At 41.6% G+C, this 127341-nt stretch overlaps 4 protein-coding genes across 10 annotated transcripts; 2 read left to right on the top strand and 2 right to left on the bottom strand.

Annotated features, from left to right (window-relative positions):
* Positions 1 to 817: 817 nt before the first annotated feature.
* On the bottom strand, positions 818 to 21950 carry SKP2 (S-phase kinase associated protein 2). Its single transcript, XM_030566532.1, has 10 exons — positions 21777 to 21950; positions 18408 to 18667; positions 16125 to 16236; positions 14930 to 15073; positions 14228 to 14362; positions 12640 to 12738; positions 9770 to 9897; positions 8076 to 8127; positions 5260 to 5367; positions 818 to 1591 (listed from the first exon to the last, which is right to left on the bottom strand). The coding sequence occupies exons 1-10, from the start codon at positions 21803 to 21805 to the stop codon at positions 1378 to 1380; spliced, it is 1281 nt and encodes a 426-aa protein (XP_030422392.1). The 5' UTR covers positions 21806 to 21950; the 3' UTR covers positions 818 to 1377.
* Positions 21951 to 22068: 118 nt separating this feature from the next.
* LMBRD2 (LMBR1 domain containing 2) lies at positions 22069 to 61330 on the top strand. The gene is made up of 18 exons (XM_030566162.1): positions 22069 to 22324; positions 27182 to 27403; positions 27952 to 28052; positions 33036 to 33131; positions 34134 to 34301; positions 35100 to 35310; positions 37468 to 37542; positions 38675 to 38788; positions 45246 to 45429; positions 46301 to 46482; positions 47513 to 47646; positions 47892 to 47997; positions 52316 to 52413; positions 53441 to 53544; positions 54620 to 54666; positions 56101 to 56206; positions 58080 to 58215; positions 61126 to 61330. The coding sequence occupies exons 2-18, from the start codon at positions 27230 to 27232 to the stop codon at positions 61184 to 61186; spliced, it is 2097 nt and encodes a 698-aa protein (XP_030422022.1). The 5' UTR covers positions 22069 to 22324; positions 27182 to 27229; the 3' UTR covers positions 61187 to 61330.
* Positions 61331 to 73183: 11853 nt separating this feature from the next.
* On the bottom strand, positions 73184 to 86205 carry LOC115653753 (UDP-glucuronosyltransferase 3A2-like). Its single transcript, XM_030567365.1, is given in 8 exon segments — positions 73184 to 73513; positions 75081 to 75300; positions 77693 to 77921; positions 78324 to 78850; positions 79037 to 79038; positions 81217 to 81334; positions 82910 to 83011; positions 86109 to 86205. Coding segments are annotated over 8 exon segments (1572 nt in total). The 3' UTR covers positions 73184 to 73236.
* A 4072-nt stretch (positions 86206 to 90277) lies between these two features.
* Positions 90278 to 117633, top strand: CAPSL (calcyphosine like). Of its 7 annotated transcripts, none has more exons than XM_030567362.1 (6): positions 90278 to 90502; positions 103251 to 103387; positions 104679 to 104856; positions 105999 to 106208; positions 108411 to 108514; positions 116695 to 117633. In XM_030567362.1, exons 2-5 carry the CDS (start codon positions 103251 to 103253, stop codon positions 108510 to 108512), a joined length of 627 nt encoding a protein of 208 aa, XP_030423222.1. In that variant the 5' UTR covers positions 90278 to 90502; the 3' UTR covers positions 108513 to 108514; positions 116695 to 117633. The 7 variants fall into 7 exon arrangements, with proteins under 7 accessions (XP_030423222.1, XP_030423220.1, XP_030423221.1 ...); XM_030567360.1 differs by lacking the exon at positions 90278 to 90502 and adding an exon at positions 98362 to 98385; XM_030567361.1 differs by lacking the exon at positions 90278 to 90502 and adding an exon at positions 98549 to 98654.
* Positions 117634 to 127341: the final 9708 nt, after the last annotated feature.

The raw sequence follows: 127341 nt of genomic DNA on the forward strand, positions 1-127341 counted from the left end.
CCTTCATATTTTTCTCTCCTGAACTACCATCAAAGTTGCTATGTTTTTGCTGGGTTTCTTTAAAATACAGGAACTGGGACAACAGAGCTTAGAAACTTAGTTTGCTACATTTTCTGCATTGTAGAAGCTAAGGGAATCTGTGGTGACTTATATCTCCCTCAGCTATATCAAACATATCTGCAAGACTGCTGTTTCTGTACTGTGGAATGCTTGATGTTCATTAGATCCCACTGACCCCTTATTTTACTTGCCCTGAAGAGCTCTGGAGTTCTGTGTATTTCCCTCTTTAATGCTCCTTAGCCCTGCAGAGTCTCAATTAAGGGATGTGAATACAGGGCTATATAAACAGAAACCTACTAAGCTTACCTCTGAAGAGATTCTTACATTAATAATGCATCTTTAGAAACTACTGGAAAATCACAAATCAGAAGAAGTTAAAAGCTGATTAAGTAACACAGAACTGGAATGTAAGTCAGACTAAAATACCCAATGAAAATGTCACTCTGACAGGTGAGATCCTTGGTTTCACAAACGGGTTTCAAGTTTTAAACTCTTCAGCACGGTCATTTTGAAACAGTGAGGGTCACACTTCTGTAATGGTTGGAAAAAATGCACTGTAGCTCTGTTCTGCTGCCTTATAGGTAGTATCTGATTCAGCTTTCTCATAGCTCCTTTTGCATAGCTCTCCCTTCCCACGGCTCCTATTGCATTAAGAGGGTTCAGTGAATTTAGTGTCCAATGCCATGGTTTATTCCTCCCTCCTTCCCCCTCTCCCCTGAAAAAAGCAGACAGCACCAAATTATTCCATCTTGTTCAGTTAGGAGTCTAAATAGACTTAATGCCCTTACTCATTCTGAGCTCTAAAATCTGAAACAGTCAGGAAAGTACTGAATTGAAATGAAGTAAAACAGATCCTTAATGACAGAACATTTCTCTACTTAGCTTTGAGTAAGGCCCTTGCAATGTATTTGGAAAAATATTACAGAAGCACCTTTGGACCATCACAGTTCCAATAAAGCAACATCAGACTGCAGAATTAAGCACGTTGCCAAACAACTAGAACAGCTGCACTATTTATTACCAAACTTTCTAACTTAATCATGTTTAGCACAATTGCAATAGTCACTTAGCTTTTGCAAACGTATTTCTAAAAGCAAGATTGACTTTTAAAATGCCTACAGTTACTCATACCTGATTGGATTTCTGGACACAGTAAGAGAAGGACAATATAAAAATATACTTAAGTAAATTACAGCACAAGATCAAGTTAAAACACTTTTTACAAGAAGAACTAGAGTGATGCTCCAGTGTTTGGGTTTCTTGATGAAGCACACCACGCTTGGTAACAACAAAAGGGACTATCCAGCAAACGCTGCATCACAAACCACTAGGATTTCTTAGTGTCAGTCTGCATTTGATGCCCCAGATCTCCTGGTTCTTTTTGCTGCCAACGGTTGGCCGTGCAATGGCTGTAAAATGTGAACAATTGATCTTTATGTGGGGAAGCGTTTCTTTCAGGAGCTGTAGGGAATTGTCAGTCACTAGTCCAAAAGCTTGAAGAGTCTTTAGTGTAGGAATTTCACCAAGCTCACTAGAAGGGAAGAAACAAAACACGCAGATCAGTAGGCTGAAAAAAAAGGCTAAAACCTTTTACCCAAACTGAATTGTACAATTTTTCATGAAAAGTCTGGAAAATAGTATTTTGGATAAATGTTTGCTCCTATCTAAAAAAAATCCCCGATTTTAAATATACTTAATTGAAACTTTATGCTCTGTTCTGGTGATTCAGTAAGAAGTTCAATTGCCAAACCAGCTTGAATAGAGAAATAGGAATTTAAATGCAATGAAACATCAGTAACTTTATCATAACCTATGAGCCTCTCACATGCTAGGTTATTGCAGGACATGGTTGGTTTATTTACTGTCTCTGCAATAGCAATGGACTATTAAAATCAACATTCAGAATAAGTGGAGCAACTTGTGCCGAGATGGTAACTCCTACACACCAGTCACCTCCTTAAATACTTTTTAATAATTTTAGTTAATGACTAACTATTTTTCACTGTATGGAATATTCTTATTTATCATCAATGGTGTGCTAAGTCTTTTACAAGTGAGAACAGAGGTAGCCATGAATCAAACTCTGAATGCTCAGGAAGGAGAGGATAAGGAGCTTAATCCTGATAACACAGGGCAAAAAATAACCGGTGAATAGACTCTGGGGTGGACAAGGTATGTGATTTTTGTGGTGGTGTTTTGAAAGGATTGAAGGGTTATGGCAACAGGCCAGATAAGGTGGTAGTGGCATTAACAGGGTTGAAATTAGTCTGGACAAGGGAGCAGCAGAATGGAATTTGTGGTAATGTCTGAACTGGTCGTACAGACCAAGTTCCTTGTGTTTGCCCAGCTATCATTTAAATGTGTATTTGCAAGTACAGTCAGGGACAGATGGATTCATGAGAAGGAACAAACACTACAGAGCTATCCCACAGCCACACCACTATCAGTGTTAAAGGTCTTCCAACTCCCATTTTAACAGCCTAGGTTTAGGAATCAATATAGATCCATTGCAAGATCTCATTTTTAAACTTTGTCAAACAGAATTTTATTGCAAATACATTGTTTCAACAAGTTTCATATTATGCATCCAATCATTTAATGCTTTGTTTTAATATTATTATTCACAATTTTTTGTGGGCCCTAGGTAAGGAGGGAATCTATCTTGTTTAGAAAAATAGAAATGGCTTAATGAATAATTTCCTTAAGGATATTCTACTTCAGCAGCCCCTTCATAGACAGAGGCGGCAGTAGCTCTGTACTACTGAGCAAATAATCTGAGTTTTAAGATGAGTTTTCAGCTCAGCTACCTAATCCTCTTTAAAGGGATCTGTAAATAGTTACAGAACTATTAGTCTGTGATAAGCTTTCACACACTTAGTCCCTTCTCACTACTACTGAGAAAAGTGACACTAACATTGACATAGCTGACCCAGTAACAAACTGAAAGTAAAATGTTTCAGTCATCCTTAAGTGTCTTCATTATATGTAAATATTGAAGGAATCTCAGATCAATGTAATGTGTGGTTCAAAAGATCCTTGCACTTCTATAATATTTTCCACCAGAGAACAACACGTCTTGGGAAGAGATTTTTAAATGACAGGCACCCAACTCCTACTGAAAGTCAGTAAGAATAAGATGCCAAACTGCACTTGGCACTTTTGAAAACTGCTCCCTTTGCTAAAAATCCTCATCGACCACCATGAGACAGATGTTCCCATTTTATGGAGGGAGGAAGTACAGCTAATTGATTTGCCCAAGATCACACAGCAAAGCTGTGTTAACATGAACAGCTTCTGATTTAATATGGTGTTTTAACAATCAAAAGCATAACTTCCTTTAATACCTATCTAAGAACACTAATGTGGCACATCATATATTTGAACTAAACCCCAAAATGCTTTAGAGTTAGAGGGAAAAACAAAAATTTCACCTGTAGTTAACTTTACACTTTATGGGGCAGTTACTCAGATGGTGTAAATGGAAGTAGGATAGCTCCACTGATGTCAGAACCATGTTGATATACAGGACCTGAAGATCTGGCCTTGGTTTTTTTTTGGTCAGTTTGACAACCATAATTTTGTATTAGTTTTTTGTCTAAGTTAAAAGATGTTCAGGCTGCAAAATCAAGCACTCAAAAGTTAAGAAATGCCAAAGTTAAGGTTGCCTATGCGACTTTAATTCATGCATTATGACAGTCTTTAATTAGATGACTGCATACTACTTTCCTCCATGACACTAGCCTCATTCAGTTCACAGGATGTTCCTGGTCTGAGGGAAGAATCAGGGTTATGTAGTGAATGAAGAAGGGTACTACAAAAAGAAAAAATGGTCTCATGGTTCAGGCAGTGGAATGCTGCCCTGGAGAACTGGATCCTATCTCTGCCTCTGCAACAGAGTTTCTGTGGGATGCTGAGTAAGTCACTTAAACCAAACTTTTCACAGGTGGTCACTGGTGTCATTTTCTGAGTGCCCACTGTGAGACTGTCTGCTTTGCAAAAATGCTATGCACTCACAGCTGTAACCAAGTTAATTAGAGCTGAGATCTGACCATGTAAAAAGATATATAATGCTAAGTACTCGGAAGAAAAAAAAATAAATCAGGTCTTAAATGTCAAATCTAGCGCCCATTAGTGGACACTTCTGACCTTCATCTTTTGGGGCCAGATTTTTAAAGATATTTAGGTGCCCAGTAAAATTTTCAATGAATGTTAGGCAGCTAAATATTTTTAAATCTGTCCCTCTATGCCTGAGTTATCCATCTGTAAAAAGGGGATAATACCCTCATACCTCTCAGAGGTTTTATGCAAATAACTGGTCTGCTAAACCCAGGGTTGTGAGTTCAGTCCTTGAGGGGCCATTTAGAGATCTGGGGGCACCAAAAAATAGTTGGGGGTTGGACTAGATGACCTCCTGAGGTCCCTTGCAATCCTGATATTCTGTGATTAATGTTTGTGAAGCATTCAGATAGTGTAGCAATGAGCATCATAGAAAAGCCTGTAAGGAAATGAATTTTATATTCCGAGCAGTGTTTGAATGATGTGCAATAAGTAAGGGAAGGGTTACAACGAGAATAAAACAAAATAGTGATTAGTTGCTCAGAGTACCATCCAAGCTGTGCACTCAATGGGGCAGGGGTCCTCTGGAAAAGACAGTGCATGTAATTAGATTCTATCATAATGCATATACACATAAGGGAGGCAAATTAAGGTTATACAGGCAACCTTAATTTGAGCAATTCCTGAGTTTTTTTACTTTGAACCTTAATATTCTTTTTAACTTCCTCAGTATAAAAGGTGAACTTGGAAGGAAGAAAAACCACACACCCAGGAATTCCATTAAGTGGAATCATATTTACATCCACATGGTTCAACCAGCAGAGCTGGAACCTTTAGATCCACAGCTCAGGCCTATGCAGCTTGAGCTAAAGCATTCACTGATAGCAGTAGTAGGTTGTCATATGCATGCACCAGCACTAGAGGGAAATGAGACACACGCTTCACCAGGGGGTTTCATAGATTTTTGCTGACCCCAGCAGAGAACCAGTAATCATCAGCTCCATTCTGCCTCTTAGTTCCAGTCTTCCTCTTGTTTTTAAAAATATTATTTGCAGTTTAAGTCTATACAGAAGTTCAGGATCTTGAACAGTTTAAGTATTTGATTTTAATAGTAAACTATAATGGGTGTAAGACATTACTCACAGTAAGTCAGCAGGAGAGATCTGATAACATCTACTAAGAGACAAATGCTGTAGGCAGAGGAGCTGATGAAAATATTGAAAACATTCAGGCTTCAACATTGCACTGTCACTGTAATAAAGATGATATACAAAAGTAGGATTAAAAACATTTCCTTTCCAAGAACACAATAGAAGCAAAGTTTCAAGTGTTCCTGAAATTCAGGGAGAAACGTTTTGTACACATTAAACGCTTATCTGCCTTCAAAAATTTTCACCAGCTTATTAAGTATTTTCAGATTTAACATGTTTTCTTCCTTACATATTAGGAATTCTTCACCAATTTCTATCATTTTTATTTTTTGGAGTGGGGGGAGCAGTAGCTTATTTTGCAGGAAGCTGTTTTGGCACAGGAATTTAGGTCACAAAAGGAAATTGCTCTACATGTCAAGAGTTCTAACCAGTGTTTAGTTGATATGGCAAAAATCAAATTATACTTATGCATTTGTAACATGATTATAAAATGTCAGACAGGTATATTACTCCTGAGGGAATTCTGCACACAATATTTTAAATGTTTGCAAAATTCTGTATATTTTATTGGTCAAATAAATGTGCAGGCTCCAGCATGGCAGTGAGGAGCACAAGCAACTGGCTGCATGGAGGTGGGAGATCACCCTGCAGTCCCACCTGAACATAGAGCCAGCAGTAAGGCTGCACCCGACCCTGACACACCAAGGCCCTGTCTCTCCATGTCAGGTGCACCAAGATAGCAAAAGAGAGGGACAGTCTCTTGCATGCACACCCAGCCCTGACCTCCGATCCAGGTGTGGGGCAAGCGTGGAAGGGCTTAATGTGGGGTGAGAGGGTTCTGTGTGGGGCAATCTTGATGCAGATGGTTCAGTGGGGGAACTGGGTATGGGGGGGAGGGAAGAGGACTGGATGCACAAGGGCTTGTTGGGGCAGGGGGGTTCTGGGTACAGGGGCAATGGAACTCTGCAGGGAGTCCAGGTGAAAGAAGTTAGGGCGGGGGGTGGGGAGGAGAGAATGAGGCTTGGTGGGGTGGAGGTCTGTATGCAGCTGGTTGGGGGGGGGGAATCAGTGAGGTAGGGAGTCGCTGGGCGTACTTAACTTGGGAGCCTGAGCTGCTGCTGGGGGGGATGCCACATGCTTGGCTCCCGCTTACTACCCATAATTCCCCTATCCCCATCTCTTACTCAACCCATTGCCCCTCCCTACTGCCCTGTTCCCTTCCTATCCCCCTTCCCCCCACCCCACCACACCACCCTCCTTACCCTGTCCCGCTGCAGGCCTTCAGTGTTGTACAGAAAACAGGATGGTTCCGGACCACACAGAAGGGGGCATGACCAGCACTAGGACCCAGGAGGTGGTGTATAGCTGCAGTCAGCAGAGCTGAATAGCACTCTGCTTCAGCTGGACAGCTCTGTGCTCTCAGCAATTGGGAGTGGGGGGCCAGTGGCAGTGACAGTGTGCCCCCCCATGGGCATCCCCACCACTGCCCCCATGCAGCTTCTCTTTGCTTCCCTCTCATTTTCTGCAGTGGGGACACGCATTCTGTGTGCAGTGGTGCAGAATTCCCCTGGGGGTAAATGAGTTTAGCTTATCTCTTCCAGAAAAGTATTTTTTCTGTTTCAGTAATTAGCATATTACCCAAGAAGGTACTGTCAAGCTGTATATCCCCTGTGACTTACAGTCAGCAGCATTTAAGACACTGAGATCTGATATATAGGACCACCATTTTCTCATCAGGAAGTTATTGTACCTTAAGTCTGCTATTAACTTCAAGACTTCATAGCATTTCTCTTGACAGCCAACCCTTGCATACAGCATGTGCCCACTGTACTACAAGGATTCTTGGTAGCGGTGTGGCTCATTGGCAGCTGCCCCAAGTGAGAACAGCCCTGAACCCAAGTAGCACAAAGGCAGCTTAAGATACCTTTGCCTCTACCCCATTCAGGCTGCAATTTCTATCTCCTTGGGGGGCTCCAGCACAGAATCTGCCCCTATGCATCTGGATTTCTGCCAGCAAATGCTACAGGAACCTATGAGTGAACCTAGCCTAAAGTTTATAGCACAACCAATCAGACAGCTGGAGGGGGCAAAGGGAAGAGGGGGGTGCCTAACCAATTCTCAGATAAATTCACCTATGTTAAAACAAGTTTTAGATGTGATTTCCCCCCCCTTTATTATCAAACTTACTCAGAATCAAAATAAGCAAACTCTATAGTAACATCACACACAGGTTTCCATTTTCACACACAGAACTCTCAGCCCAAAAGATGAGTTTCAGAAACTTTCTGTGAACAATTTCTGTCTCAAGGAATTTATTTATGGTAAAGTTTAGCAGAATACCTTCAAAATGTTTGAGCTGGCCACAGCGTGACTGGAGAGGCAAAAAGGAGTGAATTATTACCATTAAGAAAATCCCAGCATATTGTGATAGTCAGTACTACAGTAAACAGGAAACGATAGGCACAGTTTAAGAACCTGATCAGAACAGACCCCAGATGAAGCCTGAAATTTAGCAAAGAAATAACTCTTCCAAGGAGTGACATCTGTGCTAGGGTTGCGGGGGGGGAGAGAAGATCTTGCCTGAAGGTGCTCAGAAACAACAGTGATGAGCCTGGTATGAAAATGTATGTAGATATTGATCACTCACAGGTTCCTCTGGCTTCGGCTAGCACAAACCCAGATGCACAGGGACAGATTCTGTGCTGTGGCTCCAGAGAGACAGAAGTTACAGCCTGAATGGAGCAGGGGGAAAGATGTCTTTATACTGTATGGATTCAGGGCTGCTGAAGAGTTTGATACACAGTTTACCTTAAATCTAACTCGACGAGATAAGGGCATCTTGTCACCAATGTCTTAATATCTGGAAGGCGGGAAAAAAAACAAACAAAAACAAACGTAAAATCAGCCAGGCACTTTTTCCCAGCAATATTACAGCTTCTCCTGACCAGTAAAAGCTACCTTTTAAAGATGCATGTGGTTTGAATTATTCTCCACTAACATGGAGTAAGTTCCATGTTCCCTACCAATGTGAGTTCTTGACAAAAGGTTGTACTTGTTTTAAAGAACGTTTGTACTGCACTTGAAACATACCAAATCTTTTTCACCTACTGTTGTTCGGTGCAGACCCTTAAAAGGATTTAAATTGTCTTAGCTTTGTCAAAAAAAAAAGTGCCCCTGAAATGCCATTTGCACTATCAATATACAGTAAAAGCTTTTTTTTAAAACCAGCATGCTGGGGGAACAGGGGATGCCAGTAAATTAAAAATGCCAGTTAACTCAGAGGGAGGGTTTTGGAGTGCAAGGCAGGGGTATGGGAAGGGCTGCGGGACACAGGCTCTAGGAGGGAGCTTGGGTCCGTGAGGGATCTTGGAACAGGGGGTTGGGGCATGAGAGGGGGCTTGGGATGCCAGATGGAGGGGGGCACACACCTTCTGCAGCTCCCTGTTCCTGCTGCTCCTGGCAGAGATACCAGGCACATTGCATCAGTCTGCAGGCACTGCCCCCCCGCAGCTCCCATTGGCTGTGGTTCCTGGCTAATGGGCTGGGTGCTGTGGAGTCCGCATTTGGGGACTGGAGAGCAGGGACAGAGGCAGCGTGCCTGCAGAGCCGCCTGGATGCACCTCCGCCAGCAACAGCAGGGACAGATCTGCTTGCTGGGAGCTGCTGAAGGTGAGCGCTCCCCCGCCCCCTTCCCGAAACCCCCTTCCAGAGTGCACCCCACATCCCACACTTGTCCTCTGCTGGCCCTGCACCAACTGCACTATAAACTGGACTTTCAGCACAGATCAGAAGTGCCGATTTATAGAGTCTGCCGGTTGGTGAAGTGCCAGATAAAAGAGCTTTTACTGTACCAGCCAGAAAAACGTTTGAATTTAGTCACCGTTCTCTTAATAGGAGAAATTTACCAAGTTTACAGGATTCTGAGGCACTCAAACTCATTCATGCAACTGAAAACCACTCCATGATTTCCATCATGTAGAACACACTCATCTTTGTGTAGTGACTGGGATTTTTGGATACCCGAAGTTTTTTCCTGTGTAAATCGAAGTCTTGTAATTTCTAAGTTCTCTCCTCATGACTGAAAATTGTATTATTTGATTGCCTTTAACTGTAAGGTCTGTAAAACCAGGACCACCTTTTCATTATTTATGTGTACAGCAACAAGCCCAGTGGGGCTCAGATTCCTGATTGTGGCGTTTAAGTGCCATTAAACAATAATAATAATAATAAATAATAATAATAATAATAATATAATCAGAGTGGTTATCAGTGTTTCAGAGCTCATGTACAAAAGTGAGCAATAATGCAGTTACGTTTTAGGGTTAATGTTTTCTTTTATGAATTGTACTACATAAGGCAGGCAAAATCACCATTGCATTTGAAATCAATACTCTGGATCTGACAGACCAAGAGAAGATGCAAACAGTTAAACAGTCACAGCTACACTTTATTAAGGTTCCACATATTCCACTAGAACACCAGTTCTCAGTGCTGCTATTTACCTGCTATTTGTAGATTTTGTCTGTATCCACTAAAATTTAGTTGGGTGACATTTGTAGAAATGTGGTTGACTGCTGCTTTAATGTGATCAGTTGTGAAGTCACACCAGGATAGGTTCAGCTCTTCTAATCTATGCACAAATAAAAATACATCCATTTGGAAGCATTGCAGAAACATAGGTTTGGCCTTAAAGGCATCCACATACCATTCAAATACCAAACAAACAAACAAACAACACACCCCCCAAACTGTACATGATGTACACCATCAAGTTTCATCATTAATGACCCCAAATTTCAAGAGATCAGATTAAATAGATGGCACAGAGGAATAATAATGGGATAAAGAGCATCTTGGTTGTCAAAATGCATCAAGCCAGCAATGGCAAAGTAATCATCATTTGTTGTTGCTGTGAAGTGGGTTATCTGCTAAAGTCTGGTTCTTAACAGGTAAGAGTCCACCTTTAAAGAAGAAAAATACAGATATTTGCTCCTTAACCTATCCATTATTAATTGGCCATCTGATTTAGTTTGTATTTTTTATAGTGTACAGAAATATCATACATGTTTTGACTACAACCCTTCACAAGTTGCTTGTCTTAGACTGTTAAGCTCCTTGGGGGCAGGCACTGTATACTCCTTTGTGGGTGCTACTAGATTACAAATAAATAATTATTTATTATTATTATTACTGACAATTTTTTTTGGTTGTCTCATCGTAGGTCAAAGAAATGAGTCACCCTCTCATCCTACAGATTCCTCAAGAACAGAGTTAAAAACATTGGGGAGGCAAAGAAATGTACACAATGTATCAACCCTGCATAGGGCCAACAGCGACTGACCAAGCACTGTGGGCCCAGGAGATCATGCCCCACACTTCTGCGCATGGTCCAGGTGGAGGGGACAGATAAAAGGAGGCAGCTCAGCTCAGTCGGTGTTGGTGGAAGAAGAGGAAGGATGTGTGCTGCAGGCGCCTGCAGAGGAACCATTGACTTTCCATGGGTCTGGACTATGCTGTGGATGACCAGCTGACTGCAGAGACACTGAGCTGCTGCCAGCTGAGGAGGTGCCCGAGATGGTAGGAAGAGACCCAGGGAATCTGTTAGGAGCTGATACCTGAACTCTGTATAGAGAGTTTACCAGCTTCCCAGGGCCCTCAGTCGGAACCTGGTGAAGTAGGGTAGGCCTGGGTCCTCCTGCCCGACACTTGCCACTAGGTGTGGCTACCAGGGTCTCCCAATATAAAAACTGATTGTTTGCTCTGCCCTACCCAAAGGATCACTGTCCTAACTGCTTGTGTTTGCCTCAGCCAGGAAACCCAGGCGCTACAGACTGCTTGTTTGCCCCAACAGGGGTCCTGGACCCCTTGATCGTGATCGTTTGGCAAAACAAGGAATCTCGACAACCGTGTAACTGGGCGTGTCAACCCCACACTGGGCAAACGGGCAGCTCCCACCAACACACCAAGCCCCTGTGACATGTTATGGCACCAGTCCCGTTACTTACTATCAAAATATAGCACCATCTAAAGCAGTGTTTCCCCAACCTGTGGGTCGGGACCCAAATTGGGTCAACAGAATGTTTCAAAGGTCCCATGGCAGCTCCTGTCCCCTGGGGCTGGCCAGGCTTGCCACCCTGCTCCAGGTACTGCAACTTCTGGGGTCCCAGTGCCACTAAGGTTTAGCCCAGTCATCATGACGGGAGTCGGAGCAGGCCAAATCTGAGTGAGTAGCACTGAAACCCCATGAGCCAGGTCACAACTCTACTCTCACAAATTTGGTCTAGTCAGGGAGGCATGGCCAAACCTGAGCGGCGCTGCAACTCTGGGAGGTTGCAATGCCTAGAGTGCAGAGCCAAGCCCAGCCAGACCCACAGCACGGCAGCTGTAGGAGCTGCCACTACGGGGTGAGTGCCAGGCAGAACCTAGCTCCCTCCCTGCCCCAGGTGCAGGATCCGACGGAAGCCACCCCTGGGGCCTTCACCTCCAGACTATTTATGACAGGCCATAAACATTTACAAATGGGTCCTGAGCCCAAAAAGGTTGAGAACCACTGGCCTCTAGAGGTCCCAACCAAGATCAGGTCCTCATTCTGCTAAGCAGTGCAGATATACGCAGCAAACAGTCAAGGTCCTAAACGGGGACAATCTACAAGACAAAGAAAATATTCCCATTTTACAGATTGCAAATTGTGGCATAGAGATTAAGGTTTTGTTTACACAACTTGCACTGGTATAACTGAGGAAGTATGTTTAAACCCACAGTACATTTTAAGTTTGCCTTTGCATTAAGTAGTTTCTCCAACATTACACAAGAACTCTGGATTCAGTTTCTGCCACAGATCTCCCAAGTCCCAGTTCAGTGCCTAAACCACAGACCATCCTTCTTCACATTGGCAGATCACAGAACGTTAGTCTCCACAAGCTGTCAAGTTTTTATAACGGCACTGCATCAGCATTAAAACGTCTCTGTGTTTGAAGGATTATTTTAACATCACGTGATCTTTTCTACTATCAGAGCTGAACACTCTGTGTAATTGGGGCTGATCAGATGCCATTTCACAATTGTGAAGACACTTTCACATTGACAGAGTTTGACTTGTCTCTCTTGCAATAAGGAAATCAACTTTTAACTGTGTGTCTTTTGAATATCCTCATGCAAACTGTTTTTTTCAGATAAATGTACCAGTCTTTAAGGAAGAGAAGTTTAACAAAAACATGAATTATCTGAATCTTCAGCAGAGGAGAATACCCTATTTAGATGTTCAAAAGCACAAATTATAGTTCATAAACGTTATTCACCCATGCCAGTGGGGTACTCAGATGATCATTTCTCCCAGGAATATCAACAAGTGCATAAATTCATTTTGTCTTACCCAGAACAGCTGATCAACATCATCTCCAATGCTTCTGCAGAAAATTCAGAACATCCAGAGAGATTTAATCGCACCAAACTGGAATTCTGAGCGATGCTTCTGTAAAGACCACAGATGGAGAGTCTGAATGCTTTCACATCTCTCCTGGTATCAATTTTATAATTTGTTTTCATAACTTAAAGTTCCAGGCTCAGGATGGCCTTAATTTAGTAAAGATACATTTGTGCATCTTTGCCTAGTGCAGGGATTCTCAAACTGGGGGTCGGGACCCCTCAGCGGGTCGTGAGCTGTCAGCTTCCCTCCCAAACCCTGCTTTGCCACCAGCATTTATAATGGTGTTAAATATATTTTAAAAGTGTTTTTAATTTAGAACGGGGGGTGCACTCAGAGGCTTACCAGTACAAAAGTTTGAGAACCACTGGCCTAGTGAGCCCTAGGTTTTCAATTTAGCAGTTAAATAGATGTTCTGTAACTGTTTACCTGCTACATTAGTGTACTTGATGAATCATACACTTGGAGAGTTATCATCACTAGGGTCCTGGCCAAATTCCTATTTAGATATTTACATTCTGCCTAACTGAATGTTTCCTTGCAGTTTAATATTCTGCTACTCTTCCTGTTACTATGCGCTGTTAAACAGCTGCCATGTTTCACCACAGAGGTGGCTGCATTTTTGTGATGGATAAAGCAATTATCCCATTTGTAAAATAAGCCTCAATCCTGTAAATAGATGTGCCTATGCAGACCCCCTGAACCCAAGTGGGATCTTGCTGAAGTCTGTGCTAGTCTAGCTATTTACAAAATGAGGGCCCACATTTGTAAGTTGGCCGGTATGCAGAAGGCTCCCAAGTTATTGAATACTTCTTGCAATGAGGCGGAGTGGCCTCATCCCAGCACAGAGGAGGTTAACTCACCCTGTTAGGCTCAGCTAATCCCATCCCTTCTCTCTCTCTCTCTCTCTCGCGGAAAGTGTAAGAAAAAGGACCCAGCACTTCAGTTAGAGCCAGACCAGGGAAGGAGCAAGATGTCTGTCCCAGGGAGCCAAACAGCTAGCAGAGCCCACAACTGGCTGTGGCAAGTGATGACCCTCCAGAGCCAGCTTGGAGGGAAGGCTACCCCGGATGACTGAGAAACCCAACTAGGGAGTGGAAAGTGGACTGTCTGACAAGGAGAGGGGGAACCAGGCCCCGGTGGACATGGAGCAGCCCCACCAAATGCTGGTAGGAAGTAGCCCAAGGAAAAGAGACATGGACCCCCACGTTCTCCTGGCAACCCCACAATGGAATCACCTGTCGTTTCTAGTGCCTTGGGCTGGGACCTGGTGGAGCAAGGTGGGTCCGGGTTCCCCTGCCCCCAACCCCCTGCTTTGGACTGGATGAGTGCTAACCCTTAGGTCAGAAGGCCAGAGCCACCGACTGTTGACTTGCTCGGCCCTCATTCAAGAGGCCTAAGCTGCTACTTGCTCAGCCACAAGCTGGAATGCCTGATAAACTAACCAGGCATGAGCGCTGATTCCCTGATGCCACCAAAGAGGGTGCCCATGGTCCTGAGATGCAGGAATCTTACACTTCTGAACATGCCCACTCACCTAATGATATCATCAGAAAGCACCAGTCCTTCCAAGCTGAGGTTCTGTAGTTGATCACAACGACAAAGAATAGTATGGAGATCTGCAACATTTATTGTGCAGTTGGACATGTCCATATGTTGCACTCTGAGAGATCTAAAGAGGGGAAAGGAGAAAGGCAGACAATACAAAATGAATTTTAACACTTTTCTAAAATTGAGGTAGTATGCTGCATTTGTATACCACAAATGAATGCATAGCTAGCAGAAAATGTATATGCTTTAATGCATGTCTGATCCATCAATATTACTAAGGTGGCTACCAAAACTGCAAAATTCTATTTACTTTGAGGCATACAAATCTTTAAGACTCATATCTCTGTCTATGCTAGAGTTAAATCATATTTCCTTTAGCTTTGCACAGAAATATACTTCGGGGTCAGTAGTTCTTGGTTCTTAAACAAAAAAAAAGTAATGGTAGTAGACTATACTTCAAGATTGTGTTAATCAGTTCTTGGACAATTCTGAATCAAGAAACAGAATGCAGTTCCCCTGATATTCAGCCCAGTGCCTTATCCCTGCTCCATGATGCCTCCATTCCAAAATTTATAGATGCCACAAGTGTGACAACCAGAGGTGCTAAATCAAATAGATTGGTTGAACTATATGAAAAACTGAAAGGGAGACTTTGTTCCAGGGCACCAAGAGATGGTGACAACCTTACCGGTTGTTTTTAAACAATGGTTTCCCAATACAGGATCTTGGACAACGCAACACAGTTACACCTACAGGGAGCAACTGCCCAATCACTCCTGGAAGCAGATTTTTACCAGTCAGATCAAGGGTCTGCCACAGTGATTCATCAAACCTGGAGAGGAAAGGAGTTTGATTGTTAGTAAGTAACTGAAGGCAAAAGCAAAGGACACAGCCATGAACAGCTTTTAATATTACAAATGAATGTGCAAAATAAAGTCAACTCAGCAAAGTTTTACTTATACAAACATTACTGACAGGTTTCAGAGTAGCAGCTGTGTTAGTCTGTATCTGCAAAAAGAACAGGAGTACTTGTGGCACCTTAGAGACTAACAAATTTATTTGAGCATATGCTCAACAAAAACAAACATGCTCAAATAAATTTGTTAGTCTCTACAGTGCCACAAGTACTCCTGTTCTTTTTACAAACATTACTGAGATTCTCACTGATCAGACAGCAAAGCGCATTCTTTTTCTTGACTATGAAGAGCCAAGATACTGTATGAAACTCTCTGCAATATTTGACAGGGATTGAAGACTCAAGGAGAGCAGAAATTTTGCTCAACTGAATTGGGGCGCCCATGGTCCCAAGAGGAGGGAACAGGAGAGATGGGAAGTTGGAACTTTTGCTGCTTTTCCCAGAGAAGGGAAGCAAGGAGTAGAGGGTCCACATGGAGAAGTGAGACTGGGAGGCTGTAGTCTCCTGCAAGTACTGGAACTCTGTGGGAAAGGGGGCATTATTTGTTCAGTGGGAGGCAAGACAAAGAATTTGGGGGAAGATAGGACTCTGGAATTAATTAACGGAATGGGTGGGTGCATGATAGAAGAGCTCAGACTGTACTACAGATTGAGGGAATGTGTGTGTGGGGGGGGGGCGGGTCAAGACCCCAGGTTTCATTATTGGGAGTGCTGGAAGAGAGCAGACGCTTTAATTTAACTATGGGCACAGCCCAAATGCAAAATGTTCAGATAAGTGCAGTTCTCAAGTGACAGTCTCCATTTAAACATCAGAAGGAGTCAAATGAGTCTATAGTCTCTTAATCATGTGTAACCCACTTTCAGTGTGGGCAGAATTACACATGCACATCAAGATGAGAACAAGACCATTTAACAACCTTTAAAAGCACCACTGTTCTCAACACCTACAAGTAAAAAGCAATACTCACGCTAGGCGTTGCCACCTCTTGCAAATCTGGGAAACTTTTAGCAGGTCAGTTAGGGGTAAGTATGCAAAGATCCCTAACAGCAATTCATCTGGCAGTGCATCCCAAGAAATACCTTGAAGAAAACAGTCAACAGGTTTTACATAGATCGGATTCATTTTTGTCCACTGATTAGACATTTCAACAGTTTTACCATTAAACAAAAATATTAAAGACAACAGAAAAATTCCCTGCCCTTCCATCACCACTTCATTCCCTTGTTGATCTATGGCTACACTAGTCCCCTACTTAGGTACTTACATTTCCTTATTGGAAAGGTAAATTATTAATAACCCCTTGGATGAGATGGTGGTATTAGGTGCTGTGTGTGTAGGTGCAAAAATAGCTGCCAACAGCACTGTCCCACATTTATCTTCTGAAGCCTGTTTGTCCAACCCATCGTGTTCTGAGAAAGTGTGTGAAGAATTCCAAAACCAGACTCTCTCTGAAAGGGATGCAGCTATTCTTCTCTTGTGCAATTAGCCCTTGTTAAAATTCATGACTCTCCTGCCCCAATACATAATACGATATTGCTTTTTTGAGCTATTTCACCTGCCTAATATCCAAACATTCTTTTCTTAAGCAAGTACATTTTCAAGGGATTACGTACATCTAGAAAATGCTGCTACTGCTCCAAAGAGGTCTGTGGAACAAAGGAAGAAGGGATTCCCTAAATGGGATGGGAGACTGTGTACATTTTAGATAGGAACCCCAACCAGCACTTCCCAGATCACAACTTTATCTGAAAAGAAATACTTGACAGTCGGCATAAATGAGAAGGATGGCAGTTCAAAAAACAGCCCCTGTAAACTCACCAAAATACCATAAAGAAAGTCATAAGCATTAGTAAGTTACTAGATGGTAAGGAAGAGGCTCAAACTGAGGTCTTATGAAGGCTCTGAGAATATTCATCTCTTGTGACATTTAGATCAGGTCTTCAGATGATATAATCTGTTGCTGGAGAGATGTTTCTGAATCTATCTGAGTTGATTTCTTTTTAATCCACCCCCTGTTGGCCAACGCTGCTGTACTACAGATCTGGGAAGTGGGCGAAATCCAAAATCCTATTTAATCCTTATTGAAGAAAAACAGAATAGAAGAAATGATAGGCTGCATAGTAGCCATCAATCTCTGTGACCCCTGGGAAATATTTTCTCTAGAGATGATAAAATACTATCCCTTCACAGGTCTCCTTTAAGGAAGCAATAGAGTCAACCACTTCCAAAAAGTAACTCTCTCAAGACTTGAAAGTAACACATGATTTACTAGATCCAGGGACTAGAGCAGAGGTAGGCAAACTATGGCCCACGGGCCATACAAAGGCACCAACTTTCTCCAGTGCCAGTGGGTGCCCATGCCCCCCCGCCCCTTTGTCTGCTCCTGCTCAACTCCACCTTTTCCCCTCCCCTGGCTCCACCCCATCCTCAAAGTCCCTGCCCTAACTCCGCCACCTCCCTGCCCCTGTTGGATCCCTTCCCCAAATCCCCACCCCACGAATCAGCTGGTTTGCGGTGCAAGCACTGGGAGTGGGGAGAAGCAGGACACAGCAGCACAGTTGCAGAGGATGCGGAGGCAAGCTGGAGTGAGGGGGCAGGGAGCTGCTGGTGGGAGCTCACCAATTTTTTTCCCCATAGGTGCTCCAGCCCCAGAGCACTCATGGAGTCAGTGCTTATGGGGCGACATCCAGCCCATGGGACTGTCCTGCTCAGCCCTTGAGCTCCCAGCTGGCTAGCCCCCAGTCCCTCCCCTGCTGTCCCCCACTTCTCCGCAGCCACGCACACCTGCAGGACAGCGCGTCTGGCTCCGGCTGGGTGGTGCAGCATCCAGACATGCTGCTCTGAGCAGCATGGTAAAGAGACCGGGGAGTTGCATAAAAGGCAGGGGGTTCCCAGGGGATGTTGGATAGGGGGTGGTGTCCTGGGGGGCAGTTAGGGGCAGGGAGGTTAGGGGACAAGGAGCAGGGGTGTAGGATGGGTCGGAGGTTCTGCGGGGGACAGTCAGGGGATGGGAAGTGGGAGGGGTCAGAGGCCAGGCTGTTTCAGGAGGCACAGCCTTCCCTACCCAGTCCTCCATACAGTTTCGCAACCCCAATGTGGCCCTTGGGCCAAAAATTTTGCCCATCCCTGGACTAGAGTCTGCTCAGAGACATCAAACTTTGTAAGAAGCAACTAAAATATTAGTGATTTGTAGCACCTGACCTCAGTCATTGTTACAAGCTGGCACAAGCCTGGGCTGCTGTTTCTCTACCTGACTCTGTCTCTCGGAGCAGCCTAGGCCTGCGTGCAATCACAAAGTCCTTGTCCTTCTCTTTCACTTTCTGTCGTTTCGGAGGAGGATAAAGAGACACTAGCAGCTCCTGAGGGGTGTTCTCACTGCCCAGCTTCTCCTTCTTAAGGACAGACACTCCCATGCCAGAGAGTAGCTCTGATGTCTTGGTGGGGTCCCACGACCATGTGAAGCTTGTGGAAACATTGCTGTCTGAAGCTGGGATTTCCTGGAGATGTCTCCTGCAGGAACAGTACAAGTTATATTCATCCACCGCAACACCAAATGTCGGAATTAGAAGTATGTAGAAAGACAAAACACAACATGGCACAGGTGGCTGCACCTATATCCCCTATGATAAGCAATATAATTCACAGTGAAAAAACAACAACGCTTTGTACTTCTATAGCATTCAAAAATCCTATTGGTCTTTACAAATGTTTACAACACCTCCAGACCTGGGATACATATTAGGATCAAACTGAACAGATTTATGTGATACTCTGTGGGGGAAATAGTCTGAAATACACATACTTAATGGCAAGAAGTAACCTGGGAAGCAGAAATGCTGAAATGGACCCACTCAGGGTGACCTGTAAATCAGACAATGACTTTGCAGCACGATATGGTTTCAAAAATAAATTACAGTTTTGAACAGTGGTATCGGAAAGGGATGGGAATTTAGTCAACAGCAACAAAGCAGAGATATTGGCTCTGTGATGAGTTAGAATACTGCACATTATCACTGATAAAACCATAGGAAGACCAATGAAGTCAGCAGCAATGATTGGTGGCCATGAGGACTAATTTAAGTAGAAATATTTAGCTATTTTAATCTATTTAATTTTGTATTGTTATTTTCTTGGACAGGAAAAATAGCAAGGCAAAACTTCAGTCTGAAAATTAAGACAGCCTTCCTAAGATACCTATCATGCTGCAGAATAGCATGCCAAAGAAATTGGGGGAAATCCAGTTGTTTGGGACTATTACAATGAGACTGCGCAAATAACTGGAAGAAAGTCCTACAATGGCTGGGGTTACAATGAATGATCTAATATGGGGTCAGCAACCTTTCAGAAGTAGTGTACCAAGTTCACTGTAATTTAAGGTTTCACGTGCGAGTAAAACATTTTAATGTTTGTAGAAGGTTTCTCTTTATGTCTATAATTACAAACTATTGTTGTATTTAAATAACATTTTTAAAATATTTAAGAAGTTTCATTTAAAATAAAATTAAAATGCAGATCTTATCAATTTACTATGATCTTTGCCTGGGATCCTTGTCAGGGTTTCCAGCCACGCTCAGCCCTCTGCCGGTCTAGGGTCCAGCCGCTGGCCCTGCTCAGTATCCTGCCGGCCTGGGTGAGCAGAGCCCCAGGCTGGTAGTGGGCTGAGCGGGGCTGGTGGCTGAGGTCCCGGCTGGCAGGAACTGGCGGACGGAATCCCAGGCTGGCAGTGGGCTGAGTGGTGCCAGTGGCCGGGACCTCAGACTGACAGCAGACTGAGCCGCTCAGCCCGCTGCCGGTCTGAGGCCACTGACCCCGCTCAACCCACTGCCAGCTGAGTGAATGGAACCTCAGACCAGCAGCGGGCTGAGCAGGGCTGGAGGCTGGAACCCCAGACAAGGATCTCGGCCCCACCTCAGCCCACTACCAGCCTGGAGTTCTGCTCACGCAGGCCAGCAGAAGGCTGAGCAGGGCCAGCAGCCAGAACCCCAGACTGGCCCCCCTGCTGAATGCTGCCGGCACCCCAGGCTGGCAGCGGACTGAGCCACTCAGCCCGCTGCCGGCCCCGCTCAGCCCACCACTGGCTGAGCGAATGGAACCCCAGGCTGGCAGTGGGCTGGGGTTCCAGCCGCCAGCTCCTGCCAGCCGGGGTCTCAGCTACCGGCCTGCTCAGCCCACTGCCAGCCTCGGGTTCCCTGGGAGTCCCCAGTCCAGCAGCGGGCGCTGAATGGGGCCGGCAGCTGGGACCCCCTCTGGCAACGGGGCAACAGCCGGAACCAAAGAGCGGCGGTTGGCTGAGCCGCTCAGCCTGCCGCTGCGTGCCATCAAAAATCAGCTCGTTTGCCACCTTAGGCACGCGTGCCGTAGGTTGCAGACCCCTGATCTAACAGGTCTTCTCCATCTTTCATTGCCAGAATAGCTTCATCCACCTGTGTGAACTCTGTTCAGTTTACAATCTATAGTCAAGTGTGTGATCTGAATAAAGAACTGGGAGTCAAGAAATTGAATTCTAAGCCTGCCTCTGAAATGGACATCTGCTTTTAGGCTCTTTTGCTTCAATTCCTTCACCTATAGCATAGTGATTACTCATCTACCTCCCAGGAGAATTAAAAATTACAGTGTTTGTACAGCACTTTGAAAATACTGCAGTGAACTAGTTATGGCGTAGATGTATCCTTATCACTTACTGTACAGAATTAGCACTGGTCAAAGTGTGTATCACAGGCCTTCTACTGCTAACAGTGACTCTCAGTTGCCACAAATGATGGGCATTTGTTCTCCATTTTTGGTCCTATTATCACCATGAAGTTATAAGTTGCCATGGTGTGATGCAAAGTGACATCTGTGAAGTCCTAGATGGCCAAAAACAACCATCAACAATGAGTATGAACTCACTTAACCTCAGATGCTTGAAAATATGCTTCATTTATAGAGGGGACTATAATGAACTGGCCAATAGCTGTACGTCTCTGCCCTACACTGTGTAGATAATCAGAACTACACAATTATGTCCACACTGCTAGCCACTAATGGAGATTCTGTTTTAGCTCAAGCAGTAGGGCCTGTGTCTTCGAAGCAGAGGGGATCGAGCTGCACTACTGCCATACAATTCCAAATGATCACAACGTGCAGCACAGTAAAATCCTCCGTGAACGCAGGTTTGTTACTACAGACTCACACTCTCGCCCCGCCTCTCCAAGTCACCATCATCCAGGCTACTGGCCCCCATCCTCAGCACCACTCAGATTTCCGCCAAAAATCACATGGCTACCTGCTATTCCCGTTAGCGAACACACTAAGACGGTGCTTTTAGGTAGGACTTGTGCTCACCAGGGTAGCCTTGGGGGATGCAGATGCGGTTTCTCATCCCCTGGGTAGAGGCGGAAGGGGCAGAAGCACGTACAATAAATATACTGCAGCGTTAGGGACCTAACATGATACATCGCGTAGACAGACGGATAACAAAGCCCAGTGCAACGCTTTGCACGCACCCCCCACAACACAGCAGCAGCCTATACTTTGGGCGGCAACTATCACCACCTATCCCTTCCCTCTGCAACCCCCAATGCAGCCCACCCCTAGCATGCGACCCCCACGCGGCTCCGGCCGGCTGCCTCCGCATTACCTGTGCATGGTGGCCTGGCGCAGAGGCATTAAAAGCTGGGAGCCTTGGTCCTCGCTAACCAGGAGAGACCGTCCCTTCCCGCGCCTCCTCTCTGCGCAGCAGCAGCACCACTGAACTGAGCGCGCCTGGGGTAACGTTCCATCCCCCAAGGCGCGCGCTACTCCTAACGGAAGTGGGGATAGCTGCTGGCACAGAGACAGCCGCAATGCCTCCTGGGATTTGTAGTTCAGCGGCGCCGGAGTCGGCCTACCCAGCAGCCCGTGCGGCCCGGCTGGGCGTCGGTCGATGACGCTATTGGACGGCGAGCGATTGGCCAAAGGGAAATGTCAGCAGCTGGGGAACCGGCTGCCCCAGTCGCGGTGACACGGAGGGAGCCGGGCCCCAAGGGAATTGTCGCCGGTTGCTGTGGCGCAGTTTGAAACCCCGCTTCGGACCTGGGCCGTCGGTCGCTGAGCCAGGCGCCCGGGGCAGCAGCCGCAGCCGGGGGAGGATGGAGACGCACAGAGTCTGGCGGGGGCACCGGTGCTGAGAGAGTGGCTCAGCCCCAGGTGAGTCCGCGGGGTGGCTTGGCTGAGGGAGCGCCCCAGACACCGACCCCCGCAGCTGCCCCCTTTCCCCCGCTGTGGCCAGAGAGTAGCCATTGGCGGGGGTGCAGGGCGGCCTTGGGAAAGAGGGGCCGGTTTTGTGTCGCCAGGGCACAGGGGAGCATGATAGTGGGGGGCGGTGAGGCGGGTACGGGGGCGGCACGGCGGTAGGGGGAGGGGCCTTGGGGGATACTCGGGGGCGGTGAGGGGGGTACAAGCGTAGTAGGGGGAGGGGTCTTGGGGGATATACTGAGCGGTGAGGGGGGTGTATGGGGGCTGCTGGGAAACGGCGATATCTTGCCCCCCCCCACCCCGGTGATATGTGGGCTCAGACGACAGGCCGGTTTTCCATGTCAGGCCCCACAAAGTGGCTTCAGAAAGGAAGACACACCTATAAAGTTCAGAATGTCTGGCACCCTGAATAATAATACCCTTCAGATGGGACCTTAAAAGCTGAGCTGTGCCTGCTCTCAGAATAGGTTTGGAGAGTTTTTGGGAGGTAAGAAATAAGTGTTTATGCTGCTGTCCTTGACCAATTTTCCCTATCTTTCCAAGACCCACAACTGCTGAATAACATATTTATTATTTGTGTACCCTGAAGTGTGTTAGATGCTTAAAGACAAATAGATCCCTGCCCCAAGGAGCTTACAGTCAGATTCTTTTCTGCTTTACTGTCAACTTCTCAGTTCCGAAGAGAGAGAGTTATTGTGCTAATCATATTACAAATTACTAAGTTAGTTCTCCAAACTACTTGACTAGTCAAGTTTAGCATATTTTATATAGCTAATTATTTATAAAATCTTCAGAATTCTGCTTTAACAATATTTCTGTGGGGAAACACAGGCAAGAAAGTGAGGGTTTGTGGTTCAGGAAGTCTGGCACCATGTTGACAAAAGGATTTGTCCTGTTTCCCTTTGAAAGTCTTTTCTGCTTTTTCAGAAGCAGTTCTAAAGCACCTTTGTAGAGCTCAGCTACTCCACCTGACTGTTTTAATTGGATCGTTAATAGCATCCATTCAGACTTTGTGCAAGGTTCTTACTAAAACCTTCATAATAAAAACCTTTTGTGGAGTTTCATATGAGATTTTCATTTTAGTAATGCAATTTTTCATCATGTTTGACCTAACACTATGTTTTAATATCGGTGGTGAAGGGGGAAATGACTGCGATTTGAATATTTTTTGGCAATTTCTCTCCCAGGCGTCAAATTGTATCCAGCCAGATCAATTGCATCCTGGATTTATTTTATAATGGCTGATTTGATTTATGTAGAAAAATTAAATAAACTTATAAAATAACAGAACTATGTGGAACTGTTGGCTCTGTCCAGTTCATGTTAAATCTCATTGCCCAATAAGATAACAGCTGTAATCTTGTGCAAATCATTACCAACTTAACCCTCCAAACCATTAATTTTACGTGGAAGGGTAAAGGAGCTCCTCCTATTTCCCATCTGTCTGATTCCCACTTATAAAGATTTACTATTTGTTTGCCTTTGTGGAAATAAAGCAGTATGCAATAAGGAAATAGATTGTAGTTTTTTATTTACTTTTTAACTTGATTCAGACATTAAGATTTGAACTCTTTGAGGATTTAAAAAAAAAGTTTCTCAGACTAATGTGCAATTATTCTTTCCTGTAGTTTATAATTAATTGGTAGATCCTGTGACAGACTGACAATATCCTGTAATACCCCAACAAACCTTGTGGACTTAAGTTAAATTTTATTGAATTTAGTTAAATCTTATTGAATTAGGGTTAATACATTTGATGTACATTCAGTGATGAGTTCCCAAAATCCTAAGAACTGGTTCCCTACTGGTCCACGGCGGCACCAGGGGTGGATAGGTGGGAGGGGTTGTCTTCACTCGCTCCAGGTTTTCGTCCGCATTTTGGTGGCAGATCCTTCACCTGGAGCGAGTGAAGACCCCCACCGCCAAAGTGCCGCCGAAGAGCTGGTAGGGAACTGCATGGTGAGTACAGTACAAGCCACACATGCCTGTATCCTACCCCCCACCCATCCGACCCCAATCCATGTCCTGCCCCTAACTGCCCCCCTCAGAACTCGCAAGTTTCTTCTCCCCATCCCCCACTGGGGTAGCAGCAGCAGCAGCAGCTCCCCTGCTTCTACCACCCTGGCCCTTTAAATAGCTGTCGGAGCCCTGGGGAAGCAGGGGGGCTCTGGCGGCTGTTTAAAGGACCGGGCTGGCAGAGGCAGCTGGAGTCTCAGCCCTTTAAATAGTCCCTAGAGCCCCCTGCTCTGGGCTCTGGGGGCTATTTAAAGGGTCTGCGGCTCCCCTGCTTCTACCACCACAGTAGTAGTGGGGCTCTGGAGGCTATTTAAAGGGCTAGGGCGGTAGAAGCAGCGGGAGCCCTGGACTTTTTAAATAGCCCTCAGAGCCCCGCAGCCCTACCTCAGGGCTCCACCAGTGGGACTCTGGTAGCAATTTAAAGGGCCTGGGGCTCCAGCCACTGCTGGGAGCCCCAGGCCCTTTAAATTGCCCCCTGGGGGAAGCCAAGCCACCCCTTTAGCAACCGGTTCTACACCAGCTTCTCAATTTAACAACGGGTCCTTGCGAACTGGTTCCAGCTCACCACTGCGTACAATGTGTTGTTGTAGCTTTATATGTACGTTCTCTGGCAGGAAGGATGCTAATGGGCTGGAGAGGCACGCATATAGTAGTTATACTTATCTCATAGAACTGGAAGGGACCCTGAAAGGTCATTGAGTCCAGCCCCCTGCCTTCACTAGCAGGACCAACAGACAAAGAAAGGATTTTTGGATAAATAGCCTTGTTTAAACTGGCTCAGGGCCGCCTTCTTGATTCAGCAAATGGAGAGGACTCTGATGATCATGGAGGGCCCTAATTCTTAGGGTATGTCTACAATGCGAAGTTGTTGACAAAACTTTTGTCTTTCACGGGTACTTAAACTACGCACGCACGCACACACCCTGCACACAAAAGACAAGACAAAAGTTTTGCCGAGTGGCAGTGTGAACACAGTTTTGTTGGCAGGAGTGCTTTTCTGCTAACAAAGCTAACACCGCTTATGGGGCTGGAAGTACTGACAAAGAGCGTTTACACACACTGACTTTTAATGACAAGGCTGTGTCGACACAGTCTTGTCGCTAAAAGATGTGTGGTGTAGACAAGCCCTTAGAGCAGGATTGGAAGAACTTGGTCTACTGAGTCCCCATAAAATCGTGTGCTTGTGATGAGCCGAAACTGTGATGAATTTATGACCATAAAGTAACGCCCTTGGGTGGGGCGTTGAGATTAAGGTGGAAATCCAACACCACCTCTGGTAGGAATCGTAGATTAGTCTCTTATCACCACCTTACCCTTGTAAAACTTAGAATAAGATGAAAGTCACTAAGACCTGAAAGCTCATTTAATCTTCAAATTAAAGTTACTGCCACCAGGAAAATTACTTTACATATCAGAAAGTTAAACTTCAAAAGAAGTCTCCCTCCATCAGGAATACATTAATGCCTCATGACAAAGAGGGCTTTCAAAAGTGCAAGACCTGTACCAACCTGACAACCTGAAGAAGAGCTTTGTGTAAGCTCGAAAACTTCTCTCTCATCAACAAAATTGGTCCAATAAAAGATATTACCTCACCCACCTTGTCTCTCTAGTAAATAACTAAATATGCAATCAAGGTATATATCATTAATTAAATAAAATTCTCAATATCTTGCTGAAAATTAAATTGGTATATTAGCAAATCTTTATTTCTTTGTTCAAGCTATTTAGTTTCTTATGGCAGAAATAAATAATGGTAAAATAGTATGTTTTACTGTTAGAAATAAGAGAAGAACTTCGTATTGGATTGTTACTGCTGTTGATGGTATTGAAAAGTTAGGGCTATATGTTCATCCAGTGAACAGGAGGTTGTCACTCATGCTATCTGATATCAAGTACTTAAGACCATGAAGGTAGAGGAGGGGGGAGCCTTATAAATATATTACAAATTGTGACTGGAGGAATGCATTATTTTTTGCTAACAGAACTGTGGGACAGTGTGTTGTCTTGTTATTATAGTAAAGGACTGTGAGCCAGGTGGATCTTAGTGTCCAATACCAATTGTGCCATTGACTCACCATGTAATTTTTTGGACAGGTGACTTGGTCACCTGCCTCAGTAAAACTATACAGAAAATTAGGTGAAAAACAGGACCCTTCTGAATGTCAGATGATTCATCTGGGGGGAGGGAAAGCTCAGTGGTTTGAGCACTGGCCTTCTAAACCTAGGGTTGTGAGTTCAGTCCTTGAGGGGGCCATTTAGGGAACTGGGGTTAAAATCTGTCTGAGGTCAGGTCCTGCTTTGAGCAGGGGGTTGGACTAGATGAACTCCTGAGGTCCCTTCCAACCCTGATATTCTATGATTCTGTGTTAGCTGTTCATATGTAAACTTAAAAGTGTGTATCAGTAAGCTTCCACAGAAACACATTTTGAGCATTCAGTGCTCATTTATTTCATACGTATCTTCCAGAGGTTTTAATGCAGTGGCCCCCAGACGTTTCAGGGTTGCATCCTCTCTTACCATTGTCCACACTCCCCCTCCTCCCTGGAGTCAGGAGCAGGGTCACAGCTTGGGGCAGGGGCACGGCACGAAATAGGTTAAAGGGGCCAGGAATGGAGCCAGGGCCTAGGTTGAGGGCAGGGCCGAAGCAGAGCTGGGAGTGGAGCGGGGCTAGGTGGTGCTCCTTCCCTCCCCCTGTGGGGGTTGGCTGGCCCCTCCACTGTCCCCTCGGGGGGCATGCCCAACAGTTTGAGGACCTCTATTTTAATGTAATGAAATGTGTGTTTTGTCTTACAGTTATGATCCAAGTGAGCTGCATTGGCTGGTTAGAGTGAATATATAATAATGAGTGGAGCAGCCTTGGGTATCGAGATAATATTTGTCTTTTTTCTGGCTTTATTCATACTTCATCGGTATGGAGACTTCAAGAAACAACATAGACTTGTGATCATAGCAACACTGCTGGCTTGGTATCTCTGCTTTCTTATAGTATTTATATTGCCTCTGGATGTTAGTACGGTAAGATTTTCCATTTTTGTAAAGCTTAGTACGTTATTGCTCTATACAAAAAAATCACAAAATACACTACACACTAAGAATACAGTTGTGTAAATCGGTAGAAAATATCTCTAAGACAAAATTTTGACTTTAAAAGGGATCTTTTAAAAATTGTAAAATTGAATAAAATGTGCTGTTAGCTCTGTCAAGTTAAAAATCATACTTAAAAATAAGTGAATTTTAAAATTCGCTATTTATGCTGTTACTTTCAGTATTTCTCTCAGCCTGAACTATGAACTAATTCATTTCACTCTATTTTTTCTAGTCAGTTTTTCATCAGTTTCAATCTCATTCTTTTATGCACTAGTTAAGTGCTGTGATGCAAATACTGTAGAGATTTTTTTTTTTTTTAAAACCTGCCTTAATAGAATTAAAGATGAAAAGCCATGAAAACATTAGCATTGAACTTTGGTGCCAAATTTGATTTGTATCCCTATTCTTGTTTTTCTTCACTAACTATTTCACCTTGTTCTAATAGTTGTTTACATGATTATTTCATTGTCTTCTAGACTATATACAATCGATGCAAACTTGCTGTTAACTCCAGCCCGCCAGAAAGCAGCAGCAGCAACATCATCAGCAATGGATCTTACCCTAGTTCTGCTCCAAGGTACTAAGAACAATATTATTTTTCTGCATCAAAATATTAAAAGCATTAGCATACTTTTTAAGTAAGCAGAAATGTGCAAATAAAGAACTGGTACCTGTGCTGGCGAGAGTGCACTCTAAATTGAACATGACATGGTGATTGAAAGCTGTTAGACAAGGAAGGACAAACATGACATTAAGGCAGCTGCAGATCTCAGTGCTTCTATTTTTGTTTGTTTTTAATTGTTTTAAATTTTGTTATCTTTCTTCCTCTACTTTGTCATAGGCAAGACAAGAGAACTGAGGTTTTTAGAAAGAATTTGAATATGCCAAGAGGCGCTTTTGTGAATTTCTTCCTTTATCCCACAGACCTAATGTTTATTACAGTTTTTGACCATGAGAATGTGCTTCAGAGACAGTCTTTCCTTTGTATATGTGTTAATTATCTCCAAGACTGTAAAACTCTGTAAATTTCAAACTCAAAAGTTATGACAGGTGCTCTATATCTGTCTGCTGGCAGAGAAGAAATCACACTCACGTGGCTGAGTTGTAGTGTGATAATTGGAGCACTGAAATCATAAAATCCAAATCTCTTTCTGGCTTTTCCCCATTTGACCATAAACAAATTTCTTAACCTTTGTGTGTTATATCCATGTTTGAAAAAATAATGTAATACTCTTACTTGTCTCACAGAGACCTGAGGCTTAGTTAATTGTCAGTAAGCTGTTCTGAGATTCTGGGATGCAAATTGATGTGTATGTGCAAAATTTTTATTATTTCATCACCCCAAAGTGGAGAATATTAAGGTTGTATAACACCAAAAAGTCAGGAAATACCAGAATTAAGGTGGCATGCACAGCCCTTTTTCCCCTCGATGGGTATGCATTGCTCAATTTAAGACTTTCTATTTCTCAAATAATGCATTATCCTACAATCTCTTCTACAACTTTAAATAAACCACTATCACATCTTTTTACTGTAGTACGCTGTACATAAGAATGGCCTTGCTGGGTCAGATCAGTGGTCCATATAGTCCCGTATCCTGTGTTCTGACAGTGGCCAGTGGCAGGTGCTTCAGATGGAATGAACAGGACAGATAATCATCAAATGATCCATCCCTTGTCATCCATTCCCAGCTTCTGGCAAACAGAGACTAGGGACACTTTAGAGCAGGGGTTGGCAACCTTTCAGAAGTGGTGTGTCGTGTCTTCATTTATTCACTCTAATTTAAGGTTTCACGTGCCGGTAATACATTAGAACATTTTAGAAGGTCTCTTTCTATAAGTCTATAATATATAACTAAACTATTCTTGTATGTAAAGTAAATAAGGTTTTTAAAATGTTTAAGAAGCTTCATTTAAGAGTAAATTAAAATGCAGAGCCCCCTGGACTCGTGTCCAGGACCCGGGCAGTGTGAGTGGCGCTGAAAATCAGCTTGCGTGCCACCTTTGGCACGTGTACCATAGGTTGCCTACCCCTGCTTTACAGCATGGTTTTACATCCCTGCCCATCTTGGCTAAAAGCCCTGGATGGATCTAACCTCCATGAACTTATCTAGTTATTTTTTGAGCCCTGTTATAGTCTTTGCTCTCACAACATCTTCTGGCAAAGAGTTCCACAGGTTGACTGTGCGTTGTGTGGAGAAATACTTCTGTTTGTTGTTTTTTTTTAAGCCTGCTGCTTCCTATTCATTTCATTTGGTAACCTTTAGTTCTTGTGTTACGAGGAGGAGTAAATAACACTTCCTTATTTCTCCACACTAGTCATGGTTTTATAGACCTCAATCATATTCCCCCCCTTAGTTGTCTCTTTTCCAATCTGAAAAGTCCAAGTCTTATTAAATTCTCCTCATATGGAAGCTGTTCCCTACCCCTAATCATTTTTGTTGCCCTTTTCTGTATCTTTTCCAATTCCAATATATCTTTTTTGAGATGAGGCAACCATATCTGCAAGCAGTATTCCAGATGTGGGCATACTATGGATTTATATAGAGGCAATATGTTGATTTCTGTTGTCTTCTCTCTCCCTTTCCTAATGATTCCCAACATTCTGTTAACATTTTTGACTGCCGCTGCACATTGAGTGGATGTCAGTGACTCCAAGATCTCTTTCGTGAGTGGTAACAGCTAATTTAGACGCCATAATTTTATATGTGTACTTGGGATTATGTTTTCCAGTGTGCATTACTTTGCATTTATCAACATTGAATTTCATCTGCCATTTTGTTGCCCAGTCACCTAGTTTTGTGAGATCCTTTTGGAACTGTTTTCAGTCAGCACTGGACTTAACTATCTTAAGTAGTTTGATATCCTCTGCAAATTTTGGCCACCTACTGTTTGCCCCTTTTTCCAGATAATTTCTGAATATATTGAATAGTACTCTTCCCAGTATAGTCCCCTGGGGGACACCACTATTTACCTCTCTGCATTCTGAAAATGGACCGTTTTTTCCTACTCTTTGTTTACTATCTTTTAACCAGTTACCAATCCATGAGAGGACCTTCCCTCTTATCCGATGTCATCTTACTTTGCATGAGAGCCTTTGGTAGGGATCTTGTCAAAGGCTTTCTGAAAATCTAAGCATACTATATCCACTGGATCACCCTTCTCCACATGCTTGTTGACTCCCTCAAGAAATTCTGTTAGGTTGGTGAGGCATGATTTCCCTTTACAGAAAACCTATTGACTCTTCCCCCAACAAATCATGTTCATCTGTATGTCTGATAATTCTGTTACTATAGTTTCAGCCAATTTGTCTGGTACTGAAGTTAAGCTTACTGGCCTGTAATTGCCAGGATCACCTATGGAACCTTCTTTAAAAATTGGCATCACATTAACTATCCTCGAGTCATCTGGTACAGAAGCTGATTTAAATGATAAGTTACATACTGTGGTTAGTAGCTGCAATTTCACATTTGAGTTCCTTCAGAACTCTTGGGTGAATACCATCTGGTCTTGATGACGTATTACTGTTTAATTTATCAATTTGTTACAAAAGCTCCACTAACGATACCTCAATCTGGGATAGCTCCTCAGATTTGTCACCTGAAAAGAATGGCTCGGGTTTGGGAATCTCCCTCTTATTCTCAGCCATGCAGATCAATGCAAAGAACTCATTTGGTTTCTCCTCAATGGCCTTATCTTCATTTAGCGTTCCTTTTAGCATCTCAATTGTCCAGTGGCCCCACTGGTTGTTTAGTAGGCTTCCTGCTTCAGATATACTTTGCTTTTACTTTTTGAGTCTTTGGTTAGCTTTCCTTCAAATTCTTTGTTTTTGCACAAAACACAGACATTAACTAAATATAACTTTTTTTTTTTTTTTTTTTAGTCTGCAATCATGTTGGTCATGCAGCCTTCCTTAGTTTGAGACATTGGCAGATCATTCAAAATATCTCTGATTAAACTACTCTACATGTGCAAATTGCTCATAACTGGCAAATCAAAACTAACTGTTCATTGAAACACTCCAAAACACTTCTCAATAACTGTAAAAGCAGGAAAGAATCCTGTGGCACCTTATAGACTAACAGACGTTTTGGAGCATGAGCTTTCATGGGTGAATACCCACTTAGTCAGATGTATGTAGTGGAAATTTCCAGGGGCAGGTATATATATGCAAGCAAGCTAGAGATAATGAGGTTAGTTCAATCAGGGAGGATGAGGTTTTTGTAGGAGAACACTTCAACCTCCCTGGCCACACTATAGCAGACCTTAAGGTGGTCATCCTGCAGCAAAAAAATACTTCACGACCAGACTTCAAAGAGAAACCGCTGAGCTTCAGTTCATCTGCAAATTTGACACCATCAGTTCAGGATTAAACAAAGACTGTGAATGGCTTGCCAACTACAGAATCAGTTTCTCCTCCCTTGGTTTTCATACCTCAACTGCTAGAACAGGGCCTCATCCTCCCTGATTGAACTAACCTCATTATCTCTAGCTTGCTTGCATATATATACCTGCCCCTGGATATTTCCACTACATGCATCTGACAAAGTGGGTATTCACCCACGAAAGCTCACGCTCCAAAACGTCTGTTAGTCTGTAAAGTGCCACAGGATTCTTTGCTGCTTTTACCGATCCAGACTAACATGGCTACCTCTCTGATACTTTCTCAATAACTGCTATCTCTGTCAAACAGTAACTTTCTTATCCCTTCTGTTCCTACTGCTTTGATACACAAGCAGATAAAGTTATTCTGTAAGAAATGTGTTGGTGATTAGAAGCATTTTTTTCACACTCCTTGTACTCAGCAGCTTGGGTGGTTTTGCTCAAACTTTTCAGCTTTCTCAAGCAAAGACTAGATTTGGAAAGTGTCAGCCCATTGAGTGAAAGGGTGGGTTTTTTTTTTGTTGTTTTTTGTTTTTAAAAAGATGAGTGACTCTCAAACTGAGTTATAATAGAAATAGGTAACTGCGCTGTTATTACTAACTGCTCTGGGTAGAATTTTCCAAAGCTTCTAAGGAAGTTATGCACCCAGCTTCCATTTAAAGTTAATGGGAGTTAGACACCTACTCCTTTAGGTGTTTTTGAAAATCCCACCCCCCAGAAATAATTATGTAATACATAGAAGGGAAAACAACCATTTACTTTTTTTCATGTTGGCTCTTTTTTTCCCCCTAAGATCTTGTTCTCTGAAAAAGAAACATTCTATGTAAGACAAATACGAATATATTTTACTGAACATGACCAAAAAAATTGCCTTACTAGTTGACTTCTGGTGAGTCTCTGATAGAATGCCAGTCGGGACTACTTTTTTTTTTTTTTTTTCCTTAAGAGAAATTGTCCTGTCCAGATATGTACTGTTTGTGGTGCCAGTATTTATCAGCATAATTTTAAAGTGGGCTATAAACTAAATCTCTTACGAAACATGTTAGTCATGCAAAAACGTTTAATTAAAACAGTATTCTTCAGTGGCAAGACTGAAAATAGTTTCTGGATAGAAGTGATTAATATTATGATATTTAGATTTTACAATTAATATGTGGCTCTCTGACCTTTTTTTACAGAAAACATAGGTGCTCGAAACCATGGAGTTATATCCCTGATGGAATTATGCCAATCTTCTGGCGTGTAGTATACTGGACATCACAGTTCTTAACCTGGTAAGTGAGGCAAACAGATGGCAAAGAGAACAAAATATATTGTGAAAATAAAAATTACTAGTATTTACAATACCTTTTAAGATTTCGTTCTGAAAGATTTTTACATTGACATCTGATGGTCTGGCAAAAGAAAATTGTTTTGAAATCAAATACCTTACAACAGTGTAGTTTCAATAAAGCATTTAAACATGTTTAACTCCCATTAACTGATGGGGATTTAATGAGGAATATATCCAATTTAAAAACTAAAGCACTGCTAGTAAAACGTAGTTAAGTATATTTGTCTTGTATTAAGTCCAAAATCAAAGAGTTTTGGTTTAGCAAACTGAATGTTCCTTACACTGGCCACTCTGATGCTCATAAATATGGTCTTTCATTCTCTGTTGTTGTTGCTTCTGTATACTCTTGGGGGAGCAAGCTCCACAATCTATATCTAATATTCTGAGTCAGAGAGAGAATCTTAGCACAGAACAAAACAAGCAAACAGACAAAACCATTACTGCCCAAGAGCAAAATGTTACAAGGTCTCTCTGTTCAGCAGTGTTCTCTTTTTTTAGGGTGAATTCTTCCAAGAAATGTGTGTAAAGAACAAATCTGACATTTCATCATTATGAAAGGCTATAGAAAGGACTTGGGGAATTTGAAAGCTACATAAGAGAAAGCACATGCCTGCAGTAGCTGCGACAAATATGTTTAAAAGGAAAACAATATGTATATGCCTTGTTTTAGGTACATTGGGTAGTGTATTAATGTGAAACGATGACCCAGAGGAGCAAACCCTGTACTTCTCTCATAAGTGGTGGTTCGTCATACTAAAGCTGTCTATAAATGTTAATCTAAACACAAGTTATTTCAAGGTTTACTGTCAACTAGATGTATCTAAAGAGAACACAAATGTAATAGGTAACAGGTTTTGCTAGGAGAACTCTGCAAGTGAAAATTGGAAAATAAGGTAAGATGGAGAAATCTTACATCATTAATGTGTTTTTTGTTTGGTTCTAGGATACTGTTACCTTTCATGCAGTCATATGCTAGATCAGGAGGGTTCTCCATTACTGGAAAGATTAAAACTGCATTGATTGAGAATGCAATCTATTATGGCACTTACTTGCTGATTTTTGGAGCATTTTTAATATACGTGGCTGTAAATCCAAATTTCAGTCTACAATGGTAAGAGTAGTACTATTATAAGTATTTGTCTTTGTTCTTTAAAATGCGTTTGTATTTCTCATAATATCCCTGCAATGGAGAAATTGGGCAGTACTAATCTAACCTAGAATTCTGATTTTGCTCTAGACTTTCCCTGAATATATATTACCTTTTCTACTGATTTTTCAGGAAAAATGTGTGTGTGTAATTTGTATATGGTTTAGTCTGATTTCCAATATTTTCTCTCTAGCACTTGCTTTTCAGATGGCATTTCTGGAAAAACTTTCATTGGTCAGGTATTTTTAGGAAGACTGTCATTAGAAAGGCTTGTGGTAGTATTGTCTGTTTAAACATGTCTGGGATTACACTTAAATTTTTGATCTGGGTCTTTATTTGCAGTTAACTTTGAAATGGAAGACTTCATTCAATAAATGTCTTTTCAAATCCTGGAATGTAGTATTTACAAATAAACTTGCTAGCATTTAAAAAAGACATTTGAATATATGGAAAATAGTACAAAATAATATAAACCTCTATCGTCGTCTCTGATGTGGTAGTCTATTGCTCCAGCAGGTTTGCTACTGGGTTTTCTGATTTATTTTTTCCCCCCTGCATGCCCGCACCCCTTAAGCTTCAGAGGCAGGAAAAAGGTGGCTCTTGTATGTTGTTTTTCCCAGCATAGTCTGCCTGTCAGCATTCTGTATGGGTGCTCCTGGTGAACAGCACTCGCGTTGCTCCTTGAAGGCAGAGGTTTTTTGGTGGCTTTTTCTGTGTCTGTGAAAACGTAATTACTTACTGGAGGTCACTATTCTGTTTTAGGAACCAGCTTCAGACAATTGGGATAGCAGCTGCCAACACCTGGGGTCTTTTCCTTCTTGTGTTGTTGTTGGGGTATGGTTTGGTGGAAATTCCACGTTCTCACTGGAATGGAGCAAAAAGGGGGTATCTTCTTATGAAGACTTATTTCAAGGTTGCCAAACTGATGACTGAAAAAGCAGATGCAGAGGAGAACTTAGAGGATATTATGGAGGTAAACAAGCTAATTTTAATTAAGAAGTATAAAGTGGTGAGAGTTTAATTACTCATCTTCAATTCCACTTCCTCAAAAGAAGGAACATTTTAAGTAACATGAGCCTGCTTTAGAAAGCAACTGTCATGAAATTATTGAAGTGCCCAGAGATCTCAGTTGGGGTGCTACGTATTTGTATAAAATCAGAAGTAAAAACAGTATCTGCTCTGAAGAGCTTACAAACTGCTACATGGTGGTAATTTGATATGATATATTGGCAATGAGAACAGCAATTGTCAAGTGTTGACTCTTGGAGCAATGCTGAGCAATAAGGGTGCATGCATGAAGATTTAGTGCACAGACCCCAGTAATGCTCATGCAGCTTACACTGTTAACACTTCTGTGCACTACTTAAAAAACTTTCATTCTTAAAAATCTGTCTTGTAATAAGAGATTCAGGATCTGTTTCTTGGTTCTATTTATACTTCTTTTTGATGAGTGAACAGAAGGTATATTTGTTTTCCAAAGAGATTCTCCTGAGAAATGCGCTACCATTATTCTTCATTCCTATGATTTGCCATTGGCAATAGAATCGTATCTTCTGTTAGGAACAAAGTGTGAATCAAACAAATTCAACAACTAGTATTTACTGTCCTGTTCTAGTGCCCATACCATAAAATTATGCTTTCAACACTTGTGGGAATTTGTATGGTAATGGTAACTCCTTCCTATGTACGGGATATGGTAAAATGGCAGCAGAAACATCATCTCCTTATTCTGGGGATGTTTTGGTGACAGAGATACTGACAATTTTGCAGATTTATGAACTGAAAATTACACTCCCTGAGCTTTTAGAACTTCCTATATTCAGTCATAGTCTGTGGCCTAAAAAGCACTCCTGGCTGGGGCGATTGCTGACAGATTTTGAGGTCCAGTATCTGCAACCCACAAGAATTACAGCATGCAGAGTATCATTCGTTCTAGAAAGCAAAACCAGTGCTAAAATGTCTAGTATCTGAAAGCTTGTCCATGATTTTAAAGTTTAAAATTTTATGATCTTATTCTGAAAGTGAATACACTATCTCTTGGAAATCTGAGATTCATATGATATACATTCCTTGACATGGGTGAAATTCTTAAGGGCAGTAATACCTGTGACCTCAAGCAGTGCTGACATCAGCTCAAAGAATTCAACTAAAGTTTATCTGGAGATCTAATCACTGATACACCCGAAGAACTGTAGATTTCAGTTTTCCTGTAGAAGCACAGAAAACACCCAGATCCTTGAGTAAACTCTCATAAAATAGTTATCTCGTGCATTTCCAATAGGATGGAGGAAGATATCTGGTTCTCCCATCTCTTTGACCTGTCCAAGACTGGTGCATCACTGAGTTCTTGGCTGGAAACAGCTGTGATAAAACTTGCCTGTGTGATAGGCAGCATCTTCCATATACTCAGCTGTTATTGATGCTTGTCAAACGTTCTCTGAAATGTGGCAACCAGAGATGAGGGCAATACCTAGGCATAGGGATTACAGGGTATTCAGAAAATCCTTAATGGCAGCAAGGGGATTCTCTGAAGGAACCTGGGATGAGTCACTTTCTGCCACTTCCAAGTTTACTTCCCACGTGAGTCACCACAACAAATATCTAAAGCCACTAGCAGTGCACCCTGACTTATTTTGCATGCCTTATAACCCTCTCACGTTGAATCACATACCAACAATATATGACAAAATCAGGCAAGAATAAAACTTATTTCCCATCCCCAAATTAAAACAAAAAGCATTTTCCCCTCAACATGCCTGCTTAAAAACAGACCATCAGTTTCTTTGTGTGTGTGTGCACGCTCTCTCTCTCTCACACACTCTCACTCTCTCACACTCTCTAGCGTTTGTAGGTCTATTTGATGCCAAGAGTTTTTTTTATTTTTTATTTACTTTCCTATACTATAGGGAATATTGTGAAATTATTTTATATTGTTGATTGCGTAATAAAGCTCAGCAACATTCATTGGTAAGAAGTTTCAAAATTTTTAAAGAATCATTTGGATTGGCAAGGACCTCTAGTGGGTCACATAAGATTTCCACTTAAGAGCTTTTAGCCACTTCATACACTGAAATTACATGTAATGTTTGTGGGTCGTGTTTTTGTTTGTTTGTTTGTTTGTTTTAAACAGGAAGTCCGTAAAGTGAATGAGAGTATCAAGTATAATCACCCTTTGAGAAAATGTGTTGATACAATATTGAAAAAGGTAATTAATGAATTCTACCATTTTAGAGATTCTTGCTCTTTTTTGTAAGTTCCTGAACATATAAAAACCTGACTTTTTAGCCCCTTTAAGACTCTCGTCCAATGTTAGAATTTCTTTTCTTGTGGTTTATTTTGTTTCAATAAATAAAAATCTTTTGAAAGCTGTTATTCTTAAAAGCTTGATGAAATAATGTTGTTATGAAATGTGAAATGATTAAATTGGGATTCTGTTTATAGTATTAGGACTTTTTCTAGAATACGAAAAAAAGCACACAGTATTTTTTAACATAATTTAACTTTTAAAAAAGATTTTTATCTTGATGATCTGCTGAACTAACACTTAAGTTATAATTTATAATTTCTTGTTTATGAGAGTCAACCGCAGAGGTCATTGCACAGAGTGTAGTATGGTGTGTATATATAAGTGGTAGGAAACGTGTGGCATGCGAGCTGATTTTCAGTGGCACTCACACTGCCCGTGTCCTGGCACCGTTAAGGGGGGGCTCTGCATTTTAATTTAATTTTAAATGAATCTTCTTAAATATTTTACTTTACATACAACAATAGTTTAGCTATATGTTATAGACTGAAAGAAAGAGACTTTCTAAAAACGTTAAAATGTATGACTGGCAGGCAAAACCTTAAATTAGAGTGAATAAATGAAGACTCAGCACACCACTTCTGAAAGGGTGCCTCCCTCTAGTGTATATAATTGCTTGTCTTCTATAAATGTAGATAGGCTATTCTTTGGTGGGTGACATATATTTGTTTTCATATCAAGCACTAAAATTACGTTGGATAACTGAAAAAGATAAATATTCTTTCTTCTTCTATGTGCTGTATCCTATTCTGAGTTTATTCATACAAACTTGAATAAAATACATTTTTCTTTAACAAGATATGTCTTTTTTTGTATTCTCAGAATGTGATCATTTACAGACAGGGAAATGCAGACTCCACTTTTACAAGTAAATCCTTTGTAATGTCGGAGGGGAAAGAAATTGAATATTTTCAGTTGCATCCACTGTCCAAAAAAAATATTTTAAGACTTCAATAAAATACCATATCCTACTGGTAATGTATGCTCTGCTTCCATAAATGAAAAATTTCAATTATTTTCCTTTTCTTACCAGTGTCCTACTGAATACCAGGAAAGAATGGGTAGGAACATGGATGACTATGAAGATTTTGATGACAGGCAAAACAACTATCCAAGTGAGAAAAGTCTGGTCAAACTTCACAAACAGGTAACTTGATAAGTTTCTGTTGCAACATCACTTCTCCTGCTAATGTATTCATTTAAGACCATTGTTTGTTCTAAATTAGTTGACATTTAAAATAAACTAAGATCCTTAATTTGCATGATATTATTTTTATTCTGCTTGTAAAACCGTACCTGTTTGTTCTGTTTCTGAAAGTGGAACAAAACATGTATTAATGTATGAAATTCAAAAGGAATATCTAGAGGAATAAAAATTGCTTATCCCATGATATGTTGTGCTGTGGCATACCACTGTGTGCTGTAATGAAGAATCTCAAACAGAAATTGTAGTGAAAGTGCACAAAACACATTGGGGAGATAGAGAAAGAAAATGGTGGGGGAAAGAAATGCTCAGTTTTGAAATACTCCTTTCACATCTCTTTTTATAAATAGATTAAATACACACCATCAAAAATTAGGCAGAAGTCGTCTTTGTACCTGTTACTCCTTTTCAACTTTAGCAGCTAGTTTCTTCAGAGCCTTGTAAGTTGTTCCAGTTGGGAGTAGAAATTGATGACGGAATCTTATTCAGTGCAGTCTTGTCTGTTTACAGGGAATGTACAAAGTCCTGCTTCTCCAAATGCAGGAGAAACTGAAGTAGTAGTTTCTTAGTTAACAGACCTAAACCACTTTCAGTCAGCACTCCTGACTCAGAACCTCTCTTTAGGCTTTTCCCAGGGTCACATCTTTTCCCAGGGCTTACAGACTGGTGCTTGGCTTTCTTGCACTCCTTCTGAGGCTATGTCTACATTGCAACTAGGAGATGTGATTGTAACTTGTGTAGGTATACCGCAAGTACAGCTCCACCCAGGAACCATATATGAGTAGCTATCCCATGGTGCCACAACTACACGACTGCTGTTACTCAAGCTAGCTTTGATTTAACTAGATGAAAGCTAACCTGGGTATGTATACATCTGCTACAGTCACATCTCCCATTTGCAGTATAGACATACCCTAAGTCCCTCTCAGGCCAAATCTATACTACAGGGTTCATTTGACACAAGTTACATTGGCATACTGCTGCCAGCTTTTGTATATCACTCAGGTGCGTGTACGCTTGGCTGTTGTCGCTGTGCCTTCTCACTCCAAATATTTGCATCAATAGAAAATGTGATATGCCATGGGTAATATCCCAGCATTCCCTGCACCGCCATACAGTTCAGTGCTTTTGTTAAACATTTTTGCAGTGATTTGTGGGATAGCAGCAATTTTCCCAGGGATTTCTGGGAACTAAAGGTCAAGTTCTCATCCCATAATGCTTGTTCTATCTCATAACTTTTGCACTGTTTTTTTAAAATTCCCACAGTCCTGAGTGCTACTTTTCAGTCTCTGCCATCTGCCTAACAGAAATATGGACCCTGTAGAGCTCATCAACATTTTAATGACCATTGCTAATACAGCAGGGCCAGCTCCAGGCACCAGCGCAGGAAGCAGGTGCTTGGGGCGGCACATCCGAGTCTTTGGTGGCAATTCGGTGGCGGGTCCCTCAGTCCCTCTTGGTGAGAAGGACTGGCCACCGAATTGTCGTCGAAGAATGAAGCGGCGCTGTAGAACTGCTGCAAAAGTGCTGCAAATGGTGACCCCTTTTTTTCTTTTTCTTTGGGGCGGCAAAAAAATTGGAGCTGGCACTGTAATACAGGATGCACTGTTCTCCTTTGTGAAACTTGAATGAGTATTACTACAAGTGGGGATGTGATGAGGAAAAAGAGATGAGGAATATCACAATAACTGGATGTTGGGCACAGTGAATAAATATGCCAGGTTGGTGCTGGCATTCATGGACTAGTTCCACACAGTGGTTTGCTGCTTCTGGGCCTGAAAAATGAGCAGTGATTGGTGGGATCACACTGTAATGTAGGCTTGGGATGATGAGTAGGGGCTGCAAAACTTTCAGATGCGAAAAGCCATGTTCCTAGATCTATGTGCTGACCTTGCTTCAGACTTTGAGTGCAGGACACCAGATTGACAGCTGCATTGACAGTGGAGAAGCAAGTGACCATCAAGCTCTGTGGGTTTGCAATGCCAGATTGCTGTCAGTCAGTGACCAATCAGTTTGGAGTTGGAAAATCCACAGTGGGGGCTGTTTGTCATCCAAGTGTGCAAGGCCATTAAGCATTTCTTTCTGCATAGGACTGTGACTATTGGCAATATGCAGGAAATCAGAGTAGATTTGCAGCAATAGGGCACTATACCTGTTCTGGCATCGCTTCACCTTGCTAGTGGATACGTAGAAAAGCATCCCTTTCTGTTTGTTGTTATGCAAGTGCTAGTGGATCATTGCTGACTTTTTACTGATATCACCGTGGGCTAGTCAGGGAAGTTGCATGCAATTCTCCTCTTTAAGAACACAAGACTTTTCCAAAAGTTATAAGAAGGGGCATTCTTTCTTGAGCAGCACATTACCGTTGGCGATACTGAAATGCCTGTAGTGATTCTGTGTGACCCAGCCTACTCGTTGTGCCCCGCCGGGATTCATGAAGTCTTACACTGGCATCACCAAAGAAAGGTTCAACTACTAGCTCAGCAAGATGACAGTTGAATGTACTTTTGGTAGATTAAAGTGTCGCTAGTGCTGTTTACTCACAAGCTTGGGTATTAGTGAGCCAAAATACCCATCATTATAGCTGCATGTTGTTGTGTACTGCATGATATCTGAGAGACAAAGGAAAAAAAGTCTGTCAGAAGGGTGGAGGGGTGAGGTGGACTGGTTGTCTGCTGAATTTGAGCAGCCAGACACAAAAGCTATTAGAAGTGCCAACCATGGAGTGATATGCTCAGGGAGGCTTTACAAGACTATTTTAGCAGTCAGCTACAGCAGTGTTACGTGATGCTTTTATGAACTAGTGTGCCTTTGTGTATATGGTGAGTTACTGACTCCCATTATGAATTCTGTAATGCAGCAATTATGCTTGGTGGAAGTTAACAAATATATTGAGTTTCCGAAAATAGAGTCTTATGTGCGAAGAACAGGAAACAAAATTAAAGTGCAAAAACACATGGTAAAGACATTTAAGCAGCACTGTAACAGGGTAACCAGGACTGTAAAAATCCAAATAAACAATAAACATTTACATTTTCGTATTAAAATTATATGTTTGTCATGTTATGAAATATGTAGTGCATTGTGACTGATCTTGTGGTTTTCACAGGTTGGTATATGTATAGTTATGATTCTCCTTGTATTTTCTCTGGCACAGAGTGGTAGCAGTAAGGGTTCATACCATGCTGCATTCTGTTATGATGTGTGTGGAGGGTAGGGGAGGGGTGTGTGTGAAGTAGTGACCATGGATTAGAAAGGCTGCTTAGTCAAGGGTCTTTGGACATGTAGGTTTATAATGCTCTGCAACATCTGAGTGACCTTAGAAAACCCTTGATGTCGTGGTGCACTTCTCAGTGCACCTTTCTGACCCTTTGCCACTCTTGAAAGAACTGATCTCTTCATTCTTGGTCCTTTTTCCATGGTTATGGCCATATGGTCCCTTCATGGCCATATGAACCCCTTTGTCATAGAGAACTGGGAGATCTCACAGAACATATCCTCCTAGTCCACTTCTTTCTCCTCTTGATAAGGTCAGATGTTCAGTGGGTGTGGAGTGGGCCCCTCTCAAGCCAGCACACCAGAAGCTGCTGATTTAAAACAGGTACCTTTAAAATTTACAGTCACAACAGAAAGGGAAGGATAAGTCTCAAAATTCCCTTATATTATTCCTCTAAATACCTTTGGAAAGAAATGCCAATTGTCACTGTAGCTTTGGAGTGCCTCTTTACAGCACCGCTCTGCAGGTCAAACCATGGTGAGCAGGCCCTGGCCTACCATGAAAGGAGGGTGTACTGTTGCATAGAAACTTTAGATGCTGGGTGCTCCCGGTATTACTATAGGGAAAGTGTGGTGAATATTGCGAATATCTTTACAGGCAGTGGTGATTTTGGCTGATATCTCCCTCCTGGGAGTGACAAATACACAGAGAAACTAGCTTCTACTAGTGTTCTGAAGCCAGCCCAGCCCCATATGCTACTAGCCTATTTACTGTAATGATGGCAGTGGAACTCATCGCAGAATGGTTCGGGAAAGAGTCCTATTGTGGGGGATGAAACAAGAAACAACAATACCTTGAAATGTCTGGGAGAATATTCTAGAATATTTCCATGAAAGTTTCATCAAGATGGCTCAAGAGGATAAAAGGGACATTCTTGTTCAGATAAATAAAGTATTCCATGTGGTCCTCTGTCTAGCCCAACAAACCAAATAATGGAAATGTGGACACCACCTCTGCCTTGTTCTTTTACCTCTAGCTGAGCACAGGACAATGATTGGATGTGGATTGTGTATTTAGATTATAATGCTACTTTTTAAAAAAATTATTCTCTAGCATTTTACTTTGTAACACATTACAAGTAAGCAATCAAAATTCAATGCATTTGTTCTTGTAGATTGGATGGACACAGTTTTTAAATGGGGAAGAAGGGCAGGTGGGCAGCCAAGGGAGGAAGGGGGATGAGATTTTGTGAAACGCACAGATACATTATTTCTTGTTAGAATTTTTTTATGTTTATGCTTACCAGGGCTCACCTGCAGTCACCAGGTCGGACTGGCTTGAGTTCAGTGGGGTTTGATAGCTCCTGATTCACAGCATGGTTTCAGTCCCCCACCTCATCACTGCCACCATCCCTCTGTCTTGCCATGTGCTTCAGGGCTCTCTGCCACAAAGTGTCTAGTCATAGGCAGGAGGCTAGTGGGCTCCCTTCCAGGTATAGCATGTTGTTCATCATCGAAGAAGCAGGTCTGTGGGGTGGTACCAGATTTGTTGTTTGCATCCCTTGTCTTCTGGTATGTGGGCTGAAGTTCCTTCACTTTCCCATGACGACATCTTCCATCTATGTTCTGCCCCGTTTCAGCATCTCCTGTGCAATCTGCACATAGGTGTATATATATTTCTTCGGCTGTTCCTTAGCTATGCTTGCACAGTCTCTTCTCACATGCTGAGATGCTCCATGACTTCTTTCCTGCTTCAGGCAGGAATGCATCTGGTAGTTTATATGTGTCATTGGGGCCAGCATGGTCAGATGCCTGCGAAGGTGAGCTAGTGGATGTGCTCATTAAGCTAGTCAATCAGGAAAAGGCATTTCAAAAAGACTAGGGGCTTTAAAGGGGCAGATGTGGCTTCCGGTCTCCGTGACCTTGGGCAGTGGAGTTCAAAATTGTGACCGGATTGGCCACTGTTGCAGCAGTAGGGGCATCGTGGGACAACTGCTGGAGGATTATTAGGTTCAGCACAGTTGATGCAATATCTGCACTCACCGTGCCTTGACCTAAATAGGTCAGCCATGCCTCTGCACTGCTCTGGGAGGTGATGTTGTTGTGTTGCTGTAATGGGGTGCATATGGTTGCAGGAGACCTTGGGAGTCCGAGGACTTACAACACAATTTGTTCCTCGGAACTGCATTCCAAGTCGAAACATTGTAAGTCGAAACCGCTTTCCCATAGGAATCAGTGGTATGAAGGTGGGATTGGTTCCTGAACCAAGGCTTGATACACTATTTTCCCCACAATAACCCAGTTTTTTGTACTAAATGAATTTAGTGCAACTAGATGACTAATGTTGCAATATCAATGTATTTACTGTACGCTGTATTTTGTAAACAGCATTCAAATAAACATATAAACTTACATACCCTGCTCAGAATGCCGGTAACACAAGGTTAGAAAGCCAGGGAGAAAGGTATACATGCTAAGCCTCGGCCAATACTGTTCAAGCTTTCTGATTGGCTGAGCCCAGGATCAGGAGCCAATCAAAAACAAGCAACTCTACCCAGCAACAAGCTACCCTGCTGCCTTGAAACCAATCAGAAAGAACCCCTTCCAGCTCCATACCAGTATAACGCAACCAGGAAGTGATTTCAAGTGAACTTTATGCAAATGGAGAATCGTAAGGGTGAAACTGCTGTTGTAGGGGCAAAACAGACGGTCAATAGAAAAGCGTCGTAAGTGGTGTTCAGTGTAAGTCGTGTGTTGTAAGTCCGAGGACTTCCTGTATAAGAGTAGAGACATGCACAACTAGGTCAATGCAAGTTGACTTAGGTCAACTTAACTTTTTAGTGTAGATGAGACCTCAGTTTCTTATCTGCCCTCCAGCGAGCCTTTTCCACACCCAACAGACAGACCTGGTCAAAACAACACCCGTTGGAACTCTCTCCCACATGGTCCTAGTTTCTGGGCAGACTCTGTTAGGCCTTGTTTTAGGTGTGACCTCTTAACTGTCTCTTACATTCACACCCATTTAGCTCCAAATTGGTTTTAACTCAGTCCTTAACACAGTTTAACTCAGCCCAAAATACACCTATATGACATTGTGAGCAGTCAGTGTGGAGTTTTAACAGTTTTCTCCCATTTCTTGGAGCGAGTGTTCTGTAACTGAAACTGTGGGGTTTGTTTACTGTAGGTAATTTATTCAGTTCAGAGACACCGTCGTACGCAGGTGCAGTGGCGAATTCTTTTAGAACAAGCATTCTACTTGGAGGATGTGGCGAAAAATGAAACCAGTGCAACTCGTCAGTTTGTTCATACTTTTCAGTTCCAAGAATCTGAAAACAGAATTACCCGATATTTCTACACACCAACTGTTGGTACGTTTTGTCATACAAATGTTGAGTATCTAAATGACTATAACTCATGCTTTCCTGTAGAGCATGGCATCTTTTCTCCTACGTGAGTGATATTCTTGTATAGAAGTAGTAGGCAAATATACATCCCCCTTGTGCTCACATGATGGAATAGATACACCATTGCCTCCAGTTGCCAAAAAAGTTATATTTCTGATGATAAACTTAATTAGTAGGCAAACTAAGAGCACTTATATACTATATAATGGCCACCTCCATAGAGATTCCTAAAGCTTTTTCCTGGACATTACAGAAAGAAAAACAAGTTGCAACATTATGAAGCAATACATCTGGAAAAGTATCCAGCAATAGCTCATCCCGTGCAGGTCATCCTGCCTTCTGTAACCCGTAACACCGTAGAGAGGGGTGCCTTCAGCTCTGCAGGCCTTTTAAGTGTTCCCAATACCATTGCTGTGACTCTTCCACCATTCCCTCATAGAAGAATTGAGGGTATGGGGAAGAAAATGTTGTTTTCTCGCTGTACCAGACACTTGAAGCCCCTTCCCCATTCTGTTCCTTCTTTAGGAGATGCCTTCTTGTAATCCAGCTTCCATTTCCAGTTTATCAGGGAACTGACCCACTACAGAATGATGCACTGTAAACCTGGCAAATCCCAGTAACATGAATTTAATAACGTAACCTATTCTCTAGGTCCCTGAGCTGTAGAGAGAGAGGTAAAAATCCCATACGATTCTTTTCAGCTACCCATCTCAGTTGGCACCATGCCTCAACAATGCTGTTTTGAGAATTTCCATCTCTTCCTATTTCTTATATAAATTGTATTAATCTGCTATTTGTTATTGTGTTTGTTTTTAGTTTTGGGTTTTTTTTCCAGAATGGTACTGGGAATGTCTCCTTCGGCCATGGTTTTGCAGAATTCTTGCTGTTGTTTTGGCCACATTCTCTGTAATTGTTGTGTGGTCAGAGTGCACATTTTTCAGCACTAAACCAGTTCTGTCCTTGTTTGCTGTCTTCATACAACTGGCAGAAAGAACGTACAACTATATGTGCATAGAGGTCAGTTTGGAATGTTCATTTAACAATCTTATTGTACAGATTTTAGTTCCTGCAGTAATGAGAGAGACTAAATGTAATAAATTTAACCCTTGTAATCTATTAGCTATGAAAAATTAACCTCTGACTACTGAACTACACAAGCTCTCTAAGCTACACAAGTACTAAGGCTAATTTTGTGGCAGTCTCCTCTCTTCCGTGCACCACTCTATTACAAACGGTGGAGTCTGACCCAATTCAGTCATCTGTAGGAACATAAAAATGGAGTAACTTGGTCTAGTTATGTAGACATGGGTTGTTGTCATGGTAAATGGAACTCCTCATTCTCTTTATCTTCTGGGCTAGTTTTTTTTTTTTTCCTTCAAGGTTCTCATACATGCAATATTTGCTCTGAATATACCAACCTGCCACCAAACGGCAAGTCTGTAGTCTTAAGAGCTGTGAATGGTTTAAGAGACACATACCTTATAAGAACAGAGCCCAACATTTGCAGTATGGTGTCAAAACTACAGGAACTTTAAAAAGCCTGTTTTATTATTAGACTGTCCTGTATAAGTCAAGGAAGAGCTCCTAAGCTAGTTTACTATTCATCCCTTTCTCTGTTCAGCTCGTCACCATTGTCTAATTGTAGTTAGACCCAGTTTAATTGGAAGAACATCAGTAAATGCAGCCTATAACATGCTTTATTTTACACTGGAAATAGGGAAGGAGGGTAGCACTATTAAATCCTTCTTAGCTGTTTAAAAATACACTTCATACTTTTGCAACTTAGAGGAGCTAACGTGTTTTTGTTTTTCAAAAATATGATTTCACTGCTGTATTTATTTAAGTACATCTTGTATGCAGTACATTGACAGCACTGTATATAGCCCTATATAGGCTAAATTTATGCATTAGTTCTATTATAATTCCATGACACAAAAGAAATACATAATTTTGCCCTGAAGGCTTTTGTTGCTGAAGTCTAGTATTGCAGCAGTTATTTTGATATAAATTTGAAATAAATAGTAAAAATTGAATATTTTGTTTCTAGATGGCTTGCTTTCTTACCATCTTCTTCTTAAGTATCTGTGTTTACTCAACTGTCTTCAGGATTCGTGTATTTAATTATTATTATTTAGCTTCGCACCATCAGACTGATGCATACAGTCTCCTTTTCAGTGGCATGTGAGTACACCATATATTTTGTGTGTGTGTGTGTGTGTAATATAGTTTCTGGGACTGCCTTTTAAATGAATTTTAAATCTGTAGTGTTTCAGATATAACCCTTGATGATTAGATAGGTGCAGCTTATTCAGCATTTCATCTTTTAAAAGCCACCTCTATATCTAGTTGTGATATTATTATTCTTTACATTTTATTTTATTAAGGGGGAAATTGCTTAAAAGCTGCTAACTATTAAATTTATACAGGTTATTCTGCCGTTTAACTCCTCCTCTGTGTCTGAATTTCTTGGGTTTGACTCACATGGATTCATCAATCTCTCACAAAAACACTCAGGCAACTGCATATACATCAGTAAGTATAGAGAGCATTTCTCTTAATGCAATATGGCTGAACAGTCTGAAAAACATTAATTATGAAATTAAATGTTTACTGTAAAAACATAGTTTTTCATCTTATTGCTTACTCAGTATTAAGCAGGATAGAATTAATTACTCCTGAGGGAATTCTGTGCACAATATTTTAAAACTCTGCATATTTTATTTGTCAGTATATATGGAGACACTCTGCAGTCTTACCTTCCTCCCCACCCCCCCAACATGGATTTGGTGGAGAGGCTGCACCCAACCCTGACACAGTGCAAGAGCTGGGCCTCCCCAGAAACACTCCAGGGCCCTACTCTGCACTACGCACACCAAGATTCTTGCCTTCATTCCCAGCCCTGGCCCCCGATTTTGGTATGAGGCAGGCAGGCTCAGCCCAGCAGAATCAGTGTGTAGAGGGGCTTAGGGTGGGGGGATCCAGGTATGGCATAAGAGGGTTCTGTGTGGGGCAATCTGATTGTGTGCAGTTTGGTAGGGGTTCCGGGTGCGTGGGGAATCTGAATGCACAAGGATTCATTGGGGGTTTCTGGGTGCAGGAGGAATGGGACTTTGCAGGAGGTTCCATTGCAGTTACATAAGAACATAAGAATAGGTATACTGGATCAGACCAAAGGTCCATCCAGCCCAGTATCCTGTCTCCCGACAGTGGTCAATGCCAGATGTCCCAGCGGGAGTGAACCTAACACGTAATGATCAAGTGATCTCTTTCCTGCCATCCATCTCCACCCTCTGACAAACAGAGGCTAGGGACACCATTCCTTACCCATTCTGGCTAATAGCCATTAATTGACTTAACTGCCATGAATTGACCCAGTTCTCTTTTAAACCCTGTTTTAGTCCTGGCTTTCACAACCTCCTCAGGCAAGGAGTTCCACAGGTTGACTGTGCGCTGTGTGAAGAAGAACTTCCTTTTATTTGTTTTAAACCTCTTGCCCATTAATTTCATTTGGTGGCCCCTAGTTCTTATATTATGGGAACAAGTAAATAACTTTTCCTTATTCACTTTCTCCACACTCATTATTTTATATACCTCTATCATATCCCCCCCTTTAGTCTCCTCTTTTCTAAGCTGAAAAGCCCTAGCTGCTTTAATCTCTCCTCCTATGGAACCCATTCCAAACCCCTAATCAGTTTAATTGCCCTTCTCTGAACTTTTTCTAATGCCAGTATATGTTTTTTGAGATGAGGAGACCACATCTGTATGCAGTATACAAGATGTGGGTTTACCATGGATGTATATAACGGCAATAAGATATTCTCTATCCCCTTTTTAATGATTCTTAACATCCTGTGTGCTTTTTTGACTGCCTCTGCACACTGCGTGGACGTCTTCAGAGAACTATCTAGGATGACTCCAAGATCTCTTTCCTGATTAGTTGTAGCTAAATTAGCCCCCATCATATTGTATGTATAGTTGGTGTTGTTTTTTCCAGTGTGCATTACTTTACATTTACAAGTTGGTTGGGGTTCAGTGGCGGGGAGGGGTCTGGGTATGTGTGGCGTCTTGGGGTGGCCTGGGTGCTGGGGGAGTGGGGCTTGGTGGGTTGGGGCTCTGGGGACAGTGGGGTGGGGATCTGGGTACAGATGGCTCCTCAGGATGGTTCAGGGGCAGGCGGTACCCTGCAGTGATTTACTTTTCTACCAACTTCTCTAGGCGCCCCAAATGACACAACCAAACTGCTCAGGAGAGGCATATGACCACTTTTGCAACTTCCCTGTCAGAAGTCATTTTTCTGTGGGGAAGCAAAGAAATCCGTGGGGGACTTGAATTCTGTGCACATGCAGTGACACAGAATTCCCCCAGGAGTAATAGAAACTGTTTTCCAGTCTTATTCATTTGGCAAGGTCAAGATACTCATTGTCCCTTCTAATCATTATCACTGGCAGGCTTGTACTCAATTTCACTCTCTGAACAGTGTGTGTTGTGCTGAGCTAAATGAGTACAACTTGTAACTTCTAAGTCATATTTGTTGTTGCACATGGACTCCAAATGTGTACATATCAGTAGCAAACATTAGTGGTTTAACATTGATAGAATTATCATTATGGTGGTGGATTATAATCTTGTGGTCGTAGTTTATTGATTTAGGTTTAAGACAATATTTCTAACCATGGCTGTATGTGCTCTAAAATAATGACTCCTACGCTAAATACAGTTAAATTTCAGCTGCATTAAAATCAGTTCCACAGGAGCTCAGCCAGCCAGTGATCTCCCTACCCTCAGCTTCACCAGAGACTTTATCACACAGATGTTTTCTTTTATAATTTGTTTTTGCACCATACCCAGAAAGTAGGGCTATGTACCAATCACAATTAACTCGCACAATTAACTCAAAAAAATTAACTGTGATTAAAAAAATTAATCACGATTAATCGACTGTTAAACAATAATACCAATTGAAATTTATTCAATATTTTTGAATGTTTTTCTACATTTTTTAATGGATTGATTTCTATTACAACACAGAATAAAAAGTGTACAGTGCACACTTTATATTATCTTTATTACAAATATTTGCACTGTAAAAATGATAAAAGAAATATTTTTCAATTCACCTCATACAAGTACTGTAGTGCAATCTCTATCCTGAAAATAATTTACAAATGTAAATTTTTTTTGTTGTTACATAACTGCACTCAAAAACAAAACTGTAAAACATCAGAGCCTACAAGTCCACTCAATCCTACATCTTGTTCGCTGTGAACAAACTTTATTGTCTTAGCTAACATTTACGGGAGATACTGCTGCCTGTTTCTTATTTACAATGTCACCTGAAATTGAGAACAAGCATTTGCATGGCACTTTTGTAGCTGGCTTTGCAAGGTATTTGTGTGCCCCTTCATGCTTCAACCATCATTCTGGAGGACATGCTTCCATGCTAATGATGCTCATTACAAAAAAAAAAAAAATAGTGCATTAATTAAATTTGTGACTGAACTCCTTGAGGGGAGAATTGTATGTCTCCTGTTCTGTTTTACTTGCATTCTGCCACGTATTTCATGTTATAGCCATCTCGGATGATGACCCAGCACATTTTCGTTTTAAGAACACTATTGCAGCAGATTTGACAAAATGCAAAGAAGGTATCAATGTGAGATTTCTAAAAAATAGCTACAACACTCGAGCCAAGGTTTAACAATCTGAAGTACCTTTCAAAATCTGAGGGGGACAAGATGTGGAGCATGCTTTCAGAAGTCTTAAAAGAGCAACATTCCGACGCAGAAACTACAGAACCCGAACCACCAAAAAAGAAAATCAAGCTTCTGCTTGTGGCATCTGACTCAGATGATGAAAATGAACATGTGTCGGTCCGCTGTATTTTGGATTGTTGTTGAGCAGAATCCATCATCAGCATGTATACATATCCTCTGGAATGGTGATTGAAGCATCAAGGGACATGTGAATGTTTAGCACATCTGGCACTTAAATATCTTGCGACGCCTGCTGCAACAGTGCCATGAGAATGCCTGTTCTCACTTTCACGTGACATTTTAAACAAGAAGTGGACAGCATTATCTCCTGCTTGTAATCAAACTTGTTTGAGCGATTTGGCTGAAATAGGACTGACTGGACATGTAGGCTCTAAAGTTTTACACTGTTTTATTTCTGAATGCAGTTTTTTTTTTGTACATAATTCTACATTTTTAAGTTCAACTTTCATGATAAAGAGATTGCACTCAGTACTCGTATTAGGTGGAAATGAAATATACTATTTCTTTTTACAGTGCAAATATTTGTATTAAAAGTAATATAAAGAGAGCATTGTACACTTTGTATTCTGTGTTGTAATTGAAATCAATATATTTGAAAATGTAGAAAATATCCAAAAATATTTACATAAATAGTATTCTATTACTGTTTAATAGTGCGATTAATCGCAGTTTAATTTTTTAATCGCTTGACAGCCCTAGCAGAAAGTCATAAAATTTGGACTCTTTTTGGGGCAGAGATGGGGAGAGTGAAAGTTCCAGGATCTTGGAGACCTCAGAAACCACCCTCTCTTTTATAATTAGCAGGATCCAGCTCAAGTGCCCCCTGCTGACTGCAGCTTTGGCAGTATGACACAGGGAGAGAGACAGTACTGTTAATTATTGATAACTCACTTTTCACTTGTCAACATTCATTAAATAGATATGTATAAAGACACAGATATTCATATTTAGAGAATGGATAACTTATTGTATTGTAACTGGGCCCTATAGGTGAGACAGTGGTCAATTCTAGACAGAAACAAAAAGAATGAGTGCAACTGTCTTGTCTTTGTACTAATCAACACTTTTCTTTTCAGATAATGGGCTCCATGAGAGTGTTGTCTTTCATTGCAGATGGGTTTTATATATATTATCCCATGCTGGTTGTCATTCTCTGTATTGCCACTTACTTCAGGTGAGTAATTGTCAAATCTGTAATCCTTTGCATTTATTATTTACTTAGCACTGATTTCAAAATATAAGATACTCCTCCCCACCCCCAGCTGCAACTTCATGTTAACTCAAACTATTGAAGATGAGATTGTAGGTCAGTTTAGCATTTTACAATCTGCAGCTTTTAGATAGCAATATATTTTTTTAAATGCCTAAAAAGCTGAATTATTCAGTAAAATGTTGAAACGTTCACCAGAGCTCAGCAGTCTGAAAGTGCAAAAGTTAATTAAAAAGTTTTTCACACCATGCATAAACTGTTAAATCTACTTAAAAACAAGCAGATTCTCTCTCTGAGCAAAGAACAACAGTTGTCACCTTGGAGAGAGCGCAAAGATGGTTTCAGGCCTCCTGATTCCAGGGTCAGACCAGTCTATCATAAAAGTTAGAGCAGCCTTCTTATCTGGGTGCCCATGACTCCATGAGGCTGGTTAGCAGCCAGGGGTCACTGGTATAAGGATACCCGGGACATGACTCCTGCACTTAAAGCCAGAAGTGAGTTTACATAGGCTACTCTATAGTAACTCATCCTCATGACTTGTCATCTACGCAGAGGGGAATCCTTAATGTTTTTACAGTGGTATCGAAGATCTTGACACAACAGTTACAATTTTAGTATTTGTGAGATTACTGCAAGCAGGTACATTTCTTGTTTTAAGTTATTTGCAATAGTGATAGGAGGGAACACTTCTAATAAATTGTAAGCGTGCTTCCATTTTGCTGTATTTCTGATTTAACATCATTGAAAGGACTTTTATGGGCTGATGTGTGCCGTTCCTTCACAATCTGGGTCTAAGTACCTCCTTAAGTGTTCTAAATTTTAAGCTTGCTTACTCAGCAAAATAAATGATGTCCTTTTTAAAATGTAGATTGCCAATACGGTAAGCTCTTCTCCCTGCATTTTGGGGATAGCTAACTGCATGCTACAGCACAGTTTGTCTCAGCTGATTTTTATGAATTAAAACTGTTCTGTTATCCTTTGTTTTTACCAGCTTAGGAACTCGTTGTTTGAATCTGCTGGGGTTCCAGCAGTTCATGGGAGACAATGAAATGACCTCTGACTTTATTGATGAAGGAAAGGAGTTAATCAGAAGAGGTAATATGGGTCCAAAAAATGTATCTAAAATGTTGTGATAAAACTGAATATTGTTTATGGCTTTTTAGTACTTAGTCCCAAAATCTAAAATTGCAAAGATCACTTTATAAACTAAATGTCCTATTGGTCTAAATCCCTCACCTCTCTCAGTTTGCGCACTATAGGGCTTCATCAGTATGTGAAAGAGAGTCTAAGGAAACCTTTGATGCTGCAGAAACCAGTGTTTGTGATTCAGTAGGCAGTAGTCTTCTCTTGGAATCAGTACTGAACTAATGCCCCAACTTGGTGGTAAGGGGTAGTGTAGAAGTGAAGTTTTTCACATGAGATCACAATCTGAGATACCCTTTGAGGTATTTCAGGGCCATTGTGATTCTTAATTAATTAAGATTTATAAAGCTGAAATCCACAGCTGGAAGGTGCTGTAGTAATGTCTCATCATCAGTTTTTAATAAGTTATGTAAAGACTCTGTACATCAATCATAAAATATAAGATGAAGTTACTTGTACTCAATTTTTATTGGAAAGGTGCATGCACCACTACCCTTAAGCAATTATGGCACCATGCATTTTACAGAGAATCTCTTTTGAAAGGATTCTTAAACATTCCATCATTAAGTTTACAGAGCTGAATATTGTCGTTGTCCTATTAGTTCATTTTTATAACTGCCAGACCTTCAAACAAAAACAGAACCCTTGTGTATTTTAGGTAACATTTTAGTTTCTCTTTGACAGAGATCCTTCCATCTGGCACATCATTATAATTTTAGAATTGTTCATTCTTCTTCCCTGTCCCGTCTGTTGATCTGCCATGTTGTTAAATATTGGGAAAGTTCATATTAAGCTTCATTCAAATTTATCAAAAGTAGGGAAGTAGTTAATTTAAAACGTCAATGTTTTTCCTCAGGTAGCCCCTTCTTCATGAAAAATGTATTGGTTTTGATTAAATTTAATCCCTTAAAGAGTATTGGTAAGAATTTTATTCCAGTGCCTTTTTTAATCCTTGCTGCTTTAACTGTTTATAATCACTGATGGTTTTTATTACTCTTTAGTTAAATAAAAATCTTTCCTTTTCTAGAGAAAAGAAAACGGCAAAGGCAGGAAGAAGGTGAAAATAGAAGAAGGGTATGAGAATATTTTAGAAAGTATTATACTAATTTTCTGTGTACTGTATGTTGGTATGTATTACAACTTTCCTTTAGGATCTTGGTTTTCATTCCATTATAACACTGGTGTGGAATTTGGCATCTAAAGTCATAATCTCAGAAGAAATATGTTTATCCACTTCCAGTCTATTCATTATTGAAGTCTACAGGAAATTAATTATTACCCTGGTATGCTTTTCAAGCTCAAAACTATATAACGTCCTTTTTAAAATTCAAAATGAATTAAAAATAGAATCTGGTTTATTGCAAATCTTCATCGCTTAATTTTACATGTTTTCTTCATGTGTATATGTGTTACATTGTCACTGCACTTAAATTGACATGAAACATTTTGGTCTTACCAGACCATTTTCAATTAATGGTTCAGAAAGGTTGGGTGGTTTTTATTCTGCAGACTTGAACTGAAGATCGTGCTCTGTTGTAAATTGTTATATTGTCTTCAATAGAATTATGCCAGTTTACACCTGCTCAGGATCTGGAACCACTATCTGAATTTGAGTCATATTGAATGTAATTAAATAGTTTCCAATCGGTTTTAATAGAAATTTAATCAGATCCTGCCTCTCTCTTACATAAACCAGGGGTTCTCAAACTTCATTGCACCGCAACCCCCTTCTGAGAACAAAAATACTACACAACCCCAGAAGGGGGGAAACCAAAGCCCCAACGGCTTCAGCCCCAGGCAGTGGGCCTGTTACCTGAGCCCTACCACCCAGGGCTGAAATCCTCAGGCATCAGCTTCAGCCCTGGCCGGTGGGGCTCATGCTTTGGCATGGGGCTCAGGCTTCTGCTTTATCTCCAGAAAGTCTAATGCCAATCCTGGCAACCCCATTAAAACAGGGTCACAACCCACTTTGAGGTCACAACCCACAGTTTTGAGAACCGCTGATGTAAACTCGAATATGAAAATATTAAAATGACGAGAACTTTTACTGTAAGCATCCTATGACTGTGGCTTTTGTATTATCCTACCAACAGGTGGAGGAAGGAACCAAAAAGTAACATCTCATATCTACTGCATAGACTATAGAGATATTGAGCATACTTTGTACAAATAGATGTAATACATAATTAGTATAACTATTATACTTACTTTTAAAAAACTATTGGGGGGGAACACTTGCTAATAAAATATATTTTGGAATGAAAGGGTACATATTTATTAAAATTTTGTCAATTGAAGACGGCACAGACACACAGTCTCACAGCGTGTACTCAGTAACACCTAATGTATAAACACCTATGTTACTGCTCCTCTAGTTTGTGTGAGGATGAATATCCCAAGGTAATGGTTTGTAGAATTTAGGAGGATTCCAGATATGATCCAAGTAAGTAACTTTGTTCATATAGCTGATGGGGTGTATTTTTGTTTGTTTGTTTGTTTTTGGGTCAGGAATGGAAAGAGCGATATGGAAACAGCCGAGAAGATTCCACTAGAAATAGAAATGTTCACCCAGACCAAAAAGAATCTAGTTTCTCAGAGACCAATGCAAGCAGACGTAAGTAATACACTTTTTTCTATGCTTTCTTAAAACCTTCACTAGCATAATTATAAAAGTAACAATTTATTTTCTGCTTATCTGAGCATGCTGAGTTCTCCTTCTTGTGTCATGAAGCCATGCTGTTCACTCCAGGAGGGACAGTAGGTCTTCACGGTGCTGGCAAACTTTTTGACACTTCCTCTCTCCACTCCATGGGGGAGGTTCTGAGACTAGTCATAGATTCCTCAGTCAGTTATTGGACTCTCTGATTTGACCTGTAGTCCTTATGATTTGAGCAGTTGTTCTCAGCTGTGGGATTGAGAACAAAGGGCTTATCTACACATATGGCTAAATCAGCACTGCTGCGATCGATGCAATAGTGTTGATTTGACCCGCTAAGTCGATGGAAGAGCACTTTCCCGTCGACATCTGTATGCAAGCTCCTTGAGAAGCATAAGATAAATCAGCGGGAGAGCATCTTCCGTCAACACAGTGTGGTATAGACACTGCTGTAAGTCGACCTAAGTTATGTCGACTTCAGTTACATAACTGAAATAGTGTAACTTAGGTTGACTTACAGCTTTAGTGTAGACCAGCCCAAAGTGGATTGTTTTTTACTGTGTTCTGATAGGTAGGGATGCTTGCAATTTTTTACAGAGTCGAAGATTTTAAAACCTCTAACCCTTCTAGTTGCCCAGATAATCTTTCAAATGTATGGTGTCACAGTAATTAGACTTACGGAATATTTATTCAATAACGAATATATAACCCATTATACAAACTCATAGTTTACATTTTTTTATAATATGTGAAATTACCAGTTGTGTTTCTTGAGAGAAAATAGTAAAATATTGTTCAAATTTTCAATGTGCAGGTAATTAGTTTTTATGCTTACTGGAGAGTTTTACACATCCTTTTTTTTTTTTTTTTCACTTGTACATATTTCTGAATTTCTGCATGTTTTACCGTTTACCCAGGAGCTTCTCAGAGCTGAACACAAATAATGTTATGTTAATTCATGAAACAGAAAATACAGCTGACCCAACAATGCAGTGAAACTGGGTGTGCACAAAGTGGTGGTATATCAATAAAGTAAATATATTGAGTGGAGAGGAATAATTTCCCCATGTAACTATTTTCAGTTATAGTAATCTTACGTGTAGCTATAATAGGTACAAATTTTGAGGAAGAAATGTGGTGGGTTATCATTTTTTTTTTCCTCCCACCTGGAAATCCAATATTCATAGTGATTAACTGAAATTATTTTAATGACACCCAAATAATATGCAATATTCCAATATTATAACGGGAGGTGCACCAACTGGTGTTGTCAAGACTGCAGAACAGTTTGCCTTTTAACACTTGTTCCCAGTCATTCATAACTTTTTGAAACTTTGGCTTTTGGGTTGTGTTTTGTTTTTTTTCCTGGCATGATCTTTGCCCAAATGTTTGGTTTGGTTTGGATTTGATTTGGCATTTGTTTTAAGAAACATAGTTTCAACCAATATTATCTAACCACTTTTGAATCATGGTGCGGGAGGAATATAGTTTTTCAGTTACAAAAGCTCATAATTTTAAACTCTGTGTCAAAATAGATCTAATTGAAAAATGCCTTGGAGTTTTTTGGTGAAACGGGATAGATTTGGCAAAGTGTTGGCCCTTTTGAAAAATTACAGGCTGTACATGCAGAGTTAGTGCATTTTTCACAGGGGTACTGGTTGGAGCTGTGAGCATCCAACTAGGATTAGCCAAATATTCAATGTGCATATTCTGTTTGTTAGAGAGAGAACAGTTATAAGACATAGGATTTTAAGATGTTTAATGATATTTGCTTATTCTATACTTTTTAAATTTTATTTATTTATTTATTTATTTATTTTTAAATATTCAGCTGTGTCTAAGTATACCAGGTCAAATGGCAGGACCGAAAGGGATAGAATAGAACTCCTCCAAGATGCGGAACCTTTGGATTTTAATGCGGATTCAGTTAGTGATGATTCTCTTGATCATCCTCTTGACTCAGGAAGGTGAGGAATTTTCAGTTTTATCTAAATGAAGTGTTTGCACTTATTATTCCTTTGATCCATGGCAACTATACCCAGTTCACAGGCATGTCATTGATAAACAGAATTCAGAATCTCCCCTAGTGTTTGTGTCTCAAGATGACTAGCGCAGTGTTTGAAACCACTTGAAAGTGCTGGTGATTCCCTCTCTGTCTCCCAGATGCTTAGTGGGTAAAAGTTATTTATTTCAGTCAATATTTTGACGTATACGTAAAATAAATATATTGGATACATGTGAAAAATATATTTCATAGAGGCAAAAGTGAAGGAGTCTGCTTCTGTGAAATCCTGTAAAGAATTAAGGACATTGCATGGGCTGACTGTGGCTCAGCTGATTGTTTCCCGCATTGCTGGTGATCTGTAATTCACAGATGGTGAAGCAAAAAAGGATAACTAATTGTGTCTGGAGAAAATCAACAAGCAGAAGTGAAAAATATGTATACATGTAGCCATGCATTTTTACTGTTCATCATAGTTACTAAGTTAATGTATATCAACTTTGCATAAATTCACATGAGGAGAAATTCTGGCATTATTGAAGTCAATGGCAAAACTCCCATTTTTTCAGGTTAGGATTTCATCCATGGGTACCTAACTATAATCTTGTAAGTTACTAAATTTGTTTACAACCCTGTGACCAAAATTTTCAAAACTGTGTCCACACATTGCTTGAAGACACAGGACAAAATTTTCAAAACTCTCATAATGTGTAAGTGTGCTGTTCAGTAGTAACTAATTAACTTGTGCTCTCTAATCCAGTGGTTCTCAACACAGCCCCCTGGGGGTCTGCAAGCCCTTTCAAGGCAGCTGCAGGACCCCCCAGCTGAAGCCCCGGTTCCTGAGGCCCCCCTGCAGGGCTGAATCCGGGAGGTGCAGGGCTGAATCCTGAAGCCCCGAGCCCTGGTGCTCCCTGTGGGGCAGAAGCCCTGAGCCCATGAGCAGAGTTGGGGACATGGAGGGCATTGCCCCTCCCCCCCCAACTGCAGTGCAAGAGCATGGCAGTGCCAGGGGGCACCTCCACACCTCCTTTCCCACCTCCTACCCCATCCCCTGGCCAGGTCAGAGGTGGGAAGCCGGAGGCAGGCAGTGCGGGGCAGCTGCGGCTCTGGCTGGTGCCATGGAGCAGGTAACGGCAGCGTTCCCTCCTCTCCTTCTGGTGCCCTAAGTTATTGCTGCTCCTCAGCTCCAGGCCCCGTTTGCTCCTGCAGAGGCAGCTGGTAAGAGCCCCCTGGGTGGGGAGACCTGACTCCATGGTTGGCAGACCCCTCGGGAAACAGGGACCGCAGGGGAGTCCTCCCAGCACACAGCCCCTAGCACCCCTCTCCCTGTACCCTGAGCTACCCCCTTGCCTTCACACACTCCTAGTACCTTTCTCCCTGCACCCACAGCCACCCCCTGTATGCACAATCCCAGCTACCCCTTCCCTGCACCTTGAGCTATCCCCTGTCTGCACACAACCCCTCCCTGTACCCTAAGCTGTTTTCAGACTTTTTGAGCTAAGTCCCCCACCTTTTTAGTTATAATTTTTGTTTGTGCTCCTCCCCTCCCCCCAATGCAGACAGGCTGGGTGGCCTGCTAAGGTGAGTCAGGGGTTGGAGGTGGTACTCCCTTGGGCCCCATCATATGGCTTTATCTCTAGCCCCGCTGGCCCCTTCCCACCCAAAACAGAAGTCAAACTACACCTATGCCCAAGGACCCTGCCTCGAGGGCTCCCCTCCCTTATTGGGCCCTGGAGTTTTTATATCATGTCAGGGTGGGCCTCAGAGAGAAAAAGGTTGAGAACCTCTGTTCTAACCCATGCATCATATAATTTACACACACGTAATTCTTGCACTTGTCAAATAAACACAGGACATTATATAATGCATTATTTCTGCTGGTTTAATGTGTGTTTTCACTTACTTGCTAAACCTGTAAAATTCAGTAATTTTCAATGAGTCTAGCAGCCAGAATGAACTAGACTCTAACACACTTGTTTTAAACCTTAACCAATTCTGTCTAAGCAGTAAAAAAATTTTCTCACAGCAGTGTAAATCAGGAGTAATTCCATTGAAACCACACTAGTTAAAACCAATGTCAGGGTAGAACCAAGCCCTATGTCTTTTCCATGGCAACAGTTTAAAGTATCTTAAAAATTGTAGAATGGTGCTAGAAGGGCAGGTCCCTGCTTTGGGTCTGGTCAGAATTATTACAGAGAGAAAAACACAGTTGTGATGATATTTTGAATATATTTGTGTTTTTAAGTCTTCATATATTTGGCTACCAATTTGGGGAAACGTATTCTTTTTCCCTCAAAAGCTGCTATTCACCTTTTAATGGTGTTGGGTGGTGCTATTTCACTGGATATCGTGTAGACTTTTTTGCTGCCCATCCAACCTGAAAACTTTCAGATACCAATAGAAGTGGTTTTTTTTCCTTACAATTTAACAAAAATATAATATAGTCTTTGGTTTGTTCATGGCTAATGAGAAAGGTAGTTTAGAAAAAAGACCTCCTCAAGTATGTTTAAATATTCTCTTGGTCACATGATATTTAAAAGATTAAATTTCAGATAGCTAACTGCCATGTGTAAAATTCTTGTGCAGGAGTTTGTTAGATTACTAGAATTTCAATTTTAGTGTAATTTTATTGTACAGATTTTAATGCCTTTATTTTATTATATATAAGTGAATAAAGCACATTGGGATCATTCAGGATGAAAATTACTCTAAATGTGAGTTATTCTGCAGTTTAGATATTTCATGTGGCAAAATGGGCAGAATAGATTTCTTTTTAATAGACACTAGATGTGACGTTGCTTCTGTATGTTACTGATGTTTTCTTTCTTTCCTCTTCTGTGTGTTCTTATACTATTTCTTTATGAATGTCCTACAGGTATCAACCTGGTGGAAGGTATTTATCAATGTCACGAAGCCGAATATTTGATGATGTCTAATCCCTTCATAGCTTATGAAAACTTAATAGAAATCAAAGTCTACTACTCATTATTTGAAAAACACTGTAACATTTCTGAACCAAAAAAGACCTTTTTCTTTAATAAAAAAATTGTGGAAAATAAAGGAACAATAATAGTTAGAAATGCACCTTGTATAATAACTTACTTACCATGGGCTAGAGAATACAGCTGTACCCCAATAAACGCAGTCCTTGGGAGCTAAAAAATCTCACCGCCTTATAGGCGAGACTGCATTATATCAGGTTTGGTCCGGCTCCCCCGGCGGGGATTTAAAGGGCCCAGTGCTCCAGCTGCTGCAAGGAGTCCCGGTCCCTTTAAATCACCACCGGAGCTCTGGCAGCGGGGCTCGGGCAGGGATTTAAAGGGCCTGGGGCTTCCCGCAGTGGCCAGAGCCTCCGGCTCTTTAAATCACCTCCCGAGCCCTGTTGCCAGAGCCCTGGCAGGCAGCAAGGCTCGGGCAGTGATTTAAAGGGCAAGGAGCTCCACACGAATTCAGATATAACGCAGTAAAGCAGTGGGGCTCGTGGCCCTTTAAAGGGCCAGGGGCTCCCCGCTGCTTTACCGCATTATATCCAAATTCGTGTTATATTGGGTCACTTTTGATTGGGGTAGAGATGTATTTGTATTAACAGGCATTGTTACACAGGGAGGGGTGGGTTTTGTTTTTGTTTTGTTCTTGGGGAGGCAATAAAATTTTAAAAACCCTCATTTAGTTAGCTAAAGGTGAACAGAGACTAAATTTTATACATGCAAATAGGGCTCAGATTGAACTAATTTAAGGTTTTGGGATGGATTTTTTTGTTGCTTTTGTTTTTAGTTTTGGAAGGAATGTTTTTTTTAAAAAGATGCTCTTAGAAATATAATGTAGTTTTTAGTCATCCTAAGTGAAAAGTTAAATGAAGTACTGTATTACACACTGTTATTAAACACCTTGTGATTTGAATTTTGCGCCTGAACCAGAGTCCACTGAAGTGAAAAGTCTTCCATTGACTTCAGTGGCCTTTGCATCAGGCCCTTTGTGAGTAGAAGGGATCAAATGGCAATTCTGTATACATGCGCTAGCATAAAATGTGGAAGGTTTACACATCAGTCATAGGATTTGGAATTTTTTCTCTTTCAATATTATATACAGTTAAATGGTAGCATGTATAATTAAGATTAAATATAAACATAACTATTTTTGCTATCACTGTCATTCAAGCATGTGTGCTATGACAGGAATGCATCTGGTGACTGTTTAAGAAGACTTTTTACAGTAGTAGCAGTTGAAAATCTTGGTGTAAGAGAAATTTTAATGTGAAATTTATCAGTTTTAAATTACAATGTTACAGTTTTTCACAAACGTCTAGCACAGTGTAAAACTCTTGGAGCTTTCCATTTGAAGACGTGAACTACGTAGCATGCATCATTATTGCTAAATGCTTTTGACATCCCAACGGCACTGCATAAGATATCTGTGTTTTTAAGGTACCTATATTTTGCAATGAGTAGGCTCTTCATTGCAAGAAGAAGTTCTTATTCATGCAAATAAACACCATAAAAAATGCCAGTGAATAACAGTGCAAAAATGCTGTCATGCGAATGGTTTTTTTGGGGAAACTTAAATTTTGCTTTGTTTGCAATTTTCAGCCAAAGTTAGGTTATCAGTTGACATTTTTTAATCATTTAGAAGTTTTCTCATTGCAAAATTATGGTGAAAGCTGAAGCATTAGATCTCATAGCTATTTTTCTTTTTCATACTTGAAAGATACGCAACTCCTAAAACATCTAGAAATGGGATTACACTGAAAAATAGGTTTTCATGGATGAGGTATTCCATTTAGTAACGGTCTGTTTTGTAAAATCTATGTTAATGTGATTCTAACCTGCTTTAATGAATAATAATTCAGAAGTTGAGAAAATAATGCTACTTGTAGTGTATTCTCTGCTTATTTACAATGATTTGAGTAACTATTTTGAAGGATAGTGAAATTCTAGTCCACTTCTATAGAATCCATTACATAAATAAATAGACATATAATAGCAGATTAACTCTGAATCCTTTCTTTAGATACATGTACTGTTCCTACTGAAATCAGTGGGAACCTCATTTGCTTCCAAGCGCATAAATTATTTCTTAAAAATGGGCCTGGGAGAATTTTTTTCAAAAAGTGTTCTGGAGTTTTGGGAGTTCCTGCTCCTATATGTGTGGTTTTGTTTTTTTTAACTTTAGAACTCCAGGTCTTGTGTTCCCTAGAAGACTGGTGCTGTCATTAGTTCTTCAATGATCAAAGACTAAAGCTGAACAATTGAGAGTAAAGAATTTTTTTATTGTCGGTCTTTATGTTAACACCTGTTTAACTCCAATAACAAACATTTTAGAGAAAAGATCTTTATTAAATTCTCTCTATCCCTCCTCTTCAATCAAAGTATGATTACTGTAAATACACAGGCTCTTTGGCACATTCTCCTCCTCCTTTAAGTCTTCCAGGAAAACCATGTGAGACTAGATTTGGCATTCCTGTTTTTAAAACAATGATACCTAAAGACCTGAAGGCTTGTTTTTAAACTTCATAAAGAAGCCCTCCCCCTTCCCCAAAAGCACAAGCTCTTCATTAATGCATTACAAGTCACATTGAAGGAGATCTATTCTTAGTTCCACTGCTGTTAAGGAGAGAGAGAGAATAAACTTCATAGAAGGAATACTGGATACTCATGAAGAGCCTGATCCAGATGTCATTGTGCAAGTAGAACCTAGCCCTAATGAGAGCTGCTCTTGCTATCATTTAAGTCAATGGAAGTTTTCTTTGACTTCAGTGGGAGCATGGTCAGACCCTTATAATAAGAACATTAACTAGACCCCATGTCTGGATTCCCACTGATAATTTTCAAGGTGGAGCATAAGCACTTAGCCAGGTGACTCTATTGTTAATGGGACTCCAGTGACTAAAACATAAACCCCAACGTGGAATTTTAACCCCCTAACTGTGGTGGGAATTTCTTAGGTTTTGTTGTCTACTCCAGGTTATGGTGCAATGAACTGATTGTCTAGGGATTGTCCATAAAGCATAGGAGTAGTTGCATCACTGATAGGATGTTTTGTATTAAAATGTTGCTTTCAGAGTTTCCCTAGGTTTTGATTGTTAGCTAGATGATTGGGGTGAGATTCTGATACCACTGAAGATAATGGCAAAACTCACATTGACTTTTAAAACCAATAGTTGGATTTTAAATAAACATTCTTGTACTAATTAATTTACAATCTGTTCGAAAAAAAATCCTGTATGATTTCCTGTGAATGTAAACCTGGAAGATTTATCAGTATTACCATTTTGTGAGAGGACACAATTGTGTAAGTACATACTGTTTACTGATAGAGTAATTTATTTTACTTGGTAAATCTCAAAAATATGTACATATTATGTTCCTGTGCCACTAACACTCAAAATTAGAAAGTCTAAAAATAATTGCATTGTAAACTGTACTGTGATTTGGGAGTCTGAACAATAACATGTATTTATGCTGCCACTACATAAACATACTTATATGCAACTAAAGAGTACGTAAATCATATTTTCTTATAAACTAAAATATCACTATATTAAATTACAAGTAATACACGCTTCCTATCTTGCATCATGTTTTTCACACTGTTTGATTTTATAATTGTGAAATATGCCAAAAAAGTGGCAAGTTAAATAAAAACTGTTTGGATGCTGTCATGTCAGTGATATCCTAGAAAACCCATGCAAATTTTGAATAATTTTTAAAAAAAATCAGAATGCACAACATAACTGCACTAATAATCCAGAAATGTTGTGTTGTTTTTTTTTAAAGTCCTGATTAGAGAAACTGTTACACCTAATTAAACTCAATGTCTTTGCTAACTTGCAAATCTGTGTTATCAGATGTTTAAAAATGTGTGTAGAAATAATTACACTCTGAAGTGAGTTCTGTGCACTTTACTTATATTGGGTCTGGCCTGTAGCATTCAAATGTAGGGAATCATTTAACAATTTGGCGAGGAACTATAGAACTTTGTTTTTACTGTATATTAATACTAATATATAATGTTGGAGCTGGGAAGCATATTATCCCTGAGGTACGATCTTGAAGTGCTAAGGAAAAAGTCCTTTTGAAACAAACCTTATACTGCTGTAATTCACACTACTGAAGAATGCTTAATGTCTCCTGCATTTGTATTTAATCAAATAGACATGTAAATGTAAGTAGCTATGATTACAGTAATAAGAGGACTGGAGAAAAGCTGCTGTTTTTTTCACTATGTTCTTACTATTGCAAAACATGGCCCTAACAATTGTTTGTACAATTGAAGGTGTAATAATTGTGTTTTTTCTACTTCAATTCAGTGTAATTATGGTAACTTGTACTTTCATTAAATTAAACCTGGAATATTGTAGCTGTTCCATGAGAACAAGTGAGGGTTTCCTCTTCTTTTCTTTCACTATCGCTGTTAATTACTTGAGACCTAATGTGCACTTAAAATATTAGAGATCATTTTATGAAGTAATGATTTTTATGAAGCTTATGAAAGTAGTTCTCATTGATATATCATTTGATTATAATGGATGAATCAATCTTAACTGTTAACAAAAAAACACTAGTTTTGATGCTCTTTATATTCGTTGTCCTAGCATTTAATTTTTCTAAAATGCAAGAAAGTCATTGCAATTTTTACAGAATATCTTTTTGTAAATAATAGCTTGTAACATTTTGAATGAGATTTTTAAATCCCCTTTCTCTAATGTGCTGTGGAGGGATATCTACTGCCTCACAGCAGTGCTATGCCAATACTACTTGTGCCTCTAGCAGATTAGTTTAATCTGAAGTTGAGACACTCCTACATTTCTTCATTCCCTTATTATGGACCAGTGATTACCAACAAAGCAGTTACACCTTGAACCAAACCTTCACTCTACTGTATTAATGAACTGTTGGTGTGAATTATGCTGTATTACATCCAGTAACTTTTGTTTCAGTTATAAAGCAAGATTAGCGAGTTTATTCTTTGTAATCTTCTAACGTAGTAGGATGTGAGCCTCACCATGTTAATGTGTCTAACTAGATTGTAACATATAAGCAATGCCAATTTTCAACTTTTGGTTATTACTTCATGGCTATGTCTTACTAGATGACATACTCGTATGAAATGTAGTAACTGTAGAATGGTGTCTCAGAATTTTTCTCTCTCAAAACTCTTACTCAAATACTTTCATTCCTATAGACCAGCTGTTCTGAAACTGTGAGTCGGGACCCCAAAGTGGGTTGTGACCCCGTTTTAATGGGGTCTCCAGGACTGGCATTAGACTTGCTGGGCCTGAGAGCTGAAGCCCAAGGGCTTCAGCCCTGGTGGCGGGGCTCAGGCTTTGGCTTCAGCCCTAGGCCCTGGAGCTCAAGATATGCCCCCCCCCCCCCCCCGCGTCCAGGGCTGAAGCTTTTGGGCTTCAGCTTTGGCCCCATCACTAGGGCGGTGGGGCTCAGGCTTTGCCCCCCTTCCTCCTGCCTAGGGCGGTGGGGCTTGGGTGTGCCCAGGCTTCGGTCACCCTCTCCTGGGATCGTATAGTAAATTTTGACCCAGAAGTGGGTCACAGTGCAATGATGTTTGAGAACCCCTCCTATAGACATAAGTGGAAGGGCAGGGAATTAATTTATTTCCGTTGGTACAACTTTAGTAATTGCAGACCTTATTCCATTTTCAAATGTGTATCAAGAATAGGCTGTAGGAGTGCTGCTTATGAATAGACTAGCTTTTTGCCTTATGATACAAGTATAAGTGTGCATAATTTCATGCTGTGATGTTTTGACCCTCATTGAATTGCAGTTCTTTTTGTGTAGTTTTCTAAATTATGGATGTACTGGATATATTTTTTAATTGTCTGAATATCTAGTGAAATAAAATTGCATGAAATAAAATGCATTTCTCAGTACTACTTGTATGTGCTTTGTACGTTCAGACTTGCTCTTGAAATGCTTTTGTTACTAATCTTTTTCAGATAATTTTACTTTTTCTCCAATTAATAATTGTGAATTGATTTAATTGAGAGTATAATGTTACTTTGTTGTGTTTTAACTTTCTTCAAATAGCAGACTAATATTAAACTTACAGGATTTGTATGTACTCATCACACATTTTAAGAGGGGAAGGATACTTTTTGGAATAGTTTACAAAGGTATTCTGAAAAAGAACAGTGACACATTGGGTTTGTTTTGTTTTTTCCCGCAGCCCAACTGGTTAAACATAGGAATAAATTGTGTTACTTCCCATCTTCATTGGGAAGCTTTATCTTCCACACTATGATCTTTAAGCTTCTGAAGTATGAAGCTTCCCTTGTTGTCCATCCAAAGTGCACTATTAAAGATTGTGATCTGAACCTCTGCTTTTTGCAGCCCAGCATCTCCCATGATTCTGATGTATAATAGGCTGCTTCCTTCCTCTTTGCAGTTCCAGAGGCATTGTGATGTAGTCTCTGCTGGCCATGCCCCCTTTTCTGGTTTTTCACCAGAATTTCTACCTCCATGGCAGCATTTAGTGGCTGTTTGCTTTGCTCATCGCCATTTCCTTTGTTAACTTTACTTTTTCAATTCATTTTTGAAGGAATAACATGCAACTTTATAATGCTTGTTCCTCTTCTCCTCTTCCTCTTTCCTGGGTCAGATAATTGGTAGAGTGATGGTTTCAACCACCCAGATCCACCACTGTAGCAACCTCCTCTCTTAGACTCCTCGAAGGCAGAGCATACGAGCAGGAACCTGGCAAAGTCTATGCAGCATTTCCCTATGTGAAACAATATTTACAGGTTCTGCAAGAGTAAAATTATGCCTTCCCTGTTCACAACAAGCCAGACTGACATATTGGATACCCCACCTGCCCTGAGGAGCCACAACTCCAATGCAGAAAAGCCCAATCAGGAGCTTCCCAGACTTTCAGGAGGAAAGTATTAGGATTAGGCTGTTAAGTTAAGAGAGTAAGTCCTACAGAAGACCTGGGCTGTAAGGGAAAAAACCCTTAAGTGATCCAAAGTCCCTTCCAGAACTGATGGGCGTCCTCAGCTCCCTGGGGAAAGAAGCAGGACTTCTACACATCTCTTCCTTAGATGTTTCGCAGAATTCTTAAAAAGAGACTCTCTCACAAGCAGTGGAAATGGGACCCAGAAAGTTAGTACACAGAGGAAGACCTATCTAGAAGGCTCAAGGCTTTCAATAAAAAGGGTCATGAGAAACTGTGCCCTGCCCATAGCATTGCAGGGATCCCTGTAAAACTGGCAAAAAGAGCCAAAACACCCTGGAAGCACAAAAAGGGAAAGAAGATATAAAAGATCTAAGAAATATTTGTACACACTCTCCTCTATTGAGGAGGGAGAATTTCCTGATTCAGACTCTGAGCAGGTCAAGGAGTTAAAAACAAAGGTTTCCTCCTCCTATACTATGTGTAGGAAAATGGTATCTACCATATATATCTAACCAGATGAGATATTAGATGAGACACCTAAGAGCAAATACCCACCAGTCTAATTCTAGCTTGAGATGGCAGTTCTGCTGTACTCTTCCCTTATAGATGTAATCAGGGATGAATGGGAATACCCTGATAAGGGAAAGAGTGTAAGCAGTCACAGACTTAGATACTATAAGATGCAAGAGCCAAAAAACGCCAACACAAATATTGAATGTTGATGCTGTGGTGGTGGTAAAGGATATGATGATCCCATCAGAGGAGATGGAGATTAGTTTTAGGAGGGATTTTGAGGCTTCCTTGGCCACTGAGAGTATTCGTGGTCACTACCAGCTTTTCAACAGCTGCAGTGTCTTCTACAGCATGCACCCTCCAAATCTACAGGTACTCTTGACAGAGGTCAATCTATTGGGGTGGGGGTGGGGTGGAGCACATTGAATCACAGAAATGTAGGACTGGAAGAGACCTTGAGAAGCCAGCAAGTCCAGCCTCTTGCACTAAGGCATTACCGAGTAAACCTAGACCATCCCTGACAGGTGTCCATCCCATTATTAAAAACCTCCAATGTTGTGAATTCCACAACCTTCTTGGAAGCCTATTCCAATACTTAACTACCTTACTTTTCCTAATCTCTAACCTAAATTTCCCTTGTTGAAAATTAAGCCCATTACTACTTTTCCTGCCTTAGTGAACATGGAGAACAATTGATCACGTCCTCTTTTTAACAGCCCTTAACATATTTGAAGATTGTTGCCAGGTTCCCCCATAGTCATCTCTTCTCAAGTGTAATCATAGACTCATAGACTCTAGAACTGGAAGGGACCTCGAGAGGTCATCGAGTCCAGTCCCCTGCCGTCATGGCAGGACCAAATACTGTCTAGACCATCCCTAATAGACATTTATCTAACAAACTCTTAAATATCTCCAGAGATGGAGATTCCACAACTTCCCTAGGCAATCTATTCCAGTGTTTAACTACCCTGACAGTTAGGAACTTTTTCCTAATGTCCAACCTAAATCTCCCTTGATGCAGTTTAAGCCCATTGCTTCTTGTTCTATCATTGGAGGCTAAGGTGAACAAGTTTTCTCCCTCCTCCTGATGACACCCTTTTAGATACCTGAAAACTGCTATCAGGTCCCCTCTCAGTCTTCTCTTTTCCAAACTAAACAAACCCAATTCTTTCAGCCTTCCTTCATAGGTCATGTTCTCAAGACCTTTAATCATTCTTGTTGCTCTTCTCTGGACCCTCTCCAATTTCTCCACATCTTTCTTGAAATGCGGTGCCCAGAATTGGACACAATACTCCAGTTGAGGCCTAACCAGCGCAGAGTAGAGCAGAAGAATGACTTCTCGTGTCTTGTTTACAACACACCTGTTAATGCATCCCAGAATCACATTTGCTTTTTTTGCAACAGTATCACACTGACTCATGTTAAGCTTGTGGTCCACTATGACCCCTAGATCTTTTTCTGCCATACTCCTTCCTAGACAGTCTCTTCCCATTCTGTATGTGTGAAACTGATTGTTCCTTCCTAAGTGGAGCACTTTGCATTTATCTTTATTGAACTTCATCCTGTTTACCTCAGACCATTTCTCCAATTTGTCCAGATCATTTTGAATTTTGACCCTGTCCTCCAAAGCAGTTGCAATCCCTCCCAGTTTGGTATCGTCCGCAAACTTAATAAGCGTACTTTCTATGCCAACATCTAAATCGTTGATGAAGATATTGAACAGAGCCGGTCCCAAAACAGATCCCTGTGGAACCCCACTTGTTATACCTTTCCAGCAGGATTGGGAGCCATTAATAATTACTCTGAGTACGGTTATCCAGCCAGTTATGCACCCACCTTATAGTAGCCCCGTCTAAATTGTACTTTCCTAGTTTATCTATAAGAATATCATGCGAGACTGTATCAAATGCCTTACTAAAGTCTAGGTATATCACATCCACCGCATCTCCCTTATCCACAAGGCTCGTTATCCTATCAAAGAATGCTATCAGATTAGTTTGACATGATTTGTTCTTTACAAATCTATGCTGGCTATTCCCTATCACCTTACCACCTTCCAAGTGTTTGCAGATGATTTCTTTAATTACTTGCTCCATTATCTTCCCTGGCACAGAAGTTAAACTAACTGGTTTGTAGTTTCCTGGGTTGTTTTTATTTCCCTTTTTATAGATGGGCACTATATTTGCCCTTTTCCAGTCTTCTGGAATCTCCCCCGTCTCCCATGATTTCCCGAAGATAATAGCTAGAGGCTCAGATACCTCTTCTATTAACTCCTTGAGTATTCTAGGATGCATTTCATCAGGTCCTGGTGACTTGCAGGCATCTAACTTTTCTAAGTGATTTTTTACTTGCTCTTTTTTTATTTTATCTTCTAAACCTACCCTCTTCCCATAAGCATTCACTATATTAGACATTCTTTCAGACTTCTCAGTGAAGACCGAAACAAAGAAGTCATTAAGCATCTCTGCCATTTCCAAGTCTTCCGTTACTGTTTCCCCCTTCTCACTGAGCAGTGGGCCTACCCTGTCCTTGGTCTTCCTCTTGCTTCTAATGTATTGATAAAAAGTCGTCTTGTTTCCCTTTATTCCCATAGCTAGTTTGAGCTCATTTTGTGCCTTTGCCTTTCTAATCTTACCTCTGCATTCCTGTGTTATTTGCCTATATTCGTCCTTTGTAATCTGACCTAGTTTCCATTTTTTATATGACGCCTTTTTGTTTTGTAGGTCACGCAAGATCTCATGGTTAAGTCAAGGTGGTCTTTTGCCACATTTTTTATCTTTCCTAACCATCGGAATAGCTTGCTTTTGGGCCCTTAATAGTGTCCCTTTGAAAAACTGCCAACTCTCCTCAGTTGTTTTTCCCCTCAGTCTTGATTCCCATGGGACCTTACCTATCAGCTCTCTGAGCTTACCAAAATCCACCTTCCTGAAATCCATTGTCTCTATTTTGCTGTATTCCCTTCTACCCTTCCTTAGAATTGCAAACTCTATGATTTCATGATCACTTTCACCCAAGCTTCCTTCTACTTTCAAATTCTCAATGAGTTCCTCCCTATTTGTTAAAATCAAGTCTAGAACGGCTTCCCCCCAGGAGCGTTTTCAACTTTCTGAAATAAAAAGTTGTCTGCAATGCAGTCCAGGAACTTATTGGATAGTCTGTGCCCCGTGGTGTTATTTTCCCAACATATATCTGGATAGTTGAAGTCCCCCATCACCACCAAATCTTGGGCTTTGGATGATTTTGTTAGTTTGAAAAAAGCCTCATCCACCTCTTCCACCTGATTAGGTGGCCTGTAGTAGACTCACAGCACGACATCACCCGTGTTTTTATCCCTTTTAGCCTAACCCAGAGAGTCTCAACACTTCCATCTCCTATGTCCATCTCCACCACAGTCCAAGTGTGTACATTTTTAATATATAAGGCAACACCTCCTCCCTTTTTCCCCTATCTATCCTTCCTGAGCAAACTATACCCATCCACACCAACAGTCCAGTCGTGTGTATTATCCTACCAAGTTTCAGTAATGCCAACAATGTCATAGTTGTATTCACTCTTATAATTTATGTTCCTTCTTTTCAGACATCACTTAGGGCTTGATTCTGCAAGGTGCTGAGCACTCTGGCTTTGGGGGGAGGGATAGCTCAGTGGTTTGAACACTGGCCTACTAAACTCAGGGTTGTGTGTTCAATCCTTGAGGTGGGCATTTAGGGATCTGGGGCAAAAATCTGCCTGGGGTTTGCTCCTGCTTTGAGCAGGGGGTAGGACTAGATGACCTCGTGAGGTCCCTTCCAACCATGACATTCTACGATCAGAAGAACTTAGACTTGCTTAACTTTAATCATGTTGGTATTCTCATTGACTTCAATGGGCCTACTCATCTGGCTTAAAGTGAAGAATATAAGTGAGTGCTTCGCTGACCTTGCAGGATTGAGCCCTTAGTGAGGGATGATATTCTCTGGAGCGGCTATTTCTTTGCTAAATGGGATTCTGAAAGTGCATGAGCGATGCTGCATGACTGGAACCAGAATCCTTCTTATCCCAGGTGACTTCTGAGAAGTTAAAAGGGGACATATACAGTTGAATGGAGGGTAGCTTCTGAGCCTGCAACTTAAAAATGAACCGAAATTATTTCAAAACAAATACAGAAGTCTCAGTGATTAACAGGCAAACCAGGCAGACTCAGCAATGACACACAGTATGAAATAAAGTATTTACCTTGTTTTACTTGCCATGACCTGTGTTCCAATTTTGAGCTTTCCGTGCAAGATGTGAGTACATCACAATGTTGTAGCACCCCAGTATTTGTGAACTTATCTCTGAAGTCTGATGCTGGCCATGATGACGAAATAGAAGTGAATTTAAAACCAAACAAACATGCAGCTAGTTTTTGTTTTTTCATCAAAAGTTTATTACATTATTCCATTACAGTTATGTCATACAGAGTGCTTGGATTATCCAGAAAATGTATCATTTACCTCAGTTTCCTTCAAGCAAGTGAGTCATGTCTGCTAACAGCTGCTTCTCATTTTTAAAATGATGGTGTTAACCAAATATGCAATGTTTCAAATTATGTTTGTTTCTGTTTCCCTGAACTGCGGATCCTGAAGACAGCAGTTCTTACGAGCTTAACACAAAGGTAGATAACCCCCAGGACAGACGCTGACAGGAACAACAAAACATACAGTAAGTATTGATGATACCAGGATTGCTGAAAGGTGTAAGGCTGGAGGTGAGCTCCTTCCCTTGCCTGGAGGACATGCTTTATCCATCGTCCCAGGCGTTGATCTGGCAGGAGCGGGTGGGAGTGATGAATTGTGCTCAGAGACATCACTGCGGATTTATACCTGTGTGAAGAGATTAAAATGCAGAGACTTATGGTTATTAAATGATCATAGTTGAAAGCATGGCCAAATGAAGTTCTAAGCTATTGCTCTTGGGCAGGGTTAAATTAAAGCAACCTGGGGCCCCAGCCACACCCTTTATGGGGCCCTTCATGGCCTTGCTTTGGCTCTTCTTGGGGTGGCAGCTGAATGGGGCAATTCACAGCCTTGGACCAAGGGGTCTTGCCTGCCTGAGTTTGCAGTTATGTTTTGTAGGTTCACTTTTCATCCGTAAGGCCAGGTCTGTGCTAAAAAGTTAGGTAGATCTAGCTGCATCGCTTAGGGGTCTGAAAAACTCATGCTCCTGAGTGACGTAGTTTAAGCCAACCTAACTCCTGGGGTAAACAGCACTAGGTTGACACAAGCATTCTTCTGTCTTCCTGAAAGATCCTCACTCATCGCTGTAGTGTCTGCACTGAACCGCGACAGTAGCAGAGCTGCAGCACTTTTAGTGAAGACATAGCCTCGGCATTAGAAACATAATTTAATAAACAAATTAAATCTGCAAATTTGATCTCATCATGGAACTCCAGGAGTGGGGCCCCAGGCAAAGGTTTGTAATGCCTGTGTCTTAATCTAGACCTGCACAAGGCACTTTAGTCATTGTGAATATATATATATATTTATTCTTTGTAACTTTAATGTTAAAAGCATGTATAGAAAACCTGATGTAAAGGATCATCGTCTAATAACCCACTGTCCTCATTTCCCACAACATTTGCTTTCAAAACGTGTGATTTTTGAGGTTTGAATGATCCAGTTTTGAAGGGGCATAGATATTCAATAATGCGCAGTGAAAATAATAACCAATATGTGCAATGAAAACAAAACTGAAAGCCCTGAAAGTGGGGCACAGCTTTTGAATATCTAAATTGTTCCAGAAACAAATATGTGACACATAGTAACTTCACTGGCTACAGCTGTGTACTATGGGCCCAATCCTGTGAAGTACTGACTCCTAACAACTTCCCATTGACATCAACTGTAGTTTTGGCTGCTCAGAACCTTAAACTTAAATTCATACATATATCTGACATTTTTGGCACTGACTTCAGGGGGAGTGGGAATGGGCCATAAATCAGCCTTCACCCTGTTCCCATTTAAATCAATGGTAAAATTTCCGGCCTTAAATACAATAGGAAAATTCAGATCTATAACTTTCTCTTGCTGCAACTCCGTTGATGGTAGCAAGGGTGGAACCTGTAGTTAGGATTAAAGTACAGGGGAGTTGGGAGAGCAGAGTTTTCCTGTCTTTTCTCCTCCATCTAAGGAAGCAGTGTTTCCCCACAACTCTTCCCCCCCCCCTTGGATGGAGAGGTGAGCTCTCCCCCATCCTGTTTAGATCTACTTTAACAACTGCTTGTAGGAGTAGAGCATATGATGACAGAAGTGCCTGCATCTTGTCTACACTACACTGCTGCTTTTGTTAACAATAGTGGAGAATTGTGGATCCAAACTATGCCAATGTAGGCCTCATACCACTGATTTCACAGGGAACAGAATCAAGGCTTAACTACTGACAGGAACATACCTTTTGTCTTCTATAACTTGCTTCATTGGGCGAGTGAATTTGTCAGCTTTAAGCTGGTCTATTCGGAGAGCAATGCCCATATTTTTGGCCTCCACTCGAACCATGTTGTCATGCTGGTCTCCAAAAAGGGGTATTCCCACAACAGGGACCCCATGATAGATAGATTCCATCAAACTGTTCAGTCCCCCGTGGGTAACAAGCAGATGAGCTATAGGATGTCCTGGCCCAAACCAACAGAACATTATATCAGCGGATGAAATTTCAGTGTTTGTGCAGGATTTAAAAGTAATAATTCTTTTGATTTTTATTGATGAATGCGTAGCTTTATAACTTTCTTACTTGTAGTATAATAGGGGCCAGAAGCCCCAATCAAGATCAGGGCCTTATTGTGCTAGATGTAACATTTGATATACCCTGGTCGTCGGTGGGCAGGATTGAACCTGGGACTTCTGGAGCTCAGTGTATGAGCCCCTCCTGCTTGAGCTAAAAGCCTTAAAGCCCTTAGCTAAGGCTGTAGAGCAGACTCATTAATCTCTAAGTAGTCTTGGTACCACTTGATGGGACAGAGCACCACACCCAGGAGGTGTGTGGGTTACACCAGGTATTGTAAAAACACAGTACGAGACAATCTCCTACCTTGAAGAATTAATAATCTAAACAGACAGGACAGTCAAATGGTGGCGGGGGACAGAGAGAGGAACTATAATAGGTAACTGTGACCATTTGGGAAATCTGTCTCTGTAAAACTTGTGAACTCTAGTTAGATTTTATGAACTTTGTATCATTATGCCTCAGTGAATATTGAATCAGCCCTTTGTCGACAGGGACTGTCACCCACAGATAGAGAGCTGTTACAGGAACATCCAAGCTCATTGATATTTGAATAGGTCTACCTTGGCCGTACAGTGAGTTGGCTATAAGGAGTAGCTGAAAGGCAATAAAGTAATTTTTTCCATTCTGCACTTGAGTTGAGAAGTAACCAAAAAATGGATCACCTGAGGGCTCACCTTGGTAACATGGTGGGACTTCGAGGCTGACCAGAAGGGACAGGAAAGTTATAGGAAGACAAGATCTACTTTTAGGGCTAGTCTACACTGGCAGCGCTTTAACGTGCCTCGTGTGGTTGCAGTGCTCAATGAGGGGCATAGCTCCCAGCACTGGGAGCACAGATACCAGCGCTGGGGCACTGTTTACACTGGCACTTTACAGTGCTGCAACTTGCTGTGCTCAAGGAGGTGTTTTTTCACACCCTTGAGTGAGAAAGTTGCAACGCTGTTCATTGCCAGTGTATACAAGCCCTTAGCAGTGCACACTCTCACTGACCAGAACAAGAAAACAAGACTCAACAGGAGGAAGGAAAGAGGAGAGAAGGATCTTGGGACCCTGAAAGGACTGGTGTCACCTGTCCAAGACCCTTTTGGGTTTTGAACACTGAAGGCATGTGTTTTGTGTGTAGGTTTTGTTGTGTTTCTGCACGGATCTGTAAGTCTCTGTTTTTGTATGAGTAAAACAGAGTATGTTTAAGAGCTTACTTTTCAAAGCCTCTGAGTTCCTTGCTTGATTTCTCACATGTCCCCAAATGGGGTAGATTGTAAACTGGAATGTCTATGTGGGTGGAGCTCTGGGGAAGGTGGGTTTAGCTACTAGAGAGACCTGAGTGCTTCAGCACTGGTCTCGGGGATTTGCTGTATGTAGTGAAGAACAGCCGCTCTTTGTACTGGATGTTTTATCCTGTTACATGCACTAAGTTGGAGGGAAGGATATTGCAATAGATCTTACAACATATTCGCTCATGTGAAAGTATCTAAGAGTGACCCCCTCTGTGAGGGAACTATGCAGACAGAAAGTGTAAATGCGAGTACTGAATGAGATCCTGTTCACAGTTCCAAACGGAGAACAGTCAGTTTAAATTGTATATGCACAACCAAACCTGCACTCAGCTGGATTATCACAGGATAGGTGTGTAACTTTGACACATCCCAGTTGTCAGCCGGCGGGATCAAACCTGGGATCTCTGGAGCTTACTGCACGAGCAACAAGCCAGCAGCTGTTAGCTCAGGCTGTAGAGCAGACTCTCATTCGATCTCTCTCTTTAAATGGTCTCGGTGCCACTGGATGGGACAGAACACCACACCCACAAGGTGTGTGCGTTACACATAGATCTGCTCATTCCCTGTTTAACCCTTCTGAGCCTTACAAGTTATGAGTCTGGTCCTGCTCTCATTGAAGTGAATAGGACTTTTGCCTTTAGCCTAATCCTGCTCTATGAAGGCTATTTGTATCAATGGATATTCCAGTGGAAACCTACGAGGATTCCAATTTGCCCGAATACACAAGCATATTTCAATACCTATTGTCAGAATTTTTCCTAGATTTCAGCTACTGTGTTCCTTACGTATCAGAGGGGTAGCCGTGTTAGTCTGGATCTGTAAAAGCAGCAAAGAATCCTGTGGCACCTTATAGACTAACAGAGGTTTTGGAGCATGAGCTTTCGTGGGTGAATACCCACTTCGTCAGATGCATGTCATCTAGGTATTCACCTACAAAAGCTCATGCTCCAAAACCTCTGTTAGTCTATAAGGTGCCACAGGATTCTTCGCTGTGTTCCTTACCTAATAGATCATTCTGAAGGATCCAATCTGCAATTTTCACATTAGATGCCAATTTCAGCTCTTTGGGCCATTTGGAATGCTGACATCTCCAGATCACTCCTTGGGACAGGTGGGCAAAAGCAGTATTCATCTCCTGTAGTACTTCCAAGAGTGGGATTGAGGATAATATTGAGCCCAATGTCACAATGATAAAACCATCTTCTGAGTTTGCTATGAAGTCTTCAAGCTCCTGCACAAACAAGACACAACCTTCAGATCCTAAAATGAGTTCAATTACATTCAAATACTGTAGCTGCTATCTTTAAATGGCATTCACTAATTTCACGATCTTATTATAGTTTATCATTTTATAGCATTTTCCATCCAAAAAAATCTCAAAGCACTTGTCAAACTTTTATTACACCTTTAAATGCTCCACCAAGGTAGGGTAACTATCTATCTGTAAAAATGGGTATAACAATAATCTAATCTAAAACAAAGAGGTTAATGTTCAAATTTTCAGCAGTGGCCTCAAATTTGCATGCCTTAAATTCTATATATCCTACTTAGACCAGCCTAGGACCTGATTTTAATAAGGTGCTGTGTATCCACAGCACCCATTGACTTCATCTTCCAATAGAAGTTTACTCACTTGAGAGAGTGGTTTGGCAGGTTTGGCTAGTAAACCTCCAATATACACAGTATTTGGAAGAAGCAGATGTGCAAATTCAAAGGAGAAGTCAGTGTTATAAATCCATAGTTCTGCTTCTAAGTAGAGCTCAGATAAAACAGGTCTGGACCCTGCTGGGAAATGCTCCTTGATGACATTTTCAAATTTGGTTTGGACTTGATTTTGTACTATGGCTGAAATAAGAGACATTAGTTCTTCACGCTGCCCCAGAAGTCCAGTGGTCAGCTAGTTGGAATAAAATACTGGGACATAGGACAGGGTGCTAGGAATCCCAACTTGTGGTCCATTAGCAAAAGTTCCAGGAAACACTGCAACAAAAGGCAGGCCTAGTTTCTCTGCAACCAAGAAGGAGCAGGGATTAAAACCATCAACCACTGTTATGTCAAACTTTTCATCCTTCAAGGAATTCAGGGTCTCTGATTCGTTTAGTATGACGTGACACTGATAGGCCAAGTGGTTCATGAAATCCAAGTAACGGCTGAGGTCCTCTTTGGGGAAAGATAAGACCATTTAGTTAAGTACTACAGTTTAAGCCTATATTTCCACACAGGGGTATATTCATCTGGTGGCTGAGTGTAAATCTCTGCACACGTTATTGTCATTGATAAATCTCTGCCATGCGAATTTAAATAGGTAATATCTAACTCTTGTATATCAGTTTTTATCAGTAGAACCCCTTTACAAAGGAAATCAGTATCACTGGCCCCATGTTACAAATGATGAAACTTAGGCACAGGGAGAGAAAGTGACTTGCCCAAGATCAGCCAGCAGGCCAATGGTAGAGTCAATAATAGAACCTAGATCTCCTGCCTGGTGTTCTATCCACAAAACACAATGCACCATTATTGGGTTCAGTGTGCAATCGCTGGGCGGTATTTGGTGGCCTGTGATATACAGGAGGTCAAACTAGATGATCTGTTGGTGCCTTCTGACCTTAAACTCTGACACCAGGGGAAAGAAATGTAAAGAGTAACAACAACAAAAAATCAATGAGACTTAGGCACAGGTCCTCCAATGTATTTAGGTGCCTAACTTCCATTGATTTCAATGGGAGTTAGGTGTCTTAACATCTGGATCTAGGCCTTAGCCTAGATCTTTTGAATATCTCACCCATATATCTTCCAGCTGATGCCTATACAGAACTCTTCTTAAAGCTAAAGGGAGTTTCAGGCACAAAGAAGTGAAGACAGCTCCTAATATGATAATTCTGAATAGAGTTGTGGAATTTAATAGGTCAATAACCTACAGCCATTGTTCCAGATAAACTTGTAGCTCAAGCATCCTTTCTCAACTGTGTCCCATGCAACAACTGTTGTTGTTTATATTCTAATGGCATTTGTATTCTGGTGGCTGAGTTTGGTTACCCTTGTGCTCAGCACTGTGCAAACACAAAATTGGAGTCTGTTCTCATTTTGGTTGATTTATGCTACTGCTTAAACTGGATGAAGTTGCAGCAAATTACTATTACTATCACACCAAGCTCTGCAGTTTTGGGGCTTGATCCTGAGGCATCAGTTCTTGGTTGACATGCTGAAGAGTTCAGTGCAGGCTCTGAGTCAAAAACTGTATCTGCATTTGGGTGCTGGCACAGCCCAGAGATTTCTGCATCACGTTCAGCCATCGTGCAACCCAACGCAGATCTGCTGGAACGGGGGGGCAAGGGGAGAAGGGAGATGAGCCAAGATTCAAAATGAGCCAGATTTTCACACTTCTGAACTGTCCCAGTGACCACTGTTTCCTTTCCTCCTCCCCAGTGCAGGATCAAGCTCTTAATGGATAGACAGTGCTTTGCCATGTTTGTCAGTTACATTCAAGGATCAAATTATCTGCTATTGTCAATGGATGAAACGCCACTGCAGTCAATGAAATCACACGCAGAGAAATCGACACTGTGCTTCTGAAATTAGGCTAGTAAAAATGCAGAGCAACTTCACATCTGCAAAAGAGAACTGGGATTAACCTTCTACTTTGACAATTTATTTAAAGTGCAGTGAATGTAGAGCTAATTGAATGATGGAAGAAATTGTGACTTTTTAAATTAATAATTCATAATCTGCCAATCTGATTAGCTCTGGGCCTTTGTCCATGACTTGGGGCTCCTGGTGCTGACTTTTTACCTTTCAGGGAGGCTCCCGCCCTACATATGTGAGCAGGAGTGTTTTGGCTGATTTGGGGCCATCACAAAGGAGGCGAGCCGTCTGACAGATTTGAATTCTCCCAGGTTAGTCAGTGCTGTGTTGACCATTAATTCAGGGACATAAATGGTTCATAGGCCTTCAGCTAGCCCTCTGTGCAGGGATGAATTCTGGGAAGCAGGGAGACAACAACCAGAAATTCTGAACCTTGAAGCAGAAGGTAGAAAATTTCAAACAGACTGAAGTAGTTAATTCCGTATCATTTCATGCTTCCTCTGTTTCTTTGTTTTGGTCCTCATTTGGGTCTTAGCCCCACATTTGAACCTTGGCCATAAAGGAAGAACTACAATGACCAGCCTGAGCACCACACTGTGAAAAGTTCTTTACTTTGGGGGAGAGGAGGAGGAAAAAAAAAAAGGCTGCACAGAGTAGGTCTAATTTTGAAATGAAGAACTTGGTTTTAATGAATAACCTAATTCAGTGCAATTTTATCTTGCAGCAGGTATATCCAGGCATAAACATTGTATTGAACTGTGTGGGTCTGTGAGAGAGAGATGGAGTACAGTCACTCAAAAACTGTATTTTTAAAAGCCCTCTTCACTATCCCAACTGTAATAAACAGGAATTTGATATTTTTAGCTATCAAAAATGGCAGAGCTTTTTCCAGACAGTTTAAACTCCTTAAGAAATTGTGCATAATAATGATGATAAAGTAATACCTGCCCTTCAGTAAATCCTCCGTGTAGTCAGCAAACCACTTCTCATATTCCTTGAGGTAGTCCTGGCTAGCAGACCAAGTTGTAATTTGGTAGGTATCGGGCCGCTCATATTTTCGCCTTAAAAATATGCATAATTAAAAAATTAGACATTTTCCTTAAGCACATCTACATTTAATACAACCTTAATTATTTTTTTGTACAGCCTTATTGGAAAATAAGATTAACATTTTTTTAAAAAGTGAATCTGACTTAGAAATTAATAAGTAGTTTATTTTTTAACCATCCAGGTTTATAAGGATGGGAATCATCCAGTCCCTCAAAGTCCCACAGGAGGAGAAAAAAACTCTCTGGAAACTCACCCTTTTTATCCAAATTTACCCAAATTGTTCCATCTGATAGTTGCTCCCTCCACAGTGGAACGGGCACAGATTTGGCCCACATAACCCACCAATACCCCAAGATTCATCTGAATCTCAGGATTAGCTAAGAGACATGATGGGTTATACAAGCTCCACCCTTTGCAACCTGGGAGTAATGAGGGATTGTGGGCTCAGTCAGCCTTTTCCTGCCACACCTGTGAGAGATGTCAGAAGTGGAGGCAGGAGCTTAAAAAGGGAGAGCACAGCACAACAGATGGCAGACTAGAGTGGAGAGCAGACTTCCAGTCCTCGGCTCCTGGAGAAGGGCTGGTTGAAGGCAAAAGCTCCTTGAGCAACTGTTGCCTGTTGCTGTGCACCCTCCCTAAAGGAAAGGAAAGAGTTGATGCGGCAATTCTTGTATATTAGCCTGTGAGTCCAGTTGGGGCCACAGATTACCAGAAGCCCTCTGATGGAAGAGAGCTTTACTATACCAGTGGAACAGTTATGTTCATTTCTTTTTGAGTTCATTGCCAACCCTGAAAAGGGCAGACTGTCTGGGTCTGAGCATCTTATGACTGGACTGGCATAGTGGAATGCCTGGATATTGCAGACTAGAGGCCAGGTGAATGCAGAAGCCCACCTTGGGCCTTAGGGGGCAACCTGGGCAAGAAATGCAGTGCCAGGGTCCAGAGACATGTATGCAAAGACCCTGTGCTTTTCCTCAGGCTACAGGAGGGCTCACCTCCTTCTGGCTACCTGGAACCATGGTTCCACAGGAGACATGAACATTCACCATGAGTGTGAGTGAGGTTACTGACATGCGTGTCCAGTCTGTCTCCATTAGAACATTGCTGTAAACAACTAACTCTTGTCCCCAAAGTACTTGTGTGTGCTATGATTTAAAAACCCTAATAAACCCCAAGTAGTCCAGAACACTCCTAGATGTTTCTCTTCACTGACGGCTATTGTCCTGCCTAATTCTGTTCCCTACAGTCAGCACTTTCACAGCTTGAGCTGTCATTTAAAAAAATGTTCTTGCAGGATTTAAAAAAAAAATGTTTTTAAATGGCTGAGGCATTTTTTGCTCACATTTGCCAAAAATAGTCACCTGAAAAGGCAGAAAACTCATCCCAGGAGCTGAATGTTTTGAAAAGTTATTAGAAATTGAAAATGGATTTATAATGGAAAATCTTAAGGACCTTAAATATGACAAGAACTAACTGTAGTAATGATCAAAGAGCCTAGCTTGTACCTGCTATGCATATGCTTTTATTAGTTATATATAATATTTATATTACTTTGGTAATAAGCTCTTCTGAGAAAGGTGCCTTTACCTGGGATCATCAGGATGCCTGTCTGTAGTAACATCCAGACTTCATGACCTCTGTTATGAAGGACTTGTGAGGTTTCATCCATCATAAGATAATGGCTTCCTCCTATGGATTAAAAAAAGATGACAGATTATGCAATTTCCATTTTAATATGTAGATAATGCTGACAAATGCTGATAAGTTTGGCTTCAAAAGCAGCAGCAGTAAATGGCGACATTTGCAGTGATATTTATTTATAGTTTAACTATGCAAACAAGCTAAGTTGGGCTAAATTTTTTTCCTGTGGTAACTCCATTTAAGACAATTGGCCCAATAGTGTCCAGTGTTTTTAAGACAAATGTGTCCCTACCCTTTTTTTAAATTTTACTTTTACAAATTGTAAAATGCTAATTTTATAGACCTCATACTGTTAACATCTAGCTGACCATTTTCTATAGAGCCCATTGAGTTATTTGTATTGCAGTAGTGCCCAAAAGACCCCAATCAGCATCAGGGTCCCATTGTGCTTGAGCAGTACAGGCATATGACAAGATATGAAGCCAGAGCCTTAGCTGGTGTCCCTGGAGCTATATCCAAGTGCTGCTTAATGTAAGTGGGAGCTAAGAGTGCTCTGCAGCACTTCACAGCATCAGGCCCTAAGCTCATGGGGCTTGATCCTGTACTACTGAATTCAGACTGACCTGGCCCATGGCCGAACTTTAGAGACTTGTTAGGAAAATATGTAAATGAATAGAGCTTCAAAATGTAAGTCCGTATTGTTACAGGTAGAAGGGTAGATGTTTGTTCAGGTCTTGTGATGTCAGCAAACAAGTCTTGTCTATTACTATAGCTTTAATTCACAGATCAAAAAAGGAATATTAACATTTATGATTATACTTGAGTGAAATAGTATTATTGTCTATATGTCTCTTTGAAGGTTGTGGTAACCTGTATCTCAACTGTTTAATGGATAAATTAGCCTGTGCTAATTGCCAGGATGTTTGAGAGAAGGAGAGTTAAGTCTATTGTTTTCTCAGGCCAAAAGGCTGCTGGAAATGTATAAGAACCTTGGAACATGATCCTTCTTCATCTCAGATCTGCTTTGGATTTCAAGAGGGGGAAACCTTAAGCCACAAGGATTGAGATCCCCAGTCACTGACTGGAGTCACCCTGAATATGGACATTGGACTATAACCTATGGACTATTTCTAAAAGGATTTTGGCAACTACAAGCTCATCTCTGCTATGTATCTGAACCTCAAGAATTGAATTCAAGTCTATATATATACTGATCTTTTAACCAACACTCTATCTTTTTCTTTTTTAGTAAATTTTAGTTCAGTTAATAAGGATTGGCTATAAGCTGTATTTTGGGGTAAAATCTAAGTTATATTTGGACGTGGGTATGTGGCTCATCTTTTGGGGTTGAAAGAACCTTTCTTTTATATGATGAGATAAGATTTTCAGTAATCATCATATCTGACGTGTGTCTGGACAGAGGCCTGAGGCTGGGCATTTTAAGGGAACAGCGTTGTTTAAACTTCTGAGTAACCAGTGAGGTACTACAGAAACTGTTTTGTGCTGGTTTGGTAAATCTAGGTACTGGAATATCCACCAGCTTCTGGGGTTTGTCTGCCCCATTTTGTTTGCAGTTCACTCTAATTGAGTGACTTCAGCTGGCTCCCACAAGCGGCATCGTCACACATGCAATCTGGGATGGAAGCAGCAGTCAGTCTGGAAAAGAAAACAACTTCAAACAAGGTGGGGTGAGTTGTGCCTCTCTGCTGTACAAAGCAGCCTGCTTTGTGTGTGTCTGTTTTTGGTCACTGTGTGTTCTTGTTCTGTGTTCTAAGAATAAAAGTAGTGCAGCCTTTCAGACAGAGTATTTCCTGTTTTTTTTTTAAATCTAATTTCTCTGTTTTGTTTGTGTACTGTTAGGGTGACCAGATGTCCCAATTTTATAGGGACAGTCATGATATTTGGGATTTTCTTATATAGGTGCCTATTGCCCCCCACCCCCTATTCCGATTTTTCACCCTTGCTGTATGATCACCCTATATGCTGTGAAGATAACAGTGACCCACGCCTTCCTCCTCCAACTCAGTGGATTTGCAGAAGAGACTCCTAGCAGCATCCTTCACTCTAGAAACATAGGTTTCTGAGGGGCTCATGTTTTGTAGTGTGGATTCATCTCAGCTCTATCCCTCGCAGGGCCTCTGAAAAACCTACTGAGCTTTGACACAGGTTTAGAGAAGAGGGCTCATGCTGCATTGACAGACCTCTGATTCCCATTCCTTTACTCATCTACAAGTTGCAAAATAGAAGGCCCTGAGTCTTTACTCAAGCAAAACTCCCACCGAAGAACTTCACAACTGGATCTGGTTGTAGTTGGTCTGGGTGGGGGAAACAAAGATTGTGAAGAGATTAATTTGGTTTTATTATCTCCATTATTTTTCACTAGTCAGTACATGAAGTAACAGAGAGTGCTTGCTGTTCCTGAGGCTGAAGTGAGGCATAGCCAGGGGATATTTCCTCACAAGTCTAACCAGCTAGTTATAGGGACATTCGCTGAAGATCCATGGGATCTGAGTTACTGGTGCCAAACTTGCTGTGCATAACAAATATTTGCTGTAACTTCAGTTTAACAGTCCTCCTCTACAGTATGACAGAAATAACACTCCTATCCCGGCAACAAGTCTAATGACAAGGAAAGTAATCCAGAGAAAGTTCACTTGGCTAAATTCCCAGCTAACAAAACAACTGTGACATTCCAAAGGAATGAAAAAAGGCAACGTTAACAAAGAAATACACATTCACTCACATTCCAGAGCAAGAGTAGATCTGAATGCTGTGCAGTCATATGGATTTAAAAAAGCACATTGAACATTGCAATACATGTCCTATAAACAGAGCTCACACCACATACCAGGCATAAGGCTCTCTTTGGATAAGTGTCTTTTGGCCAGCTAGTGTGAGGTTCATTTGAAGTATCACTTCTGCTCTTTCCCATTCCTATCTACTCAGCCTTCCTTTTCTTTGTCTCAGAGCAAAACAGTCTCCCAGTTTGACCACTCCTTTAAAGACATGCACTGCAAACTGTCCCATTCAAGAGAAAAAAAGCCCCTTTTTTGACTTGTCGGAAAACATGCATTTGCTTTAAAAAGCTTGGAAGATTATGCAAGACTCTTGTGCTGTGCTATCCCTTGGCTACCTGAGCACTCACCGATGAAGGAGAGAATCAAGATCTTGAAGGCTTCAGGGAGTAGGAAATGCAGCAGGAAAAGCAAAGTGAGAAGTGGCCCTCTCCCTCCAGCCATCATCCTGCAGCAAGCCACACCTCCAGAACACAAACAGGCAGACTTCCCTGTACCACTCATAATGCTGCACTGCCAAACTCTAGTCAGGAAAGTAGATTATGCCATGTGTGTGTGACACGCAGAAGGAAACCTTGTCCATAACCCATTCAATATCTCAGTTGTGGTTTGCAAAACATGGAGGGCAGTAAGCAGCATGGAGTTAGTTTTACATGGAGTTTGCATAAATCCTAGCAATTGTTCCTGCTCTGAAATCTACGAAAAGTTCCAATGCACTATGCTTTATAAATAAGATCAGTTTAAGTCAAGCTTAGAACTAACATAACAAATAGAGAAAGCAATGTTGTGTAGGTTCATTCTGAACAAGGACACGAAACAATGACCAAAACATGAATTCACAGTAGCCTTGTAAATGTGTAAAATATGTAGTGACTAGAAAAAAGATGGTAGGGAACAGACAGTATATGTGCAATGCGTGAACAGCTTGTGATCTGTATAGAGATTGACAGAGACCTGTGGCACCTTATAGGCTAACAGACGTATTGGAGCATGAGCTTTCGTGGGTGAATACGTAACATGCATCTGACGAAGTGAGTATTCACCCACGAAAGCTCATGCTCCAATAAGTTTGTTAGCCTATAAGGTGCCACAGGACTCTTTGTCCCTTTTTACAGATCCAGACTAACATGGCTACCCGTCTAATACCTGTATAGAGATTGATTCCCAGAAACTAATGAACCAGTGATAGATTATGTGATACGATGTAAAACAGAAGGCACATGTCACAGTTTGCTTTAGAATGGATGTATAAATTCCTTTATCAAGTGATCCATTCCCTGTTATCTGCTCCCAACTTCTGGCAGTCATGTTTAGGGGCAACCAAAGCATGGAGTTGCATCCCTGACCATCTTGGTTAAGAGCCATTGATGGACTTATCCTCCATGAACTTATCCTAATTCTTTTTTGAACCCAGTTATACTTTTGGCTATGAGAACATCCCCTGGCAATGAGTTCCAAAGGTTAACCGTGTGTTGCAGATAAATCTCTGCATTAAGCATCTTCACATAACTTTCATATGACTTTGTATTATGCCTCTATTTTCATACAACTTTGTATCAGATCTTTATATAGGTAACTTTGTATTGACCCTTGGTATAATGTTAAAAAAAGTCTTTTTGCTAGGAGTAGAATAAGCTCTCCCCCTCCCACTTTTAATCAGTTGCCCTGTTGAATGAACGAGGTGTGAATGAGTAAGGTGTGGAAGGCAAGCACCTCCAGACAGCTGCAACGGTTGAAGAGGGCATGGAAACCAGACCCAAGAACAATAAAACTTGTCAAGTGGGCTCACTAAAGAAGAGCAGACATATTGATGGCCTTGGAGGTTAGAAGCAAGCACCTTTTTTTGAAAACACCCTCTTTGAACAGCATTGGGACAACACCCAGAAAGAAGCAGCACAAAGGACCAATGGATAGATACAGGTTTTGAATCTGGTATGGATTTCACGAGAGGAAAGCTGCTATAAATGTGAGGTGTCTTGCAGAGGACCCTGGGTCTCATCTTGTCAACATGGGAGCATCGATCCGGATCGGCAGAAGCCCGGCTCAAACCCTTCCCCATCTAACTCACCTGGCCAGTGAAGTTAAGGGGAGCAACTATTTGGTAACAACAACAAGACACCGTATGCGTGTGTGTGTATATGTGAGTGCATGAGTGTAATATGTATCATATGCATATGATACAGCATTGATTAATACATGTATTACCAATAAATGTGGCTCTTAGCCTTGTTCCCCCGAAAAGATCTTGTGCAGTACTTTAAATACAACAGTGTTGTGTGAAAAAGTACTTCGTTAGGTTAGTTTTAAACCTGCTGTGTACTAATTTCATTGGATGACCCCTAATTCTTGTGTTATGTGAAGGGGTAAATGATGCTTACTTTCGCCACACCATTCCTGATTTTATAGTTCCCCTTAGTCATTCCTTTTTTAATCTTAACTGTCCTGGTCTTATTAATCTCTCCTCATATGGAAGCTGTTCCATACCCCTAATCATTTTTGATGCATTTATTATTACATTTTCCAATTCTAATACATCTTTTTTGAGTTGGGGCAACTAGAACTGCACATACTAGCGCAGGTAAGGTAGAGAGCCTTATTAGGAGAGCAGCAGCCATGAGCCAAAGTGTGGGTACCATCGGTTTATATAGTGTCATTTTGATATTTTCTGTGATATTTATCCCATTCCTAATAGTTCCTACTATTCTGTTAGCTTTTTTTTGACTGCTGCTGCACATAGAGAACTAGCCACAATGTCTCCAAGATCTTTTTTGAGTGGTAAGCAACTAATGTAGACCCCATCCTTTTGTATTTATAGTTTGGAAAACATAATCCCATGTGCATTACTTTATACTCATCAACACTGAATTTCATCTGAAATTTTGTTGCCCAGTCACCCAGTTTAGTGAGAACCCTTTGTAACTCTTCACGGTCAGCTTTGGACTTAATTATCTTAAGTAATTTTGATCATCTGCAAACTTTTCCACCTCACTGTTCAACTTCTTTTCCAGATCATTTATGAATATTTTGAAAAACACAGGCCCCAGTACAGATCATTGGAGGGTCCCACTGTTTACCTCTCTTCATTGTGAAAAATTACCACTTATTCCTGCTTTTTGTTTACTATCTTTTAATCAGTTCATGATTTATGAGACCATCTTCCCCCATATCTCATGACTGCTTCTTTTGCTTAAGTGCCTTTGGTGTGGGACTTTGTTAATGGCTTTCTGAAAGTCAAAATACACCACACTGACTGTATCACCCTTGTTCACATGCTTGTTGACACCTCAAAGAAATCTAATAGATTGGTCATGCACGAGTGTCCTTTAAAGAAGCCATGTTGACTCTTTTCCCCCAACATGTTGTTTTCATCTTTGTATCTGATAATTCTGTTCTTTACTATAGTTTCAATCAGTGTGCCTAGCACTAAAGTTAGGTTTACCAGCCGGTAATTGCCAGGATCGCCTCTGGAGCCTTTCTAAAAAATGTACATTATTTATCTGCCAGTCAGATACAGAGGCTGATTTAAGCAATAGGTTTATAGCATAGTTATTAGTTCTGCAATTTCATATTGTATTTTCTTTTTTTCTTGGGTGAATACCATCTGGTCCTGGTGACTTATTACTGGTTAATTTTAACTATTTGTTCCACAACCTCCTCTATTCACCCCTCAATCTGGAACTGTTCCTCAGATTTGTCACCTAAAAAAATGACTTTTTTTCCTCAGTAGGATTTGACTTCCAACTTATAAAGGATATATTTTTCCCTCTAACTGCCTCTTTTACTCTGTTTAGCCAGGGTGGCATTTTTACATTTTTGGTCCTTTTACTTTTTTTCTTTTTTAATTTGGAATATAGTAGTATTTAGTCTGAACCTCTATAAGGATGTTTTTAAATAGTTTCCATGCAGCTTGCTGTCACCTGATCTATAGATTATGTGTTAATTATGTAGATTACTTAAGAATTCCCAGTTTCACTTTGAGGGTTGGCAGATCCTTGTCCCAAGATAAGGCCCAATATTACTAAAATTACTATATAGCCGGGAACCCCAATGTGGACATTTGCAACACTCATGCTATAGGACTCTTCTATATTTACAAATAGAGTATTAATCCATGTAGCAAAGTCACAAACACTAACTCAGTAAGGTAGAGAGCCTTATTAGGAGAGCAGCGGCCATGAGCCAAGAAGCAGAAAGTCACATCCTTACATTCCTTCTAAATTATATCAAAACAATGTAATATTGGGCTGTTAAGAAGGCGCCGCTCCTAATAGTACCCGCCATCACCAGATAAGCAAGGAATCTCTTAAGACGTTTAAAGAAAACCCTTGATAGCATTCTGTCCGGCAAGGAATCACTTATCAACACTTGTGATTGCATAACTAATTTTTAAGATTTAAATCAACTAAGGTGGTGGGATATGATTAGTTAAACAATTGTTTTGCAATATGTTAGGACTAATCAATGAATAATTTTATAATATTTTAGTAAAATAATTGGCTACAGTAGAACTAAGTGGGACTCAATTTTCGCTATGTAAACTGCAGTCCAAGAAGGAGACCAGCTGGAAAAAGAAGAATATGAAGAAGGAAAGACCTAGAAGAAGAGGAACTCACCTCTAAGACACAACCTAAGATCAGAGCTGTTAAGAATCCTCTGCATAACTGTGATGTGCAGCAACCAGAATCCAGATGAGACCGACCTTTGCCTGGCCAACAGGGAAAGTCCACCTGGATGATCAGGATAGGTGAGCATAGCATTGTATGCTTAGCATGTATATTCTGCTAGCTAATTGTTAATAAACGGGATAAGGATATTGCTGTGTAAGGCTCTTTCACTGGTAAAAGGTCCTGCAAACCCACAGAAGATTACACCCTGAGTCCTAGGAATTGGGTTCTAAGAAGGACCCTGGGAGATCCAGTCAGCACCGTCGACCAGGCCTTAAAAGTCTGGCCGGTGGTGCTGCTCAGCTAAGGCAGGCTAGTCCCTACCTGTTTAGACACCGTGCTGCACCCTGGAAGTGGCCAGCAGGTCTGGTTCCTAAGCAGGGGGGTCAAGGCGCTTTGCGCGCTGCCCTTGCCCCAGCACTGGATCTGCACTCCCATGGTCCGAGAACCAGGACCTGCTCCTGGCCATCTCTGAGCGCAGCATGGTCCGTGATGCCGGGGCAGGCAGGAAGCTTGCCTTAGCACTCCTGCTGGGCCGCTGACCAGGAGCTGCTGGAGGTAAGCATGTGCCCCAATCCTGCACCCCTGCCCCAGCCCTGACCCCCCCCAACCCGAAGTTTTTTCCAGCACCGCAAGCTCCAAAGTCTCTACCCAGCCCCATCCTAGAGCCTGCACCCCCAGGTACCCCAACCCACTACCCCAGTCCAGAGCCCCCCTCCCACACCCTGAACCCCTCATCATTGGCCCCAGCCCAGAGCCCACACCCCCAGCCCAGAGCCTGTACCTCCCACATTCCAACCTCCTGCCTCAACCCACAGGTCCCTCCCATGTTCCAAATCCCTCGCCCTCCCCCCGGCCTGGAGCTCCCTCCTGCACCCAAATCCTTGCCCCAACCTGGAGCCCCCTCCAACACCCTGAACCCAGCATTTCTGGCCCATGCCCCCAGTTAGAGCCTTCACCCCCTCCTGCACTCCAACTCCCAGCCCAGTGAAAGTGAGTGAGGCTGGGGGAGAGTGAGCCACCGAGGAAGGGGGAAGGTAGTGAGTGGAGGTGGGACCTAGGCAAAGGAGGGAAGGGAGCAAGGCCTCGGGGGTAGGGCTATGGTGTTTGCTTTTGTGCAATTAGAAAGTTGGCAACCCTAGGTGGCCCTGAGTCCTAGGAACTGAGTAAGAGTAGGTGCCTTTTGCCCAAAGCCCTAGGAACTGGAAATGGTGGTGCCCTAGAATGTGCAGGTAACAAGTTCAGCTATAGTCAGAATTCCCCCTCCCTTTGTGGGTTCCAGGACTAGCTGCCTAAGAAGCAGTTATTAATGGTGTCTAGAAATTGTATCTGATTGTTGATTAGTAATTTTGTACTTTGGATGTGTGGTTTACCCTGTACCCACCCCCTACATGCGAGTCCAGTCAGCTCTGGGTAGTTTTAATTTTTATGCCAGTAAAGAAACTTTAGTTATGAGTTTGGAGTTGAGCTGAGTTCTTGGGAACTGAGTGCATAAGGTCCCTGAATCCACTCCAACATACTCCTGAGTGAGTAAGGTCGTAGAGGCTACCCCAACCTGTTGTACAGTAACTTTAACATGGGGCTGCACTATAATAATTCTACCTTGTGGGAGAGAACAAAACTATTTAAACTTGACAAAACATTTGTAGATATTAAGACACATTCTTCATGTTGTTCTGTTATAAATTCAGATGCAAAAAAATCACATTCAGAAATTTTTCTAGAGCTGGTAGAAAATTTTCTAACTGTATGTTTTATCCTTGGAACATGCTATATCACCAAAATTGAAACTTTCTGTGGGAGCATCTTGATGTCAAGAAACGCTTTTAGAAAAAAAAGGAAAAAAACATTTTGATTTTTGTTTTGAAATTACTGTTCACTTATAATATAGAAAGTAAATATGGACTCGGTGAAATATTTTGATTTTTATCATAATGAAATGTTTTGATCAGGAATGACATTTTTTCAGAAACTTTTGTTCTACAGGAGATTTTGGATTTTTTGTTTGTTTTTCGTTCTGGTTCAGAATGCAAACAGAATTTGAAATGGTAGACTTTTTCTCATGGAATGGATATTCTGAATTTTAATCAGCTTTACATTTTTCACTGTAACATTTTAGTGAACTCTCCCCTATGAGCAACTTCAAAGCAAAAGTGTCATAAAATACTAGGATTTTAGCTGACATTTGAAAATGACATTTAGGCATTCCAGTGGGAGTTGGCCATCTAACTCCCTTAGGTTCTTTGCAAACCCCAGCCTTTGTTTCATGCATCCAAAGGAAGATGGGCTTAGAGTGTTGAAAGGAGTTACTCTTTTTTATTGCTTGAGAAAGGTGCCAGACAATTAAATCTTGGGATGGTGGGCAGAGCCCACCGATGCAACAAACAGCTCACCCCCCCATGTGAGGGAGAGGATCATAGAATCATAGACTTTAAGGTCAGAAGAAACCATTATGATCGTCTAGTCTGACCTCCTGCACAATGCAGGCCACAGAATCTCACCCACCCACTCCTGTATCAAACCCCTAACCTACATCTGAGCTGTTGAAGTCCTCAAATCATGGTTTAAAGACTTCAAGGTGCAGAGAATCCTCCAGCAAGTGACCTGTGCTCGACGCTGCAGAGGAAGGCGAACCCCCCCGAGGGCCTCTGCCAATCTGCCCTGGAGGAAAATTCCTTCCTGACCCCAAATATGGCGATCAGCTAAACCCTGAGCATGTGGGCAAGACTCACCAGCCAGAGACCCAGGAAAGAATTCTCTGTAGTAACTCAGATCCCACCCCATCTAACATCCCATCACAGGACATTGGGCATGTTTACTGCTAATAGTCAAAGATCAATTAATTGCTAAAATTAGGCAATTCAACTCCATAAATTTATCAAACTTAGTCTTGAAGCCAGATATGTCTTTTGCCCCCACTGCTCCCCTTGGAAGGCTGTTCCAGAACTTCGCTCCTCTGATGGTTAGAAACCTTCATCTAATTTCAAGTCTAAACTTCCTGATGGCCAGTTTATATCCATTTGTTCTTGTGTCCACATTGGTACTGAGCTTAAATAATTCCTATCCCTCCCTGGTATTTATCCCTCTGATATATTTATAGAGAGCAATCATATCTCCCCTCAGCCTTCTTTTGCTTAGGCTAAACAAGCCAAGCTCTGAGTCTCTCTTCATAAGACAGGTTTTCCATTCCTCAGATCATCCTAGTAGCCCTTCTCTGTACCTGTTCCGGTTTGAATTCATCCTTCTTAAACATGGGAGACTGGGATACATCGGATACAGAACCCAGAATCTAAGTGATTACGGGGGGACAAAAAATGAAAAAACTGGGAGAGAGTACAGGTCTCAGGGTCAAAATGAGGGACCTAAAGTGGGACACTGAGCAGAAAGCATTGATAGTTCAGCCAATCACAGTCATTTAACCACAGAATAGCTACGGCATGGGCAGCAGCAGTGCAGACTTTATTCTTTGCCAACCCAACATGCCTCAGTCCTAGCCTGGAGGGGTCAGTTGACAGCTCAGTCACTGTGACCTGTGGGCCCTGTGTGGGGGTGTTAAAATTTTGTCGTCTTAAGGAAAGTATATTTTTATTTGAAGTAATTGTAATCATGAATCCCCAGCGAATGCCCTGGACCAACGTTTTTTATAGTCATTGTAACAAAGATGCTCCAACGTTATCATTGTCCAGAGTTAATTATAGGAAAGAGCTCCATCATGATGGACATTATGATTATGTATGGGCCACTTTCTGTAAACACCTGCTCCTCCAGGGCTTGGTTTCCAAAATATTTAGTTATGACTCTTGCAATGGAACAGCCGTAATTGGATCTATAATCTGTGAATTACCAGAAAGGGCTCCATGGCCCACTGACTGGCCACAGAGCACAATCTGAATCCAAATGTGGGTAGCACAGACCATGGAGCTGTCATTCCATCTGGTCAGCTCCCTCTCTACAATTCGCTGTGCTGCTCGTGTATTACAAATAGAGGGAGCAGAGAAGCCATGCTGGGCCGTGATATGGTTACAGTTGAACTGAATGCAGCTTCGTTACAGGCTTTGACTGTGGTACTCTGTTGTTCATGTGTCCATCTCCCCCATCCCATGGAGCTATGGAAAGGACAACTAGCTGCTGCTAGCCACCAAGCGGTTCACTGGCTAATAAGCTGGCTTGTCCTTTTTGTATGAGTGTGGCTCTAGCAAGAGTCCCCCTCTGAGGGCTGGTCCAAATAAAACGCTATTTAAATGACTCCTTTAGCTCAAGCCATAGCAGCACATGCACATTAACATTGAGGGTCCCTGAGTCAAGCTCTCCAGTTGGCTCAAGTGGGATTGCATATGCTTTCATTTAGATGCAGTCTGTTTTACACAGAGCTTTTTAAAAAAAAGTCTCTACCTTCTGATAGTCTGGTCAGTGTGTCTTGTTTCGCAGAGCCCAAGGTAATGAGCTTCCCTGGAAGGCTTTGAGTCAGAGATGTTCAGATTGCTTCTCAAGGCTACTTTCCTCCATGCATATGGGCCTCCAATAGGGTATATGTTTTTCCTCTGGTATTTTATCTGATGCTTTACATCCTTCCAGGGCCTGACCCTGTGGTGAGATGAGCTCTATCAATGAGAGATGAAGGTGGTCAGAACCTCACAGAAGTGGGCCCCTTTCATTAATTAAGCTTTACTCTCTTTGTGGACTTAGGAACTTCTCCTAGCTGTATTTGCAAAGGACTGTGTACATTTACAGCACTACCCTATGTAACTAGTTTGTAACAACAATGAAGCTGGTTCCTTTGCTTTCTGTTCCTCTCTGTACAGTGATTAGAACTTTCCGCCCCCTCCTGTCTCAGATTTCAGTATTCCAGGAAGAGATGCACAGTTCTGCCTACACTTGGCCCTCCTCACAAGGGCTTTGCCTGAGTTGTGTCTCATTGCTGGTTCCTGGGTTGTTGTTCTGAAGGAATTTCTAGACTCTGCCTTTTCTCAGAAATGCTTTAAACGCCTCACATCTCTCACCTGAAACTTGTCAAGAAACTCGAATTTCTGATCACTAGCCAGCACAGGCACTTCAGGTTTATGTTTCATGGGAAAATCAGTTAAATGAAGCCTTGCTGATTCTCACTTGACAGATCCACTGAATTGAACAAAAATAATATTTCAGAACAGTCAATTAACATTTTTGTAGCTATGAACTTGTATGTCAACACAACACAGTTAATCTGGGTTTTTATGCGAGTATTAGCCCCAAGCCCTATACTGTCCACACAGAAAAACCTCTGACCCATTTGGAAGTGCTTTTAAGCTTGGGTTAGCTTACTTGGCTGGGTGTACAAGTTTGAGCTGGTGTCTGGATTAACTCAGCTAGAATCCATCTACTTTGCAGTGAAGATGTAGGCAAAATCACTTATGTGCTGAGAATTCTCCAATGTCCCTCCCACAATTCCCCACAAATTCCTCTGCAATTGACACAACTGACTGTGAAAGAATCCTACAGCATCTCAGCACAAAGAGCCATGAGCTATGTCCCCAGACACACATGGGTGAGTGCAGAACAGTGAGGACACAGTAACTTGGGTAGGGGTTTGCAGTGGGAGCACTTACACCTGGGCTAGGCTAACCTAGATGTTTAGACCCTGGTGCCAATCATTGGGCAACTTTGCAGTGCAGACAGCCTCAGTCAGATGTAAAGTCTTCAGGGCAAATTAATCATTAAACACGCTTGCTTTTAAACCATGTATTATATTTACAAAGGTACACTCATCAGAGGTCTGTTCTCCGCCTTCAAGGTCCAGGAGCCTGCCTTGGGTAGTTGGGAGGGTACTGGCTCCAGAGTGATAAACAGTGGAAAAGAGTTTCTCCTCTTACTTGCTGTGTGCTATCTTCAACCTCCTCCTCCTCCTCATCTTCCTTGTCTCCAAAATCCGCATCCCTGTTGCGTAAGAATCCATTGACAGAGTCCACGCACAGGGGTGGGGTAGTTATAGGGGCACCCCTAGATTGGCATGCAGCTCATCATAGAAGCGGCATGTTTGGGACGCTGACCCGGAGCAGCCGTTTGCCTCTCTGGTTCTTTGGTAGGCTTGCCTGAGCTCCCTAAGTTTCACACGGCCCTGCTGTGGGTCCCTGTTACAGCCTCTGTCCTTCATGCCCTTGGAGATTTTTTTTCAAATATTTGGGCATTTTGTCTTCTGGAACGGAGTTCTGATAGCATGGATTCCTCTCCCCATATAATGATCAGATCCAGTACCTCCCGGTTGGTCCATGCTGGAGCTCTTTTGCGATTCTGGGACTCCATGGTCACCTGTGCTGATCACCTTGCCACGCTGGTCAAAAAGGAAATGAAATCCAAAAGTTCACAGGGCTTTTCCTGTCTACCTGGCCAGTGCATCTGAGTTGAGAGTGCTGTCCAGAACGATCACAATGGAGCACTCTGGGATAGTTCCCGGAGGCCAATACCACCGAATTGCGTCCACACTACCCCAAATTTGACCCAGCAAGGTTGATTTCAGCGCTAATCACCTCTTTGGGGAGGAGTACAGAAATCAATTTTAAGAACCCTTTAAGTCAACAAAAATAGCTTCATCATATGGATGGGTGCAAGGTTAAATCAATCTAATGCTGCTAAATTTGACCTAAACTCGTAGTGTAGACCAGGGCATAGAGTCACCAGCAGAAAGTCTGGACTTAAATCTTAGTCTGTCTCTTTACCTTTTAACTCATGCTGTTGCTTTGATACTTCATTCACATGCAGCACATGCTTGAAGCCATTTGGAGGCATTCTTAGTGCTGTTGCAGCTAAATGAATCTTCCTTTAGAGGTTTTCTCCTCTGTCATATTTCCAGAAGATAAATATAAAAATAAATCCAGAGCTCTCATGTAGGCTAAAGATTAAAAAAAGGGTTTTACATTTACTTAGAATCAATATTTTTCTAACCAGTGAATGATTAAATGTGCATTGCTTCCTGGCTACACAACAACTTAAAATCAATTGCCAGGTGAAAAAAACAGGCATATTTTCAAGTCTTACATATCATGTAGCTTGGTACCAGGATGTACATGCTGATGAAGGACAAACTATCTGTTATGATGCAAAAGTCATCACACTAGAGTTTTCAAAGCAGCCTAAATCATTTTCTGCTCTGGTAATTCATTCTTAAAGTCTGATCTTCCACTCCTTACACATCCCACCCTTGCATTGACTTTAAATGGCATGCATTGCCTTCAGTGGAAGTTTTGGGGGGTTCAGGAAGCTATTGCAGGAGTCTGTTTATCAGTCCCCAAATATATTATTACTTGATCTGGTTCATTGAGTTGATTTATTTTCCAAACAATAGGTCTCTACTGTAACTTACTGTAAATAGAATAATTGTGTCTAAATGGAACAGAGCATGATGATTTTGTATCATATGAAATTTTGTCTTTTTTCAGTTTTCTTTTTTCAGTGGATTAATGAAATCCCATGACTTCCTTATACAGATTCTTCTTGAATGATTCTTGGAACTAGTGAAATAATCAACTGCAGAGAATACGTCTGCCCCTTGATTTTTGTGGAACGAAAATGACTAATACTTCACTACTTTCTCTCATTTGTACACAGGAATTGCATCAGTAAGGCTTTTTTTAATCATATCAAGTCTTGAACAGATATAATTTTTTACAAATGCACGTTTAGATAGAGCACTATCTTGTAATCTTCATAACCTTTTTATTCAATAGGGAATCTGGATGGGCAAAGAAAATGGAGTCAAACCATCCATTGTTAATCCATATGCTGCAGGAAGATCTGTATACAGCCAGCATGGGCAGAAAGGAGAAGAGTGAGGCAATTTAGAAGACAGACAGAAAAAACAAAACAAAACAAACAAATCTGCTAATCACACAACACCGGCGCAGCACAAGTACTCCTAGCTGGTGGCTCAGTCAGTAAGCAAAGATTTGGCTTGTCACAGCGACCAACGTCGCCTTGGAGACACAGGATGGTAAACTCCAAGCTCCTGAAAAAGTGGGGGCTGGGATATGTAAACAAGTAAAATGAGATAGATGGACAAGGAATCCCTCCAGTTAGTTTGAGAGCTTTCTATGGCCCTATTTCTGTTACCATGAGCTACCCAATCAAAGCAACAGGGGTGTGACCTGGAGGAGAGAAGGAGGAGGTGGTGGGGAGAGAGACAGGACCAGTTTTCCAAGCTGAACAAGAGAGCGTCCATAGTTTCAGGTAGAAGTAACAGGTTACAGATTAACGTTAAAGGTAAAGAATTTAATTTAGGAATTTTAAGGTAGGGGGACTCTGGGGAATTCAAACATTGCAATTATATGAGAGTCTGTGGTTTCAGAAAGTCATGCTTTTAAAGTGACAAGTAAGAAACTTGGCAAACAGTTACGAGGTTTTGACGTTCAGATTATTTGTAGGAATGCTATAGGAAAAAACAAACAAACAAAAGAGATTGGCTCGAGTTTGAGCTATTAAATCTCCATGGATTGGGACTCTGGGCAGAGAGGGTGTGTAATTATGTGTTTTGACAAAAACTAGCACCTTGTGGGCACTATTATAGTCCAAAGAATGATGTGTTTTTTCACCTTTCATACCATACACTTTAGAGTTTTTCCGAGAAATAAGGCTGGGGTTTTTAAAGGGTTGTGTTGGGCTCAATGTCGGGGTAACTGGTGAAAGGTAATGGTCTGTAATATACAGGATTTCATAATAAATTATCTAATTGTTCCTTCTGGTTCTAAACTCTATGACTCTAAGGGGGTTAAGCATCCAATTTTCATTATATTTCAATGGCATTTGGGTGTCTAACTCCTTAAAGTTTCTTTGAAAAACCCAGCCTGAAATTTCATTTTTATTTTTACAATAAAAATAAATCTTAATTTATTTTTATTCTGACTATCTTATGTGAAGCACCATAGCTAGTAAAAAGTTAACTCAGGCAACTGTAATTGCTAAAAACTTCAGCAATTATTCAATACAAAACTCTGTTTAATGGTAAGGAATTAAACAAATCAATGACCAGGTCACCCTTTTCTTATGGGAGACAGCTGATGATGTTGTATAGTTGGGGTAGGAAGCAAAGACATATGAGATTAGTATAATGACCTTTCCTTGCTTTTTCAATGGCTATTAATGCTTGTTTATAAGGCACCTGTAGAGCTGTTGTTTAGCATGTCTAAAGGGTATATAGTCACTAAATCTTTTAGTAATCATGCATATTTTTAACCTTTGGAACTCTGGGATAATAAAGTTGTGTTACCCATAAATCCTTGTGCACTCTGTTACTACTTTTTGTTCTATGTGCTACATCAGGGAGGCAGTATTGCAGCAATCGTGATTTTTTTTGAAATATCTAGAAGGCTGTGAATTCATCACCTCCGCAGAAAGAGGTCATACTACTGAGTGGGACTGGAAGATCTACCATAGGGAATAACTCTGACCCATAAAGGATCTGGACTCTGACTTAGAAGGGCTTTCCTATCCTTTTCTATGCTACTATGGAATAAAACAAGTGAAACAAGATGTACAGCATAAGGTTCTGATCCTGCAATCAGATTCACTAGCAAGGACTGTGCATCTGCATAAATCTCAGTGGGAATCACATGGACATAGGGTCCACATCAGTGTCTCCAACTGCAGGTTGATGGCCTAAGTTGTCATGTTTATTATTCATTTAATCAGTTTTTACTGTGATATTACTTTAATCCAGTTTCTGCTGTGAATGTAAAAGGGCCAGATTTGTCCCTGGTGTAATTCTACTGATGGTTGTGTCTAAAAGCACTGATTGCAAAGGGTGTTCAAGTAACCATCAGACTGGATTGGCTTGTCTGTGAAAATCTGCTTTAGCACCCGCTCAGATGCCGCAGAGGTCTGGGGAGCAGAGTAATTAATGGTGCCCTATTCTTACCCCGTCAGAGAGGAGAAAAGTGGTACAAAACAGGGGAAGGGAATGTGAAGGGCGGAAGCAGCACCTCCACTGCATGCAGCCCACTTGGAAATTCCCTGAGTGAAGTCCGCTCCTGCTTGATGCTCACTCCAGTGTATACCTGGAGAATGTGGCATAGGCACAATATGAGTGGCCTCAGGAAGAAGCCATACTGACGCTGGGGACGAGGCCAGGCAGTCTGCAGAGGGATGCCTCTGGGAGAGACTGGAATTTCTTGTCCCCACAGAGTCTCTAATTTTGGAAGCACCACAATTTATTGCAAAATGGGATGATGTGGTCCTAAATCTTTCAAGTGTTCTCACCCCTCATCAGACTGTTGCTATGCCCCGTGATGGGTCACAGGATGAAATTCCCTATATTATTTTCGGGGATTTGCAGCCATCACCCATTCAAACATAAGTTATTTTAAGTATCGGCTAGTGGCTTTGCTGCAATCATGTCTTTCAGAAGATGGTGTTTTTTTGTTTTAGTGTGACTTGGCTCTATAGCTTTTGTCCGTTCAAAGATCTGGTGCTAGATCCTGCTTCCACTGAGGTCAGGCAGAATGTTAAGTTGAACAAATACAGGATAAGCTGCTTTATTTGCTACATATTGGGAGTCTGTGGAAAGGGAGCTTTAGGAGGTAGCAGTGCACATTGAAAGCAGTATTTTGAGAGGATGGGAGAGTAAGGAGTTGTTTAATTCCTCTCAGGCTAATGTCTTAGTAGTGACTTAGAATCAGGCTTCCTGAAGGCATGACCATTGATTCCCAAAGGTAGAGCAACAGTCCTCAAAAGGGCAACAAAAGTGCACTTCCTACAGCACTTTAGGGCTTTGTCTACACCATATACCAGCATGACAAAGCTGCACTGGTCTGAGCAATGGCATAAGCAGTAGTGTAGACAGTGTTCAGGCATTTTTACCATCATCATCTTTACTGGATACATGCTGCAGAATGGTTGGATATATAGACTCACAGACTCATAAACTCTAGGACTGGAAGGGACCTCGAGAGGTCATCGAGTCCAGTCCCCTGCCCTCATGGCAGGACCAAATACTGTCTAGACCATCCCTAATAGACATTTATCTAACCTACTCTTAAATATCTCCAGAGATGGAGATTCCACAACTTCCCTAGGCAATCCATTCCAGTGTTTAACTACCCTGACAGTTAGGAACTTTTTCCTAATGTCCAACCTAAATCTCCCTTGCTGCAGTTTAAGCCCATTGCTTCTTGTTCTATCATTGGAGGCTAAGGTGAACAAGTTTTCTCCCTCCTCCTGATGACACCCTTTTAGATACCTGAAAACTGCTATCATGTCCCCTCTCAGTCTTCTCTTTTCCAAACTAAACAAACCCAATTCCTTCAGCCTTCCTTCATAGGTCATGTTCTCAAGACCTTTAATCATTCTTGTTGCTCTTCTCTGGACCCTCTCCAATTTCTCCACATCTTTGCTATGTTTATTAAATGTGCAGTAAAGATTTTGAAAGGACTATAGTCCTAGCGTCCTGTATTACATGTAAGTCATATCCAAGATATAAGTGTTTTCTCAGTGTAATTTGTTAGTTATGCAGAAGAATATCTTTGTGAATAGAATTCAAGCAATTGATTTATTCGGCCTTATGAAATGTGTTGATAATTGCGGTGTTGTGAGTTTATGTAAATGTGTGCAGGCCTTGCAAGTAATAGTAATATTTAGCACTTGTATTTTTAACCATAAATGTTAAGAGCTGGGAGGTGGATTGACCTCTGTATACGGAATTAGGGTGAACATTACTGTAATACTGTGTCCAGTTCCATCCACACTTCAAAAAGATTGTTGAAAACTTGGAAAGGGTTCGAAAGAGTTAGATTGTTTTGAGGTCTGGAAAACATGACTTGTAGTAAGAGACTTAATAATTTCCATCTGTTTAGTTACCCTACCCAAGAGAAGGTTAACAAGTAACTTAATCATGGTCGAAAATCTCTAGAACAGATTTCTGGTAGTAGACAGCTCTTTAATCTAGCAGAAAAAATATAATGAGATCCAATGATTGGAAGATGAAGCTAAGCAAATTCAGACTGGAAATAAAAGTGTATTAATTTTAAACTGTGAGGGTAATTTAGCCATTGGAACAAACTTACCTAGGGACATGGCAGATTCTTCATCACTTGAAGTCTTTAATCCAAGATATGCTATAGCTAAAACAGAAGTTCTGGACATGATGCAGAAATTGAGTGAGGTATAATGCAGGATGTCAAATTAGGTGTTTTCAAGCCAGAAGAGGCCATTATAATCTATGAATTGTGTGACGTTTGTAATGAATGCTGTAGTATGTATGATTGTTATGGTATGTTGGAAATGGATCCCTGGAACAAGAAATGGTGTGTAACACTAGTAGGGTCCATCTGGTTTGGCTGCCTGGTAGAGTTAGTAGAAATAACTTTGCATTTCTACACAGGTCTTTCAGAACCTGAGACTTGTTACAATCCTATACAGTTGCTAAATATTATTGCTAAATATTTGCTCACATGTGGAAGTATTAAAGTCATCTGGATGGCCTGCATTTGTGTCGGTTTTTGCAGCATACCACACAGCTGCATTATGTTGTCATTTGTCTCACAGAGTGAGCTAGCATTTGCACATGGTTAGTATAGATCAGACTCTTGCTTACTGTTCATTTCCTCCCAAGAGGAGCTTCGATTTCCAGTGTTGTGCAATGATATTTTTGACTGATAATATCAAATGGACACACAAGTATTTCTAGTAATTCATTAACTAGTACAACGCTCTTATAAGTGATGTATTTGTGAAGTCTGAGGGAGTAAGATGGGTTTCAGTATTCAAGAACATGTTTTAAAGACCACAGTTGGTAATCAGTGCCCATCAGATAAAGCCTTATTCAGCTCTGTGAATCTGTGCTAAAGGGGGAAATTCTTGTTCTAGATGCCTGGTACGGCGAGGCATGACCGAGACATGGCAGTCCAGGCCAAAAGAAATCTGGCCAAAACCACAGACCCAGTTGAGAGGCTTCGGCTGCAGTGTCTAGCAAGAGGGTCTGCAGGTATCAAAGGACTTGGCAGGTAAATCCAGGAAGCCAAATACATTATTAAAGCAAAGAATTTGAGTAGTAAGATGCTATATCAATATGGCTAAAATGGGCTTAAGCTGCAAAATATCAGCTATTGATTGAAGTCAGTGGCAAAACTCCGACAGACTTTCATGGAACCAGGATTTCAAATGCTCCAGAGTTCAGGGTGTTTGGATTTGGGAAGTGAAACTGCAACTCCAGTACTATTTTTTTCTTCAATGATTTTTCGATAAAAATACAAAGCTAACCAACTAAACAAAAGAAAGCAATGGAAAGAGCCAGGAATTGAAATGAATGCAAGCATCTGCATCACCAACATCAAAACAAAGGGATGTAAAGGTACAAGTGCCAGATCCAAATCCTTATTCTTTAGTGAAATGACACTGATTTGTACCTGCTGATGGTCTGGACCACAAACTTCCTGTTTTGCACATTTAGCTTCTGTTTTCCTATTTAAAATTTTGATACAGGACAGGGCTTGACTGTGAGGTAAGGCCATTAGACCAAAGTGCATGGCCATAGGATCAGTGTGCACTAGTTACATGTGTATATTAGTTAATGACCTCACAATGTAAGTGGACTAGAAAGACAAAAGAAATATTATTATCCCCATTTTACAGATGGGGAAGAGAAACTAAAATGACTTGTGTGCATGGCCAGACTTCCTGTGTGACCCTGTTCAAGTCATTTAATCTGAAAATGTTTTTTTGTAATTACATCATGTGTGAGTCATGTTATATCACAACTGCATCTATGTGAAACCAATTTTAATGTAGTTTTCTGTTTCATCACTTACATAGTTTTTTCTCCATCCGAGCTGAGTTTGACAATTCTTTCAACCATTTCCAACAGCTATGATTTACCACATGGCTCAATTTCAATCCAATAATTATTATTATATTGGGGTTGGAGTTTTAAAAATACTTGTATACTTCCTTTACTGCAGTCCTGTTTAAAAGTAAAACATCTTCCCTGCGGAACTTAGTAGTTTGTGTTTTGTGACAGTCACATTTCATGGTCAGAGAGAGGGAATGGAAAATAGGCCTTGCCAAACCGGCTAGGTGGGGTAAACAGTGCTGATTGACAGGCATTGCTCATTACTACCTCAATACCTGCAGCCCTCCTGTTCTCTGAAGAGACTTTAGGAAGAGGAAATGTTATCCCAGTAAGGTGGTGGTGTCCCTTTCTAGTCCTAATGAACTGTCATTCTTCTATGTAAGTTCTGCCTCTTCTGCTACTCTCATTCTTCCTTTTATTTATTTTAAACACATGTTTTTCCACAGAGTATTTCGGATTATGGATGACAACCAAAACAGAACCCTTGATTTCAAAGAATTCTTGAAAGGGTTAAATGATTATGCTGTAACAATAGACAAGGAAGAAGCTCAAGAGCTTTTCAGGATCTTTGATAAAGATGGCAACGGAACAATAGACTTTGATGAATTTCTTGTAACGTTAAGAGTAAGTTTCCAAACAATGTGCTTTTTTATTAGCTAAATGAGAAAAAGCCTGTTCATGACCAGCTGAACAGTCAGTTACTAGGTCAATGCAGTTCTATTTTATCAGTAATACCGATATCTACAGAAATATCAAAGGGACATCAGTTTGAAGAATTTCATTTTCCATCTAAAAATGAGAAAGGAAAGGTGGTCTTGTGGGTCAGTCTCTGGACTGGGAGCTGGGATTCAGTTCCAGGGCTTTACTACAGACTTTCTTGGGAAAATCACTTACTCTCTCTAGGTCTCAGTTCCCTATCTGAAATGGGGATGATAATTCTTGTTTGGCTGCTTACGCTGTAAACTCATTAAGGCAGCATGGTCTTCTCTTTGCATGTGTTCATACAGTGCCTAGCACGACAGGGGCCTTATCTTGGTTTGGGACTGTAAATACTGCAAAATACAAATGTAAAAACAGATCTCTTATACCTATTGTTGTTACAAGTGACATCTAAGATGAAGAGAACAGAAAGATATTCTAAAAAACATCTTTACCTGGTTTTTCAGTTTGTTTCTCTACCTTTTGACAGATTTACTTTTGTTTCTCTACCTTTGTCTGAGTACAGTCAGTTTCACTATTTAGTCCAGGGGTCGGCAACCTTTCAGAAAAGGTGTGCTGAGTCCTCATTTATTCACTCTGATTTAAGGTTTTGCATGCCAATAATACATTTTAATGTTTTTAGAAGGTCTCTTTCTATAAGTCTATAATAAATAACTAAACTACTGTTGTATGTAAAGTAAATAAGGTTTTAAAAATGTTTAAGAAGCTTCATTTAAAATTAAATTAAAATGCAGAGCCCCCTGGACCGGTGGCCAGGACCCGGGCAGTGTGAGTGCCACTGAAAATGAGCTTGTGTGCTGCCTTTGACATGCGTGCCATAGATGGCCTACCCCTGATTTAGTCAATGGTGAATTGCACTTCCTGTTTCAAGCACTTGTCTAACAGGATGACGGTCACACTCTTCTCTGGGTAGCATTTATGTGTGCACACCATATCCTAGGCTCTCTGAAAGTATGTTTACTAGTAACAGCAGCAGCAAAGCTTGAAGCTGAAACCGGACAGACAGCAGACAGACATAGGATTAATCTGTTAATATCTGCTTTCAGCCTCCAATGTCTAATGCCAGAAAAGAGGTGGTCATGCAAGCATTTAGGAAGTTTGACAAAACCGGTGATGGTATTGTAACCATTGAAGACTTACGGGGGGTGTATAATGCAAAGCATCATCCCAAATATCAGAATGGAGAATGGACAGAAGATCAAGTTTTTAGATCCTTTCTAGATAACTTTGATTCACCGTATGAGAAAGATGGGAAGGTAAGTGGAATAGCCCAAGGCAACTGAAGGGTGCTCCATTGGATGTACAACTGAAATTATTATGTGTGAAAACAAGCCCAATATCCAACAATTAAAAGCATGTACAGTGCATCTGTGCCGTGCTTATTGATACATCCTTTAGATTAATAGTAAAATGGATGTACAGCCATGAGGATAATGTTCTTTTATTTCTTTCCCTTCATTAATACCCAACTGCTTTTTTTTTTAATGCAGAGACCTATCTTTTTTAATAATTTGGGCAATCAAAGGATAGTGGGCTAAATCCTGTGTTCTGCACTCATTGAGTCAGGGCTCTGTACCTGGAGTGAAGGATTGGAATGGAGACACTCTGCAGCTGCTTTTGTACCTGTGCAATGGTTGGTGGTATCATGTAGCAGCAGATCCTCTGATCTCACCTCTCCAGCCTGCCTCTGTCACATCCCAAGCCTGCTGCATATAGAACAAAATTTTACCATATGCAAAATTGTAGGATTTGGGATATTGTTGTAGTTACTTGTGATTGATTTGCAAATAATGTGATATGGCATCAGACTATGCATTCTACCTCAGGACAACAGCACACTACATAATTAAGAAAAGTTCAATCGTTGCTAATACATAGAGCTTGATTTTCAAACCCTCTGTGAGGAGAAGATTCTCTACCTGCTAGAAAAAACTACAGTGCATGGTCTAGTTTAAGCACAGAGTCCCTGATTCAGGAAAGCATCCCTATTCAGAACAGCATTTATGCATGCGCTTAGCTTTAAGTATGTGCTTAAATCCCGTTGAGGTAAAATGACATTGAAGTCAGTCATGAATAAGGAGATGGACTTATGCACGTGCTTCAGTGCTTTCCTGAATTGGAACCAGAGTTCAGATTTCTGTTACCACCTGTGCCACTAATTGGCCTTAACAATGTTTTTTGCACTTTATAAACACTTTCAACATACGAACATATTTAGGAAGTAAATATAATTGTTCCTACTTTACCAAAGCTCAAGGTCATAGAAAAGTCAGTGTCAGAACTTGCATCTCTTGTTTCCAAGTCTTATACCTAATCCACTAGACCACAGGTCCTTCTCAACAATAAACTTGACCTCTCGGAGTTGGAGTCTGATCTAAGCCACACTACTGATGTAAATTCATGAAGCTTCACCTCAGTTATCCAAAGTTTCCTGTCATTTGAAACAAGGACATGTCCCCTGACGTTAGCAGCGGGAACCTGGACTTGTTTTTGTTAACAGGTGGTTTGAGATAAGCAAGATTCATATAATGGAGCTGGCAAGAATGTCTGGCTTAGTGAGCAGAACTAATTTGTTTTAGCCAATGTGCCTTAGTACTGAGCTTCAGATAAAAATCACCTTAGCAAAAGCACCACTGTCTTACTGAGTCAGCCAGGCTTGGGAAGCTGGTTGCTTGTTTATAATAAGTGGAACAGGCTTTAAGGTCCAGCTCCCCCAGTTATTGAATCATTTTAGATGTCTCCCAAACACAAGATGGGAACCATGATTGGGAGATATCTTTTTGTATAATAGCTTTATTCAGAGCACTGTATAAATGGTCCAAAAATTAAAACTATGCAATTTATATAAATGAAGAATTGGAAAAATATTTCTCCACTTTTTAAATTGGCATGACCTTTTATAAGTGGACAGGTAGGCTAGTTGCTTTTGTAAATGGTTTCAACCCAAAATGCATATCAAAATAAACAAAACTCAGCTAAACACTGCTTTCTCTCTCTTAGTCAGATCTACTCGAAAGAATGGCATCTTTAGCTTGATAAATGGACATAAAACTACAATTTCCCAATAGCAGCAGGAACCCATTACAATGTAATGAATTTTCTGTCCAAATTCAGATGAGTCAATGAGAAAATTACATGGCAATACTTGTCTTTTTGAAGAACCACAGCTTCACTGATTCTCTCTTTCAGTTTTCAAGGAAGATAACTCATTTTAAATAGGTTCACTTAGAGAACAGGACCCTACATTTTAGGACTTTCTACTGCTGAAGGAGTTCCATCTTCTTCATCCTCCCTCCTGTCTTAGGTGCCTTCCTAATGCTAGATAACTTGAAGCACAATGTGTACAGTATATGGGTTAAATCTTGCTTATTTATAGATGTTTATTTACGCATAGTATGTATGTGTTATGACATGAAGAATGAAGGTTTTCTTTTCTGTTTTAAAATTTTCTACTTTAGGTTACAACAGAAGAATTCATGAACTACTATGCAGGAGTCAGCGCTTCAATAGACACTGATGTCTATTTCATTATCATGATGAGAAATGCTTGGAAATTCTAACTGTACGATTAAGGAAGCAAGACTTTATTTCCATCTTCTTAGCTCCACATGATTAAATATGTGCACAATAATATGGTCACGTTTCCCATAATAGTACCTTGTAGTCACTGTGCTGATTGCAGTATATCAGAAGAAACGATACTCACTCTACCACATTGTTTTGGCAGGACCATGCTGAGCTGATGCACATGATAGGCTAAGAGGAGATTTGGCAGCCCTGCCAATAATCACGCCCCTTGCTTTTCCTCCTGCTCCCCTTATCTGTGTTGTTTCTTCTCTTATGTTTCTCCTCAGATGTCTGCTAGGCTTCTTTTGTTCCCAAATATGTCCCCAATTCATGTTAGGCAGCTGTGTTTCAAAGAAGGTACCATAGCACCAGAGCAGAGGATTCTGGGTTGTATATACTCAGTGTATAAATGTGTAGGTATTTTTGTAGCATGTATACGGTCCTAAAACTCCATAGATTTGTCTTCCTTCTTTTTCCTTCTATTCCTTTGTTTCTTGACTTTTTTCCCATTCTCTGGGACCACCTGTCTACTGTTTCTCTTATCAAAGTCACCAGTGGGCATTGATGCTTTACAATGTTCTCTTAACTGTGTAATTGAAATACCTACCAGTGCTCCACCCAGTGTCTATGCTGGACCTAAACTGAAAGACTACACATATTATTAAGCTACTTCTCCTGGGAATTTTTTATGAACTAAAGAACTTTAGAATCTTAATTTTTCTTGGCTTTGCTACTGAAAAAGCCTGGACGTTAGTTAATTGGAAGAGATAACAGGACTCTTCTGTCATGTCAGTGTCTGAGAGAGCTGATGTCTGGTCAGCTACCTGTGAGAAGAGGGATGGTAAGAGAAAGGGCCTGTCTGAAAGCCATACTTCCTCTAGTTATCCTCGCTTTGTTTCCTTTTCTCATTTCTCTTGTCAGTTTGTCCCAGAGTAAACTGTTGCCATATAAATGGTTTAAACAGAGCAGGATTTACTCCAGTTAATTTGTGCAAGTGCCATATACCTGTGTTTTCAATCTCTCAATTCTTAGTAAAAGATTCAAGGTTTTGACAACAAACTGAGCCATGTTCAGAGCCAACAAAAAGTCCTATGGGCTGCATTTTCACAAGCACTTAACACCCAGAAGTGGCACTAGATTTTCAAGAGCTCTGCTCTTATTTACATACCAAACTAAGTGGCCTGATTTTCAAAAGTTCAGTGTGTGATTTTTGAAAATCTAACCTTAAATGTTACAATGGCAGTTAGTAGCTACTGAGCACTCTAAAATCTGGCCCTGAGCTGTTTGGAAACCTGGCCTTATGGGATACACTTGCTATTTAGTTTAAATATGATCACAACAGTAGGTATCTGGAATTCCTCACCACAGGCTGTGCAATCTCAATGTTTTCCTTGATCTGGTAAGGCTCTGCACACTTGCAATGTATTAACTATGGAATGGAATGGAATTGATGGGAATAGAAAGGGAAATTATTTTGATTAGATAATGTATCATCAAGGAAATGGGGGCTATTTACATAATGTGATGCTGTTGTGGACCAACAAATAAATTCATGTACATGAAGTAGAAAGGTGCATGGTACATGAATAATACATGTGCCATTTCACATACTGGCAGTTATATGTAGCCACTTTCTTATTAATTTATTTATTGGTTCTGTAACAGGTATATTATCTACCTTGCACATTTTAAATAAAGATGTAACATTAGTGGGCTGTGAGAGTCACAAAGTGAAAAATGATCCCACTCTGGCGTATACCGTATCTAAAGACTCCCAAAATCCACAGTGATCTGTTGTGCTGACATTTAATCAAGTGAAGTGAAAAGTTTTGTCTTACTAACCTTAACTCTTGACTAGTTTGTCTGTTTCATACTAACCATATAAAATTGTAACATTTATTCAAGGCCAAGTGCAATATGCCTTTTCAAACGCAATTTTTTCTTTGTAAATGGATGAAAAGCTCTGACGCTGCAAAACGTATTGTCCCTGATCATACACTATTAAAGTCAGTGGGAACTTTGCCATTGACTTCAGGGAGCAAAGGATCAAGACCGTTGTGATTAATGAAAGATCACTGCTTTGAGATTAGATTTCCTTCTCTTTCTGCACCAACCCTGAGTAACAGAACTTTGTGCAGAGAAATGAGTGAGGTGAACAGGGACAGAATTTGTACATCCCATTCTGGAGACAGCAGGACTCTCTGGCCACTATTGCAATAGGCTGAAAACCAGCTCATCTCCCTTTGGATTCCCTGTACGTAAATTCTGGGCCATTGGGATTGGTCCTGCTTTGAGTTGGGGGTCGGACTAGATGATCTCCTGAGGTCCCTTCCAACCCTGGTATTCTATGGTCCCTCTCCTGCCACACACTTTTTTCTGGAAGTCATTATATGTGAATAAAGAACCCTGAACACTTCCATGGAACTGTTACTGATTTTTAATCCCTCTGGCAATGTTTCCATTCACTTCAGTAGAATCAGGCCCTCAGTCTGCTTTTTACAACAAAACTTGTAATTGCAAGAAAAGGTCCATTGTATGTAGGGTGGGGGAAAGAGCTGAGCTGAAATATTTTTACCCTCTAGCAAATATAGTAGAATATCAATGGGGATCTCTACTATAACAAATATAGTTTTAATTGCAGGTATGCAAAATCATACAAGCAAGCATAGCACATTAGCGGCTAAATTGAAAAAGTTATATACTAAGGACCAGACACTGTCACCCTTGAGCCATGGGCAAAACTTGCATTGACTTTAACAGAAGTTCAGTGCATAGATCAAAGGCAGTATGGACCTAAGGGTTGAGTCAGGTCTCAGATGCCATTATAGATAATGCTGTATGCTTGGAGCCAGCAGCAGTCTCTAGCACTGTTGTATGCTGTACTGTAAACAGGAATAGCTCTACAATTGCATTGCATAAAGCTGAATCCATTAGACAGCATCTGTTAAACTGTAGTTTCTTGTGCACTTTGGTCTAAACAAAGTAAATACCAAAAAGATGCTGTAGAGAGGCTTGTGTGGCTGTGCCATGTATCTTCTAGAGCTTGATGCAGCAATAGGAAAGGCAGCAGCTGTTAGAAGATATGTGGTAACGCACACCAATTTATCTGGGATTGGAATTAAGATTCTAAAATGTTATTTAGCACTTTGTTCGATGGGATGATTTCTCATTTCTGATCGTGACACTCGAGCTGCACCGGGTGGTATACATTGTGGGGAACAACTTAGTCTGAAGCAGGTAGCGTTTTCGATCGATACGTGGAATGCCCACTAATGGCAGTAGGAGTGACGCACGTGGATCAATGGCAGCATAGAATCCTAAATTGGAACACAAGCCACAGTTGAAAACCATTGTAAACAATGAGCTCTGTGGTCCCCTCCAGTCTGTGCAGGGGACAAAGGAGCAGGACTGGCCACATGTTACACTGATTCATAGAAGCAGCAGCTCCCCTCCCTCTGCTTGAGCCCATAGGAGTCCACTGGTGCAAACAAGCACAGTGTGTCTGAGCTCCCCTGCTGTGTGAAAGGTAGAGATCTAGGGAGCAGCCGCTCCACAGAGCATACTCCCCAGGGACAAATGGTTTTACAAGCAAAAAACACAGTAGGAGTTAATGCTAGTGCAGGCAGAATTAACTTTCATTCTTCACCTTGTACCTCTGGCAGAGACGAGAATGATAAGGAAATAGAGCAGTTGGGGTAGTGAGCTGGGCTGCTAAACAAGCCATTCTACCTGTGAGGTAGGAGGAATCAGATATTACATTGAGAGGCTAGTCATCCCCATGGGAGCCCCAGCACATGCAGGTTTGGAGTCAGAATTCTCCCATCGATCCTTGGGTCTTAATTGACTGACTTGTCATAGGCCGTAGTTCCTCAACAGTATTGAAACTTCCACTTAGTTTTTCCTCTTTGTTAGTTTGATTGAGGGGCGGGGGAGTTGCAGGCTGGGGACAGGGGGAGAGAGAGCGAAACATTTGGGCTGATATGCTCAAATCCTTGTTTAATTCACATTAACCACATGAAGCCTGCCGTTAATATGTAAATCATAAGGATGCTCCTGGTTCAAGGCAATTAAGTTCTGAACAATTGGGTAACTAAACATATTCCTGTATGCAGACTGAGAATCTGACTCTGTTTGGGCACCTTTGTGCTAGTCTCCTCACACAAAGCTGCTTTAAAACTGGCAGATCAAGCCGGTAGAGAGTTCCCCTGCACATGGAAAGCTCAGGAAGTAAGGCTGGGAGAAAGAGGATTTCCTAGCAGTCTGTGGCTGATGCAAAGGCCCTGGTGGCTGATAGCAGACAATAGAGAGGTCACCAAGATATTCCTGGACACAGGGGTTCAGTGATAGAGCATAGGGAGATCCATTACAATTGGCTGGAAGTTTTAAGAGATGAGGGAGTACCTGTGTCAGTTCCAGGTACTCGGGGGCGGCTCCAGGCACCAGCATGCCAAGCATGTGCTTGGGGCGGCAAGCCGTGGGGGGTGCTCTACCAGTTGCCGCAAGGCAGCAGGCAGGTTGCCTTCGGCGGCATACCTGCGGAGGGTCCACTGGTCCCACGGCTTCAGCAGAGCTCCCGCAGGCGTGCTGCCGAAGGCAACCTGCCTGCAGTGCTTGGGGCAGCAAAATACCTAGAGCCGCCCCTGCAGGTACTGATGTAGGGCTCCAGGATGTGAGGGAATGGATTGGACAGGAATTGTGATACCAGGCAGTGTGGTAGGATTTGGGAGGGGGAATGACCAAGCTAATCACTCAAGTGAACCACCCTGCATTTTGGGTTATATGATAAGGAGGCTTGTAAACTTGGTGTCTGTGATAGGTTGTATGGTAGGGAGCCCTGTAACCCCCTCCACTGGAACCAATTAAATGCCTGGTATAGGAGAGTGTGGGTGATGAGTGGGTAGTACCGCTGCCTTGTGTTAAAAGTTTAATAAAACCTGTGACCTGCTGCTTGACTCCATGCATATGTCTGTCCTCATTTTGTAGCTTCAAGACCTTTGGTAACTGAAAAACAATTCTATAGCAGTAAATGGGCCCATAGCCACAAAAGGATGTAAGCATTGTGATGTTATGCATCGCAGCACCTAACTTTTAGGTGCCTAGAAAATTAGAGAAACAGCACTACGATCCACAAAGCCTGCATTAGGCACCTAGGCTCCTATACAGTGAATGGAGAGAGAGAGGCAGCTAAAAATGCGATCCAGAAAGGCTGCATGCTGGGGGGAGCAGCCTAAGCTTGCCAGTGGGAGATACTAATCAGAGGCAGGGCCGGATGTACACCTTACACACCCCAAGGTACAGCATCTTTAGCACCTGTCCCCATTGTGTTGCACAGTTTTCGAGAGGTAAGGCACTCGTAGAATGCCGCCCCTCTAGGCACGTTTTACTGTGCCTAATTGGAAATCCAGCCCTGACCAGAGGGGTGTGTGCTAAATCCTTAAGTCCAGGCCTCAGGGAAGTGACTATCTCTGCTTGCTACTGGTGAATCAGGGGAAGATAGGTGGCTAAATGCATGTAGGGCCTGAAATAAAATAGCGCAGGGGGGCAGAGGTGGCTCTCCCTTAAAACCTTTAGCTTACTGGTTAGCTATTCACCCAAGATATGGGAGACCCTGAGTTCAAGTCCCCCCACCCCACATGAGGGGGAAAAGAGATGTGAACTGGGATCTGTCACTGCTCAGGTGAGTGCTCTAACTACAAGCTTATAGTCATTCTAACTCTTTCACTGGCCCAATTAATATTTAATTTTTCAATGGCTTGACTAAAGTGGAACAACTTCAACAGGAGAGACTGAGAGAGCCCCACGTCAGAACGTTACATAAGCGCCCCTGCCTCACTGGTTTTGTGTGCACTTACTTGAGGGATTGGATTCACTAGGCAGCCTCTGACCACACCTACCAGATCAGGCCCCTGCATGTGACTTAGGCTGCCAAATGCCTGTCTTTCCCAGTTTGCGAATTGCTCTGGGGCTTAGGCTGGAGATAGGTGCACAGATGCCTAGACTGAGTCAGTGGCATGCATGCTCAGAGGCAAAAACCATGTGTGTCTAGAGAATATTTACTGCAAAAATGTAGGTTGCCAAATGAGTTTAGGTGCATACAGGGTTAGGCAGTGGTAAACTACACTGGTGCCTAAACCTGTGACTTTGGCCATGTCTACATCTACAGTTTTGCAGCGCTGGTTGTTACAGCTGTATTAGTACAGCTGTATAGGGCCAGCGCTGCAGAGTGGCCACACTTACAGCAACCAGCGCTGCAAGTGGTGTTAGATGTGGCCACACTGCAGCGCTGTTGGGCGGCTTCAAGGGGGGTTCGGGGAACGCGAGAGCAAACCGCAGCGAAGCTGGTCTCCTTTCCCGGTTTGCTCTCGCGTTCCCCGAACGCAAACCGGGAAAGGAGACCAGCTTTGCTGCGGTTTGCTCTCGCGTTCCCCGAACCACCCTGCAAACCGCAGGGAAGGAGACCTGCTTGCTCGGGGGTTCGGGGAACGCGAGAGCAAACCGGGGAAGGAGACCAGCTTCGCCGCGGTTTGCTCTCGCGTTCCCGGAACCACCCAGCAAACCGCAGGGAAGGAGACCTGCTTGCTCGGGGTTCGGGGAACGAGAGAGCAAACCGGGAAAGGACCAGCTTCGCCGCGGTTTGCTCTCGCGTTCCCCGAACCACCCTGCAAACCGCAGGGAAGGAGACCTGCTTGCTCGGGGTTCGGGGAACGAGAGAGCAAACCGGGAAAGGAGACCAGCTTCGCCGCGGTTTGCTCTCGCGTTCCCGGAACCACCCAGCAAACCGCAGGGAAGGAGACCTGCTTGCTCGGGGTTCGGGGAACGCGAGAGCAAGCCGGGGAAGGAGACCAGCTTGATTACCAGAGGCTTCCTCAGGTATGCTGGGATACCTGCTTATTCCACGGAGGTCAAGAAAAGCGCTGGTAAGTGTCTATACTTGATTACCAGCGCTGGATCACCAGCGCTGGATCCTCTACACCCAAGACAAAACGGGAGTACGGCCAGCGCTGCAAACAGGGAGTTGCAGCGCTGGTGGTGCCCTGCAGATGTGTACACCTCCTAAGTTGCAGCGCTGTAACTCCCTCACCAGCGCTGCAACTTTCTGATGTAGACAAGCCCTTAGGCTCCAATGTACCTGCATGGATCACACCCTTGATGTAGAAGCTTAGACATTGTGGGCAAGATTGTAAAGGTCTATAGGTGCCTAACTCACATTGCTTTCAATAGGAATTAGCAGCAAAATACCTTTAAAAATCTGGCACTGTACATTTGATATTGAACCTAGCACTGAATAAGGAGAATACTTTTCTAAATGAACAGGGGCACATCTTTGCTATTGCTCTGCATTCAAAACTCCTATTGACGTCAGTGGAAGTTCTGCCTGAGGAATGGTGGCAGGATCCCCTTAGTATTCAAAATGGGGGGGTTGACTAATTGAAATATTTATGAAAAGTGTCTGCTTTCCACAGGAAAAAAATGATATTTTTGTTACAAAACAAAAAAACACCAAAAAACAAATATTTTGGCTAAAAACCAAAATATTTTGGGTTTTGGCCAACATTTTTCAATATATGAATTTGTGCTGATTATTTTTGTCATTTTTGTCTAAATTATTTTTGGGGGAAAATTTTTCAACCAGCTCTAGTTTTATAGTATAATTTCAGTTCTTAAGATCTTTCTAAAATGTATTTTTTTTTAATTGCTCCTTTGGAAAGGTTCTGGGTTGCTGTTCTAACCTTGTCATTTCTTCTCCATATTCCTGCTGGTGGTGGCATTACTACTGGAACACTACTCTATTGTGATGTCTGAGTTGTGAATTTTATTCCTGTCTTGCTGTGGTTAATAACATCTGGTAACTTTTCTCATATTCATCATTTTCAGGCCAAAGAGTCCTGGCTGCTCCAGTTCTCACTGTAGGAACTGGGAGTGTTTCAGACTCTCAATTTTGATACCTATGTGATACCAGAGATTTTTGCAGACAAGCAAAAGTTGCCAGTAACAATGAATTTCAATATTGAAATAGTTGACAATTGGACATAATCAGACATAGCTGAACGATACTAATCAAACATTTAAAACATTTTCAGAATGAAGTTTAACACATTAAACTTTCTGATTTGGTCGATAGCAGTATATGGTGGCAGTGTGGCAAATAATTAACTTTGGCTTTCTTGGTTTTAGGTGACAAAAGATGAGTTTTTGAACTATTACGCTGGAGTTAGTGCGTCTGTGGACAGTGATGCCTACTTCAATCTAATGATGATGAAATCCTGGAAACTATGATTTTTGCTTATTACTTTTTGCATCAGAGACGATAAAGAAGTGCAGTGTTTTTCAGGAGTTCAGTGTGGGTTTGATTTTTTTTCAGCTGATTTCTTGGTCTAGATTTTCAGAAACATGCAATGACATTGCACCTGCAAAATCAGCGGTTTCCCAATTAACTCAACCCTTTTATATGCTTTAATATTTTCAATAGGGGGCTCATAATAGGCAATTAACAAGCAGGGCTTAATGGCAGTCAAAAGAACTGAGTGAGCTGGGAGCTGTGGTAATCTACTGAAGTTTGCAATTGCATTTTCAGTGCAATGGCCATGTATTAGATTTGTAATGTAGATATTCCTGATGTATATAAAAGCACTAATTTGTAATGGTTTGGTCTATTTACTGATCATCATAATAAGGGGTTTATCTGACACTGAAATAATTTTGAATGATTATTTTTAATGTTTCCTTTGTATTACATTTTAACAAGTTTAAAAAGACAGCCTCAGAAGCCTGCAACCAAAACCACAAATGCATAAAATGAACAAATTAACTCTCAAACCCCATCTGTTTAATCCAGTATAGACAAATGTACATTATGCTTTACAAACATGAGCCCCAACTCTGCAAATACCTTAGCATGTGAGTAGTTCAATGGGACTAGTCACATGTGTAAAGTTACCAATAGGCATAAGCATATTGAAGATAGGGGCTATAGTTATGGTAAATGTTCTTTAAGACTGCTTGTGCTTCCATTGAAGTCAATAGGAGTTTTGCTATTGGACTACAATGAATACAAGGTTGAACTTCTTATCCAGGTTTGTTCCTCTTAAAAAAACAAAACAAACAAACAAACAAAAAAACCACCAAATTTTTCCATATATATATATATTTATATATATATATATATATAAGGCTCACAATCAAGTTATATCTCTGTGTAAGCAAATAGGAGAAGACTGCCTAATTTGTCTCTCTAATCCCAACAACCTCATGTATATGTTTCCAGCATGGGGCTGATTCTGAGCTTTGAGAGCTGGTTAGAGATTGCTATAATGGTAAAGCCCAGCACTGATCTGACTCCTGGATGTACTGTAACCAGCACTTAGATTCTAGCATGTGCTGTGCGAGTGAGAGATAGATGTCATGAACACTTGTTCCTCTTCTGTGCAGTCCATTTTGCACCCATCTCAGATTCAAGCCCTAAATCTGACACATGGTTCCATCTTTTTGTGTCTGGGTAATCGCCCTGTGGTAGAGACTGTGGTCAGCACCGCAGACCTGTGAGGTGCAGAGCACCTGCAGCGCTCATGGAAGTCAGCCTTGCTCAGTACCATCCATGATTTGGTCTGTCAAATGGAATTTGCATGAGGAAGGACTAAGTGAAAACCGAGCAAGGAGCTGCGCTGACCCCGTCAGAGATGCAGATTCACAGCACCTAGCAAAATTGTTGGCTTGATTCTGCAAGCTGACAAACAACCCTTGGAAGTGCTGAATGTATCCAATTACCACTGACTTCAGTGGGAGGAGAGGGGGTTCAGTGCTTCCTTCCCTTCCCTTTGCAGAACTGAGACTTGAAACTATACTAAGCAGTGCCCTCAACTCCCAATAATTTCAGTAGGAGATGGGCGTAATCACTGAGAGTTGACTCCTGTTTGCATCTCTAGATGCTTTGATACTTATTTAAATCTGACTCTCAGTTCCTTGCAACATGGGGCAAGATTTTGCATGACATAGAATTTACTTTGCTGATCCAGACATTTTCTGCATGTCATCCACTTAAATGCTTCTTGATCCTGTGCAGGATTGGCTCCCAGAGGGGTGGCGCTATGTTTTTTGCTGCCCCGTGCATGGCAGTCAGGCAGCCTTCGGTGGCGTTTCTACGGGAGGTCTGCTGGTGACACAGATTTGATGGTGGTTCTGCGGTCCCACGCATTCATCGTGCCTGCCGCTGAATTGCCGCTGAAACCATGGAAACAGCGGACCTCCCGCAGAAACGCTGCTGAAGGCTGTGTGACTGCTGCACCCTGAGGCTTGCCACCCCAGGCACATGCTTGCTGCGCTGGTGCCTGGAGCCACCCCTGGGCTTCTATATATATATATATATCACCGATGTTAGAAGGCCTTTTATCCTCCTAATGAGACATTCAGGCAAAGGTTTATTTTGCTATCATTTCTGATGAACATGTACAAGAAGAATAGGTTTGGTAAACAAACTAATAATATCTGCCGGGAACAAATTGAGTCTTGGGAGGCAATTAACATTTCTGGCTCAGAGTCACTGCAAACAGGCTTTCACTCACTATTGATCTTTTTATTTACAGAGGTTAGTGTTTGTTTCACTGATAGGCATGTGGCTATTAGAAATTGTTTACGCAGTGCAAACCAGGCTGCAAAGAGATGGGAACATTGATGCCAAGGGAGCATTGACTGGTGTGTGTGATGTCAGCACAGAAAGCCAGCTGAGGAGCCTGACAGATGTCTGGCCCTATAAATGCAGACCTATGTCAGGTGTAGATAGCATAAATCTGCTACACACCAGTCAAACAATCTGACCAAACTCTGCTGGCAGGAGAACCAACAGAACATGTCTGCCCACGAGTATGTAGCATAGGAGAAAAGAGTGTGGTTTGGGCAGGATGTGCTGAAAAAAGGCTGTCCATATATTCTATCTAATCTGGCATATGCAGACCTACTTAGAACCTGAGCCTGCATAGTGAGCTGTGAATAGTGGCTGAGCAAACTCCTCCACCTTTCAGCTGAACTAAGGAAACTGCATGACTGGTTATAACTGCTGTGTAACCCTGTTACACACAGGGGTTTGGGGGATTCACCCTCGCATCATTGCTTGTGGCAGGACGTTTTGCATGATGTCATCCAGAATTTGGCCATACATCAAAAATGCTGATAGTGCCACTTTTTAAGTGGATTTTTTTTTCCCAAAGGGGAACTGAAATATGTATCTTAAAATGATTCCATTATAGTTTTTTTAATAATTCTGATGATACTTTGCAAGCACACACACAAAAAATGTCAAATTCAAGCTGAGCACCTCAGAAAAACTCTAATTTAGGAGCCAAAATAATGGTCAATGGCCAGCTTTTCAAAGAAAGCCCAGTGATAGCCACCGGGTGCCAAGCATGTCAAATAATCTCGTCCCCTCATATTAATCCCCAGATAGGGGCTGAGCTGTTTGGAAGATCTGTGCATAAAGGGCCTGATCCAACATGCATTGTAATCAATGGAAGCCTTTCCGTTGATTTCACTGGGAATTGGATGGGATGCTTATTTTGGTGCCTAAATTGAAGTTGTAGGCTGAGCTCTTTTGAAAATCTTGCCTGTTAATGCCTAACTTTAGGCATCTGCTTTTTAAAACATTGGCCGCTGCTCTAATGAAATTAGTTCCTCATACAGACTACATATCCTGTTTCAGCTGCATCCCAGAAAATGTAGCCCTATATGGCTAATGCTGATTGATGCCGTGCAGCCAGGGGCGGCTCCAGGCCCCAGCACACCAAGCGCGTGCTTGGGGCGCAAGCCGCAGGGGGCACTCTGCCGGCGCCGCGAGGGTGACAGGCAGGTTGCCTTCGGTGTCTTGCCTGTGGGAGGTCCTCTGAATCCGCAGAACCAGGAGACCCTCTGCCGAAGGCAGCCTGCCTGCAGTGCTTGGGGCGGCAAAATGCCTAGAGCCACCCCTGCATGCAGCGGTACATATAAGTAGCTAAGAAAGGCTCTACTGTTCTACTGTAGGCAGCCAGTCTTAAATTTATGTGTAGTGAATAGCAGATTTCTCAGTTTTCCTTTTAAATGTATTTTTTAAAGTTAAAAATAGTATAATAGGACACATCAAAGTATAGTCTGAGCCCAGAATCCAGTGACAGAATCTACAGCATTCTAATTGCACAAAACCGAACATCTTTGCCCCACCCCTTCTCCAAGGCCCAGCCCTGCTCACTCCATTCCCCACACCCTGTCACTCACTATCCCCCACTCTCACTCACTCGCTCATTTTCACTAGGCTGGGAAGGGTCTCTTTTTGACCAAGTGTTCTGGTTGAAAACCAGACACCTGGCAACCCTAACTATTACAGAGCTGCATGCTTATTGCTATTGTTGGTTCATCTTGGTCCAGATTAACCTCTGGAGTTGCCAGTGTACAGTGTCTTTCTGGCCTTCCTGAGCTAGTGCAGCTGCAGATGTGGCAAGCAGGGCTGGCTTTAGGAAGTGCGGGGCCCAATTTGAACAGTTTTGGCAGGGCCCCAACAGGGATGACTTTAAAAAAAAATGTAAAAAAAAACATAAAAAAACCACATGGGGCTTGTACTCACCGGGCGGCACTCCGAGTCTTCAGTGGCAGGTCCTTCACTCGCTCCAGGTCTTCGGCGGCACTAAAGGACCCACCGCCAAAATGCCACTGAAGACCCAGAGCAAGCGAAGGACCCACCACCAAAGTGCCGCTGAAGACCTGGAATGGAGCCAGGTGAGTAAAAATTAAAAAGGTGCCTCTAGCCAGGGAACAGATTCTCACTGGGAGCGGGGCCCCCTTAGGTGCGAGGCCCGATTTGGGGGAATTGGTGGAATAGGCCTAAAGCCAGCCCTGGTGGCAAGCCATTTCCAGGAACTTGATTGCTGTTGCAAGTACCTCCTAGGCCAGCACCATTACCAGCTATACAGCAATTTCCATGTAGCATTGGAGGTAATGAGGTGTAGGGACTCTTCCCTGAGTGAGTGTCTTTCAGTTGGGCTGGGAAGGAAAGGAAAGCAGGTTACTCAGAAATTTCTTCTCCCAAGCTCTTGGGGTGTGCATGTGTGTGCGTATATATGTGGTGTTTGAGGTTCTTATCAGGACTGGAAACCCCTCACCCTGCCCTCACCTGTGATTGGGGTGAGAGGGTTTCTAAGCATAAACCCTAAAATCAAAGTTTTTTTTCTTAAAGGCAAATCCCACAGAGACTGGGATAAGATTTGTCCCTTTCCCCTCAAATGGAGTCATACAAAAGTATGCAGGGCGGTTGGGGGAGATTAGATTATTACAGCTCAACAGTCTTGTTAATTTCATGTTTTTCTCTCAGATTTACCCTGTTCAGGGTAGGATCTTTTTGTATATATAATAGAATGATATATTATATTAATTTTGGCTGTTGGTGTGTGTGTATACACACACACACACACACACACACACACACAAACTAGCTTCTTTCAAACATAACATTTAGCCTCATTTCAGCTTTCCTTTATTTTTGAGGGATTGACTAATGTGCCGTGAACCTTATCTGTCTTGAATTTTAATATTTTGAGCCAGTATAAAATAATTCCACAGTAAAAATACATGCATTTTAATGTTGAAAGTATTTAAATTAAAGTGATTTATTTCTCTGTAATTTTGGGGGCCATTGTTCACTTCACCAGAGGCTTCCTCAGGCAAACAAAGCCGCTTCCTGCTGCCTTATTTTGGCTTTGCAGGGCCCTTTTTGTATAGCAGTTTAAAAAGATATGGTAGTGCTTCTTAAACACTTTTAATTGCATTAAACTTCTACAACACACCCCTGTAACAAAGCGTTTTGTTGTGGTACGTCTCAATCAAAAATGATCAGTGCTGGTTTTTTCATGCTAGATATTGCTATGATTAAAAATGGTATGTTAGCAAAAGACCATAGTTTTAAATTAAGAAAAACAGGTGGGGGAGGGGAGTTGTGGGAGGAGAGGACCGTGAGGCTGTTTCTTCAGATAAAATGGTAAACAGGGCCAGTCTTTATCTTACTCCTTTGTATAGTTAGAAAAATATAGCTTCATGACAAAGGGGTACCTCTTTGTTTCAAAATGCTGCCTTCTCAGTGTCCTGTTTAGAGCCAATATAAAAGCATGCTAATAGAGCTTTATTTCCAACCAAAAATTGTTTTGATGCAAAAGTTAACAGCTTCAGATAACAAGGGTGGGGGTGGGCCGGGGTGGGGAAGGTAGTCTTATCCTACCTGCACTTACTCACTACGTGGCTTTTGTCTTTTAAAACTTTTATTGTAAACAATGGGAATATCACATTCACCCGCCCCCCCCCCCGCAAATCTTCACACTTTACCAAGGCTATCCTGTAAACCAGAGTTAAAGTTTAAATTAAAAGGTCTGCTACAGCCTAAGTCAACAGGTGCTAATTTCCAATAAATATCAAAGGCTATAAAATACATTATTTTAAGTAGATGGAATAAGGGAGATGATTGACATAAAGTGAACTTCAATCTGTGACAGTTTCTCAGATTTGTCACCCACAAAAGCTGACTCAGGTTTGGGAATCTCCCTAACTGCCTCAGCCCTGACAACTGAAGACTGGGCTGGATGGACCTTTGGTCTGACCCAGTATGGCCGTTCTTATGTTGGCAAGGTGCTGCAATTACACCTTTTGCCTACCGGGGGCTGCTGTGGCATGAGAAGAGAGGACAGCTGGCTCATGAGCCAGAGCAGCCAGCTAAGAGAGGGAGAGAGCAGCAGCTGCTTTTCCCACAGCAACATGCCTGTGGCCAGGTGAAGGGAGGGGGGCTATTGAGGGGAGGGAGAAGTGGAGGATGGACAGAGTGGGGCACACAGGGCTGCTGGGGAGGTGTCACATAGACTGGGGTTTGGAAGGGCTAGTGGTGGGGATAGACTGGGGTAGGGGCATATGAACTAGTGGGTTACCCCATTGAGCCAGGGGCTGATGACAGTGGGGGTGCAGGGACACATGAGGACAGGGGGACGGGGGTCAGAGACACATTGGGACAGAGGGAAAGGGTGGTTTAGGGAAAGACAGGTATGGAGCAGATGTGCCTGAATGAATGGGAGAGCTAGTGGGGTGACACCACTGAGCCAGGGTCTGCATGAGGGATGCTTCCCAACTCACAATAAAACCCTGTTCTATATTTCTCCATCCCCACACTCAACAACCCTCCAGGTTCACTCTCAGGCTCCCAAAAATTACTTCCCTCTCCCTCAGCTCCTCCATTATCCTCCAAGCTTTTGCACCACTTCTGAAGGATGCGGGAAATAAGTTTCTGTCTTGTAGTTTAAATAAATTATTACTCAGAGTTCTGTATTAATATGCCTAGTAAGGAATCTGTTTGTCAAAAAACATTTCCTGAATCTTTTTGTTGTCTGTATTATCACAGACATACTTGCTGACAGGTATTTTTAAATAAATCACCAACATTAATTGAAACTGGCGTGATTATTTTGTGTTAATTTGACAAATAAAATATGCAGAATTTTGCAGAATTTTAAAATATTGTGAGCAGAATTTTTTGGCCCAGAATTCCCTGAGGAGTACTAATTGTATAAAAATTGTTATATAATTAAGAATATGAATGCCAGCATCAGCACAGAGGGATATATATGGAACTGTGGCACCAACCAATGATCATGCAAATCTGCTTTGCATCACTGGCAGCTATGATATTTTTTTTCATTTAATAAGCAATCCAAGCATAATTCACTATGCCCCTAGGAGCATTCCAATGCCAGAGGGCAAGAGGCTCACTGGTATCAGGTAGTGAATTTCAGCTGGCCTGACCAATTTTTTTATTCAGTGCACTCAAATTCACTTATGTCATAATCTGTATCCAATGGGTGTTTTGCAAGGTACCACTGGAAAACCAGTAACACACTGATCTTTGATGTTCTTGCACAGTGCAGGTACAATACATGCTCAAAGAACTGCTGTCATAACATTTTTCCCCAGATCTGGACCTTAGTGTCCAAAATATGGGTGTTAGCATGAAAACCTCCAAGCTTAGTTACCAGCTTGGACCTGGTATCGCTACCACCAGCTAAGAATTATACAGTGCCTAGCTCACTGTGGTCTCCCCAAAACCTTCCCTGGGGGACCCCCAGACTCAGATGCCTTGAGTCTTACAACAAAGGGAACTAACCCCCTCCCCTTGTTTCCTTGTTACTTCCTTCCAGGCTCCCCTCCCTGGACGACCCTAGGAGATTCCCTGCTTCCAGTCCTGGAAACACAAGTACCGAGAGATATAATCTCTCCCCCTCACCCAGAGGGTATGCAAAGTCAGGCTTAGTAAATCTAACACAAAGAGATTTTTCCCTTGACTTTTTCCTTCCACCAATTCCCTGGTGAGCTGCAGACTCAATTCCCTGGAGTCCCCACTAAAGAAAAACTCCAACAGGTCTTAAAAAGAAAGCTTTATATAAAAAAAAGAAAGAAAAAGACATTAAAAATAGTCTCTGTAATAAGATGACAATATACAGGGTCAATTGCTTAAAGGAAAAAAATGAATAAACAGCCTTATCCAAAAAGAATACAATTTAACACATTCCAGCAACTACACACATGTAAATACAAAAGAAAACAATATAAACCTATTGTCTTACTATCCTTGTACTTACAACTTGGAAACAGAAGATTAGAAAGCCAGGAGATAGAAAAATCACTCTCAGAGCCGAGAGGGCACAGACACAAGACAAAGAACTCACATCCAAAACTTCCCTCTACCCAGATTTGAAAAAGTCTTGTTTCCTGATTGGTCCTCTGGTCAGGTGTTTCAGGTTACTCCTTTCCAGGTGAAAGAGACATTAACCCTTAGCTATCTGTTTATGACAACTGCACAAATATGAAAGAAACATGGGACTAAAATGTTTTTGAACCAGGTAAGTCTCGGGATTGGGTAAACAGGCTTTTTCTAGACAAAGGAAAGACCAAAGCCTCCATCCAGGTGCAAACACAGTCAAGTGGCTATTCACTGGCACATCAGAGGCTGCGAGAACAGATCAGTTTGCATTGTAGAAAGCACCAGTGGGGAAGAAACGAGGGTTGAAATCTTCTTCATCAGACTCCAGGGCACCCTGCCTCACAGCAGAGGCATTGAATGCTGAGAAGGATATATTCCAAAAGTTCACTGGACCATAGCAGAAAGGAGCAAAGAACCCAAGTAATCTTTCACCTACGAAAACAAAGGAACTGAACTCTCTGGACTTTGTGGGAGATCCTGACCAAGGAGAAGTCAGCTATCTTGCTGGAAGGAGGTGTGGTAAGAATCTTACCTTGAACCAAGACCATAGCATTGTTAGGTCTTAGTCATTAGACAGCATTTTAGTTTTTTAACCATTTCTAACATAATTCCTTATACTTGGCCTCACTTAAAACCGCTCTCTTATTGATTAAATAAACTTGTGTTATTTTTATTCTAAATCAATCAACCCAGTACTGTGTTGACTTCAAATGATTATTAACTCCAGTTAAAGCAGCTGCTTTGCTTTTGCCTCTTTGAAGGAACAAAAGACCTTATTACTCCGCTGAATGTTCCGGAAGAGGCCCCATGCCATTTCAGGAGAGATGGTTTTGGGGGAATTTGGGACTGAAGAGTGTGCTGGGCTCTTTTGGCTATTAGTAACCAAGGTTGATAGAGGCCAGAATGTGGCTGTGATGTAACACAGGGCCACCTGGGAGGTGGGGGGGCAAGAGGGGCAATTTGCCCCAGGGCCTGGGCCCTGCAGAGGCCCCCACAAGAGTTTTTCAGGGCCCCTGGAGCGGGGTCCTTCACTTGCACCGGGAGCCCCAGAAAACTCTCGCAGAGCCCGGGCCCCCAGAGCGTCTTCTGCTCCAGGTCTTCGTTGGCAATTCGGCGGCGGGGGGTTCTTCTGCTCCAGGACCCGCCGCCGAAGTGCCCCCAAGACCTGCGGCGGCGGATCCTTCCGCCCTGGGACCCGCCGCTGACGTGCCTTTGGGCGGCCCTGGTGTAACAATCAGGCTGCTGGAGCCGGAGTTACTGGATCTGAGCTACTCAACACAGAGACACAGTGCATGCTTGTATGCTGGCTGGGAGCTTCCATACAGGGATCTACAGCAGCAGCAGACATATTAAGGCACTCAAGTTACAGGACAAGCTGCGACACAAACGCTCGCTTGTCAGAACTGCATCCCAAATTGTGACAGTCCCTAATACATTGCCATGGCACTGAAAGATTATTAGACTTGTATGTGTTCTTTTCTTAGGAGGGAAAATGAGAGGACAGAGCCATAACATTAATGAATCATTATAATTCACCAATGTTTATTCACAAATATACAATTCTGCTGCCAACAGACTATGGACACAGTGGTGGTGACTGAAATCCATACATTGCAGGATTGTGCAGAGTCTAAAAGTCAAAGATATCATTTCTCCTTTGACAAGTCAAAAATGTCTCCTTCCAGCACAACCCAGATCCATCTCTGTACTGCTCACCTTGGTCATCCCCACCGACTCCCAGCATGGTAACCTTCGGTTCACAACCCAAAGACTTTTAGTAAATATGATGTGAAAGCTGTGGAGTGTCCTCAACCCTCATTAACCAGGGATCAAGCCCATGATTGTTACCAGTATTAGATACAAAGCATATTCTATATAGAGAAGTTTTACAGTTATAGAGCCCAGGTTCCCTCACAAGGATGTAAATCACGAGTAAGGACTCTGAACACCACGCAGCAACACTGCTGTAAAATCAGTTTGTGAGACGTTTCACAGGGTTAAAAAGCCCATTTTCTTTTATTGCTTATTGGACAATGAGCAGGATATAATGCACATTTAAAAACCAGGCAATGCAT

This window comes from Gopherus evgoodei, chromosome 6, assembly GCF_007399415.2.
Source record: "Gopherus evgoodei ecotype Sinaloan lineage chromosome 6, rGopEvg1_v1.p, whole genome shotgun sequence".
In the NCBI taxonomy this organism is placed as follows: domain Eukaryota; kingdom Metazoa; phylum Chordata; order Testudines; family Testudinidae; genus Gopherus; species Gopherus evgoodei.

What these genes read in the sequence shown, in the direction of transcription:
- SKP2 (XM_030566532.1), bottom strand. Translation starts at nt 21,805, where the DNA reads ATGCCTCTGCGCCAGGCCACCATGCACAG. An exon ending in AAGAGGTGGCAACGCCTAGC is followed by an intron (nt 15,074 to 16,124) that starts GTGAGTATTGCT and finishes TTTCCTCTCCAG; the next exon opens with GTTTGATGAATCACTGTGGC. An exon ending in CTCGTCGAGTTAGATTTAAG is followed by an intron (nt 5,368 to 8,075) that starts GTAAACTGTGTA and finishes TCTTTATTACAG; the next exon opens with TGACAGTGCAATGTTGAAGC.
- LMBRD2 (XM_030566162.1), top strand. Translation starts at nt 27,230, where the DNA reads ATGAGTGGAGCAGCCTTGGGTATCGAGATAATATTTGTCTTTTTTCTG. An exon ending in TTGATACAATATTGAAAAAG is followed by an intron (nt 37,543 to 38,674) that starts GTAATTAATGAA and finishes TTTTCTTACCAG; the next exon opens with TGTCCTACTGAATACCAGGA. An exon ending in TGTATTGCCACTTACTTCAG is followed by an intron (nt 52,414 to 53,440) that starts GTGAGTAATTGT and finishes TGTTTTTACCAG; the next exon opens with CTTAGGAACTCGTTGTTTGA.
- CAPSL (XM_030567358.1), top strand. Translation starts at nt 100,533, where the DNA reads ATGCCTCTGGGAGAGACTGGAATTTCTTGTCCCCACAGAGTCTCTAAT. An exon ending in CCACAATTTATTGCAAAATG is followed by an intron (nt 100,611 to 103,250) that starts GGATGATGTGGT and finishes TTCTTGTTCTAG; the next exon opens with ATGCCTGGTACGGCGAGGCA. An exon ending in CGTATGAGAAAGATGGGAAG is followed by an intron (nt 106,209 to 108,410) that starts GTAAGTGGAATA and finishes TTTCTACTTTAG; the next exon opens with GTTACAACAGAAGAATTCAT.